Source organism: Trachemys scripta, chromosome 11, assembly GCF_013100865.1.
Source record: "Trachemys scripta elegans isolate TJP31775 chromosome 11, CAS_Tse_1.0, whole genome shotgun sequence".
Lineage (NCBI taxonomy): Eukaryota > Metazoa > Chordata > Testudines > Emydidae > Trachemys > Trachemys scripta.
The window spans coordinates 67,843,779-67,987,957 of NC_048308.1; the positions used below are offsets into that span (position 1 = coordinate 67,843,779).

At 44.6% G+C, this 144,179-nt stretch overlaps 1 protein-coding gene across 9 annotated transcripts; it reads left to right on the top strand.

The window, feature by feature from the left end:
* The first annotated feature begins 9,988 nt into the window (after positions 1-9,988).
* On the top strand, positions 9,989-118,519 carry COL6A3 (collagen type VI alpha 3 chain). 9 transcript variants are annotated; one of them, XM_034785059.1, is made up of 46 exons: positions 9,996-10,625; positions 33,913-34,036; positions 35,454-36,071; positions 40,582-41,184; positions 47,045-47,647; positions 51,017-51,613; positions 52,581-53,147; positions 54,897-55,520; positions 56,872-57,471; positions 58,156-58,764; positions 60,851-61,450; positions 63,803-64,146; positions 64,878-64,956; positions 66,309-66,454; positions 68,134-68,226; positions 69,199-69,252; positions 70,337-70,408; positions 71,849-71,875; positions 71,994-72,038; positions 72,134-72,187; positions 72,925-72,987; positions 74,097-74,162; positions 75,102-75,155; positions 77,061-77,096; positions 79,213-79,275; positions 79,672-79,734; positions 80,478-80,540; positions 81,254-81,316; positions 82,435-82,485; positions 83,011-83,046; positions 83,153-83,215; positions 83,903-83,965; positions 85,975-86,007; positions 86,109-86,145; positions 86,247-86,258; positions 86,455-86,948; positions 87,793-87,892; positions 88,749-89,447; positions 90,998-91,100; positions 93,426-93,784; positions 96,692-96,955; positions 98,838-98,921; positions 103,342-103,521; positions 103,640-103,696; positions 116,167-116,337; positions 117,689-118,519. In XM_034785059.1, the coding sequence occupies exons 2-46, from the start codon at positions 33,949-33,951 to the stop codon at positions 117,727-117,729; spliced, it is 9,741 nt and encodes a 3,246-aa protein (XP_034640950.1). In that variant the 5' UTR covers positions 9,996-10,625; positions 33,913-33,948; the 3' UTR covers positions 117,730-118,519. The 9 variants fall into 9 exon arrangements, with proteins under 9 accessions (XP_034640951.1, XP_034640952.1, XP_034640950.1 ...); XM_034785060.1 differs by lacking the exon at positions 103,342-103,521 and having other exon boundaries at positions 9,989-10,625; XM_034785064.1 differs by lacking the exon at positions 35,454-36,071 and having other exon boundaries at positions 10,013-10,625.
* Positions 118,520-144,179: the final 25,660 nt, after the last annotated feature.

Sequence of the window (144,179 nt, forward strand, 5' to 3'; positions counted from 1 at the left end):
CAGAAGCTTCTGTGTCTACACCTGAGGGAACAATCTAGGCCTGCTGCATTTAAGTAAGCTGAAAAAACCCACAAAACCTTTCTTTCTAATCCCACATACAAATGTCACTGCTAAATCCTAAATACTTGGGATTTTCAAAAGGGGTCAGCACTGGCCCACCTCTGCCCCACTGACTGTTTTTTTTAAGGGGCCCAATCTTGGAGCCCTTACTCCAGAGAAAAGAAAGGTCCCCTGTGCGCAGTGCCTTCAAATTGCATTGTTGTCTGCAGTGTAGTTGTAGCTGTGTTGGTACCAGCATATTAGAGAAACAAGGTGGGTAAAGCTTGTCTCTCTCACCAATATAAGTTGGTCCAGTAAAAGATATTACCTCACCCATCCTGTCTTTCAAATGTTATGGAAATTTAAGGTTCAAGATTGATGGGAAAGTATCCTCATGCTAACAGGAGCCTTGAGTACAGGTTGGAGGCTTGAAAGGGGGAATGCTCCCTAACCTTCTATTTGGCCAGGCAGGAGATGACTTGATCCCCTTCTCTGAGAAGTGATTTTTCTTTTGCAAGGACAGGTGCTGAGATGATTGCCCGAAACATGGTTCATAAAGAAGTCATTGGGTTCAACCAACAAAGTTCTTTTGAGATTCCTGACATAGAAATAGCTTATGTGTTTGCCATAGAAGGCAGAAAAAAATATATATACAAAGTCTGAGATTCTGGTACCCTGACCGAGAGCCTTTACTCCACTGCTGAAATCAGTGAGACTACTTATGGAGTAAGGTGTTGAGTGAAGGTATCAGAATCTGGCACAAAGCCAATAGAAAAAGGATGTCCCAGCCCTCAGGCCCAACAAGTGGTGGAAAATAGGGCTCCTTCTGGCATTAAAAATGCATTTCTTTAGGATAATAGCAAAGCTATGCTTCTCCTGCCTCCTAAGTTGAGAATTTACTACTTTATAGAAAAGAGAACATCTTCTGAGACACAGGAAGTAAAAGTTAGGAAGGAGCCTGGTAAAATTAAGTGCTAATCTTGTGTCCTGCTGTGCGATGTATAATACAAAGTGATGCAAAATGTAGGTGACTCCAGATGAATTCCAGCAACAATGTTTTCCCCAATGGCTTTCAGAATGACTGGCTGCAGAATCAGTATTTGCCCCAAGCCCAGGACATCCTGGGGCTGATTGGTCAGTTTACACAGTATTCTTGTTTAGCTGCATGCTAAAGATGATGGCATGGACTTTAGCAGAGCCAGGACTGCACCCGATCTGCTTTACGGGTGTTTTGGTGCTGATTTCAATATTGATTTTTCTTCCTATCCTTTGGGCTAGACTGTGTCCTGAGCCCATATAAGGGGGCAGCATGTAGCTTTGTTGTGCCAGGAACATTCCTGGGAAGGAATTGTGGCTCAGGAAACCACTGTTCCCTCCCGCTTTCCGCCTTGCTCCTTGTGGGAGTAGCAAATTACAGCTGGTTTATACCAGCAGTAACTGCTGCCTCACACATGCTGGCTAGTGAGTGGCAGGTGGAACTAAGGCACTTGTCCGTTCCCCACCCTTCCCTACCCACCTGCTCTGAGGAAAGAATAAATACACGGGGAGGTTAGTCTAGTGGTCAGGACACTAACTTGGGATACAGAAAACCAGGGCTCGGCTCCTGTAGATCGGTCAGTTAAGGGGGATGTTCTAAAGGCACAAATGGCACTGAGGCTAACTCCCAATGACTTTCAAGGAGAGTTAGGGCCTGTTTGCCATCTGTGACTCAGCTCCCCACCCGTAAAACACAGGGTGGCTGGCCCCTGTAAATGAAATAGGCCCCACACCAGGACAGATGCTCCCAGTTTGGCTAGTTAAGACGGCGGGGCAGCACCTGGGGACTATAAAGGCTCAGGGAGCGACCCCAGAAGAGGAAGTCCCCGCAGGAAGCCAGTGAGTCAGAGCAAACTGGTCTAGTTGGGAAGAGCAGGGGGCTCTGGAAGGTTCTGGAAGGAAGCAGAAGGTGTTTCCTGGGGGAAGGCTGAAGACATGGAGAGTGCCAAGAGCAGATTTCTGACTGACTTCCCCAATCAGACAGCCAGGCCTGGAGGCAGGAAGAACAGCAATAAAGGGAGCTGTCTGCTGGTTCTAAGCCAGAGCACAGGGCTGGAGTGGCCTGAAGGCAGGGGAGCAGTGGATGGACTGACCTGCTGACATCTCCAGGGCTGGACAGCTGCACCCAAAGGAACCATCAGAGGGCCAGGGGACTGAGGGATGCTCACCTGGAAAGGATGCTCCCAGTAGAGAGGCTTGGGGGTTACTGCTGGGAAAAGCAGGGTTGCACTCCAGTTTGAAGACTGTCCTGATACAAGGACAGGAGAGCCGGGGCCCAGTGAGGGGCTCTGGGGCTGCGCTGGCGAGCCGGAGCCTGGTGAGAGGTGCCAGGGCGGCGCTGGCGAGCTGGAGCCTGGTGAGGGACGCCGGGGCTCTATGTTGCATGTACTGTTTGGATTATACTTGGGGAAATCTGGACTTTCAGTGAGGGACTTTTGTTATGATCGATGTGCAGGGAATTCTTGTCATGAACGAACCCCACAAGGGCTATATTTATACATGGGAAGATGCTCTGGAATACTTCTGGGGAGTCTGAAGAAGGGAAACAGAGGCAGGCATGTCTGCTGTGCTGTGGGTTGCTGCAAGGGAGCACTCCAGTTGGTTCCACCCTATCTGACAGGAAAATTGGAACTTTCCTATCTGCTGGGGGAGCTGAGCATAAATATGTTAAGGAAGTGAGCTGCCTGGATACTGTTATAATAGGGGACATAGAAGTACCTTAGACACATGAACCTCAGGTAGCCTGCATAAGGCTATACATGGGCTAGGTTTATTTAATCCTGGGGGTTGGACTTGATGACCTCTTGAGATCCATTCCATCCCGACATTTCTATGATTCTGCATAACTTGCTCCCCTGTGCAGGCATGTAGTCCAACATAATCTAGCTCTTTGCATTAGGGGGTCATAAAATAATTAATTGGGTTTTTTTATTGCCCTGTGCTAGCTAGATGGGAAAGGAATCTTTGAAAAACCTAAACCTGACTCACGGCCATTAAATCATGTCTGGCTAGTAATACTACAGAGAGGAAATTTTACTAGTGTTAGCCATTCTGCTCGGCTACTGTCTGCAGACCTTCATGGCATGTCAAGATGGTGTGTTTTAATAATGATCAAAGTCCCCACACCCCCTTCAGGTTGAAGATGGAAACAAGTCTGAGTCTCAAAAGTACCTTGCCATTTCCTACGCTATGTTTATACCCCATCATCTCTAGATATAGTCCCATGACGGACTATACATATGGCTAAGATTTGTCTTTGCTTTGAATTGACCGTTTCTATCTGGAATGTCTCTCTTTGATATTTTCCAGCTGGCAGATGGAATATTTCCTGATGCTGCTCAAAGTGCCTCTGCAGAAGGAGAGGGAATTGCTGGAGTTGGTGATTGAAGCTGTTATGAAACCACTAACAGAAATAACTGAAAAATATTATGAATTACAAAACCCTCCAAGCACATTGCTGGATTGGCTATGACACCCTTGCCATGAAGCTTTCAACCCTTTTTTGTAAAGAAAAACCTTTAACTAAATTTTTAGCATAAATAAAGCCAATCATATGTAAGCTTTTAAACCTTCATTACTTTACTTTAACGATCAGAGCAGTAGGTTAGATAGCTTTAATATTAAAACCATATTAAGAAAAAATTGGTGTCATAAAAATACAAAATATTAAATTACCAGTCAAATATGTTTTAAATAGAACTGCTGTAGAAATATAATGCAGACCATATGAGTTTCACCAGTGTCATTATTTATCTCTGAGGCTGTATCTTAGGTTTTTTTCACTAGAATTCTGTTTTTTTAACAGAAAGCTCCTCTGATTTGCTGACAGTATGTCCAGAAAAACTCAAAAGATCAGCAAGGCATAATTTTGAGTGCAATAAATCCTACAGTGTCATTGGATATTAGTGCATAATTTGTACTGATGACTGCAAATTATATGCATAGAGGAGGCTAGGACAGAGCTCAGATATATGCAATTATCACTTTTCATTATTAATTTAGATTAACTTTTATGATCAATTATTGTTTTTATTACAATAGCTCCAAAAAAAAAAAACCAAAAAACCCCAACTGAGAGCAGGATCCCATTCTGCTGGCCGTTATAGGAACAGGTAAGAAGAGAGCCCTTATCCTAAGGATCATAAAGTCTAAATAGACAAGGGATGGGAGAGAAAACAGAGTGAAGCAACTTGCCTAAGGCCACACACCAGGATGGTGGCAGAGCCAAGAATAGACTCCAAGGTTCTTGATTCCCAGTATAGTGCCCTGTCCAGTGGACTGTATCTAATTAGCCATTGATTATATCTTATGCCTGGACAAATCCTGAAGTCCTTTCTTAGGTGTGGTCTATACTACAATGTTAGATCGACCCGGCCGTGTCTCTCAGTGGTGTGAAAAATCCACCCCCCGAGCAATATAGTGAAGTCACCTCAGTCCTCAATGCAGACAGTGCTACGTTGACAGAAGAATTCTTCCATCAACCTGGCTACCGGATCTTGTGGAGACAGATTACCTACGCCGATGTGAGAACCCCTCCTGTCAGCATAGGTAGCGTTTACATTGAAGCGCTCTAGTTGTGCCCCTTTCGCGTTTCAACTGTAAACAAGCCCTTAGTTCTTACTCAGGCAAAACTCCCTTTGAAGTCAGTTGGAGTTCTCTGGTGACAATTGAGTAAGGACTTCAAAATGTGAGGCCATTTGAATAGTGCAAGGTCTGTGTTGAATCGGCAGTCATAACACCACTGGATGGGGCCAAAATTTGATACCAAAAAATTATTCCACGATTTGCCTGTAAGCGAGTGGTGAATTTTGGCCCAGTGTCTGCTGATTGTGGGCCTAATTTCCAAAGGGTTGTTGGCAATTACGGTCTGTGGTTCACCCACAACTATAACCTATATTTCTTCTTGAGCATCTGCCATGGGCTTCATTTTGGCTGTGTGGTCCCTAACTGGCGTCCTGGTAATTTCCCGACCGTCAAAAAAGCCAGCGTGCTAAAGGGCAGATTCTGATATGCCCTGGGCATGGGTGTTCAAGGTGGGAAGAGTGTGCAGGGAGCCCACTTGGCTAACCCCCTTTCACACTTCTTTGGTAAGAAACCAGACTCAGGATGGGGGTAAGGCAATCTGAGGTGTGTTGACCATGAACTGAAGTTATGGGCGTATGCAAATTACTCACAGCTGTGTCAGTTAGCTCATTAAATAGTTTCCCCCACCACCCCGAAGGGAGCTATAGAAAACTTGGTAGCGAGGGATGTGAGTGTGGCCAATGGTAAAAGTGGGCAAGGCCCAGACTGGATCTGTCCTTTAGCAAGGGCAACCGTTCCCCTTCGAGCATGTCTGGCTTTTGCACTTCCTATTAAAATTGTCAAGGCTGCCCCTGCCCTGGGTGGGGTGAGGTTCTGCGGGGAGGGGATGGCTCCATCGCTGGCAGTGCCTTCAGCATCCCCCCTCCCCAGCACACACAGGTGTGCCCACGCACTGCCCGTTGCTGGGGTAACATGCAGGGGGACTGCTGCCTCAGCACTGCCTCAGCACTCCAGCTACTCTCAGGCTCCTGTTCAGGGTGCTGCTTCCAATGTCTGTCAGTGCAGAGCCCTGGGCCAGAGGAGACACCATATCCCCGCGCTCCTCCAGCTGAACACAGTGTGATGGGAGGCCTTCCAGTCACACCGTTGCCAGTCCAACCAAGGGTCCCGTGTGGGAGCCTCTGCCTCCCCCAGCCTGCCCCTGCAGCTGGGCCATCTGCTAGGGTGGCTGTCTGCCCCTCCAAGCCACAGGAGTCCTCTGATATGCTGGCAGGCACTTCTCCGCAGAATGGCAAGGCCTCGCTCCTCAGCCCGCCTCTGAGAGAGCTGCGAGGAGCCAGGCCTCAGCTTCCTGCCACCCTAGCAGACGGCTTTCTGTGGGAACACCCACCTGCCACTCTAGCCAGGGTCCCACATGAGACGATGACAGGTGTGGGCGAGTACAGTCCATTCAGTCGGGTACAGAGCCCAGGTCCTACAGAGTCCACATCCTAGAGCAGGGGTCGGCAACCTCTGGTACGCAGCTCACCAGGGTAAGCACCCTGGTGGGCCGGGCCAGTTTATTTACCTGCTGACGTGGCAGGTTTGGCCGATCGTGGCCCCCACTGGCCGCGGTTCGCCGTCTCAGGCCAATAGGGGCGGCGGGAAGCGGTGCGGGTGAGGGATGTGCATTCCGCGGCTTCCCGCCGCCCCTATTGGCCTGGGACGGCGAACCACGGCCAGTGGGGGCCGCGATCGGCCAAACCTGCCGTGTCAGCAGGTAAATAAACTGGCCCAGCCCGCCATGGTGCTTACCCTGGCGAGCCGGGTGCCAGAGGTTGCCGACCCTTGTCCTAGAGCAATCAAGTGTCTACAACAGAGGGGTGTGACCTGTAACCAGATAGCTTCCTGTCAGCCATGTACCTGGGGAGACTCAGCAGGACTAAACAAGTTGGCAAGAGCTTGGAGTGAATTACCCTCCAGAAACTGGTGCCAAGTTCAATGTTGGTAATTTGCGTGAGGGTCTAAATTCTGATCCTTCTAGTTGCAGTGTGTCTGACTGCAGAATCTCGCTTTCCAACAATGGTGCCGAACTCTGCTCTCATTTAGAGTGGGGGAGTAACAGGAGTAACTCCATTGACTGCAGTTTAAGAACTTGATTTTGCTCCAGTTCAAGTAAATGAAAACACTTCCATTGGCTTGAATGGTGCAGGGTCAACCCCAAATGCAGAAGCCTAGAGGATCTATTCTCCCTTTGGTATGTAGAGTCAATGGGAGTTGCATTGAATGGGACTTGAGCATCAGACAGGTGCGTATCTAGCATAACATGCCTCTTTGGAGAAATGCGGAATCCCAGCTGAGCAACAATTTAGGGTGGAGCCTGCCTTGAACAATTGAAAACTATACATTATTCTGCTCTTTAGAGATATGCTTGTATAGCTCTGGGGCTATCTATAAGGGCTTTCAGAAAGCTTATGTGCAATTATAGTGGTTGTTGAGATTTTTAATTAATACTTCTCTTATTTACTATTTTTGAAGGCGTGTTATAGCTCCCAGGGTGTTAACTTCAATGGAGCTAGGCAGATTTATGCAAGATGAGGATCTGGCCTCAAGTCCTCAAGTCTGGAGAAGAAAATCCTGTGGTTTGGAATAAATGACGGAACATTTTTGTTGGTAAATTACTTGAACTCTCTACTGGTTGTGTAGATTTACTTGTCTAGGAGTCATTACTCCAGCTGCCTTATCGCAACTGATCATATTTGTCCATATTCTGCAAAGAACCTTATTCCAGCTAGTTGTCCTGTGAGATTCTTTGGTCTCTTTAATTAGCATTCCAATTAGGCTCAGTCATACGGTACCTTTGTATGTTCTGCTTTATATTAATTGTCTCAAAACAGAATTTTATTGACCCATGTTGTAACATCTCACCAGTAAAACCGATCAACAAAAACTTCAGCACAATTTCCACATAATCTATAACGTCCATGCAGATCTGTTATTTTTTCTTCCACTTTAGAGATGGAAGATAATGAAACATTGACTATCATAGTCCTTTTATAGCAGCCTGCTTGGTAAACTTAAATTAAGCCTCATGACACCCTTGAAGGTAAGTGTTACTATTACCATTATATAAATGGGGATGCTAAGACACAGAGAAATGTGATTCCTGTTTTGGGGCATGCAATACATGTGCAAAATGTATGTGCCATTGCACCCCTAATTTGTGTGTGCAACTGCCATGCCTTTGTGTGCAAATTAGAGTTATTGTGTATGCAAATGGCCAGTTCTGGTCGCCTATACATACAGTTCCCCATTGCTAGATGTAAGTCACTCCTGCGTAGAGGACTTGCCATCTGCATGGAGGTGAGTTTCAGCCCTTATAAATACAATAGTGATAGACACATGCATAAATTAGGCACCGGTTTGAGTGCGTATTTGAATGCAGATTTAAAAAAAATAAAGACCTGAGTGACTTGCCCAAGGTGACACAGCAAAGACAGTAGCAGGGTTTGGAATAGACTCCCAGATCCAAGGTTCCCAAAGTGTGGGCTGCAGACTACTGGAGGTCTGTGGAGTATTCGCTGGCCACATGGTGCCAGCTCTCCTTATTTCCAGCTACCAAATTGTCTTAAAAATGCAGCTAAAAATACATTCACTGCACTCCTAATATTACTTTTCCATGGAAGTAATTACTGTGGTCAACCCAGGAATTATATGCGATCATGTATGGGAAGAGGTGGTCCAAGCAATCATGAAAGCAATGGGAGGCGGCCCTAGTGATCACTAAAGGAAGGAGAAGTGATGCAGGGGCCAACATATCAAGATGTGAACCACAGTAGGAGAAGCTTGAGGATTCTTGTTCCCTGCCTCTTAGATGATACACTTTAGAATTTAGAATCCAGCCTCAGATGGTGCCAATCAACACAGCTCCAGGGATTCAACAGAGCTACGCCGATATATACTAGCTGAGGATCTCAGCCCCTTATTTTGCAGGACACTTTCCTAGATGTATCAAATTCCTGCTAAGAAATTAGTTTCCTCTGAGGTCAGGTTCTCTGGAGTTGGGGTCTGTTTTCAGTATGACACACATAGTATGAATGTTTGTACTACATCTTTATATAAGTTCAAGGTTCAAGTTCCCTAATTTAAGGCAGTAGCCTACTTGCTAGTGAACAAAGAGTGCCAAGCACTAGTTTGAAAACTGATTATTACATCAGTATGAATGCTCCAGGGGGTTCCTTCATTAGAGCATTCCAGCAATTTTTTATGTGGCTGATACTTGAAATGCCAGAAAATCAAGAACAAACATAGTAAATCCCCCTGTAAAAATGCGTAAAATACTTTGAGAAACATTTTACTGCTAAACTAGCTTGATTCCAGCCTGAATAGGGTTGAAGTAAGAAAATAGAGGTAAGAATAAAGATGTTTTCTTATCCTAATTTCTTTTATAAAAAAATCAAAAACAAACACTTCTAATTTCAATCAATGACTCCCATCATTCCGAAGGTAGAAGGTTACATAGATCATTAAATACCTGTTTGACATTTCTTGCCTGTTGGAAGAAGTAGGTTAAATTTTCAAAACTAGCTAATCAATGTAGGAGCCTATGTTCCAGTTTCAAAAGTGACTTAGGCCCCTAGGGCGAGATTTGTAAAGGTATTTAGGAACCTAATGATGCAGTGAGGTGTCGAATGGGATTTTAAAGAGGACTTTCACCTTGAAATCTCTACTGGCAAAAACTTAGGCACATTTGAAAATCCCACTAGGTGCCTTCAATGCCTGTGAAAATCTGGCCCAAAGTCATTTTTGAAAATGGGACTTAAGAGCATAAGTCAGTATTTGAAAATTTTACCCAGAAACATTGTCTTAAATGTCAATAAAAATCTTGTTTGCAGTGTTGTCATAGCCATATTGGCCCCAGGATATGAGATAGACAAGGGTTGAGGGTAATATCTTTTAGTGGACCAACTTCTGTGAGTGAAAGAGACAAGCTTTCAAGCTTACAAGAGCTCTTCTTCAGGACTTGACTTTTTCACCAACAGAAATTGGTCCACTAAAAGATATTACCTCACTCACCTTGTCTCTCTAATCAAAATCCTTATCTGTTACACTGACCTTATTTTTCAGATATTTGCAATATCACACAAAGAGGACAGCAGACAACCCTCCCACATTGCTTGACGACAGATTAGGCAGAGGAAAAGCCCAGGAAAGTGTATGAAAAATCCCGCTAATGCCATCCTGTTGCAACGTAGAAGCATATTGGAACATGCCACACGGAGGGTTCTTTTTACAACCTCAGTTCTGCCTCTTGCCACTGTTTCTTTAATAACAAGAGATTCAGTACGGAACGCAGGGTTTGCTCCCTATTTATTGCTCAGTCTAAAACCCAGGGACGATTTTACTTGCTGGTAAAATGAACCCCCCCTGCCCAGTTAAGGAGGGATTATTACAATAGACTGTGTGAGCCCCGTAATCCAAACAAGCAGATTTTTATTTTTAAATGTTGGAAAACCAGACTGCATTTCCTGTTTTCTTCTTGCAGATACCAGTGAAAAAAGGGGTCAAGTCAAACCCTGGGTAGCAGAGCATGAAACAGCGATCCCAGTCTCAAGAGCCTCCCCACGCACGGTGACTCAGAAAGGTGATCGGAGAGGAGGCAAACTTTATTTTGAAGAGCTGTGGGACAGAGGCAACGCTGGCTCTGTGACATCACCCTTGCAGAAGGGCCAGAAGAAACAACGTAATGCAAGTCTGGTTTTCATTTACAGTTTGGGTCACTCAGTGAGGCGGCCTTGACTGTAACACTGGAGACAATCCAGTTTGGAGCTGCATCGTCCACCAAAGGCAGCTCCGTTTTCTGCTGCTCCAGCCTCACTGGAAAAACTGCAAGAGGATTTTTACCATTCACAGCCCCGCGCTCACTGTGGAGAATAAACAAACTCCAGGAAGGGGAGCTTGAACGCCAGGGAGAAGAGATGAGTCCAATCTGCAAATAATTTGGTGTAAAAGGTCTGGGAATAAGTAATTCTTCACATTTATTTGGGGTAAGTGTTTCTTTCTCTACAGGAGTTCTGATAGCCCAGGATTTATTATTGCTCTATAGATCACAGCTGGACTGAGAGATTCTTTCCTGTGCTTTCAGTTTGCATGTGCTGACTTTGCAAATTTCAGGTGGTTTTAGCCAGAGCGTTCTCTCTTAGTTATGAGCTCAAGGAACTAGATTCACCCCCGGGTGTAATGGTCCTGAATCCTGCAGGATAAGGTGACCAGATGTCCCAAATTTATAGGAACAATCCCGATATTTGGGGCTTTGTCTTATATAGGCGCCTATTACCCCCCACTCCCTGTCCTGATTTTTCACACTTGCTGTCTGGTCACCCTATCACAGGATAACATCCAGGCTGAATTGGGTCCCATGCCAGAACCACTCAGGACACTCTTCCTAGGTCTGCTGGCTGTTCCCGTAGCTAGACGTGCTACCTGAGCAATCCCGGAGCTTGGAAGCCAGCAGCACAGAGCTGAGAGCAGAGCAGGGGCAATTTTAAGCCTTTTGTGGAAGGAGAGGGGAACTAAATATGGTCCAAAGCAATTAATGGCATTTTATTGACATTGCTGACCACTGAGGTCCTGGCTGTGCTGTCCTTACTGTTGTAAATGTTGCTGCAGCCCTGTCTAAGGAGCAGCAAGAGAAGGGCGGTGGAAGGGGCCGGTGGCAGGGCCAGTCCCTGAGGGGGAGCCTCAGGGAGGGGCTGGGATGGTGGCAGGGGCCGTGCCCGAGGGGCGGATGGGGGCTGGGAAGGGGCGGTGGCAGGGCTGGTACCCAAGGAGGAGCCTCAAGGAGGGACCAGGGCAGGTCCAGCGTTTGAGTGGGAGCCTCGGGGAGGACCAGTGCCCAGCAGGGAGGAGGGGCTGGAAAGGGGTGGTGGAGCCGGTGCCCAAGGGGGAACCTCAAAAAGGGACGTGGCAGGGCCAGCACCCCAGGGGGGCCCCAGGGAAGGGTGGTGACAGGGCCTGTGCCCGAGGGGAAGTCCCAGGGTGGGACACGGTGCCTGAGGGGAGCCCCTGGGGAAGGGCGGTGGTGGGGCTGGCACCCAAGGGGGGGACCCGGGGAGGGACAGCGTGCCCGAGGGCGGGACCCGGGAAGGGCGGTGCAGGGTTGGCACCCGAGGGGGTGACTCCAGGGAGGGACAGCGTGCCTGAGGGTGGGGCCCCGGGAAGGGCAGTGGCAGGATGCTAGTAGGGTCTGTGCCACCGCCTTTGGCTGAGCGAGCGCTGGGTGGAGGGGGCGGGCGGCTGTTGGTTGCGCCGTCCTCCCCGGGCTGCAAACGCCCTGGCTTGTCCTGCTCGGAATGACTGGTGCTGTGGGGGTGACAGGGGATGGTGGGAGAGCCAGGCTGGCACTGGCAGTGCCCGGTGGAGCTGGCTCAGCTCCATGCAGAGAGGCTGCAGGGAGTGGGGAGATCAGGTGGGCCAGCCCACGTCAGGCCAGCCCACGTCGGGCATGGCTGCAGCTGGAGTGCTTTTGCCTGGGGTGTTTTATTGCAGTACCTTGGAATCAGGCCCCACGGTGGGGCACGCTGCCCCAGTGGCAGGACACACCCTATGGCTGCCTAGGGAATAGCCCTTTACTCTTTTCCTGCCACATCGTTTTGGGCTTCCTCTAGAATGAAAAGGAAACCAACAACTCTGTGCTCTGCTCACTGGGAGAGTGGGTGCTAGGGGCTCTGCGGGTCCTGCCCTGCCACAGTCTCTCCCGGATCCCCCCCCCCCGGCCCCCGGCCCGCCCCCACCCCCCCCAGCCCCTCCCAAATCCCGCCCGCCCTGGCCCTTGGCCTGCCCCCACCCCCCCAGTCTCTCCCAGATCCCCCCCCGCCTGGTCACTTAGCCTGCCCCAACCCACCCAGTCTCTCCCAGATCCCCTCCGCCTGGTCACTGGCCTGCCCCCAACCGCCCATCCACTGTCACGCCCAGATCTGCCCCCTACCGCCCACAGCCTTCACTCAGCTGCTGGGCATTTCACTGCATTAGGTGACTTCTTGGAAGAGCCTCTGGGTCCCTAGTAATTTCCCAGCAGGTGGGAAGCGGCAGCTCCGTCAGTTTCCTGGCCCGTGTATTTGGTGCGGGTGCGGTGGGTGGGAGTGAGTCGCGGTGACAATGGGAAGCGGTGGCCAGGATCAGTTTCCTTCCCTGTCCTATGGGGCAGCGGAGAAGTGTGGTCTGGAGTGATCTGTCCCATGTGCGGTGCATAGCCGGCAATTCGTTCTGCGAGCTGGACCCTGGCTATGGGCGCCATGGCGCGCAATAGCCAGGCTTCCCAGGGGCAAGGTGTGTTATGGAGACGCTCTATTTAATTGCCCTGCTGGCTGAGTCCCCACCCTGGCACTTCTGTCCACACAGAGTTGTTTTCCTGGGGGGACTGATGCATGAGGGAGGTAGGAGGGGATCGAGTGAGCCCAGCAAGGCCGATTCTGCTACTCCTGTGCGTGCTGAGTGGCACCTTCCCCCTCGTTCCAGTAGTCCTGTGGAACCCAGGGGGGCTACGCACAAAGGAGAGGTGGCAGAATCTGGTCCTTTATATGCAATGCCCTGGAAGACTGTGGCTGTACTGGGGGGAGAGGGAACAGCTTGGCCTTTGTGTATACAACTGCCAATGAGAGAGACAGAGATTCCCTCACAGGGAAACCCCAAGACTTTTATTACCGGCTGGGGCCACAGAAAATGTAGCTGGGCGTCTGCTCTTGGGGGATTTTTGCTCTGACTCAGCTCCTGCACATTTGCTCTAGCAACACGCCCCTCCTGACCAGAGCCCTTGGTGAGAAAAATGTTCCTGGCCCCAGCTGCTTCCTGACCAGACATCTGGGCCAAGACTGCTCCTGCCCCAACTCCGGCTGGCTAAAGTCAGCTTCATTCCAGTGGGACGCTGCTGAGAGGGGAAGCTCTCCGCTTATTTGTGGCTCTTTCCCTGTGGTGGTTCATGCAGGATCTCTGGGGACTGTCAGTTTTAATCCCATGTCTTTACCCCCCCATCTGCTAGTTTAATCCCACTATTTGCTACTGCATTGCGGCAGGCATTTCAGCTAGACCCTGTCATCACAGCAGCTCACATTTTTAAACACATTTAGCTCAACACCATGCTTATGATGTAGGGCCATACAGTTGTCCCCACTTTACAGGTGGGGAACCAAGGCACACAGAGGATAAGTGACTTGCTCGAGGTCACCCAGTAGCAGAGCAGGGAATTGAACCTGGGTCTTCTGAGTCCCAGGCAAGCCCACTAATTACTTGGACCATTCCTCCTCAGCCAGCCTCCTGGCTGAATGGCACTGCCACCGGTCCCCGTGGTTGAGATAGCTTGGCGAACACGGCTTTTTCACTCCCTTTCCCACCATTTCTTCATAATACAATGGAGATATTAATGAAGCGCCCCTTGAGGAGAACAAATGGGGAGTGACTGACAGTGGATTGTGCTGTGATGGACAACGCACATGACTCCCTATATCCATGAAGGAGAACTGCCATCAGATCATGTTCTCCCGCTGCTTAAGCCCTGTAGATCCATGGCTTTTGTGGGATGAGATTTTCAGGCTGGAAACTATGGCTCTGATCCTGCTACCATTGATCTCAAAGACGATTCTTTCACAGATTTCAGTATCATCAGAATTGGTCCCTAGGCATGGCTATGTATTCCCACGTGACAGATTAAAAACATCCTTAACTTACTTCTTACTTTGCTCTAATGATTTTGCTCTTATAATTCAGGTTATGATCTTGACACGTGTGTGAAAGACCTAAAGGGGGTGGGGGGCGAAAGGTATCATCAGCACCTTTGGTGGAGATATTTGCCTTAGATTACCATTTTCCTCTTGTTTGTCAGGCTGGGATTTCATTCTGTCCAGTTTATCCTGGTGACATTCAGTATGAACTGTAAACCTGGCTTACAATTCTTCTCCCTGCCTCTCGGTTAAGTGTGCTAAATGTAGTTTGCCTCTCGGTGGTCTTTTGTGCCAGTTTTCTCCTGTGAATCAGATGTCAAGCACTGGTCTCCCACACGTCCATCAGTTTTTCCACTTTTTAATGATCCGTGTTCTATATTAAGAAGCTGAGCAGCATGGGTGGAGGGGACCTGGTAGAGTAGGTTCCTACATATAAAGAGTCATTGATTCCTGAGGGAGTTTCCTCGTTTCTTCAGCAAATACTCTCTTTCCTCTTACTAACTGCTCTGTTTCAGTCCCAGATGTAAGAAGTAGAAAATAACCAGATTTTAAGCCATCAAGAGGATTTTAAAGAGAAAAATCCCTTGCAGCTCAGTATGAATTAACCACCAACCCTTGTCTCTCCTTCCTCTCTCTGCTTTGATTTGCTTGCATTTTCCCTGATGTCGGCACAAGAGGGCTGGGACATCTGCTCCAAAGGAACCGCCTTTGAGACACAAGGGTGTGGTATGCGGTCTTCAGTTAGGAGAGTACGAAGAGACGCTGTAGAATTAAAATGTTTGCATTGTATCGGCTCTGTTGAATGGAGAGTCTCCAAGAACTTTATTGTGGAACCTTACCCTGTGCCTCGGAGACCTGACCCAACTGTCAATGAAGTCAGCAGAAAAACTCTCATTAACTCCAGCAGGGGGCAGATCAGGCACAAGGAGAAGAGGCAAAGTTAAGGAATAAAATAAGCAAGTCAACACACAATGTGACATAACTGAGATGAGCCGCTTGAGCGGCTGTTTTAACTTGTGTGCTCATTCCGTCTTCCTCTAGGGATGCATGAAACAGCTGATGGATTGCATAATGAGGCTGGGGAAGTTTACCAAGTGGGGCTCACAGAGCACATAGATCCAGCTACTACATTTCTCACCAGAGATCACTACTGACTTTAGTTAGTGGTTAGGTAGGTCAGCAATGAATCACTCCCCTTCATATTTCCATACATCTGAAGTGGATTTGGAGGCAAAGGGCATTCTTTTTTCGTTCAAACGCACATATGCAACTACCATCAGAGCTAGCACAGGTGGGAGTTACCCAGGTACAATGTGAGAAGAACATATCCCAAAATGTGAAACCCCGCCTTCAGCAAAACAGGAGAGCTAAGAAACATTGGGTTGCAATGGAAAGGTTTTCTGATGTTCTAAACCTTTTGTTTTTTGCTTAGTCCAAGTCTAACGTGCAGTCTTTGGGAGAGGACATCAGCCTAATAAAACCTTCACATTTCAAGTGTCATCAGTTTTCAATATCAGTAAGCAGCTCTGCTATTAAACGCTGTTTGGGCCAGGTCTTCAGCTGATGTGAATCGATGCAGCGCCACTGAACTCAGTGGTGGGCCAGGTCAGCTGAGGATACATAGAAACTATCAGTGCTCTACAGAAGAAGTCTGACCTGAGACTTGTTTGGTGACGGTGTTGCTTGCCACAATATGACCAATGGGTAAGATTTTCAAAAGTGCTTAAGTGATTTAAGAATCTCAGTGCCATTTTCAAAGGCGACTTAAGCTTGTGAGTCCCAGATCTTCAAAGGGGTTCAGGCTCCTAACTCCCAAGAAGTTAGGCACCTGAATACTTTTGAAGACCTGGGCCTCACAAGCCTATGTCTCACTGAAAATCAGTGGGACTTAGGCATCTAAGTGTCTAAGTCACTTTTGAAAATTAGATTTAGTCTCCTAAGTCTCTTAGGAATTTTTGAAAATGTTATCCTGTACGATATGAAGAGAACAGATGAGAAAGGCATAAATTTAGAGCCTTCAACAAGAATCTCTGATTAACAAAGGGTTATTCTGTATCATTTGTTTCTGTTTTCAGGCATCTGGCAGCATTCAGTATAGCAAATGCCTTCACCACTTGATTTTAGGGAGTATGCTATATAACGAGAAACATCTGAGCCTCCCGCAGGTATGTCAGGCTACAGGTTCGGTTAGGGAGACTTGTAGAACAAACAGCTTTCTGCAAAATTGCTTAGACCTCCAGCTGTCAAACATTTAACATTGATTAACATCGGGGGCCATGATTTTGACTCTGGGGTATGGTCCTCTGCAGTCTTCCAAATAACTTCAGAACTGGAATGTATTGAACAGCAGCTGTAGATGAGTCAGGTCTCGGAGGACAAAGTTCCAGGAAATCAGTAACTGACTAGGAGACTTCTGAGGTAAGTATTTAGCTGGCCAATGTGGGAACGAACACTTAAAACTCATCTGACTTAAAATACAGAGTAAACAAATAATATGGCCACTGGGGCTGTGGTTCCCTGGCTTTGTGACAGCCACTCGGCATGGCTTAGTTCTGCATTGTAGTCAGCTCTACCAGTAACGGATCATCAGTTGTTTTGGGCTGTGTCCAGTATTCCGAGAGCAGCGGTTGTGGGTAGTGCAAATGCAAGAGTCGCTCCCTCTGGTTTGAAATGGTCAGAAATTGAGTGAGGGCAAATTTGTTCTTTTCGGTTCGTTAGGATCAGATTTTTAAAGGGGCATAAGGAAGTTCTGTCTTTGTGGCCCTCCCCCATTACCAGAGTATCTGAGCACCTCACAATATTTATGGTATTGATCCTCATAACGCCACTGGGAGGCAAGGCAGTGCTATTGTCCCCATTATACAGGTGGGGAGCTGAGGCAAGGAGAGACTTAGGGCTTGTCTACATGGAGCAGCAGTGTGCCCGATGGGGGTGTGATTTCTAAAGCACACTAATGTGTTGCACATTCATTGATCATTGACGACCCTGCTGGTGGGAACTAAAAGTTCCCTAATGAGCTTTAATTGAGTCCTGTTTGAAATAGCATTACGTTAAAATGAACTAGAAAACTTTAGGGGTGTACCAGTTGGGTCTACATGGACCAATTAATGCCCGACACGTTAGTGCGCTTTAGAAATCACACTCCAATAGTGAGTATTACCCCACAGTGTAGACCAGCAATAAGTGACTTTCCCAAATTCATATAGGAAGTCTGTGGAGGAGCAGGAATTTAAACCCAGGTCTCTGGCTAGTGGCCAAACCAATGAGCCATCCTTCCTCTTGGTTAAAACATCAATGGGAATTAAACACCTCTATGAAATTCCCAAGCTTAGATTTGTAAGGATCTGATTGACAATATATACATCCTTGGTGGATCCTAGTGGATGAGCAAAGTTATGGTACATTAATTGCTTTTTCAGATAAAGTAGCTGCATCCCCATCAGCAGTGAATTGGAGAGCAAGAGCTTCGAATTCTCTGTTGGCCTCCTTCAACAGGTTAATCCTCCGTTTGGTTTAGAGGCATAACACTGAAGTATTTCATTCTAGGGAATTTCACAGCATTGTTTCCACTGTGTCAAGGTTAATTTGAGCCCTTTTCTGTCAGAAGACAAGTAGACATTTCTGAATCGTAAAGAAAGGGCCAATGTCTGGGGATTCCATAGCAGTCTGAAAATGCAAAGCCCTTCTTTAATGTTGCGGTCAGTCTTTTCTCTCTGGGTGTGCTAAGAGAAAGAGGAAACAATTTTGAGACTCCAAAGGGGTTTTGTTTCTTTGCTCCCTGTCACAGTTGAGATTCCTTAGTCCCAAATTTCTTAGCAGCCAATTTTACCTCTTGAAAGAATGGGCCAAATTCAGTTCTCCATACTCAAGTAAGTAGTCCCATTGATTTAACAGGATTTCTCTTTGGTGGGGGTTGGATGGGTAAAAGGAGCTGCCAATGTGAGATCCTGACTCAGCAATGCAATTGCATTCCTTGGTGCTGCTGCAAACCATCTGCAGAAAAAATCGGTCATGTTTAGGTGAAGTCAAATTCCACCCACGTTAGAACTGCTTTTTATGGGCTAGTGACTTTTCATTTTTCTCTGATGATGTAGGAGTGCCAGATGCCAGAAGGGCGGAGGGGCATTAACACAGAACTAGAATACATACATGACATTTAACATTACCTTTCAAAACAACTGCATTTAGTGGAAGAGTTGGGTTTTTTAACACTGAATTTTAATCCCAGTTCAACCGCCAACTTGCTCTTTGACCATGGGCATTTAATTATTCTCTGCCTCAGTTTCCCCATCTGCAGTCTGGAGCTAATTGAGTTTACCTAATGCAAGGGAATTGTGAGGATTCACTAATACTTGTAAATTGCTTTGAATATGACAACTACGGTACTATACTAGCAATAAATATCGTGAGTATGAAACTCACATTGACTTTCCCCAGTACTTGAAAGAAGACTGTACATTCTGCTGTATACGCTGAAGAAATGTAAATCAAGGACTCCAGCAGATGGCAGCAAAACGGAGATTACGAAACACGTCTCTTGGCAACCGGGAGACCGTTGTGACTCACACCAGAAAGAATCGTATGAAGTTCAGCCAAAGCTGAGAGCTGAAGAGATAAGCGTGGATGTCTTCTCTACATTAGCCTCTTTTAGTTGGTACCCTGGGACGACTACATGTATCATAAAAATATTTCTTCGGAAGTAGATCAGATTTACTCTCACTTTCCCGTTAGTAAGTTAGAATAGCTAAGAAGAGGTGGAATCGCCCTGTTTTTCTAAGACGCTTAAGTCAGTTGGGCTGATTTACTCCTTTTCGTTCCTATCTGGCAAGTTTAGAAAGGGGATTTTTGTTTTGCTTGTGCTTCAGTCATGGCTTTGCTGCAAGCCTTGAGCTGGGGGCAGTGTGTAGTTGCTCTGCCCGGAAGGCCCATTCCCCTTCCAGATGCATGGGAGGTGGAGTAGCAGCCCCACGGAGGCTGCTCTTATTCCACACAGCTACCCTTGAAGTGGGTGCCCAATAGAGAGGAGTAAGGCCCTACATCCCTGACTCCCCGACCCTTAATTCATTTAAAAATACAAACACTTGAAGTTATTTCTGCACACACTGATTGGAGTTTTATTCTCAGAAAGAGAAACAGCCTCTGAGTGTAGCTCAGAAAATACGCTGACAAGGCCTCAATTATGATCCAGGGTATGGAATGGCTTTCAGACAAGGAGCCACTAGGACTGTTTAGCTCAGGGAAGAGACCACTAAGGGAGGGATATGATAGAGGGCTGTAAAATCATTAATCGAGTGGAAAGAGTGAATAGAGGAGCGTTATTTACCCCTTTCACACCATACAAAAAACAAGGGTCACCCAATGAAATTAATGCGCAGCAGACGTGGAAGTACTTTTGCACCCAGTGCACAATTAACCTGTGGAACTCATTGCCATGAGATGTTGTTATGGCCAAAAGTATAAATGGGTTAAAAAAAGAACTAGATAAGTTCATGAAGGATAGGTCCATCAATGGCTATTAGTCATCATGGTCAGCCATGCAACCCCATGCTCAGGGCAAGCCTAAATCTCTGACTGCCAGAAACCAGGAAGGGATCACTCCAAGTTTCTTGTTCTGTGCACTCCCCTGAAGCTCTGGTCCCAGCCACTGTCAGAGACAGGAGATGGGGCTAGATGGACCATTGGTCTGACCCAGTATGGTAGCTCTTACTTTCTTATATTAATTAAGTGTGAATAAAATATAGGTATAAAATGTATTGGCAAACAGATGTCTCACTGTTCTGCTCAGGTTCTGATCCTCTGGTATCACAGTGCTACTATTGCCAAATTGCAGGCATGCTAATGCCATTTTGACACCAAATGAAATGTTTTTAAAGTCACCGAAGCGTGACTTAGAAAGTAACATTGCTACAGTATATTACGGCTGAAATCTTCAGCGTCACCCAAAGGATTAGAACACCCACCACACATTAAACTGAATGGGAAATGAGCCCCTAAATCCCACAGGCAACTTTGAAAATCTCAGCTTCTCTCTCTCTCTCTCTAACATCCCATGTACTTCCATCCCCTGGAAAAAGTGCAGCGGGGTGGAGGGGGAAACCTACTTGGATAGTTCAGTGGTTTCTGAATGCTGCAAGCCCTACTGAAGAATTCCATCGTGTTATGAGCTGCTGATCAGTAGGGCCCATTGGCTTAGGCTGAAGACACATGGATCTATGGCTAAAGACTAGCCATCCCATCTAGCTGCATGCCTCCCAAAGGCCTCTGGGCAGGAATTTGGTCCCTCACCCCGATGGGATTGGCTGTCTGCATAGAGCAAGTTAATGCTGGTGGATTAACTTATGTTGGACTTTTCCTTGCCTCGCGCACTCATTTGGGAGGGCTGAAGGTGCTGGGTGGGTGATTCCTCCCACTCCACTCAGGGCTGATTTGGCAAGGCCGGGTGCTTCTGCTAACACTGGGATCACAATTGACAGACATGCCACTCTGCCATTGTCTACCCCAGCCTGCCACCTCTACTGGCTCCGTAACCCACAGCGGGCGTGTTTCACGCTTGCACTAAGAAGATCACCTCTATTCCCTATTACTTAGCCCTCTTTGCTTTGGGAGCACTGCATGTAGATCCGTGCTTCCTGTCTCCCTCAGCAGCCGCCCATGGCCTCCCAAGGCTGAACAGAGCCCAGAGGTGGCTGCACAATGAGAGAGGGAATCTAATGAGCCACCATGACTCCATGCTTTTGGGTTGGCTGCCATCTTGGCTGGCACACCAGGGATTGAACTGTGGCCCTCCAGAGCTTAAAAGCGTGAGAGGCTACAAATTGAGTTAAAAAGCAACAAGGAGTCCTGTGGCACCTTATAGACTAACAGATGTATTGGAGTATAAGCTTTCGTGGGTGAATACATGATGCATCTGACGAAGTGGGTATTCACCCACGAAAGCTTATGCTCCAATACATCTGTGCCACAGGACTCTTTGTTGCTTTTTACAGATCCAGACTAACACGGCTACCCTCTGAAACTTGAGCTAAAGTGTTCAAACTGCAGCTGCAGCTCATATCCTCTGGGACCGGGCCCAGAAAGGGACCTGTAACACACACTCACTAATGTCTTACAGTCCTCCGCTCCTTCGCCCTATGGAGAACGTTGTACGGACGTGGGCCTAAATCTGCCTTCTGTCCATGAAATGAAACGGACCTTGCTTGCACATTAGAGATTACTGGCACAAGAGCAATGCGTGCATTTGTTTAAGATAATACTCAGATACAGTCCTTGATCTCAACAGAAGATTTGTACCCCTTGAGCTGTGTTCTTTTGAGGCAATGCATTACGTGGATTGCCAACTGCAGACGCCTAGTGAGCACCAAAAAATGCCCTGCAAGAGAGAGGAGAGACTTCATCCCCTTATTTGTATAATTATAGCTCAGTAGATAGGTTTTGCCCAGGCACTTCCAGCCCCCACCGTGCCCCCTGCACTGGGGGAAACTAGCATAGAACTGGCTGCAAAGGCTCTGCATCAGCTGAAAATTCCCAAGTGGTGAGGAACGGTGAGCTGCCCCTTTAGAGGAGCAATGCCAAGGGGCCCTAGCACAGGTCAATACATTGCCTCCGTGAGTTAAAGCTTGTGATGTTTCCAGTCATCTCAGCCCATGGGGCTTTTAGGTCATGGGCAGCATATTGGAAACACTCTGTCATATCTGGGATGATTTAGCTGGGAATTGGTCCTGCTTTGAGCAGGGGGTTGGACTAGATGACCTCTTGAGGTCCCTTCCAACTCTGATATTCTATGATTCTATGATCTCCGTTTGCTGGCTCTGAACAGTCCATTGCTACATCTCCCGTCCACCGTTGACGTTGGTGCCATTATGATTCTATTCCCCTCCCTCTGCAACTTCAGTGCCATTTTGGGGTCTCCTTGGCATCCAGATTTCACAAATAAATCACTAGCCAGGATCTTTCTGGCTGGCCAGTTCCCCAATTCAATTCTACCCTTCTAAAACCTACTCTTCCCTCAGTTTAATTGTGTCCAGCACTTAACAAATAATTAATTAAATACAACATAGAAGAGCAAATAGAATATTAAGGTCCTTTTTTTCATCTTGAGTTGCCTGATGTTCCTTCATGCTAGCATGTTCTATCGCTCGTTCCAAAAACACTGTATAGCTGGATATTTGAATGTAATGGGAATATTGAAGCCACATTATAATTATTCCCCTTGGACACAAACACACACACTGGAGTCATATCCACACACACCCTACCCCTCAAAACCAGTCAGGCCAGATGAGACATGTGCAATGAATCAGAGTGATATGAAACAGCTGGAGTAAGTTTTTCCTGCCTTTCATGTTCAGATCTTTTAGATCTCGTCATCCGCTTTGCACTTCTTTATTTTTAAAACTACGCTCTCGTGAAAAAACAAATACAGAATGATATTAGAAATTCAACTTTAAACATCCACTAGAAATACAAAATTATGTACAATGTCAAACTTTACGCACACAAGGCAGAAAATAACTGCTGGGAAAATTAAGGAAATCACTTTACTACGTTAGTGGTTAAAATGATTGCCTTTTGAAAGGGTTATTACTAACAGATGTATATTATTTGATTCAATAGAGTACATATGTTGTATTAAGGGGTCAGTACATACTATTTACATACACTGTAGCCAGACATGGTATTTGGAAATTTCAGTTTTATGTGATTGAATCTTTCTACACATAAACTATTAGTGAAATTGTTCTCCAATCTTTGTATTAATTCTAATCAACTCAAGCAAATGTCCCGCAGTTCCAAGTTTACTAAAACCTTGTCATCCCCACAGGGATCTCACTCCCAACTCTCTCACATTTGCAGACTGGTGGCTCAATCCACATCAAGCTTTCACACACTGAGAAAAAAAACTTTCCATGAAAATCTAAGGAAATTCCCAGAAAAAAAACTTTGTTAAGATGGTAGTAAGTCTGTAAATAAATATCTACCACTTTCAAACAATATTATTCAAATGCTGTCGTTACAATATAACAAAACTTTTGAAAGGGAAGACATTCAGAGGTGTGGTTGCCTGAAAGTCAGGAATTTAGAAGGTTGTAATGCAAGAAGCCCATTTGCCTTAATATCTGGAAGGGCTTAATCATGAGTGGGCCTACATGACTACACAGGGCAGTAAGGGACATATGGCATCCCTTATTTCCCTACACGGGCTACGTGCATCACAGGTTACAACACAGCGCACAGAAGAGCCGCTAGGAAGTTGTTACCCCTCCTCTTCCTGTGCTGCTGGGTTGGGAGTGGGCGAGAAGGGGTGGGGAATGGGTGGATTTTTGGTTCTCCCCTCCCCACCTTGAACACATTGGCCTGCATAGCTGAACTGACGTGCAAGGGGAAGTGACAAGGCTGGTGCAGCTTACTTCCCCCGGGCAGAAAGGGGGAAGCAGTTGGTCTTTGTTTGGTTCCTACCCTGCTCTTGAGGCAGTGCGGGCCCTTTGTAAGGGCAGACTGCAGGTTTCCAATGCCCTTAACTCTGCTCCTTCTCTTACCGGTAGAACGGTTTCATTTCACTTCCCCTCTTGTGCTGGGGATTTATACAGTGCTCATGAGCATAGCTTCCTGGATGTCTGTGTGGCCCCATGAATCTTCTAAACCATCAGGCTATCCAGGTCCTCCCATTCTTGTCTCCAAGCCTTATGCCACACAGTGCCCCCTGACTGATCCTGTCTGCCATGCCCCCCACCTTTCCTCCTGCAAGTCTTGCCGCAAGCCTTTCCCTAGCGGTTCTGAGCATGCCCGTGGGAGGGACGTATGAGGAAGGTGAAGGAAAGGATGAGGTTGTTAGAGTGTGCTGATGGTAGCAAGACACAGGCATCGACAGCCTCGGCAACGTCATTTGCTGATTCCTGTGGCCTTCCTCCACCTATCCCTCCATACCCCTCAGCTAGTGTTTATCCCTTTTCTTGGCATGGCTTGTCTAAACTTAGGCCCCCCCTAGCCTGTGAGCCAGGGCCCTGTTAACAGCAGGACGGCTCTGCGGGGGAGCAGCAATCTACTCATTGCGCAAGCAGCTACAGGGTCGGGGGTTTAGACGGGAAGCTCTTTGGGGCGGGTTTTGTCGATTCAATCAGTGTTTGTACAGTGCCCAGCACAAATGGGCACCCTGATTCCTAACTGGGGCCTTCAGGCTGTACCCTGACAAATAATAACCTGGAGTAACCCAGTGGGGAATCTCAGCTGTAGAAATCAATAATTAAATCAGAGGACCCTAAATTAGCTTCTTAGGTTTCCCCCCAAGCTAGCAGATGCAGCCTACACAATAATGTATTTCTGTGTCTCTAAGGAGCACAGCAGTTTCAGTGACTGAGCCGAATAACACATTGCACCAAGGTCTGAAATGTTATTATTACTTGTACATCCCACCGAACAGTGACCACTATTGAAAATCAGCCACTTTAATTTAGGTCCCTAAATATGGAGCCAGATCCTCAAAGATATTTAAGTGCCTAATTCCCATTGGGAGTTAGGCACCTAAATGCCTTTGGAGGTCTGGGCCTTTGGTACCTAATTCCAGGCATCCAAATTTGAAAAGTCTCTGCACTTCATTTTAAAAATTAAGCCCACTCCTGCTCCCACTGACGAACTGAATGACCAGCTATTAACTTCAGTGGAAGCAGGCTTGGGCCCAGGCTAGTCACAGCAGAAGGCATAGCAAGACAGAGGCATGCATTACCTTTCCAGCAGCCTTCCTCATTGCTTCCCTCCCAGGAGTGATTCCAAGATGGCAGGAAGTTTCATTCTCTCTGACCTCCCCCTTACTTCCTGCCTACTCTGTGCAGCTGCTAAACTTTCACCACTACTAAGCCAGTAACTCTCTCTTGTGCTCGGGATAGCGACATAACAGGGTTGCCAGGTGTCCAGTTTTTGACAGGAATGCCTGGTCAAAAGGGGACCCTGGCAGCTCTGGTCAGCACTGGTCAGTTGTTAAAAGTCTGGTCAGTGGCGCAGTGGGGCTAAGGCAGGCTCCCTGCCTGCCATGGCTCCGCACGGCTCCCGGAAGCAGCAGCATGTCCCCATTCTGGCTCCTACACGTAGGGGTAGCCAGGGGCTCCACATGCTGCCCCCGCCCAAGCGCCAGCTCTGCAGCTCCCATTGCCTGGGAGCCGAGGCTAATGGGAGCTGCGGGGGTGGCGCCTGCAGATGGGGCAGCTCACAGAGCCTCCTGGCCATGCCCAACCTATCCCAATGGTATCATGAGGATAAATAAATTAAAGAGTGCGAGGCACTCAGAGACTATGGTAAATAAAGGCTGTATATATATTAGATAGACAGACTGACACTGTATTTTCTCCCATGTGTTGTCTTGTCTATTTGGACAGTAAATACTTTGGAACAGGGACCAGATCTGTGTATATGAACAGTGCCTGGAATAATGGATGGTTGGGGTCTCTATGAATAATAACAGGAGGGCTTTATAAATGCAACATGTCCCAGCCACTCCCAGTCTCTTTATAAATGCTGCTAAACTGCAGATACCTTTACTTTGTTATTTTCACTAATGCACGGGGAGGAGAAAGTCACATTGTAGTAAAGTATCATTGATACTTAATTATTTGGTCTTTATTAACAGCCCATGGCGTGTACAGGTGTTTGAGAGTCTTTTAGATCTTTTAACACTCGACAAGATTTTTTTCTTTCTAGCCTGGGACTAGAATGCGCAACCTAAACATACTAAAAAGTGTTTCCTTCATATCAAAGGACCTCTTACAAATATTTTTTTATGGTGTGCTGTATTTCAGAGCCTGTAAACAATTTAGGAAAATGACTTACAGCTGTTTAATATTAAAACAGAAAACCAAAATTGTTTGGATGGGCCCTTTCATGTTAGCTGGAAAAAGATTGTCTCAGTTTGTGAATATTCTTTCCTATCTCCCTACAGCCCAGCTGTAATAGACTGTGGCATGTTTGATAAGATGAAATACCAGTCTAATATAATATATCTTTCAGAAAAATTTTGCAACAGAAAAGCTTCAAAAACAGACTCCAACGAGAAACTGCTGAACTGGAATTAATTTGCAAACTAGATACCATTAACTTGGGCTTGAATAGAGACTGGGAGTGGCTGGGTCATTACACAAATTGAATCTATTTCCCCATTTTAAGTATTCTCACACCTTCTTGTCAACTGTCTGAAATGGGCCAACTTGATTATCACTACAAAAGTTTTTTTTCTCCTGCTGATAATAACTCATCTTAATTAATTAGCCTCTTAGAGTTGGTATGGCTACTTCCACCTTTTCATGTTCTCTGTACGTATCTATATCTTACTGTATGTTCCATTCTATGCATCTGATGAAGTGGGCTGTAGCCCACGAAAGCTTATGCTCAAATACATTTGTTAGTCTCTAAGGTGCCACAAGTACTCCTGTTCTTTTTGAGAAAAATATCAATCTTCTTATCAAATGAAAGATGTTATTCACATTTGGGTGAATAAGGACAGCAACATTCTGAAGGCACTTTTTGGCTTATGCATTTTATTTCAGATATTTGATTAATGACAGGCTTCATTTTAATCCCAATTGATGAAACTAATGTTAATAAACAATCATAGCATGAACCATTCACTTGTCCAGTATTTCTAGAATCCCATTTTCCCCACAAGGGAATTTTTCCAGTATGATTTAATGGGAGATGAGTGTTAACTGTTCTTCTCATTTATTTTTTGCAAATCTAGGTCCTACAAACACTTACATATGTGAGTCACTTTACACAGGTGAATAAACCCATTGAATTCAATGGCTGGGACGATTCACATGTGTAAGCGTTTGCAAGGTCAGTTTGCCAGTTACTTCAGTGGGGCCAGGAAATCACCTCTTTCTGCAGTTTAGAAAGGATTATACAGTAGGACTTCCGAGAGAGCAATCTGTGGCAAGGTCCTACAGAGAAAGGAGGAGCTAGTTGGCTCAGTGACCAGATGTTCAAACAGAGAACAGCTTTGTATGAAGCAGCATTGAGTTCTCCAATGGTTAGCATATAGCTGTCACATGATCTTCCTGCATGAACTGCTGTCTTACAGTTGACCGACTAATTGAATGTAAAATATATCGGGCCAGATCTTCAGCGGGTGTAAATCAGTGTAGTTCCAGTAAAGCTAGTGGTGCAATATTGATTTTCTACCAGCTGAGGATCTGGGCCCAGATCCTGCACGGTATTTAGGCACCTAACTCCCATGGGAATTCCCAAGGATTCCATTACTTTGTTGAGGTCCAAGAAGGATGATGATTTATTATTTGTGTTGGGCTTGCTCCCAGAGGCCCCGGCGACATGTTTCTTTTTTAAATGTTATTTCTCCCTTGTTTCCTGTTTGTAGTCATAGTTCACCAGGGTTAGACATAAAGATCCAGGTTGCCCCTTCCATGGAGGGGCATGCCAGAGAGGGCCAGAGTTGGCGGGCATCCCCTGGAGTTTTCAGGCACTCCCCTCTCTCTAATGGGAGGAATTTGGGGGTAGACCCAGAGTGGCCGGGGCACAAGGCTCCCCAACCCCATAGATCTATGGGGAAGGGCATTTCCCACATAGGCAGGAGATCAGTGGCATGGATGGGAGCCCCTTTGCATGGCTGAGTCGGACCATCCTTCCCTCTGAAAGCCGGGCTCCATCGCCTGAGCAACCCTTTGTTGGTGCTTAGAAATAGTGGGCTTGATTGGCCATTGGGTTTCTGCAGCTTCCTGCCAGCGTAACCCCACTGGAATCGCATCACCGAGGCCTAAGGCTGGCAGAACTCCTTGGGGAATCAGGTCCCCAGATAAATCCGTTATGAAAATAACCCTGCAGGGGCTGTTGGGGAACAGTGACAGAGAGGAGCCCTCAGGCGTTAAAGCTGCCACCGCCGCTAACTTCCATCAGGATTTCTGGGCAGCAGAGCAGCAAACGCTACTGCAGAGAGCGGCTGCCCCCATGCTCCATCCCCTCCTGCCTCCTTCCCGCCACTTTTCAGAGGGAAGACAGCCCTCAAAACACCTCTGGAAGGGATTTCTCAAGGCTGTTAGGGAGTGGTGAGGTGGTACTGGCCTGGCGGGTATCCCTCCTTCCCTTCCGCCCAGCTTGGGAGAGTTTTGCCTGGAGAGAGCTCTTGCTTTGACTGGATTGGAACCTTGGCTTGTCAATTAAAAATGGTAATAATGCCCTGTGCTACGCTGGTTGCCTTTAAAAAGCCAACCTGCCTTACACGTGGGTTGGGAAATAATTGCAATGTCTCGGCTATTGCTGTTGGCATATGTTGACTTTTTAATAGCAAGTAGTCGGGGTAGTGATTGTTCACTAACAAGGAAAGAAGGTGCTGCTTTGATTTTTCTTATTCAGTGGCTGTGAAGCAAAGAAGTGCAGCTAGAACAAATGGCAGGGTAACCCAGCCATTCACATAATCCGGGAGAGTAAACACTGTGAATTCTTTCACCCGAAGAGGAAGAAAAACGTGTGTCTTGTGGGCTTTCAGTAATTCATCACAAAGCAAGTGAACCTTTCCTATATCTCTAGCACTTCCTTGAAATACGTAGGGCCAGATTCTCAGCTGGTGCAAATCAACCGTGTTCCCTGTCAATGGAGCGACACTGATTTACATCAGCTGAGGTTCTGGCTTAGCATAACTCCTCAAGTTTCAGTTGAAACCCAGGGGGACAATCATGAAAAGAGCATGTGTGAAATGGTCCCACTGCGGGCCATTAACTTCTCAGGTGCCGCTTTATTTGTGCATTTCAGATGATCGAGGATGCCTGGATTTATTTCCAGCTGGTTTTTTGGTCAGCTGTTTTGTTACAACACCTTGTTATTCTTTTCATTGATAGACTTGGATTCCCTTGTATTGCTTAGGAGCACGGAGTTAATTGAGTTGGCAAGAACAGCAGAAAACAGTGAATGTAATTTTTTAAAGCTGACTTGGTTTAATCATTTAACTTATTTGAATCTCTTCTGGCTCATTTGATTGCCTCGTGTCCTTTAGGGGAAAGAGAAATATTAAATCACTACATTTTATACCTGGATGATATTTATCAGCTAAGAAGTATTGCTGGGGGATGGTATTTAAGACTGGAAGCAAGTCTTAAATCATAAACTCACCACCAGTATGGTAGCATATCTGCTGTCATACTAAGGGCTATATTCTTTCAGCCGATTTGCCGTGTGGATGTCAGATAAAAAGCTTACATAAAGTATTATTTTGGCTACAACATATAAAGTTATTCTTGGGACACTTCCATATTCGTACTATGGGATCATCCCCACACAGGAGGGGATACCACAGAGGGGCTTGGAAACTTGCAGGATTCCTGTAGTTATCCTGCAGATCAGAAGAATTAATGGACTTGAACTTGGAATGAGGTTTCCATGCCTGCCTTTGGTGTCCCTGAAAGGGTGAAGTGAGCAGAATTGCTATCCCAGGTGGATTGTCAGTCTGGCAGTGGCTAAAAATAAGAAAGGAACTAGCAATAGAAAGAAATGTTGATCAGTGCACGATGCTCCTGACTGGGGGGCCTCCAATGGCCAGCTGTAATCCTCACTTTTTTTAAGTGGGGGAACTACAGTTAACTAAGTAAAGCACAGGTAAAGACTGGATCATCCAAGTCCTTGACAGAGGTCTAACCATACAAACTCCTGAGCCACAGAGACTGTGGCTTAAATCCTGGCGCATGCTAAGGTCACTGAATTGCCAGAGCGGCACAAAAGGACCTTAAAACCTCCTTACTGGGGGATCTGGGATTCCCTCCAACCCCCATGCTTGTCATTCCTGAATATCTTTTCCCCTTGTGCTGTAAAATAACCCGGCTGGGTGCGATCACAGACTTTGTCCCTGGGGAGGTTTTAGTAACAGGCAGCCACATAATGTCTAATGTCACATCACTCACACGTTGCATCTAGCGGGAAAGAAAAAAAGGGGGCCCGGGTGGAACCAAACCTTCCCCCCTTTGGGCCTGCCAGACCAGAGCTGTGCATGTTAAAGAAGCACTAGGACCTCTGGGCTGTGGGAAGAAAGAAATTGCCAGGAGGAGCCAGCCCCAGGGGCCATAGGCACGGAAACCATCAGGAGTAGACAGCTGGGTTTGATATCAAAATGTTCGCTATGGTTTTGACTGGACATTCTCTTCCCTGTTCTGATTGGCTGCTTGCTCCAGCCCATCCTGCCCTCTTCCCTCACAGTCTCTTCCCCTCAGCCTCATTCCACCTGCCTGCCACACTCCTCTCCCTCTTCTCCCTCGCCCTCCCTTTTCCCTTCGGCTCCACTAAGCCACTCCCAGCACTGCTCCGCCGGGGAAGGCTGCACTCTGCGGGTGTGAACCCTGGTGTGTGCTATACCAGCTGTCTCCTCCGGGCCCCCCTGCTGACAGTTGCTCCGGTCCCAGGGTGGGTCTGTCTTGTCTCGCAATTCACTCTCCAGCCAGTTCACATTTTAGACACACCCCTTCTGGGGTAACAAAAGTCCAACTAAAAGTCCCAACAGAAAAGATCCATTTACCTGCTTTGGGGCTATTCCTCCACCTGCCCTTGAGGCTCAGTCTTCAGCCCCACTCTGGGCTCAGTACTTCTTATCTGAGGCCTGTGCGCCCTGTTCTTGGGGCTGGTAGGGGAACCCCGGCCCACCCTCTGCTTTGGGCTCCAGCCCAGGGACCCTGTATTAAGCGACTCTTGCAGACATGCTGTTTATTTGGGCCACTTCCTATGTCAGAGCCCTTTGTGCGGCTTCCTTCTAGCCTGTGCTTAACACAGCCTCTCCTCTGGTTCACAGGCCTCTGGCTTCTCCCTGAGGTCTCCCAGCTCTGTCTTCCTCTGCAGGAACGCTGACTTCTCAGGACTGCCTCCGTGACGTGCTCCCTCTCCAGGGCCCACCACAGGGAATAATTCCAGCCCTGTGGCCTTCTTCAGACTGCCTTCCCCAAGCCCTTTCCAGAGAACAGCAACTGCGCACCTGCTCTCTCCTGGACCACCCCTGTAGCTTTCACTTCCTCCTTTTGTGAGGAAGACCCAGCACCTCCCCAGCTTGAGCTCTCCTTCCTGCTAACCCTTTGTTCACCCCATCACACCCACCCCAAAACATGTTAGAAGAAGCTGGTGCTAACATACTATTGGCCTATCATCACTCTGATCACTCTGCTTAGGTGCTCTAGCCCTTCGCCTGCCTTGGCTATTTAGATTGCAGGCTCTTTGGGGCAGAGATTGTTTCCTGCTCTATATTTGTACAGTACCTGGCGCAACGGGCCCTCAGCTTGGTTGGTCACTGTAATAAGTAATACATAATAACAACAAGGGCACAGCCATTTTCTTCTTGCCCTGGGAAGCATCTTGGTCTGGATATGGCCAGGACATAATATAGTTTGCTTTGAGCCTTTCTGAATTGCTTTATGCTTCAGTTATGCTGAACTCTCTTTTATAATGGATGCTCCTGGACCTAATTATTATTATTATTATTTCTTATTTGCGTTGCAGCAGTACTTAGAAGCCCTGATCGTGGCGAGGTGCTGTACACACCCACCCAACAAAAAGGCATCTCCTTCCCCACCGAGCTCACAGTCTTCTATTGGTGACAGTCACATGTCACCAATTTTAGAAAAGAAAGAGTGAGACGCCACAGCGAGATGTCCAGCTGGCATTTATTGGCATAGCGCCGTTGACATCAGTGGAGCAATGTTGCTTTGCATGAGCTGAGAATCTGGCCCTTGCTGACAGGTTTTATGTAAATGTTTTCTGCTCCTGCTGGTTTCCTATGACAATAGATGCCTCTATTGGAGCCAGTAGGGTACCTGTGTCTCTCTGCGTGGGTTAGGTGGTACATCTGGCAGGGTTGCCAGGATGAATAAGAAATTCCTTTATGCCCCTATGTTGGCTACCCAGGCTTTGGGTCCAGATGCACAGAAGTGAGCAGGAAGGGAGGGAGGGGGCATGGATGGAGTCATGCCAGGCTCCGTCTCCTCAGTGCACTGGCCTGTATTGCTAAACCAGGGCCTGGGGAAGGAGAGTAGGAATTTGTTGCTGTATAGGCCATGAGTAAGTTACTATTCCATGGAGCATGGAGGACAGAAGTGGGGGACTGTGTGTTTCCTGGAACAGAGCAGCAATTCACTGTCCCTTCCTATGGGCTGGGGCCTGGTGGCATGATCTATCCCTTATGTAGGAATGGGCTTTGATCATTGCTCCACCAAACTTCATCTATGCAGCATTGTCTTTTTCCCACTATTTGTGGTATCTTCTGCGCACATGAAAATGTTTCCCTTACCAGATTGCCATTTCCCATTTGGCGAACGCTGACTGTTTCTCTTTTGAAATTCACACACTTTGGTTTTTGCCTGTCAATACCCACTTCCATCTTTTAAATGACGTATCATGCCAAAACACGTCATAATTCGTGCATCAACAATGCTGGCAGCACACATCCAAATACTGTTTTACTTAAGTGATGCTACAAAACCCCCAGAAGTCGTATAAAAGATTGGGAAATGGGACAGAACGAATGTCATCGAGAGCAGAACGTAACCCGTTACGGGACAAATCTTCTTCCCAGTTACCCCAGTGGAATCCTATTGAAGACAGTGGGCTAAATTCAGCCTTGGCATAACCAGCACAGTTCCCATTGAAATCAGAGGGTGTTATGTGTTCTGATGCCAGTGCTGAATTTGGTCCAACTACATTTCACTGTAACTGAGAAGAGAATTTGTCCCGGTTATGGTATCTTTTCATTCACAGACCTCTAGCAGAAGTCAGCGTGAGTTCTAAGTAAAACATTAATAGCAGGAGAGGAATTTATGGTATTTACTAACGGGGGTGGGAGGGCTTGTGGTGGGCGATGACTCCCCTAGCATGGCACCTCCTGCTGGTCGTATTGGGAATTAGCTCTTTCCTTAGCCTGGAGCGCCCTCTACAGGCCGGTGTCTTGCCTGCCGCTGGCCCCATGCCCCTCCTGGACCCCGGTGCCCTCCTATGTCAGGATTCTGCCCCCACAGTAACCCACAATCTGGGTCTCCCCGCCCAGGGGAAACTGCAATCCCCTATCCCCACCTTGCCTCAGTGGCTACTGCCAGTCATCATCTAGCCCCCGCTCCCTGGGGCAGACGCAGTCTATCAACCACTCATCATCGGCAAGGGGGGTTGGACCAGCTGTCTCTGCCTATTCCTGGCTGTCCTTCTGCAACCCCTGTACCCTTCCCGGCCTTTACCAAGGCCTGCAGCCTGGGGTTTTTCCAGCCTTGAGCTCCCTGTCTCCTCTGGCCTTTCCCCAGCCCTGCTCCACTGTAGGTACCCTGCTGAGCTCCCAAGCAGCCAGGACTGTCTCTCTCTGAAGCTAGAGAGAGTGTCTCTTTAGCCTCTTTAGCTGTGGCCTGATTGGGGCATGGCTCCACCTGTGGCTGCTTCCCCCAATCAGCCTGGCTTTTCCCACTGCAGGCCTCTCCAGGGCTGCTTTATCCCCTTCAGGCAGGAGCGGGATGACCACCCCGCTACAGGGCTATAAAATCCTTAATCCACTGACATCAGGGGGGAGAGCATGGGGCTGAGGCCTTACATATGGCCCTAACACTGTATCGTAAGCTCTGGTGAGCTCTGGTGTGAGAATGAAGTTTACACTGATAATCTCTCTTTTCCTGTTTAGGTCACACATTTGGTGCTTTGAAAAACAAAACAAAAAATGAGGAGACATCGGCATTTGCCGCTAGCGGCAATCTTTTGCCTCATGCTCTCAGGCTGTTGCATGGTTGATGCTCAGCAACTGGAAGGTAAGGCTCGGACATCCTTAGAGGATTTGTTATTTTCAAAAGTTTGATGATATTTCCTGTTGTGTTTGTGGACCGTTTTAAAACGCGCCTGTTGACAAGATATGGTGACCGGTCAACGTTTTTGACTGAGAGTTAGTCCGAGCATAGTAGATGCTTATCGATTCCTCACAAGTCAGCCAGCCTGAATGCCAATTCATAGACATGCCGGAGAGGACTCTCAAGTTATCCTAAGCATGTGAAGAGCAAATGGTATCAGTCTGATGTTGCTTTGTGTTGCGAGTGGAGTGTTTGCATCTACTGGGTTGCCACCCTATGTATTGTCTATGCTTCTTGGCAAAGGTATTTTGCATCCCTTATATGACCGAAAGCATGGGAAGAAAAACTGAACGTTGCAATGAAAAGAACACCAACTTCCAGCTGTTGCCACTGAGTGTGCAGAAAGCTTCTTTAGTTTTCTGAAGGGATCTAAGAGCATCTTTTGGATTGTAACTAGTTTATAAGGAGTTCATGGGAAGTAGAAAACACTGGGAACTCAGTATACAGAGCCCAGTTCTTCACCTTAGTCCTTATTGACACCAGCAGGGGACTCCTTGTCCAAGCAAAGGTTACAGGGTTTGGGTCATAGAGCATAAATTGCCTGTAAACAATAGTCATGTATATTAACATTACTTAATACCCAAACCTGCGTTTTGACTAGTGGAGAAGATTTCCTGGTGCTAACAATCCATGCTCCAGGAGTTATTTAGTGGAACTTTGATCCTTTAATAACATTAAAGGCTAAAAGGTGGCTTTAGGCCTGGATCCTTCAAAGCACTGACGCATGTGTGTGACTTTAAGCTCATGTGTAATCCAGTAGACCTCAATGGCCCAGATCATCAAAGGTAGTTAGGTGCCTATGTGAGTTAGGCACCTAAATACCTTGGAGGATCTGGGCCAATGAAACTAATCACATGCTTTTGCATCAGTGGACCAGGACCTTTCGCCACAGCCCACAGTAAGGGGAGGGGAGGAGTCACGCCACTCCAGTGAAAGTGCATAAGGGAATTGTCCCAGAGAGAAGTATAATGCTCCTGCAGTGCAGAAGGGGCATCGCCTATGGAAGAGTGCAATGCATGCTGCTTCCCATGCTACGTGTCATAATTTCTCACCCTGGTACGCTGGGAGTGCCAGGTCTGGGACTAGTCCTTGTGCAGGTGGAAGGGAGGATGACTTTTTGCATCTTTCCCCCTCCTGGTGCCCCTGCGCAGGGCTATTCAGTCTAGCTTCAAATGATCCTTTTGTCTTGCACCAGGTTATATGGGGAATAAGGGGCTTCATTTGATAATGCAAACTAGGCCATGTCTGAGGAAGGGTTTGGGCATCATGGACTTATTCAGCTGACCTGTAGAAAATCCTAAACCAATCTGTTTTTTTAAAGATGTCAGAGTCGTTGCTGCTGCTGATATAATATTTCTAGTGGATTCCTCTTGGAGCATTGGAAAGGAACATTTCCAACTTGTTCGAGAGTTTCTGTATGATGTTGTAAAATCTTTAGCTGTGGGAGGAAATGATTTTCGTTTTGCCCTGGTCCAGTTCAGCGGAAACCCACACACAGAGTTCCAGTTAAATACGTATCACTCTACCCAAGATGTCCTGTCCCATATTTCGAACATGCCTTATCTGGGGGGAGGCAACAAGACTGGAAAAGGATTAGAATACCTAATCCAAAACCATCTCACTAAAGCTGCTGGAAGCAGAGAAAGTGATGGCGTCCCCCAGATTATTATAGTGTTAACGGACGGACGATCCCAGGATGATGTCGCTCTGCCATCATCTGTCCTTAAGTCTGCTGATGTAAACGTGTTTGCAGTTGGAGTGCAGGATGCAATGGAAGGGGAATTAAAGGAAGTAGTGAGTGAACCCCGAGATACACACCTTTTCAACCTAGAGAATATTACTGCGCTCCAAGCCATAGTAGGCGACTTAGTGGCAAGTGTTTGTACATCCCTGACTCCAGAAATGGCTGGAGCCAAAGGAGTGATTAAAGACGTCACAGGTAATGGCAAACTGCTGTGCTGAGACATTGCCGTACTGATCCTTGAGATAAGTACGGTAATTGCTGGTATTGCACTGTTTAAAGCCTTTGTAGGGGAGGACGGAGATGGACGTTCAAAGGTTTAAAAACAAAGGTTTCCAAGCCAATCGTACAGTGAAAGCCTGTCCCTGTTTGCAAAATACACTGACCTCCCTGCCAGATGATTAAATCAAGCATTGTCTAGGTCTGTGAGTCAGCGATATGGAAAAAAGCATCATGCTTCCTAATGCAGGCCCTGAACCTGTGATCCAATCCCCATGGGCACAAAGGGCAGCCTGCTTGCATGGAGCTGATTGCAGGACTCACGGGCAGCCTCATCTTACAATCAATGCTTGGGCCAAACGCTTGCCTGATCACAAAATGCAGGAACATTGTATTCGAAACGCATGGGCTTAATAATGCAAACAACTGCAGAAATCCCTCCGGGAGTCATTTTTGTGCATTCGTTAACAGAACACAGGTTTAGAGATTTTTGTAAGAAATAGTCTTATGAGACAACTTAGTAGCAACTAAGGATCTTTACGTCTAGCCCATAATATCCACCATTTGATATCTATTGAGCTAAATGCTAAAGGAGGCGCACACCCTATCAGCTGCCCAGTTGGAAGATGGGAACTGATAAGCTGGGACTAAGTGAAATGTGAAATAAAGGCCTGCAGCAATAACGGCAGCCGTAGAAATATTGCTCCATAAGAGCCTGCTCCAAAACTCATGGAAGTCAGTGGGGAGACTGTCACTGACTTCGGTGGGGCCGTGAACTAGTCCTATGTGCATAAAATATATCTAGATAATTCGGTTTGTGAAATACAATGGATCACACTTGATTCAAAGTCCATCGGAGCCAATGGGAGCCACTCCACAGACTTCAAGGGGGTTGGGATCTGACCTGTAATGAAGTTGTTTGGGGATCATTTTCTTTGCTATAAGCAGAATCTCACAATAGGAAGTGAGGACCAGTTTGGCAGACGATCTTCTCCTTGCACTGCAGGGAAGACGCTGTGGGGTTCTATTAACCCCTGCACTTCCAGGAGGCACTGATTACTGTAAGGAGCTTCAGGAAGGCCATGTTTGCGCTCTCAGAGCGATACAGCTTTAAAAACTCTGACTATTCTTCCTGCTCCTCACTGGGAGCAGATGCGGCAAGAATGGCTCCTTCCTCCTGTTGGCTCCCGCATGGTACCAGTTGTGGTGAGATCAGGCTCCAGATATTTTGACATCCCATGCCCACTCTAGGATAGCGGCAGCTTTTCTTCTCCTCTGCTCAGTCTGATTAAAGAAGGCGGGCGAGTTGGTAATCCCCTTTGCAGTGCTGCAGTAGAGCGCTAGAACGGTAGGACCATCTTGTAAAAGAAGGGAATGTCACCTTGGACCCCACTGACTTCCATGGTGCTGCCCTGGATGCAAGAGAGGGCAGAACTGGGCCCAATGAATGAGACAATTTTGCCCCTTTATGCAATTACGAAGTTGGAAAATGACTGTATATTCCATATAATAAGGCCGAACGATCAAACCTTTGGTTTTATTCCCGAGACTCCATCTAAACGTCAATAGCATTTGGGTAATGTAAGACAATAGCGATATACAAGATATAACATTAATCCACTCATTTTGTCTTGTCTAATTAACCTTTCATTTCAGTCCCACCAGTTGCTATCCATCATTGCATGATACTTCGCACAGAAATGCGTGAGCACAAGCCTATTGTTTTGCTAAGTATTTGACGGGGCAAATAGACAGATCATTTGCAATCCATGGGGAAATTAAACTTTTTTTCACCAGTGACCTAAGATTTCTCAGTTATAACAATGGATTTTTTTCAATATATGAAATAACTGTGATACCTGACGCTCTGATTGCACTCTATAGAGAGTTCAACATTTTTGTCATTAAGGGCCTGATCCAACTCCTATTGAAAACAATTGGCATTTTACCATTGCCTTAATGTGTGGAGGATTGGGCCCGTATACGAAACATTTTGACAGGTAACCAGACTAATGTATTGAATTCCCTATTGGCTCATGGACATTTTTATAGAAGAAAATAGTTTTAAGCCCCAAATTCATGTTTATTTCTGTGAAGGAGTATTTCTAAGGCTACCTCCATTCAAGAATAATTTGGGCGAGTGTTATTTTTCTACAAAGAAAATGAAAGGTAACATTGGTACATAAACTGCATTTTGTCACTGTGTGATTTACAAAACCTATATATAAATGATAATAAAAACAATGGTGCAGCTGATGATCAATGCTGGATGATATTGTGAGCTCCCCTAAACATAGTCCAAGCTGATCATCTGTCTAACATGACTTTATGGTGCCATTCATTTAGCTGATAATTGACTTTCATTCATTTTAATCTTGTGATCCCATGTAGTAGCCCTTTTTTGTAATCTTCTCCACCTAAAAATGCCAGGGGCATTTTAATACATGAAAACTAAGTGTAAGAGGAAAAGCAGACCTTGAATTTGCACTCTAGAAAACACAAACTTTGACAGCCACGGAGCTCACTAGAGTGAATAGGATAGTCAGCCTGGAATTTGCCCTGATGCCTACATTAAATCTTAGCTGTCTGTCTAATCTGACACTCTTTGCTTAATAGTGTAACAAGCATGCTTACATTTGTCCTCCATCACCGGCTTGTTCCATCAGTGTGTACGTAAGTACAAGGTTTTTACAGTGATGAAAAATTATCCAACATTTGCATACATCGTATTCTGGTTTCCTCCTGTACAGGAGCTACTCATACTATGATGACCAATCGACACGACGGTCAATAAATTAATTACCATTATTAAAAAGAGAGCCAGGACACATGAAACAGATATGAACAAAGCCATGTATTGTTCAAGATATTTCCTCTGCTTTTTTTATTGTTATGTGGGCTGAGTACGCCACAGTCTGAAATGATCAATTCAATTCAAAGTTAAGGACTTTCATAGCTTTTGACTAAATCTCTGAGCCCTTAGTAGTTCTTAACCATAGCTAAGTTATTTAATTGGCATCGTTTATGGGGACTGAAATGGCTCATGAGATAGGTAAAGGACTAGAGCCTTTTTCTGTACCCTATGAATCACATATTTGCATCATGTGTATTTCACAAAAGTGGCTCCTGGCAAAGACCAGAAGTGAAATGCTGACCCCATCCAAGTTAATGGGAGTTTTGCCATTGACTTCAGTAGAGCCAGGATTTTGCCTTAGGTGCTTTAAAGCTCAGAGTCAGAGAAGATTTCCAAAATCAACCTGTCAGTTATTTATTAAAGGCTTCAAGATTGCTTAGTTGTATCGTGGAAACATCTGAGTCCGCTTTGGGGTATATTCTGCCCTTGATTCATTTGTACAATTCCCATTGACATCAATGAGCACATGGAGGGAAGAAGAGACTGTTTAGGAAATTCGTAGTCTGCTTTGGTAAGTTCTGCACAAAAAGAGGTCCTACCTCCTTTTCTAATTCATAATTCATTTGATGTCCATATTCACGTTAGGTGTTTGTGACCATCCAGGTTATAAGTAAGGTTGGATAATTATGTCATGACTGGTTTCATCAGCCTGTTTTAACATGATTCTGCATTATTTGATTGAATATCCAGTGGTCATGCAAAAATACAAAACCAGATACCTACATTTGTAACCAATGCAAGGTTCTGTGTTTGCACAAAACCACAAATACAAGCACATTTATTTGTGATCTTCATCTGCATAGTTATTGTACCTGTAATGATAAACTTTTCCCACTAATATTGTGCATGGATTGGACAACTGAGAATAAGGTTCTAAATCAAAATAAACAGTCAATCATATAGCCTTTTTTATTGTTGTTCTACAAACACATTTTAGATACTGGTCACTCAGTGTGAAAAAAACAATATATTCAGCCAACATTTCAAACATACAACACAACAGATTTCCAAACAGAGGCTGAAACTTTCCATATAAAAAGAACTACTGGCATACCAGCTGTGAATGTAATCTTACAGCATAACAGTTACATTTTGTCTTGAAAAAAGTGCAATGAGATAACTTCCCCTGAATTTAACCGTGATTACAAATTATGTTCACATTTCCACTGACTGTGCAAATGTGTGTTTATGTATAAATCTGTTTAGTTCTTTTGGGTCTCCTAACTTCTGTAAATATTTAGACAAGTCGCTTCCACAGAAATTATCTAGATTTCACAAAATTCTATGCTCTAGAGTTTTCCCCCCGTAAAAATATTGTCCTGGTATTTAACCATAAAAATGAATTTAGATTCTTTCACAATATTATATTGTCTCATGAAAAAGATATTTGGTTTGTTAACTCATATTCAATCAGAATGCAGAAGAGGCAAAATTCACTGTCCTCAATAAATGTGTGTTTTGTTTTCCCATTTTCGTGTTTCTTACTGTTTTCCAAAGAAACATGTCAGAACACTGTACGACTGCATGTAATCACTTGTTTTAATGCTTTCATCTTTTGCATTTCTTTTTTTAAAGCGCAAGAATCTGCTGACCTTATTTTCCTTATTGACGGATCAAACAACATCGGAAGTGTCAATTTCCCAGCCATACGTGATTTCCTTGTAAATTTCATTGAAAGACTCTCAGTTGGAACTCAGGAGATACAAATTGGGGTGGTGCAATATAGTGACCAACCCAGAACTGAGTTCTCTTTGAACCGCTACTCCACAAAAGCTGATGTTCTGAATGCAGTGAAGGCACTTAGTTTCCTTGGTGGTGAGGAAGCTAACATTGGTGCAGCACTCGAATATGTGGTGGAGAACCACTTCACACGGGCAGGAGGCAGCAGAATAGAGGAAGGCGTGCCTCAGGTTTTAGTGCTGATAAGTGGTGGAGAGTCTAGTGATGATATCAGAGAGGCAGTGTTAGCGGTGAAGCAAGCTAGTATATTTTCATTTAGTATTGGGGTCCTGAATGCTGACAGTGCGGAGCTTCAGCAGATTGCTACTGATGGAAGCTTCGCATTTACTGCCCTGGATATTCGTAACCTTGCTGATCTTCAGGAACTCTTACTGCCAAACATTGTTGGAGTGGCCCAAAGACTCATTTTGTTAAGTGCCCCAACCTTTGTTACGGAAGGTATGTATGCATTTATAGAATGTTGTATTTCATTGAATGAATGGCCTCTTGCATGTTTAAAACACATCTCTGATATGTTCTCTGAGAGAGAAAGGAGAAGACACTGGGCTACTTTGAGGAAATGCATTAGCCCAGCAGGCGACATGTTGACCTGATACTATCACAGCAGGAGGTTTTAACAAAATAAGCAGGGTATAAAAAACCAGATGTGAACTCCTCTGATTTGTCAGTCTCTGAAGAACGCTTGTGTCATGAAAACTTACAACATATGTTGCTGTAAAGCTTCAATAGAAGGCTTCAGTGTGACATTTGGTCAGGGAAGTTAACAGATGTAAAATTCAGATGAGGACTATACAGTGCTATAGACAATGATATGACTGCAGATTGGGGTTAATTATTCTTAGTCATTAGCTAAGAAGTAACTAGTAGGGATGGCCCCAACGTGCAGCTTTCATATCCAGATCTAGATTTTGAACAACTACTGTGGTGAGAGGATGTTCAGAGCCAATTTGGGTTCAGGAGGGAGCTAGTTGGGTATGTTTTTCCCTCCTGAAAATGTTGATTTTTTTCACCAAAAACAAACAAAAAAGCCCAAAATGTTTTTTTTTCCTTTTCAGTAATTGAAAACTGAAATGTTTCAGCATAGACCTGATTTTTTCTATTCTTCTCTTTTCTTTTCTTTTTTTTTTTTTTTGGTTTTCTGACAAGAAATTGAAAATTTTCAGAGGAAAGCAGAAATTTTCAGCAAACATTTTCATGTAGTCAAAAACAGTTTTCCACTGAAAAAAGTTTTGATGGAAAATGTCAACCAGCCCTAGCTCATGCCCAGCCCTACTATGTCAGATTTCTACATTAAGGGCAAAATTCATCCCTGGGCAAAGGGCAATTTCAAGGCCTACGCACTACTTAAGTCCCTTATTTTGAGGACTTAAGTGGCACAACTTAAGTGGCACATAGATGTTGTACAGACCATCTGTACAGGGATGAAGAATAAGTTTGCATTAGAGTACCATTACACTGAACTTATTTTTTTTTAAAAAAGCAACCCTCAATTATTTTTAGAGGCAATCCCTATCCTATTAACATAATTTATCCTTAAATACTGTAGCTAAGTTGGTTTGCAATTTTACATGAAGGCAGTGAAAACAAAACACTGAAGTGTCACTTCTCAGTTGAATGGCAATGAAGATTTAAAGTAACACCCCAATCGATGTATTACTCAGCAACATTAACGGGGTTATTGAAACATAATTCATGAATATATCCGGTAACATGTCCCTGAAATGAAACATACCTGTGCTGGAGTTAATATTTAACACATGAATTTTATGGAACATGCAGGTAATTAGGATCCCATGGTACTGTCATTTTATAATTGCTTTAATTAAGTTAAATTCAGTAATATATGGTTACCATAACAGACATGAAGTGTCATATTTTCAAAGGCCCCTGTGATGAGTGAGTCTTCCAAAATGTTCACGCATCCATTCAGCCACCACTCCTCCCTGAGTACATGAAGATATTCATTTGTGCACGCCATTACCCAAGTGATAGACATAAGAAATCCTTTCTGGATCTAAAGGCCAGTATGGACTATGGTACATTTTGTATGGTTCACCCACTGCATAGGCATTTGAAAACTTCATCCCAAAATGTTTCAGTCAGTTACATTCTGAACTATATTATATCATTGGAGTTATATGGGTGTAGCCAAGGGCAGAATTTGGCCCAATACCTTATTTTACTACAGGGGCTCCATTCGTCCGTTGGTAAATGGCTGTAATTCTCACTCATGATAGTTGTTTTATCTAACCATCTGGCCTGATTTCAAAATTTAATTGGGGCAGTTTGTTCTTGTTTAGCTAAAAGCGTCCATTCCAAAACCCGCTAAAATCAAACCCAAAGGACCCAGTTAATAGCTCATCTGTGCATGGGGGGACTTGCAGCTGGGGGATCTGAGCTTAGAACTTTTTTCCAGTTCTTCGATATTTATATTGGAAAGGTTTTTTTTAAACATTCTACTCAGAGACTGCTAAGAGTGTACATTTCAGACCTTGCAATACCGCACGGGTTGTAGTTCATTCAGTTTCCACTTGTACATTTTCTATTTACAGCACCGCTCATTAGAAGAAGTATCAGCCTAAAACATTATACAACAACTAGAATATATGTGTGTCTAAATATATGGAGAGAGAGGGAGAGACTGGAATTTTCAAAAGTGCCTATGGGAGTTAGGTCCTGAAATTCAATGGGAGTTGGGCACCTAATTCCCATTTGTGCCTTTGAAATTTTGCCCACAATGTACAGATTGAATGTCATACAGATTAGCTTGAGCTATAAGGAATCATTCCTGCAAGATTCTAAACAGCCCTGTGAAGCACTGAGGCCCAGATCTCATAGGTAGCTAGGCCCCTAACGCCCACAGTTGAGGGAGCCCTTTGGAGGAGTGCTCAGCATTTTTCAGAGTCAGGTCCTAATGGCCTGATGCAAAGCCCATTGAAATCAGGGGGAGTGTTTCCATTGGCTTCAGTGGTCCCTGGATCAGACTTTAAGGGTATGTCTTCACTACCGGCCGGATCGGCGGACAGCGATCGATCCAGCGGGGATCGATTTATCGTGTCTAGTCTAGACGTGATAAATTGATCTCTGAGCGCTCTTCCATCGAATCCTGTACTCCAGTTCGGTGAAGTGAAGTAGATCTAAGTACGTTGACTTCAGCTACATTATTCACGTAGCTGCCATTGCATAACTTAGATCGCCCCCTCCCCCCCCGCAAGGGTAGACCAGGCCTAAGAGTCTAACCTCCCCTAAATTATCTGGAAGAAATGGTTTTGTCTTAATCTTGTCCATTGAAAGTGGCACTGTGGTGAAGTGTTGTTGGAGGTTTTTTTGGGCGGGGGGAGGAGGGGTTGGTTGTAGTTCCTGCATTCCTGTTTTATGAGGAAATGTAGTGTATAATTTGACCATGGCAATAATTTATTAACAAAGACTTATGCCTTATTGGTCACTTTTGTGCCTGCCAAACTCTTTGGATGATTCACACTAACTTCTATATAAAGTTAAAAGAGGACCCGGGGCCTCCATGTTTGGATATCTAGCTGCTCACAAGCCCAGAGGTACTTTTTGGCATCTTTCTGGAGGACACAAATCAGTGTTTTAACAAGCCTTATTATTAAGCTGGCATCCTTCCCACATCCAAACCTCTGGCTTTGTGCCTGGCACCCCTCTCCAGTGGGAAACTGACGAGGAACAAAACTGGCTGCTGGGGGAACAAATATTGGAAGGGTTTGGAAACTATTCAAGGTTCTGGAAAGTGGCTGAGGTTAAACCACTAATGAATGGTATGTGAATAGCTTAACTTTGGCAGCTGATGTTAGTAACATCCTTTTTAAACGGGGAAGCCTAGGCAGTTAGAAATAGATTGTGACTTGGATTATCCACTGGCATAGATAGAGTAAGAACTCCTGCATCTAGGCTGACCAGATACCAAGTGTGAAAAATTGGGACAGGGGTTGGGGGGTAATAGGAGCCTATATAAAAAAAAGCCCCACATATCGGGACTGTCCCTATAAAATCGGGACATCTGGTCACCCTACCTGCACCCCCCCTAACTTTGGGCCCAGGGGCACAGGAATAAAGCTATTTGCCTGCTTGCTCCCATCTGGGAGCAGGTGGGAGGGTTGTGGGCAGAACCTTGGCTTTACCCTTTAATGTAGTACAAATCATGCAGTCCTTAGTTAAGCAAAACTCCCACTGGAGTCTTTGAAATCACAGGGCTTGTGCTTGAGAAAGGATATAAGGCCAAATGCTAGTCTTATTCAAAGTCAGAATAAATGGGCAGGGGCTCGCTGATGGGCTCAAGGACTGCCATTTCCTCCCCCCACACTAATAGCCTAGAAGAGTTACTACTACCACCCATTAGCTGTAGTAGAGGCTATTACTTCTGTACTCCCACTACTCAGCTGTCTTGTACTACAAGTACAACATAGTCCGGAACCATTGGCCAAAGTTCCAGCGCATACTGCCACAGACAGAACCCCGGCAACCTGTATTGTGCGCATGGAGTACTGTATTGAATCCCTATAACAGCCTTCCCACAGCCTGCCTGCCCGTGCATCAACTCCACTGCTTTGTAGGCCTTCTGCTCCGGCACAGAGTCTGATCACAGCAATGGCCCTGATTACAGATTTTGCCCCATAAGAGCATCAAACTCCTAAGAGTATTTTAAGGTGGCACATTGCTTTTCACCGGCCAGCCACATCACAGAGAGTATTGTAAAATGTACTTTTCTTGTACCCTTCTTTCTTAGTTAGCCTAAAACATACAAAACCAGCTAGACAAGGTTTTCAAAAGTGACTCGTGACCCCGTAGAGGAGTCTGGCTTCCAGCCTTTTGTGGAAAATCCAGCCATTATAAGGCATCTTAAGTTGGGCACCTGAAATTAAAGCCCTCAAAATCATTAGTCACTTTTGAACATCTTGGCCACTGTGATTTAAAAAAAAAAAAAAATGGAAAAAATTCCTCCAGTGCTCCTGTATAAATTGCCTTTCACTGTCACCCGGAGAAGCCAAGAATTTGTAAAAAGAAGTGTCAGTTAAGGCTGAATGTGGAAATCGAAAAATACCTTCTCCCCATCCTATAATTGTTGATTTTCTTATTATGGCTTCTAGGGTAATATTGTTGAAAGTTAAATGAAGATTGTGCAATATTTACATGCACAAATGATGCAATTAATATTTATTTATGATAGTGTCTACATATCATCATATTTTATCATAACGCCTATTAACCATGTTAATATTTATTTATCTAGTGCCTACATTTTCTGTGTTAAATATAATGGCGTTTTGATTCCAGTATGGCACAACCAACTTTTTTTCTAATTACCAGCCCTTCAGACTCAACTGGGGATTTGAAAATCCAGTTGTGTTCTTTCTACTTCTTACCTCAACATCCCTAAAAAGATTTGGCAGTTAAACTTTAGTCAAGCCAGAATAGAATCCAGCACCCTTTTCCATAGCTGTGCTGGCTGTGCTGAGCGAAGAACAGTAATAACTTGTTTTATTAGTTAAGGAAACAGACAGGACATGAAGACACACAGGGAACAGGTATGTGGAATAAGTGGGAACTGTTCTTTAGTTAATTGCTTTTGTGAGCATAACTATTTTGAGACACCTGGGACAAGATGATGTAAATTAGCATGCCTCCACTGAAGCCAATAGGAATACACCAGTTTATGTTCTAGCCCAGTGGTTCTCAAACTTGGGCCGCCGCTTGTTCAGGGAAAGCCCCTGGCAGGCCGGGCTGGTTTGTTTACCTGCCGTGTCCGCAGGTTCGGCCGATCACGGATCCCACTGGCCGCGGTTCGCCACTTCAGGCCAATAGGGGCTGCGGGAAGCAGTGTGGGCCGAGGGACGTGCTGGCTGCCCTTCCTGCAGCCCCTAGTTTGAGAACCACTGTTCTAGCTCATTGAAGACCATGAAGATTTTTCATTTGTGTGTGTTTTTTCTATGCTAGAATACATTTTGCAATTTTATTATGATTAGCTTTTGACATTCTCTAACTTTTTCCCATGATTTAGAAAGAGACATTGTTATAATAAATCATATTATAGTGGAATTTAATGCAATCCCACATTAGAAAATGGGAAAATGTTCTGAAAGGAAGCACTTTAAAAGGGAAGGAAGTGAAGTTCATGACACTAAACCAAAGTATCCATAAGAGGCATGTAAAACTACAATAACACTTACTTCAAGCAAACAAGAAGTCACATAGCCCGTTCAATGGTTGATGTTGCATTAATAAGCATTGTTGATTGAGCACTTCCACTGACAATATATCTGTATATTGTTAATTGCAGTTGTTGCAGTGAACAAGAAGGACATAGTCTTCCTGATAGATGGCACAACTGCATTGGGAACTAGCCAGTTTGATGCAATCTGTGATTTCATTGTCAAAATCATCCAAAAGCTGGAAATTGGACCAGACCTTATCCAAGTAGCTGTGGCACAATATGCAAATACTGTAAAACCTGAGTTCTATTTTAGTGACAGTCAGAATAAAAAAGATGTCACCGGTACCGTTAGGAGATTGAAGTCAATGGGTGGTACGACACTCAATACAGGTTCGGCATTGGACTTTGTTAGGCAAAACTTCTTCACCAGTTCTGCAGGGTACAGGAGTAACGAAGGTGTTCTGCCCATGCTGGTGCTCATTACTGGTGGTAAGTCCACAGATGACGTTGCCCAACCAGCAGCAGAGATTAAAAGGAATGGAATTGTGGTTCTCACCATCGGGTCCAGAAATGCAGATCAGTCGGAACTTCAAGCAATTGCCCAGGAAGCAAACTTGGCATTCACTTCAGCTGCCTTCAGTAGAGTAGATATGCAAGGCATTCTCTCTGAAGTGCTGACACCTATAAAAACACTCTCGGGAGAAGTAGTTATTCAAGAAATAACACAAGGTAACCATACACATTTAACAAAGGAGATGTAGCTGACATAGTTCTCAATTCTTATTTTATACCTAGTAGAGATGAATGAATCATCCACAATGGACATTTAGTTCAGTTAAATGTTGCCTCTTTTCCATTTGCAAAATGTTCATGAACAGGTTGTTAAATTCTTTAATGCATTTGTTACTTGAGGTTTTTCATTAATGTATTTGTAAATTTGCCCCTCCCCCCATGCTATTCTGGTTAATTACATAAGTCATGGGGTATTGTTTCTGATCTCCGATGAGATGATTTGTGTTACTAACCAACACAGAGCAAATTTTGAATATTGCAATCAAATATACAATTTGAAATTTGCTTTCAGTGGATATTCAATCGATCGTGCAAGCTTAAAAATTCTATATGAAAGTATTGTACATGTGACGATAAAGCTGGACCATTCATACGTTCAGAGAAAGTGAACCAGACAAGTTTGTGAATATTGATGACTTCTAATTCACTTTCAAATTCAAATTTGAAATTCAAATTTGCAGAAAAATTTCTCATTATCCACCCACCTATAAAACTAACTGAGTATAAAACTAGTCTAGAATTGGTTGTGTCCATTTAGAGTGTGACCCAAAGCCCACTGAAGTCAATGGTTTCTGTCCATTGACTTCTGTGGGCTTTGGATGAGACCCTTACACAGTAACCTAAGTAATGACATCTGAACCAGTTTCCCATGTATTTCAATAGATGACTTATGTGCCTAAAGATTTTGTACTAAGGTTCTCCTAAGGATTTTTCACCAGTAGACAAGTGTGAGGCTGGATTCTTATAATAAGATACAGAGGGTCATGTTCTAAACTCTCATTTCAGTCCCGGTCATGAAAACATTAGACAAATAAGGCCCCCCTTCAGTTCCCATTAAGGTCACTAGAGAGATTCCCATTGACTTAAGTGAAATTGGATCAGGACTGTATCACTTTCTAGTTTCTCCAGGTTACTAAAATGATAATCCACGGTGCAGAGAAACTGTATGGTTTTAAGAATCCTTTCAAAATGCAATGACTACTCCCTATGCAGAGATGACATTTTACAAATCAGTTTGCTTGCACTGGTCCTTAATTAAGATGAATATCATGGAAAAAGAATCTATCATTTAACAAGCTTTTTCAAAATATGTTTCCTGCTAATACAGTTTCGCATGGCTACATGTCAACCCTGACATTTTTATTTCAAAATGCCAAGTAAAAATGTCCGTAGACTTTTTGTTCTTTAAAACTTATAAATGTAGCTTCCCTCTTTGTCTCTCTGTCTCTGTCATAAACATAGCCGTAAAGAAACACTGTATGGAAGTAAATGTTCCCTTGCAACAGCCCATTACAAATATTACTACTGAGTATGACACTGCAATAGATTATCTGAGGATATTCGTTCGCATCAAGGCTTTGAATGGTGACCACAGATGAGAACAGAGAAGAGCAACTTAATCTATATGATTTGGCAGAAATAATTTCATTACAAAGGTTCCAATTTTGCCCTTTTGATTTTTAATGCCCTGTAACTAGGGCCCTATAGAAAGAACCTGAGATAGAGAAATGGATAGACCTCTCTAATGTTCAAGTTTAAAGACATCAAACATTACCCTTGACAAAAGAACCTTCAGAATAGAGGAACGTAGCTACATACATGCCTATATATGTATGTGGAGTTGGCATCCGTGTGATCAATTAGAGAGGCATGCTATAAATTGCATAGGCAAGTGATAAATGTGTTGCAGTCCTATGCAGTTTATCTCAGACATAGGACCATGTTTCCAGCCCATTAGTCTATCTCCCGGGAACTTCCCCTACCATTTCAAACCCCTCAGCAGCTTCAAACACCAGACTTAGTTTTTTAAATCAACCTACAAGAGAAAAGTTGACTCCTGCATCCCCCTAAAAGTGGAATTTCCCCCCAAATCGATCCCAGGTAGAGGCCCAGATTTGTTCTGCAAGCAATGGCAGCTTTTCAGAATGTAGGGATGTTATGATTTAAGTCTGATATCACAGGACCTTTAAGGACTAGAAGCGGGAACTGGAAAAGGGAGATTCCAAGGGTAAAATCCCAACCCTACGGAAATCAATGGGAGCTTTGCCATTAACATCAATAGGGCCAGTATTTTACCCCAAGCTTCCCAGTGGGATTTAGCACTATCTCCTAACCCTATAAAGGGCTGAGATACTATTTTAAAGCTGTGACATTTTGGCTGAGATCCAGCAGTTTGCTGCACAACTCCAGAGCAAAAAGGCCCTAATGCTGATGTAGGGAGAATCCTCTAGTGGGACTGAGCTGGTGTTGTGGGTTTGATGCCACCTTCCTCTGTGTTGCAGGGGACCATGGCTGGGCCAGGTACTATGCAACGTCAATACGAGAGGCCAGAATCTGGACCTAAGCAAGGAGTGCAGGATCAAGCAGTACGTCCCCAAAGAGGGAAGTTCCTGTCCGTCACTGTTGGCAAAATGCAAATCTGCCATTCTGGAGCTAGGGAGGGTGGAGATACACAGGCACCTTACAGAGTCACCCCAATATAGCCAGGAGAAACACCTACTTAAAAACACAACATACAGTGAAAGATATTTAAGGTGGCCACTCAAAATACCATCCAAAACCAGTTACTTAAGACAGGTGCTCTTCTACTGAAAGTTGTACTCCAGGGGCCATATTATGCTCTCTGCTACGCCAGGGCAAATCTGGAGTAACTCTACTAGAGCCCACGGAGTTACCTCAGATTTACACTGAGAGCAGAATCTGGCTCACTAGGCTTTGGGGGCAGTCGCTCGGAATGGGAGATTGTCTCATAAGGATGGTCTCTGGTACTGGTTTCACTATATTTGGCCATGATTCAGATCACAGTGTATTTTACATATTACCAAACTCATATTTTCTATAATAGGAGGCCCAAAGTTTTCATTAAATATAATCTCACTCACCCCAGTGTAATGGAGACTAACTGCAGAGAGTCAGATTCTTCTCTGATGTACATTATTGTTTCTCTATTAAAGTCAATGAAACCAGTTTACACCAGCTGAGGTTCTGACCCAGAGTAGCTACAGAGTATGCAACCGTTCTGATTGTCATTAGTAATAATATACATTTTCTACACAGCAGACAAGGACGAGGCTCCATTTCTAAATACGAGCCATTCAAATACTGTTTGCAGCCCAAGCCAAAACCAAACCATCCAATAACGTCACATAATGTTCTTGCTGTTACTCTCTTGGAAACTCTCTCTTCCCTTCACTTTCTCTCTCCCACAAGGTATACATGTGTGTACGGTGCATACTGTATGCACACATGACAAATACTGGTATGTTTTCTATGATGTCTCACGTTATTTTCTGTGCTCCACTGCAGTTCAAAACAAAAGGGATATCATCTTTCTTTTGGATGGATCACTCAACGTTGGAAATGCCTACTTCCCATTTGTACGCAACTTTGTTGTGAGCCTAGTTAACGGCCTTGATGTTGGAAATGACAATGTACGCGTTGGCCTAGTACAGTTTAGTGATACTCCTACAACTGAATTCTTTTTAAACACATTCCCAAACAAGGCAGATATCATTACTCGCCTGAGGCAGTTGTTCCCTAAAGGGGGATCAGTGCTGAATACTGGCTTGGCACTAGACTTTGTCCTTACGAATCACTTCACTGAAGCTGGTGGGAGCAGAATAGATGATCAAGTTTCAAAGGTCCTGGTCCTGCTTGTAGCAGGGCAGTCTGCTGATGCATTCAAACAAGCGTCCAATGCATTAGCTCGGGCTGGAGTGCTGACGTTTTGTGTTGGAGTTAGAGATGCCGATAAGGCAGAACTTGAGCAGATGGCATTTAATCCAAGACTGGTGTATTTTATGGATGATTTCAGTTCTCTGGGAGCTTTACCACAGGAGTTAATTAGTCCTTTAACAACATATGTTAGAGGAGGTGTGGAAGAAGTTCCACTTACCCCTTCAGGTAATATCTACCTTTCTTCATGTTGACTGTATTAAGTTGGTCTTGTTTCTTTTGATTGTTTATTTTGAATGATGCACAACTTCTTACTTGTCCAAGGCCCTGATCCAGCAAAGCATTAAGCCTGTGTTTCATTTTATGTGGGTAGATCCATTGACCCACTGAAGTCACCACTAACATGCTTAAAGTTCAGCAACTGCTCAAGTGCTTTGCTGAATCAGCACTGAAATGGAGATCAGAATGGGTCTATGACCACCATACCAAATATCCTGCCCAATTGTCCCTGTAGCCTTTGTATCCCGACCACTTGGGATGCATTAGTGCCTACGATAGGTGTTTGTATGGACCAACTCACATGTAGGGAGTGGTTACTGCTCGCCACAAAAAATGAAAAGGAGAGATTAATATAGTGGAGAACAGCATAGATCAACCAAAGAAAAAGCAAACCCCCAACATAAAAGGCTAGAGTTGACCCTCAGTTGCAACCCCACTGAAATCAATGGGCTGGTACGGGTGTAGAGGAGGACAGAATTTATTCCTGATAGTGAGTTAAAAGTTAATGAAAGTCTCTGATATTATCTCCAAAAATATTTGTGTCAGGTTTAAAGTTAACCTGATATATATAAATATTTTCCCCAGAGTTCTTTTATTGTGGCTCCATTCAGAAGGGGCTATTAAAAAGATTAAGATTATTTAGTTTGGAAATGCAAAAATTAAGAGGAATTTAACAAATAGATAACAGATGCTCCACTTTGCTTTGGAAAGTCAATGAAATTAAAAAGTGACCAAAGGGAGATAGGTAAAGTATCCCTTTTCATTTAGTTAGATACTTTCATTTAGATACTCTAGTTAATGAAAATCACTCAATCGTTTTAAATATCAAAATCCAGCTCCTTAAAAGTAAAGTTTCCATGATGACCCATAAAAAGGTTTTAACATCTTGTTTTCTTTTTCTTTCTATTTGTTCTAGCGAGTAAGCGAGACATTTTATTCATGATTGATGGCTCATCCAACCTAGTTGGGCAGTTCCCTCTTGTCCGGGACTTTGTGCACAAAATTATTTCTCAGCTCAATGTAAAGCCGAATGCCATCCGAGTCTCTGTGGCTCAGTACAGCGACAACGTCCAGGTGGAGTTCACCTTTGACCAAATCCCATCTAAGCAGGAAACACTCCAGAAAGTGAAACGAATGAAGATAAAAACGGGGAGACAACTGAACGTGGGGGCTGCACTGGATTATGCAGTGAAGAATCTGTTTGTGAAGAGAGCTGGAAGCAGGATTGAAGAAGGCGTTCCTCAGTTCTTGGTTCTGCTTTCTGCTGGGAGATCTAGTGATAACGTGGAACAACCAGCAGAGACCCTGAAAGGAATTGGTGTTGTCGTTTTTATTATCGCAGCCAAGAATGCCGATATCACACAACTAGAAAGGATAGTTTATGCTCCAGAGTTCATTCTAAAAGTTGATTCCCTTCCTAGAATTGGAGACATACAACCACAGATAGTGAACTTATTGCAAACCATAGAAATGAAACAACCAGGTATGGAAAGCCACCATTTCTTTTGTTTTTATAGCATTGAAACATGTATCAAATTTGTTTCAGAGGACTAAAAAAAATGTTGCAAAATGATCGTTGTAAATTAGAACTACACACGAAACAATGGATCCTGGGCCTGATCCAAAGCTCACTGAAACTGGTGGAAAGTCTCCCACTGATTTCAGTACATTTTGGTTCAGGCCCAATATGGTTGAGATTTAAAATAATGATGTAGCAAGTGGTAGTCTACGTTGGTTTTCCTTCATTCAAGCTCTAATCCAATAAAGCACTTCAGTGCATGCTTTCCTTTAGGACAAGCAGTCTCATTGAAGTTTATGATTTATATTATAAAGTATAATCTGCAGGCCACAACAGAGACTGCAGCCCCATTGTGCTAAGCACTGGGCAAAGATGGTGTCATAGACAGTCTCTTCTCTGAAGAGCTTACAGTAGGAGTAGCTTTAAGTGCTTGGCTGGATTAAGAGCAAATTAGGGCAAGGTCATCTCTATTTCTCTTCCAAAACTGATTTTGTTCTTCTTGAAAGTGGTGTGGGGAAAGAGGAACATGGCATCATCGACAATCCAGTGCATAAATCTATTGCTTGCCATCCTAGATTCATTCCTCTAAATTTCTTCTTGAATGAAACATGAACAGCTTTTATATTTTGCACCCAGATACCAACCGGTAAATTAAATGCTATTGAATCAGTTGCAATTATAACCGGCGGAAATTAAAATGGCAGAACTAGAATGAAGGATAACAAAAGGGGAACAATTCAATTATCAAAATTCTAAACAGCATGGTACCATAGAGACATCATCTGTGAACACATATGCCTTTTTTTGTGAAACATCCCTGCTTTGCCAGCAAAGACGATGGGTATTATGGCCTCCTACCAGCAGATGGAGACAGGGAAAATGCAACATACTTAACATGAAGCCTCCATAAAGGTTCTAGCCAAATGAACCTTATCCGGTTTTTGACAGGCAGTGACTGTTTACTGGTTGGCCTGAACCAGGGTGTTGAAGTTTGGTGTGAGTTTGTTCGGTAGTAGAACTGATCAAATTTTTTTTAGCTTTTAGAAATGTTCAACTACTTTTGTCACAAAAATGATTGAACATTTTTCATTTTTATTTCAGTTCACTTCTTTATTTTGCTGGCTTGAGCCCGTTGAAATATTGTCACAAAAATATTTTCACCATTGTCCAATCAGCTGTGGAATTTGTGTGTGTGTGTGTGTGTGTGTGTGTGTGTGTGGTGTGCGCGCAGCATTACTTATTTCTAGGTTAGCATGCTCCCCGGGGAACTTTTTTTTTCCTATGTCTCTCCTCCATCTTGCACCCCTCTCTAGGGCACTCTATGTGGAGTAGTCAACTGGTGCTAATGTGTTCCACTCCCTAGAGACCCTTGATCGCTTTGGGAGAAAATGCCCCCTGATTACATACTCCATTTGTCTTCCCTTGCTGAAGGCTGATGCCTCCACTAAAGAGTATAGAGCCCCCTCCAGACTAAGTAGGTATCACCCAGCACATGATGTCACATGGTTTTCATTGGATTTCCATCCATCTGTCCACTAGTCAAGAGCATTTGACTGCCTGGGAAAAGGTAAACTATAAAGAAACAGGATCAGTATCTGTGATACATGACCTAAGATCCCAAGCGTTTCCTCTCTCTGCAAATCATTTTATACAGAGCATGTCTACTTTACACCGAGAATCTGACTTATCTTCCCCTTCCCTCATTGTCTCCAGAAACAGTTGACGAAAGTGAGAAGAAGGATGTGGTGTTTGTGATTGATGGCTCAGATGGTGCCAGAAGTGGTTTCCCTGCACTGAGGGCCTTTGTGCAAAGAATGGTCGAGAGCCTGGATGTCAGTCCTGACAGGGTCCGTGTTGCCGTGGTGCAATACAGCAACACCATACAACCCGAGTTCCTTCTGAATGCCTACACTGATAAAGCAGATGTGATCAGTGCCATCCGGGGCCTGTCCATTATGGGAGGGGCTCCTCTTAATACAGGTACAGCCCTGGACTATGTCCTAAAGAATGTGTTCACCAGCCCAACTGGCAGCAGGATAGCTGAAGGTGTCCCTCAGCTATTGATTCTCCTGACATCTGGTAAATCAAGAGATGATGTGAGAAGGCCCTCGGTGGCCCTGAAGACTGGTGGCATGGTGCCATTAGGCATTGGAATTGGAAATGCCGATATCACTGAGCTGCAGACCATCTCGTATGTTCCAGACTTTGCTGTTGCAATCCCTGACTTCAATCAACTGTATACTGTACAGCAGGTCATCTCAGAGAGAGTCACTCAGCTCACCAGGGAACAAATTGAAGGGCTAATCCCGGATTTTGAATTGACATCACCCAGTCCAGGTGAGAAGGTGTTTTTTGGCTGTTGTGTCTGCAGAGCAATGCTCATACGAGTAAGATTCAGAGACAAAAAACTGATGTTTAAATAACATTATGGTTGTGACGCAAAGAGGGAAAGGCAAGGCATTCACAATTAAGGCTCCAAAACCAACCTCATCTCCCTGCGAATTTATCCTCTATTTGCTCGCTTGTACCCGGGTTTGCAAGGATCTGTGTAATTCCTGCCAGTCATTCAAATACATCTATAGGCCCTGTGGTCCATGCAGGCAGACTGCTATGTCTACACAGTCCACTGAAGTCAATGCAGGCTCTGGACCATAGTGCTACAATAAATAAATGGGGTGATATATTAATTAATAACTTAGTGACCAGGCAATTTCTGCCCCCGCTTCCCCAAAAGAAAACTAGATCATTTAGTTAAGAAACTGACATTTTCATGTAAATTCATGTAGATTTTTCCGACATTTATAATTCAGGCACAGAACTTTGCTCTGACCTGAAACCGGGTGGCAAAGCTCATCATCAGGAAGCAAACCTTCCTCTTGGGAATAACAGCAATGGGGAAAACAACTCTCAGATGGCAAGTGTAGCGCAATCTAGTGATGCAAAAGAGAGGGCGGTGTCACTGAACTCACTTTCTCAATGTCTAGATGGTCTTCTTGCAGTCTGCCCTGTGTAAGGGGTAGCATGGGGCTGCGCCTCTCTGGGAAAAGACCAGAGAAGAACCTGGTGCTCAGAGATAATTCTCATGTTTACTGCCTCATGTGTGTGGCAAGCTAGTCTGGCCAGTGAATAGGGGGGAGGTGTGGAGCCAGGGTTCCTCTGACTTCCTGCCTTCTCAGCCCCCTCCCTGGCCTTCACTCAGAGGACTCAGATCAGGAGAGCAACCATTACTCCACCCCACATGGCTAGAGTCGCAATCTGAGCAGGGGAGCAAAGGGGCTTTAATGCGTCTGTTCCCTGACACAGCCAAGAGAGAGGGCTGACAGGCTCCCCTCTGTGCACTAAATGACAAATCGTGATCCCTATTTTTTTTAATTAGTGGCTGTATCGAAGTGAGATTGTGAGAGTGCGGGATAGAAGGTGGCTTGCAGGGTCTAGCCTCACTTGGATTCCGAATGTTGTAAATCAGAGTTGTGTATGAGGACTGCAGACTAGATTTCCACACTATTTAATCTTACACGTCAATTTCATTGGACAGCTAATTTCAGCACGGTGCTGCTTGCTGATGACCCCGAAAATGATGATGTGTAATTGCACATCTGCAGGTGCCTTAAACTTTTGCCCTTTAGATCATTTACCAATGCAACTCTTGGGCATACGTGCATCATCTGAACTCTTTCTCTTTTGACAGTGAGCAGCAAGAAGGATGTTGTGTTTCTCATTGATGGCTCCCAGACTGTTACCCCTGAGTTCAATTTCATCCGTGGTCTGATCGAACGGATGGTGAACTCCCTGGATGTGGGTTTCGATGCCACCCGGGTTGCTGTGGTCCAGTTCAGTGATGACTCCAGGGTCGACTTTCTTCTCAATGCTCACTCCAGCAAAGATGAAGTGCTGAGTGCTGTGAGAAAATTAAGGGCCAAATTTGGCAAAAAAGTTAACTTAGGAGCTGCTCTGGAGTATGTATCGAAAAATATCTTTACAAGAACTTCTGGAAGTCGCATAGAGGAAGGTGTCCCTCAGTTTTTAATACTGCTCTATTCCGGCAAGTCTGCTGATGACATAGAGGACCCTGCCCGCCAAATCAAACTAGCTGGAGTCGCACCTTTGACTATCGCAAAGGATGTGGATCCTGAGGAACTGATAAAGATTTCTCTCAGCCCTGAGTATATATTCTCAGTGAGAAACTTCCGGGAACTACCCAGCCTAGAGCAGAAGCTGCTGACCCCTATTAGAACGCTGACTTCAGACCAGATACAAAGTCTCCTGGGAGACATAATAGTCCCTCCAGGTAAGATTGTCTGATCACCCAGTGCCTTTGTGTTGCTGTTAATGTAGCTATTGCTAAAAGTGCAAATAACTTTCCATTTTTTCCCTGCCAACAAATGATTTCCCCCTGAAAAACAAATACAGCACATTCGCACTGTCAGGAGAATGGAGATTCATTAGCGATTTCATGGAGATATCAAAGGCTAAGGTTTTCTGGGCAAAAGCTGCATTGCTTACCTTGTCTGCAGCCCTTTGAAGAGTTTTCTAGTTAAAATGAGCATAAATCTGGGGCCAAAATGAGGTTAGGAACATTTAAGGAAATGATTGCATAAAAAGTAGACGTCAGAGTGCAGGAGAGTAGGATTTGGGGTGATATATATTTATAATTTTGGATGTAAATTTAAACTGACAGGTAAAGCCAAAAAGAGGCAAACAAAAAACACCGCCCCCCCAAAAGAAACCAACTCCAATTCCCATGCCTAAAGGGTGGCTTTTCACTTTAATAGATAGCACATTTTAGCATTCCCCCTTAAAAACAAAGCATATGTGCTATATTTATCAGGTGAATGGAGCTTCATCAGAGATCCCATGAGTTGGGTCATCCTTGGGAAGAGATTGCTCAGAAACCTTACAGCAAAGCTCACGCAAAGGAGGTTTTTCATGTCAGCAATTTTCCTCTCTCCTTGACATTTTTGTTCTCCTGCAGATTTGGACGGCGATAGGAAGGATGTCATCTTCCTCATCGACAGCTCTGACGGCGTCAGGGCCGACGGTCTTGCACACATTCGGGATTTCATCTTCAGAATTGTTCAGCAGCTGGATGTTGGGCCAGACAAAGTGAGAATTGGTGTGGCCCAATTCAGCAATACTGTATTTGAGGAGTTCCTTTTAAAACAACACAAGACCAAAGAGGCTGTTCTGCAAGCTATACGCCGCCTGAGGCTAAAAGGAGGGTCCCCACTGAACGTTGGCAACGCGCTGGACTATGTTGTGAAGAATTACTTCATTAGGTCTGCAGGGAGCAGAATAGAAGACGGGGTCCCCCAGCATTTAGTCCTCCTCCTTGGAGGGAGGTCCCAGGATGATGTGACTAGACCTTCTGCTTTGATTGCATCTACTGGGGTGAAAATCCTGGGTGTAGGAGCAAGGAATGTAGACAGCACTCAGTTGCAGAGAATTACCAATGATCCTCGACTTGCATTCATAATCAAAGATTTTACAGCACTCCCAACCATTGAAAAGAGATTCATCAAATCATTTGAAGAACCTCAAGAGCCTACACTTCCACCTCCTCCAATTCCAATTCCAATTCCTGGTCAGTCTTTTATTCATGTTGGTATACACTGGGGGGAACCTTCGGGATGCAGCATGGGATAAAATTCTCATAATTTGTAAAGCCGTTCAGAATTAATGTATTTTAGTCCTTATTCCTTTGCTTGCATTGCACTAAAGAATACTTGCCGAAAGGGCTTTTCAGAACTTGGAAAATGGTAGAATTTAGAACGTGAATAAGACGGAAATATGTCCCTCATAAAAATAAATAACATATTATATAGCGTAACATTTGGGTGGGGTGGGTCCATGCTCTGAGGTGGCACTGAGCATTCTTTCTCTTAGGGGCATGGCTGGCTGGCTCTTGCTCACATGCTCAGGGTCTAACTGATCGCTGTAAGGGGGTTGGGAAGGAATTTTCCCTCAGGTCAGATTGGCAGTGACTTTGGGGGGGTTTCCGCCTTCCTCTGCAGCGTGTGGGGTGCAGGTCACTTGCCAGGATTATCTGGGTATGTCTCACTTAATCATTTCCCTGACATTGCGGGGGCCTCGGGCACTGGTGCCCCTCAGTCCGTCTTGTTCCCTGCCTGTGGCACATAGAGTCTAGCCTCCTGTGGGCTGTCGTACTTTGGTCTCATTTCGGTTATTGAGTTTAGTATGCGGGTGGTGGTGTTGGCCTATGATACACAGGAGGTCAGACTAGATAATCTGGGGGTCCTCTCAGGCCTTAAACTCCATGACTCTATCATGAATATGATGTTTTATGGACCCTTTCTTCTGAGCGGTCACAAAACTGCTGGTGTCGCTGAAGAAACATAAAGATGAGATGGAAGTGATAGTGAAACATGACATTACTTCACATGGAACCTGCTCCAAAGTCCATTGAAGTCAGTGTAAAGATTTCCATAGACTTCCAAGAGCCTTAGATCAGGACTATATTTAGGAGTTCTCCTAGCCTTAAAATAGAACCAGGCATTTTGCTAAAATAATCGAGGTTTTGCACTTAGATTTGGCATTTGGAATTCTGTTCCCTGCCTTTCCCCACCCCCAATCTATCCTGTTCTCTGCACTGGCTTCACCCTGGGGTGCTTGCATGTTGTGTGTGAATCACTGTTTTTATCATTTGCTTGCTCAGCATTTTCCTCGTTTGATTTTTCACTGGCACCCAGTAATGAATTACACCCAATGGTACCCTAATCTGGAATCTTGATGGACAAACCTCTTAATGTTTGATTCTGATGAGCCCATAATCTTTGGGTGCTCCTCCAAATCTTTTGAAATACAGTCACTCCTTTTCTCCATGTAACCATCGTTGTCTCTTTCAATTACCCTAACTGTGCCCTTTGTACTCTCGGCATATAATCTGTCACCCTAAAATGGTTGCCTCAAACCTAAGCATATTGATTCTCTTCTCCTTCCTGTCGCTATGGTCTCTTTTCTCCCAAGAGGTCATCTCTGGTTGATATTTTGCCACATCCAAAATGTGGTCTCAATAGATCCTGCAGAACCTGCTTTGCTGGCTGGTTTCTTCAAATCTCACATTTCAGAGGGCTTTCCTAGTTCATTGGTGCTTTAGGACATTTTCCCCAGCACGGACTGACTGATTTTGCTATGGATTTAGCAGGCTAGCAGCACAGGTGCAGAGCAGGGGCAGAGAGATTTTGGACCTCAGGTGCTAATATGAATCCCCAAAAAGGTGAGGTGTGAGCTGGGGTTTGTGTCAGTTTGTATAGTCCGGCCAAGATTTTAAAAAGTGACTTGTGAATTTGGGTGCTAGCAAAAGAAGAGACATCTTAAAGGGGCCCGATTTTCCGAAAATGCAGCGGCCACCTGCTCACTGAACGTCAGGTTCCTTTAAGATTGGCCATCCAAAAAAGGAGGCAGCCACTCACTTTTGAATGGCTTGGTCTTCACTGACTCATTCACTCATTCTGAATCAGCCATAGTCTTACTGCTCATCTTATTTTCCAAGGCAAGACATGTTTCTAAATGAAATGCAGAATTATTTCTACGTGCAGCACGCAGCCTTTGCCGACAATTTAAGAATGGTCTATATTCCTCTAGTGTTTGAGACAATATTCTGGGTGCGACAAAGCATTTAATACCCACCTTCTTTTTAACTGTTTCAGGTGGTAAAAAGGAAGTCGACATCGTGTTTTTGCTGGACAGCTCCATCAATTTAGGGAGAGAGAACTTCCAGCAGGTTATCCAATTTGTATATTCCATAATTGATGCTTTCTATTCAGATGATAAATCCATTAAAGTGGGATTGGCCCAGTACAACTCTGATGTGACTGATGAATTTTTTCTCAAGGACTATACCACCAAAGACCAGATCTTACGTGCTATCAACAGAGTAGCCTATAAAGGAGGCAGAGTGGCTAATACTGGAGAAGGCATCAGACACATCCAGGCAAAGCACTTTGTGAAAGAGGCTGGTGGCAGGGGGGAGGACAGGGTCCCTCAAGTTGCTTTTATTGTGACAGGAGGCAAACCTTTGGATGACGGACAGACAGCGGCATTAGCACTGGCAAACTCAGGTGTCAAGGTGTTTGCCGTTGGTGTGAAAAACATTGACCTGAATGAAGTGAGCAAGCTATCCAGTGATAGTGCTACTGCTTTCAGAGTGGCAACGGCTCAGGAACTGTCAGAACTGAATGAACAAGTGTTGATTACTCTTGATGCTGTTATGGAAGAGCAACTGTGTCCAGGAGTGAGTGAATCCAGAGGTAAGTGCCATTGTTGTAAAAATATTATTTCCAGGTATAGTTCTCCTCTTGGAGCACTTTGTTTGCTTTAAACAGACTCCTCCAATAGCATCATTGCATTCCTGTTCCCATGCTTTCTTCAGCCTGGATCTTGCAAATTCTAGTGACTGGGCTCAGCCCTAGACTATAAACCCTTCCCTAGATGGTAAGCTCTTCAGCACAAAAACCTTCCTATCCTATCCATCTGTGGAGCACCTAGAACATGGGGCGGGGTAGTGGTGGTACTGCAATATATGTCAAACAACAATCCCAACAGGCATTCTAAGATGACAAACACTAGCATAGAATCATAGAATATGAGGGCTGGAAGGGACCTCAGGAGGTCATCTAGTCCAGCTCCCTGCTCAAAGTAGGACCAATCCCCAGACAAATTTTTGCCCCAGATCCCTAAATGGCCCCCTCAAAGATTGAACTTACAACCCTGGGTTTAGCAGGCCAATGCTTAAACCACTGAGCTATCCCTCCCCCCCCAGAATCATAGGACTAGAAGGGACCTTGAGAGGTCATCTAGTCCAGTCCCCTGCACTCAGGGTTGATTGATCATGTGTTGACAATGATAGTATCTCCACCTCAAACAAAATAGTTACTAAATGATCTAATGCTGCCCTGTGGAATTAAGTGTTATCTGATCTGACTGGCCCCTTTGTACTGACTTAGTTAGTTTTCATGACCTAAGGCTTACTAAATGATAAACTCAAAACTGACTGCCCAAGATTGGTATGCATGTTATACCAGTGAATTCCAGCTTGACCTCACCTCACCATGGATTTTGCCTTTAGATCAGAACTGGGTATAACTATATATATATATATTGGAGGATTAAGGATTGTGGGGAGAAGAGTAGTGAGATTTACCCCTTTTGTCAAGGTCTGCCCTGAACTTTCAGGGCACATTGTCATATTGTAGGATCTATTTCATTGGTCCATCCTCAGAGCGTGATGGGCTTTGTTTGGCTCTAGACAGCCACAAAAGGAAGTACTGTCCAACTAGTGGGTCATTCTGTAGATAGCCCACGTAACATGATGCTGGCTCCTCCTCATTTCCAGCTCACTGCATGGCTGCAGATGTGCCAAGATGCATACAGAAGCAGCTGGCAATAAGGAGGGTGATTCTGGTGTTTCTGCAGGGTTCTTGCATGAATGGAAAGGGGATCCAGACTGGTAGGGCTCCAGTGGATGGACTGGGAAGGGAGCTGAGACTGCGTGATGATCTCTCTGTTAAGATGTGGTCCCTGCTGGGGAAAAGTTAGACATGCCCATGGTACAGATGATAACATTTTGCACTTATCATTGCATCTTTCATCGAAGGATTGCAAAACACTTCACAGAGATCGATTACGGCTCACAACGTTCCTGTGAAGTCGATAAGCACAGATGGAGCTAACAGAGTCTGCCTGCCATGCCAAATGATACAAAAGTGTTTGGCCACTAAACCGTGAATAGAACCCAGGAGTCCTGGCTCCCAATGCCCTGCTTAAACCACTAAACTTTTTGCAGCTCATATTAAATCTTTGTACTAATTCTCTCCTAAAATAATGCAAGACTTGTAATTCTGTGCAAAAAAGATAAAATGAAACGCCAGTTTTTGGCCGCAAATTGTAGCAAACGAAAGGAGAAACACTTGCCCACTATTAAAGGATGGACAAACTTTCACAGAGGCAAAACAAGGTATTTCTCCGTGCAATCTAGGACACATTTATTTCTTAGGTTTCTTAGCGGATTCATTTCCTATTTGTTTTTGAATAGATGAAGTCAAATTCTAAACAATAGCTACACTGAGAAAAACATAGGCCTTTGCCCAATATAACCACTTTTTATTCATTGTTATTATTATAAGTAGTAGCTAGGGCTCCAAATCAGGATCAGGGCCTCATTGTACTTGTCACTGTCATTTGGACAACTAGCACAAAGATTGTCGCTTGCCCAAAGAGCTCACAGTCTAGGATTCAGATAATATTCAACAGATGAATAAACAGTGACTCAATTTAAAAAAAAATAAACAGAGTTCTGTAGCTGCTCTGTTCCGAAGCAGTCATTGCAGAATCGTAGAAGAATCATAGAATTACAGAATATTAGGGTTGGAAGAGACCTTGGGAGGTCATCTAGTCCAACCCCCTGCTCAAAGCAGCACCAACACCAACTAAATCATCCCAGCCAGGGCTTTGTCAAGCCTGACCTTAAAAATCTCTAAGGATGGAGATTCCAGTACCACCCTAAATAACCCATTCCAGTGCTTCACCACCCTCCTAGTGAAATAACTTCCCCCCACCACTTACTCTGTGTCTGAATGAGTCTACACATTTTTCCTCCCCAGAATGCAAACTGGATGTGATACTTGGGTTTGATGTCTCGGATGCTGGACAAAATATATTTAGTTCTCAGAGCGCATTGGCGTCCAAGGTAAAGAGCATTCTGAACAGAATTACCAAGATGCAGAGGATCAGCTGTACTGGCAACCAGCAGCCAACTGTGCGAGTGGCAATCATGGCGCAAACAGGCAACAGAGGCTCCGTTGAAGCCTTTGACTTTTCCGAGTACCAGCCGGAATTGTTTGAGAAGTTCCGAGACATAGGCAACCGTGGTCCATATTTTCTGACAGCACAGACGCTGAGCTCTTACCAGAGCAAATTTAGAACATCTCCTGCCAACAACGTGAAAGTAAGTCTGGGTTCCCCTCTCATTCTAGAGGTTTTTCTACGTGCTTTGAAACAGAAACACATTGGGCAAGATTCTCTACTGGTTTAAACAAGCACAGCTCCAGAGAAGTGAACTTAGCTCTGCCAGTTTACACCAGGTAGGAAATTGCCCCACTGAAATGCTGAGAGCATGAAAGATTTCCTGACACTGAAAAGCAAAGATCCCTAGATGTCTGGGTTTTTCCCCATTATTTCTTTACTTGGAATATTGCTGTATATATTTTAGTTTAATTGATGCAGGGAAATTAATAAACAAAGCATCCTTGTTAGAGCATCTTAACCGTATTGTCTTGCTGCACTTAAGTGGCATTTTAAAATATATTGTAAGGCACAACACTGTGGAGTGTCACTCCAGCTAATGTTTGTGAATACCAATTTGGGCCATTTACTGAGCTGTAGCTATTACTAACTGGAAAATGTAACATCTGAGTAACATGATCCGGCACGTCAAGCCAAAAATCCATATGTGAAGGGCAGGAGGAACCAGTAGGATCAGCTAGTCTGACCTCAGACGACATGTGCACCTGAGGAAAGTATGTTATTGCAAGATCGGCTCTGAACATTATGGTGTATATTCCATTGAAGGCAATGGAACGAAGCAAAAGTGACACTAGCTGAGAATCTGGCCAAACATTTCACTGTATGTGGCCGTGTTTCACAATTGACGCCTGACTTGAATTTTTTCCTTCCCAGGTGGTAATTCACCTAACCGATGGTATAGATGATGGAATGGCTCAGCTGGAGGCCGCGGCAGACGCACTGCGAAGAGAAGGTATTCTATCACTTTTCATTTTGCTTCATTTTGCCCCGGGCTTCTCATAAAAGAGGTGCACCCAGCTTTTTGATGAATGGTGAGGTCAGTATTAAGCTGAATTCACACAAGCTTGCTGTTTTTAACCCTCTTCCCCTTTGAATAATGCTATGGCGGTGTTACTCTGACGGAGACTCTGTGCGTGGTATATCGCGGGCGGAGGCAAGCCCATGCGGACAGACTCAGATCTAAATCTGAACGTCTCAGAGTCTGGGGCACAGGGGTGGAGTTCAATCCAGGATCCACACAGCTCTTACTCAGTTTACATTAACTGATAGCTTGTGACCTGTGACGGCAGAGGATTCCCAGGATGCTGATCTGTTTCATCCAAAGTGATGGCAGCGCAGGGTGGGAAATGGAATCCTTCTGGTACAGAGCAGGTCCAGCATTGGCAAAGCTCCGCCCTGCACTGCTGATAGGGTCTGAAGGACCAGCTATAGGAATGAGATGGGAGTTCAGCGTCCACGCTCATTCACGAGCCGATTCTGCAAGCCCTCCATACACAGAACTCCCATTGGCTGCAGGGCAAGTTCCAGAGGCAAAGGGCTGGCAGGACTGGATCCACGGCCTTTGCTCTTTCCACCTAGGATTATACATGAGCTAGATTGTATTGTTAAGCAGCAACCCTGCACTGCCACTGGAGACATTCTGCCTCCTAGTGCACTGTGGGCAGTACAAACTGCTACACCCCTTTAGAGAGTGCAGCCTAGGCCCTGCACGCTCTCACAACTGACCATGGTGCTCTCTCCTTCCTGCCCCTTTCTGGGCACAGTGCTCCTAGTGGGAGCATCTTGGGACAGCCCGGAGCACAGAAGCTGCAAAGCTGACCCAATCTTCTGCAGCCCACACAAGAGCAGAGCAATTCCTCGCTCCCTCCCTACTGCACCACCCAGGTATGGTGGCCCCATGAGGACAATTTTGGTCATCTGGCCACCTGCCCCCACCGGGCCGAGACCACTAAGTAGCTTTATAAGGACAAATGCCCAGCCACCAGGTGTTTCAGCCATTAAATGAAGCAAATTGGATTCAAGCTGGTGGCCTAGAGGTGAAACACTGTGTGTGTAGCCCATCCACTACCTCCTGGCACCTAAACATGATGACTTTCAAACCCAGAGAGAGGCAGATGGATCATTAATCCCTTGCATTATCCAGACCCCCTAGAATCATTCAAGTGAATGAACATGTGCCAATATTTTCTTTAGATTTTCAGTTAAGCAGACAGGAACAATCCATGCTTCGAATCCATGCACAATATGCATGCTTCCAAGTGTTGCTGGCGCTTTCATAGCAATGCATTCTGTTCCACTCCTTAGGTGTAAAGGCTCTCATCTTCGTGGGGCTGGAGAGAACTCAAAATTTTGAGGATTTGATGACGTTAGAGTTTGGACGTGGGTTCACGTATACCCGGCCTCTCCGAATAAATCTGCTGGATTTAGATTTCGAGCTGGCAGAACAACTTGTAAGTAACTTTGAGCTAACAGCTTGTATAGAGCAGAAACTTTACAAACCCTTTGGCTGGTGAAAATCCTCCATCCATGGAGCTCTGCTGATTTACACGCCCTGTGGCTCTAGCCCTATAAACTCGTTTGTGTATTTTTGTGGATGCTGCAGGGAATAAAATTAAATCCTGACTTTCTTGTGTGAACTGGTGCTGCTCTATTGAGGAGCTCTGCCAGTTTATACCACCTGAGGATTCAACTCCGTACTCCAGATTCGATGCCACAGAACAGGACTATTATTTCCCTGCTCCAAGAAGTTAGGCCTCTCTATATGCCATTTGCATTAGTCTTGCTGCTTTATCGCACTACAAACTTGTGGCTACCTTGCTCTCCCTCTGTGTCACCATGAAATCTCTTTAGCAGTGCTGCTTTCTAGGTTTCTTCCTCTGCGTGGATAGCTGTCTTTCACTAATATTGCTGATAATGAACTAGCTTGCACTTTTATTATTTGACACCCATGGATGTAGTCTCTCTAGGGCTCTTTGCAATAATTTTCTATCTTCATTGGCATTTGCAGTTGCTCCCAACTTAGTATCTGCTGCCAGTTTTATAACCTTCCTCGTCCAGATCATTAATCAAAATATTAAAGACCAGATTTCACACTGATCCTTGTGTTACCTCCACTGAACACTTCTCCCGCAATCACTACCTAGCTGTTTAACATTACCGTTTGGCTTACCATTCGAGCTAGTTTTCAGTCTACCTCTATGCAATTCAATTTGAATGAATTTTCCTAGTAAATGCTGAGTAGAGGTAGGCGAGACCTCTGTGACAAACAATTTACTTGCTGAATTTCATTACTGGTTTCCTGCTAATGAACTACCCAAAACTAACGAGGAGTCCGGTGGCACCTTTAGGATACAGACTAACACTAATACCTGGTACCCAAAACTAGACTACTTTTTATTAACTTGTCTGCTCTTTGAAATTGTTTTGTTCAAATGACTTTCAGCCTGTGGGTTGCTCGCTGTGAGGATTCGTTGGAGCATTCCATGTTCATGATTTGACATTTCCACATTGAGATTGGTCACCTTAAAGCATATGGCATTGTTTCTGGGCGAAACTGGGGCATACCAAGGCCAATGCACCACTCAACTTTCACTCAAGTCCTTGCATTGGCCTTCTGCCCAGGGGTGAATTTAGATCCTCTTTTCCCTGATATGTGATCTAGCCTGTATGAATTACTTCCACTTCTGCCTGAAAAGGAGTTTGCTGGGAGTCTGGCATTCACTTTCCGTGAACGTGTGTGCACACACATCTTTGCTTGCATGGACCTTTGGGAAGAGCAAATAGAAATGGTTGCAAATATAGTGGAGGCAAAATTCCATTTAAAAGTGTCTAAAATCCTGGTGAATATTTTTTCTCCATCCTTGTCTGGCTCTGTTTCTGAGGCCGTATCAAACATTTCGCTAACATTCACTAATATCCAGGTTCTTACCCTGCAATGAAACCTTGCTCAATGTGGATAGACTCCTGAACTTGTGCAGCGTTCACTGCAGGACTGGGGGATAAACCTTAGGTCCTTCATCTACTAAATTACTCTTCCTGCATATCTGTCCATCACACAGCACTCAAGGACGAATGTTGCTTCGGGAGTTCATCTCCTGCATGGGTTTTTAACAGCTTACTTTCATTATAGGATAACGTCGCGGAAAAAGTATGCTGCGGAGTGCCCTGCAAGTGTTCTGGGCAGCGGGGAGATAAAGGACTGCCAGGTACCGCTGGACCAAAGGTACGTTGCTGCATCTAGTTTCATAATAGCCAAGCTTAGGTTCACATCTCACAGAAATCCTCTCTAGCTTTCAGACCTTTCCCCTAATAAAGAAATATAAACGTAGCACTCACTCACTCCAGCATCCTGCATTCCTAGCTGAGAAGAGGGGAGGGATAGCTCAGTGGTTTGAGCATTGGCCTGCTAAATCCAGAGTTGTGAGTTCAGTCCTTGAGGGGGGGCCACTGAGGGATCTGGGGCAAAATCAGTACTTGGTCCGGCTAGTGGAGGCAGGGGGCTGAACTCAATGACCTTTCAAGGTCCCTTCCAGTTCTGTGAGATAGGTATATCTCCATATATTATTATAAGGAACAAGTTCCCACATTATTATTTTAAAAGTGCTTTTTATTTAAAAAAAAAGAGTTCTGAGCTGCAAAATGGCGCTTTTTTAGTTTTGCTTGTTTTAAAATTACGATTCAGGAGGAGGGTTGAGTTTTAGAGACAATCATCTAAAGCAACACTAATGAAATTGTAGGGCTTCATGTTACATAGTAATGGTATTCATTCAGAATTTCTTCATAATACAGTCCCAACTAGTATCTCCAGTCAGGGTCAGAACCTGATTGTGCCGGGTGCTGTACAAACACAGTAGGAGACAGACTCTGCCCCAGAGCATTTACAATCTAATTTAAGACAAGACACAACCAGTCGGTGTAGCAATCGGATGGGATGGTGTCGGGGAAAATGAAGAATCCTAGTGATAGAAAACATGTAGTTGCATAGACTAGTTTTCTGCACATCTTGAGGGTCTGTGGAAGTCGTAATCAGATTATTTAATTTAACTAGTTTCTTTATAGATTATACCACCCAAACGTCTGCTCTGTATTAAATCCAGGGATATTTTGAACAGGGGCTTAAAGGGGGAGCATGGATTGTAGCAAGGAAACCTCAGATATTGTTTGAAAAAATCAATTGATATGCCTTGGTTTTTAGGGCGGTCCAGGTGAGAACGGCTACAGAGGCTATCCAGGCGACGAAGGTGGACCCGTAAGTAACTGCCTAGACCTATATTGCCTCAGAGGGGAATGAAGGGGTCCCTTGACTTTGCTCAGATTGTTTCTGGCTGCGGTGGGTGGTGGGGAGCTGGGACTTTGTGCCCAACATCCCCTCCTGTGAACGTGGGGCAGGGAGTGGGAGGTGCCCTGCTTCCAGCCCCCACTAGTTACTGGCCTGACTCACAACGGGGCGTGAAATGGTGTTAGAAGCAAGGGGGAACTGGGGAAAAGGGTGCCTTTCAGTCTCTGGGCTACTCCGAGGGCAGAGTACACACCTCTTCGCCACCCCTTACTCAGAGCAGAGAAGCTTTGGCCGCACCTGAGTTACATAGAGAGCCAAACAAACAGAGCAAACACCCTGCCTGTGTGAAGATAGTGGAGTACCCCAAAGTAATGGATACGGACTAAAAGAAATGTGGTGTGATTGTGCTTTTCAGTCCAACCTTTGGGATATCAGACAGTAACAGTGATGGTGAAGACAATGAGTCCCATGATTTCAATTTCTCATTAGCATCATCGCCTCTGAACCGTCACTTCACCATGAAGTCCTACATAAACTAAGAAATAAACATACACCCCGTGATGCACAGCACCAGATGGTGAGATGGAGGCCAACGGGCTTTTCTCATCCGTCCAGCAACATAATAGAGAGAAGCCAAATTCTGCTCTCAGATACTTTGTGCCATAGGAGTTGTGTCTGAATAGTTAAGGGCAGGATCTCATTACCAACCCATCCAGAATGCATTTTCTTTTAGGAGAACCTCCTAACACAGTTCTGTATTTGAGAGGCTAGAGACGATTTAGCAAGAAGATATTATCTTTCAGTTGCTTCCTAAGACGAGGGTTGGCCCCCACATGTCGTGACCAAGGTCATTGGCAGGATGCTGTGAGGAAACGCACACTGTAGCTGCCTGCCCCTGTCAGTTGCATGATTTTATCATGTACACATGCCCAGCCCTTATATGCATTTTCAGTTTCTGGTACAGTAAAACCACAGTCCAAGCGTGTAAATACACAAAGTTAGGGTGAGTAGGGTGTATCGTAGACCATTACTAATTGCTCCATTCCTACAATAGGGTGAACGGGGTGCGGCAGGTGTCAATGGAACTCAAGGATTCCAAGGTTGTCCTGGTCAGAGAGGAATTAAGGTATGTTTTTAATGACTCTCTAGAGAATACAGCCAGATCCCAAGTGGGTGTCAATCAGTGTAGCTCCATTACAGCTTTTTTCTCCAGCTGAGGATCTTATGCAAAACTAGGAAAGGAGAAAGAAGAGAGGAGATTGATTTTCTTGACACTATCACCATGTGTGAATGTTGGCTCAGGGCTGGGATTGTGTGTGGCAGGGAAACTGCAATTGGGAGACAGAGAGCAAAGTGAGAAGATGACTATCGTTTTAAATGGATGTATTAAATAATGGATCAGAAAAGGGGACAAGGGAAAGCAAGAACTTGGGGGGATTTGCAATTTTTATTATAAATATTCATAGAGTCTGAGGCCAGAAAGGACCATTCTGCCACATGCCAGAGAATTTCTCCCAGGGATTCCTGTATCAAACCCATATCTTGTGGGTGAGCTAGAACGTTTCTCTTAGAAAAATATCCAGTCTGGAACATCCCTTGGATATAGATTTATTATGGCTCAGAAAAGGGATCAGGCATGAGGTCATTATGTTGAGGAGAAGGGGATTTGTTTAAGGAGTAAACTATTTATTGAGGCCACTGGCTAAAATAGACATTACTTTGTGATGCAGCATGAGAATGGGGGAGGGGGCCCAATTTCTGAAGGCCACTTTATGGGCTAGATTGTGCCCTTGTCTTACTCAGCAAAGTAAGATGAGTAAAGGGCAGTAAAAGCCACACTCCAAAGTCCCTGCTAGACTAAGATCTTGGGTCCGGTGGTGATTCCAACCCCTGTTCTCCAGATACTCCCTGTGGTGAATGAGTGTGGTGGGGAGGGGTTGAAGTGGTCCCCCCTCCCCCCACCACTACTTGCTGGTCAGGGGAGCTGCTGGATGGAACGGAGCACTCTGTCAAAAGCTGCAGTGAGAGAGGGTTGTAAAATTCCTTCCCAGGGCGGTTCAGCTACATGTTGCCCCTCACTTTGGGCTCAGTCTGTCCTCCGCTCTCCTCACACTTGGAAAAGTTCCTTAGAAAACAGCTGTTTGACTAAATAGGGCTGCTGGCTCCCATAGTAGATTTTTTCCAAACTCTTCATGCTTATCTGCTGACTTAGCGCACAGTCCAGCTCCGGTGCTTAATTTGTAATGAAAGAGCTGCTGGGGCTCAAGTAATGAGGTTCCAGGGCTCAAGAAATTTGTTTACTTTCATAACTGACACAGCAAGCCCAGAGGTGCCGGGGCTCTGAGCTGCCAAGCCCAGAGGTGCCGGGGCTCTGAGCTGCCAAGCCCTGGTACAAATTAAGCACTGTCCAGCTCCCACTGATGCCAGCTGAAAGGCTAGAAGGATGCAGATAACTTGGCTGTCTCCCCTTCTCACTTTGACTGGGGGAGGTTTATCTCTCCCTAGCTGCAGATCTCTGTGGGAAGTCTCTAGGGGAGAGTAACTGTCTATTTTCTGTTATCTTCAGGGCGTCCGTGGAGTCGCAGGAGACGAGGTATGTGAACATGTTACAAACATAACAACGACGGGCAGTGCGCGCGTGTGTGAAATATTTTCTCTCTTCACCTATGTGTACATTTAATCATTTGTACCATGCTTCTTTTATTCTGTAGGGTGAACTGGGAGAAAGTGGCCTGGACGGCCTAGATGGAGAAGAAGTAAGTCATTTTAATGAGCTCTCTCTTAATGAGCTGCCTTGGTACTATTCCCCCTAAAGCAGCAGAAATTCTTCTAACGCGTATGTCTTTGGCAGGGGCAAAGAGGCCTACCAGGCACTTCTGGGGAGCGAGGCAATGCCGGCAGAAGGGTATGTTTTATTATATTCGCTGTTCCGGAATGATTATCCTCAGTGACTCCAGTCCTTGGCTGGGGTGGAGGGACACACCACACAACTTGGGAGGGGATGGGTTTAAGCCACTTTTCCGCTCTTCTCATCCTGGGCTGGACATGCAACAGTCTGGTCCCATGGTATAAGAGCAGCCTTCAGGCTGCTCTAAATTATCTCTGCTCCCTGTATTCTCAAGTGATTGTTACACCAGCTAGGGATTGCTGGGGCAGAGGGAAGCCCTGGGCATGCCCCCTTTCTCCTGCCACATTTCTTATCTCAGCAGGGAGTTGGAGAGCATAGGAGCTACTATATCACCTGTACAGCAGCAGGGGAACCTCCTACACTGGGGAAATCCTCCCATGACCAGCTATACCAGCTGCAGGGCTGCTGTGTGTGTAGCTAAGGATCAAAGCCAATATGCTCCCTTTCTTATGAGTGGCTGAATACTTTTTATTCATTAAGACTTGTACCAAAGCCAATAGCAGTGGGCAAATCCAGAGCCAAAGGGACTCTCACCAGCAGTGATCAGTTTTATTCCGTGAGACAAATTCACACGGCCCCGCTTGATCCTGCATTCCTCACTTCATCCGTACGGGCGTTTCGACAGAGAGAGCAGAGAAGGATCACAGTTGATGTGCTGAGTAAATCTACCCCATATAGGCAGGTGTGTGAACCCGTTCTGTGGTGTTTCTAATTTTCTGTATATCTCCTGAAAGGGCGATAAAGGCGTTAAAGGAGTCAGAGGAATACGAGGTGACCAAGGGCCTCGAGGTGATCCGGTAACTATACTTTAATCTTTGTAAGGATTTACACCGGCTAGGCCTCCCCACTCTGCCCTCGGCATGGATTAGCCTACAAGGATGGTTCTTCATTCTGCTGCACCCCGAACTCCAGCTGATTGGGGGCTAGATCCTTGGTGCCTTGTAGCTCCACTAGAGTCACCAGTTGAGGATCTGGCCATGGCTGTGTTAGGAATGTACAAAGAGGCCCTTAGTAAGGGACAGATTGGACAAGAGCTGTCTGTGCTGTTACCCCACTTCCAGAGTACAGGCACATGTTAAATTGCCATTGCATATACGTGTCAGTAATATGCCTATTTCCAGATGCCTGCCAGCATGTGACCCATTGAACCTACCGAGGACGGCTGCTCAATAAGATGTGCAAGTAAACATTACAGGTTGCCTCGTAATTAAAGATGAGAAACCTTCCTGTTTTGAAACCCAAAGGTGCAGTCTAACAATATGAGGCTGAGATGAAGCAAATCAGACCAATATAAGAAGCACACATGAGCCAGTCTGTATTACATGGCTGAAGAGAAGAGCTCTCTAACTAGACAGACATAGGTTCACAGGATCTAGACGCACTGTGAAGGCGGTAAAGTAGTTGCCATACGAAGGCACGATGATACTGCATCATACCTGTTATCTAAGTTACTGTGTGGGCAAAGGAAAGCCCCAATGTAGTTGTTACCTGGGCAGAAAGAACACGTGGCTAGTACTTGCCTCTTGATATTGACTTATGTTTAGGGTTACTAGATAGCAACTGTGAAAAAACGGGACGGGGGTGGGGGTTAATAGGTGCCTATATAAGAAAAAGTCCCCAAAACCGGGACTGTCCCTTTAAAACGGGACATCTGGTCACCCTACCAATGTTAAACTGGCCATTCATTTAGTTAGTGGAAACATGGTTTCGTTATATGAAAACCTTTCCACATTCTTATACCACTCTTGCAATATGTCTCGTGTCCCGAGCAACCATTGTGATCTATTTCATACAATTTATGTTAAAAAATGTGGATGTTGAAATATGACGGACTATTTTACAGCGTGTGATGTCTGCCTCAGTGCCCCCTTACACCGGTATTTTTCATTGCTTCTGCTGCTTTCAGGGTGAGCGTGGAGTCGATATCACACAACGGGGATCCAGAGGCCCAAAGGGTGAAATTGGACCAATGGTAAAGGATTGAGATTTTTTTTTTAAAGTATGATAGAACAAATAAAGCAAGAAAATAGGCCATTGCAAACAATGTTTAGATTTAGGAGAGCTGGTCAACATTTTTCAGAGGGCATATTTTTCCACTGAAAAATGGCATTTTGTTGAAATTGAAACTTTCTGTGGGACCATGTCACTTTTAGCAAAATTTGATTTAAAACAATTTGAAATGAAGCCTTATCGGAGCAGACGGTTACAATTTCATTTTGACACTACTCTTCATTGAGAAATGTATTTCTTTTATATTATTATAGATTGGAATATACCAGGGGTTCTCAAACTGGGGGTCGGGACCCCTCAGGGGGTCGCAAGGTTATTACATGGGGGGGGTTGTCAGCCTCCACCCCAAACCCTGCTTTGTCTTCAGCATTTATAATGGTGTTAAATATATAAAAAAGTGTTTTTAATGTAAGGGGGGGGGGTGTCGCACTCAGAGACTTAGTAGGTGAAAGGGGTTACCAGTACAAAAGTCTGAGAACCCCTGGAATATACCTTAATAAAAATGAATTAGAATATAATATACATTATCATTTTTAATATCGATTTTTTAAACTCCAAGACTGGAATGAAACATTTTGATTTTATCCAAATGGAATGCTTCAATTAACCTGAAATGAATTTTTTCCAAAAATTGTGTTGAGCAAGAAATGAATTATTCTTTTTTGAAATATTGGAATTTCCTATAGAATGGGAATTCTAAGTTTCGATTGACTCTAAGGTGTATGTCAAGGGCCTGATCCAAAGCGCATTGGAGTCAATAGGAAGATTTTCCATCGACTTTGAAGGACATTGGATCAGTCGCTAATAGAGCTGGCATGAATGTTTAATTGTGGAGAGCTAAACTGTGTTCTGCTTGCTAGTAACTCTCAGGACTCTCAGCTCAGTCTTTCATTTACCATAGGGAGAACCTGGACCAGATGGAGTGCCGGGTTCCCCTGGTGGAGTTGGAAATGACGTGAGTATCCTTAGTTATCCTGATATTGTAGACACCCCCTCCCTCTCAAGGAAATATCTGCTGCTATGAAAAGGATCTTGAAGAATCAATTAAAAAAGTAAAAGTGTAAAAAGGGTGTAAAAGTACACCCAATGGAACCTAAATGAAAAAGACAATGGTCTGTCACTTCAATCAGTGCTTTTTAATCATGACAGGCCATATTCTGCTGTCTTTTCTGTCCTTAATGAATCAAAACTCCCAAACTGCCAACTCAGTGGGAATTTTGCCTGAGTAAGGACTGAGTAGAGATTTTAGGATTGAAACATACATTTTTTTTTCGTTTGTATAGAGGGAACTTAGACATAATATTTAAAGAGTGCAGTTATTTTACCGAATTAGGCTTGTATTTTTATTAGACATGGGCCCAATTCAAATCCACCAATCTGAACATGCCAAACTGTGGGGAAGTTGGATAATAATGTTGCAGATTAGATCTCTCTCTGCTTTTGATTGTCAACATGCAAAAAGAAGTAAACTTTTACCTATCAGAACAAAAAATTCATTACCTAATTGTGAAACAAAGTCAATTTAACATGTGTCATGTGTGTGTGTCTTGGACCTACAACATGTATGTCAGAACTTGATGGCACTGCTGAGTGGATATTGAGTGCAGAATGTGCCATACAGATCTCAAAACAGAGGCCTGCTTCTGCTCTCTGTTACACTCTAGAGAAGATCTGGGAGGTAAAACCAGTGTGAGAGCAGATTAAATTAAATCTCTTCCCAAATTCACAGCTCCATCTTGCGCCCAGCTCAGGGCTATGCCCTAATGGCATGATAGACCTGAAAGAATATTGTTGCATGGGACAGAATGGTGTTATTAGCTAGTAGTTTGCATCAGAGCACCTGGTAAATTTGACTTGGCTCATGTTCATAGCAGTGAATTCCTTTTTGAAATGGCTACATTGAGTCATGGAACCAGCACACTTTTCTGTACCCTCTGGGCTCCATTCTAATCTCATACACCACAATGTGCATTTGTGCGTCTCGGCAGAAAATTTCAACCTCCCGTTAGATGCTTTAGTGGAGCTTTCAAGAGGCATGGGGATGCATGTTTGGGATCCAAACTGAGCCCTGAAAGCATAACTAAGATGCACCCAAGGATAGCTCAGTGGTTTGCATGTTAGCCTGCTAAACCCAGGGTTGTGAATTCAATCCTTTTGGGAACCATTTAGGGATCTGGGGCAAAAATCTGTCTGGGGATTGGTCCTGCTTTGAGCAGGGGGTTGGACTAGATGACCTCCTGAGATCCCTTCCAACCCTGAGATTCTATGAATTGATATAGGGTCTGCTATAGCCCTCAGGCCACGTGCTATAGTGAATGTGCCTCTTCCAATTCACAAGTATGTATTTCATGTGTTTTCTTTGCCGATATTACAGTTGGCAATATTAAGGGCCAGGTCCTCAGCTGGGGTAAACCCAGTTCATGTCTGAGGAATCTTGTTCACAGAAAGAACTTGCTTCGTTCTGTGCCTTACTTCATATTTTCCTTACAACTCTAAGAGGGAACTAAAAAATACCAAGCAAACCTCAAGAGGAAAAGGCCTTGTGCTTTTCCACCCTTTTCCTAGAGTTTTAAGGTCAGACTCTGATCTCCTTGCCACTGAGGAACTCTGGTAATGTCTGTGGCATTTACATTGGTGTGAAAGACAGCAGAATAAGGCCCATCATTTTTAAAGGGCAAAAAGGAAGTCATTGCTATTTCAACTGGCAAGCCAGAGCCCTTTGGAGACACCTTTCTCTTCTGCTCTGTTGCTTCCATGCTGCATACATAAGCACATGGTTAAGGGAATCAGTGCAGACCACAAGCTGAGAGTATTAGATTCAGTTGCATAACACGTTTTGTTGTAATTTATTGATTCACAGGGGAGTTTCGGAAGACGAGGACTCCCAGGAACCAAAGTAAGTGTCCAGTGCGTTGCGTGGTAACTATAAAATCTGGCAATATTGCACAGGCAGCCAGTTTGCATTGCAGACCGTGTAAGTGGTACAGAGTTGATGTGTTTCAGACAGGGAGTAGTTGAAAGTGACTTGCACAGTAGTGCTGGAAGCAGATTTGGATTTTGTTTTTCTCTTCTGTTCTTCCACATCGCCTCCAAACTTACCTCCTTCCTCACATTTCTCAGCTCCTTCCCGTCCTGTGGCTGTTGTGAAATTAGACTCCACATCTGTGAAGTGCAGGCCCACTCTACTCTCTCTTTCAGTCCAGTCACCAGACACAACAAGTTGGAGGCCAAGGAGCAATCTCATATTAAATAGAGCAAGAAACAAACCCAGTGTTGGCTTACCGTCCAGTCAGGACCAGTTCCTGGCACCAGCCCAGCAAGCAGGTGCTTGGGGCGGCCAAGGGGAAGGGGCGGCACGTCAGGCTCTTCGGCGGCAATTCGACGGCGGGTCCTTTGGTCCTTCTCGGAGGGAAAGACCTGCCGCCGAAGTGCCAGCGAAGAAGAAAGCGGCATGGTGGAGCTGCCGCCGAAGTGCCGCCAATCGCGATCGCAGCTTTTTTTCTTTTTTTTTTCCCACCGCTTGGGACACAAAAACCCTGGAGCCGGCCCTGCTTCCGGTCATGTTTTTCTGAAAGTAAAGGAGACGCATAAACTGGCAGAAGAGGCAGTGAGCAATTGGAGGTGACTGAAACGAGCTGAGAGAATACTTGACAACATTTCCCAGGATTCATTGCTTGAATAGAATAATGAAATTGATTTCAGCTCCACGGTCTCACTCCTGTCTGCATTTGTTACTATTGTGAACACATGTATTAGCCGAACATTCATGGAAAGGGCAAATTTTAAGTGACTATTTGTGCAATTCAAATGTTGAATTTCTCAGCATGAGTATTCATATTGGAAACCCGAGCCTTACAATAACACTCAACGAACTATAAAGCGGAAACAAGCCCACGTGACACGTGTGTCCAATCATCGTTAAGTGACACAGCTCAGATTTCAATATCGACTACTGAACGCTCACAGTGGTCTTGATTCTGCAGCTCTCTTCCTGGAAAGTGCTATTTTCCTGCTTCTTTGAATCCAGGCTGGCCCTTTTTTGGGTGTTTCGGTACATCTTGCTTTGTTCAAAAGCACGTTGACTACTTTTAACGTAGGAAAAAATAAAGTGTTGGGAATCAAAAATCTAGTGGCCTGGGTTCCTGATCTCCTGTGCTTAATAAGAATGTCGTGCAGCTATTTATTTAGTACATGACCATGTGTATAACAAATTAATTTCGGCACTGTCTGGGTCTGTACTGCACTGCGTTGTGTCCTCTGTCCTACAAGATGCTGAGTCCCTCCTAAGAAAAGCGAGAGCCCTCAACTTCCATTGAAGCAATGGGAGTTCAGAGTGCTCAGCACCTGGCATGCTCAGGTCGTTCAATGATAACCCTACAGTGGTTTATCATAACTGGGGTAAACTGGGTGAAATTCTCTGGCCTGTGTTAGACAGGAGGTCAGACCGGATGAGCTAATGGTCCCTTCTGGCCTTAGGTCTCTGAATCAATTGTCCTATTGTACTATGCTGTGTAAACCCAGGAATCCAGCCCTGCAGATCTTACTTTCATTGCAAGGTTTACCTGAATAAGGGCTGCAGGATCAGCCTTCGCTTTTGTAAGTCAGAGTCACTAATGCTAATGGGACTTAAACACATACGAATCAGTAGGAGAAATGAACCCCTTAATGCACATGATTTACTGGCCTTAAAGGGTTACTTTTCATTGTGCCGGATTCTCTTTTATACTAAGGCCTCTTTACATCACCAGAGCAGTGGAAAGAAGCCTTAGAATACACAGTCATCAGAGCCATTGTTCTTGCTAACGCAGAAGACAAGCTAACAGGAGCTGAAATGACTCTACATCGGCGATGCTCAACCGTTTCTGTACTGTGACCTCAGGTTACATGAGAACAAACATCATAACTCCCCTCCCATCTAGCCGTAAAGAAAGGGAGGCTCGTTGGGACTCACTGAAAATTGTTTGCGACCCCCAGACCTGCCCGTTCTAATCTGCATTGTGTTGTATTTGAAGGGTGTCAAAGGTGCGCCGGGTCAACAAGGAGCCAGGGGAGAACAGGGTACAAGAGGGCCACAGGTTAGTAAGTTTCACAGGCCGTTCCTGGACAGCCTAAATATGTTTTCCTTTGCTATGTTGCTTCCTTTAACTTGCTACTGCAATAGGCTTGTTCTGTGTAAACATCTTTGAGACCTTGTCCATAACTGCTTCTGAATATTACAGCAAGGTGACTAGGATCTGTGGATTGCACTGTGGCTGACAGGGGCCCCGATTGCCCTGCCCCGGGACATGAGTCACTCATTATATTTATGGTGTGTTGGTCACATCATGAAACGTTGGAACTGGTCCCACGGTTTTCAAAAACGTCTTTTAGTCTTATAGCTTTGGTTCTCCCTCCCAGTCTCATTTTAACAATGTCATCTCAGTCCTTTAATCTTTTATATCTTATATCGTATTTATCTGTTCCATATGCAGGGTACTCCCGGTGAGATTGGAACTCCAGGTCTAAGAGGAGAACAAGGCATTCCTGGCCCAAGGGTAAATATTTCTTGTTCTTCTCATTCTGGGGGACCAGAAGAAGCTTACTACGCCTGATTTAAATGAAGTCAATGAGAAGCTTTCCATTGATTTCAGTGGGACTTTGGATGAAGTCCATTATTTGTCTTTCTCCCCAGTACCACGGGCCTTGCAAAAATAATTCTATTTGAAGCTCATGGTAAGGTTCCCCAAGCTACTGGTTTAAACATGAACATGAATGTGAAATTCATTGGCTCAAATCCTGACCAAGTTCCAATTTTTTTATGGGCAAAGTCTCTGTAATAGGGGGCTTGGAGGGCTAGGTGGCCTAGTGGTTGGAGTGCTTGACTTCCAGCCCCCTGCTTCTGTGGTCAAGGTGCCTAAGTCTTTAAGGCAAGGGGATAGGAGGAAGGAAGAAAGAGTTACTGAGGAATTAAAACACATTTAGTCCACAGACAATGTAGATTGATATTAACAATGTCACCAATTCAATTTTTCCACTCAATTCCCATTAAAATCAATGGGAACTGGGCATCTGAACCCCTAAGCAGCTTTGATGGATCTCAGTCTTAATAGCCAATAGGTAATTTCCACTGTTGGACAAAACCTTTTCATTGTTTGGTGTGGCTGATACACACACACACACACACGTTATTAATAAATAATAATAAATGAGCTATGGAGCTAGGCCCCAATATTTAATTTCAATGTACTGAGCTTTATTGACACATTGCAAAATTTCAGCTCTTTTCTTTCTATTGTAGGGGGGCAGTGGTGCTGCTGGACCACCCGGGGATAGGGGCAGGATTGGTTCCTTGGGACGAAAGGTACGTTGAGCATCAATATTGAGCATCGATGCCCAAAATAATAATGAAAAGCTGTGGACTATGAGTTTAATCTCTTTTTTAAACATACTGGCAAGCAACATGTTCAAGCAAAATTGTGATTTATCATCTTCAAGAGTTTGCATAGAGTGGAACAAAGCAGGGTAAAGGCTAAGCCACTGGCTGCTTGACTGGAATCCTCGGTCATTGAACTAGAAGGCACATTTATTAAAATAAAAACAACTTTGGGATTCATAATATTCTGGGCCAGATCCTCAGCTGCTGTAAATTGGTGTAGCTTGATTGACTTTGCTGATTTGCACCAGAAAATGACCCAATCCCTTTTTTTCATGATCTTTATCACTGTTATGCTCTCTTCATGTAGAGCCATTGGGCCACCAAACCTACTGTTGTAACTTTGCCGTGGAGTTTAATCAGCAAAACGTCTGGCCCTTTGTATTTTGGCTTATTGTTGGTATGCTCATAAAAGACAAATGGTGGCACTTATTACTGCAGCTTCTGTGTATCACACAGTTTCTGAAATCGCTGGATCAGGCAAAATGATAAAGAGTGCTATTGCTTTATCCACACATTGTCAGTTGTGTCAACATGGCCATGCATTTCTGCTTGTCAGGGACCGTTACAGATGCATTTGTAGAAAAGCATCAATGCATAAGCGGAGAGATACGGGCTTAAATGAATACTCCCTTTTTCAGGGTGAACCTGGTGATCTTGGACCAAAAGGACAGCCTGGATATCCTGGGCCTCGAGGAGAGACAGTAAGCATTGTCATGGGCACCTCTAAAGGATGCTGGGCTAAATCCCATTCTGGTATAAATGTGCAAAATTCCATCAAAGCAGAAAATTTAGTTTTATTGTCCTTTCTATGGTCCTTGTATCTTATACGGTGACATTTAAGAAGAAATATACATCATAGTTTTACTCTCGTTTGAACATTTTTTTTTAAATGGCAATCATTCTCCAGAGGGGTCTTTATATTAGCTGAGGGGATACTATTTGGTGATTTTTTTGTGTGCCTCTTACTATCTGTTCCTTAATACCTAAGAATTCTTCACAATGAACAAGAACAGGTGTATAGACCAGTGCTAGACATATTATCAGCGCTATGGGTGAAATTCACCCTGTTGCCCTGAAGTGGTAGCTAGGTCTCTTTCTGGCCCATTGCACAGGGCCTAGATGGATACCCTACTTAGCAGTCACCATAGTTCCCACGATTCTCAACTTATTACATATTGCAGTCCTAAAAGTCAATTGTAAGAGTCATCTCATAGGACCTGACCCTCCTTACGCCATGTAGGATTGGACCACAGGAAGGATAATGGTTGATAGTCTAAAATAAGGAGGAACAAACACGTGTGGGTGAGCATTTGCAGGATCAGCACTTACGTAAAGTTAAGCATATGCCTAAGTATTGGTGAGATCAGGGAAGTGGTTCTCAATCCTGTTCCCATTGAAGGCAGGAGCAAAATTTCCATTGACTTTATGGGTGTTGGATTGGTTTCCCTGGTTCCTCTAGGAATAGAATAGCTATCCAATATACTGGTTCAGAGAGACTTCTGGTTTCTTCTGAGCAACATAATATACAAACGGGGTAAAATCCTGGTGCCACTGAAGTCAATAGCTAAATTCCCATTGACTTCAACGGGGCCAGATTTCACCCAGAGTGCATATGCACCAAGCCTGTTTTTAGTTTTATATCTTTGTTTTTACTTCTCTCTAAGTAGCTAATTCTAAAAGGGCCTGATTCAAAATCCTCTTTCCATTGACTCCTATGGACTTTGGTTCTGGACTAAATGGATTTTTGTGACTCTCACATTGCACCAATAATCCTAGCACATGTGTTACATATTAATGCTTTCATCTTTGCCAATTTTAGGGAGAGGATGGGCAAGATGGAGTCGGCGGGCCAGGACCTAAAGGCAAAAAAGTAAGCACAACCACAACGTGTCTAACAGTATCGCTTCAAGGACCTTAAAAAACAACCCAAACACTGAAGGTAACAAGGACCTCCATCCTCCAATTGGATCTGCACACATGGAGCCTGGGGGTGTCTAGCTGAAGTCAGTGGGTTTGTGCATAGGAACAAGGATCTGCTCTAGTGCGTCTGATTATTGAATCACAACAAAATGCTGGTCAAACCGATCCGCCTTCATATGTGTTGGGTGTCTTTGTGCTCGTTAGCTCCTCAGTGAAGCTTGTCCCGCCTACTGACGGCACTTTAGAAATAGCAGCATCTGCTGTCATTTCAGTCTTGTTTGATATTAACAGTCCAATAACAATCAGATTTTTAAACCAGCTGCCATTTATTCTCTCTTGATCATACCAACGTTACGAGTCTGCAGTTTCATTCACTTTTCCTCCACCGGTTCTTTTCCTTCATACATTTGCTTTGGACCTGTCTTCAGAAGCAAGATTAATTTTTTTAAACCCTAAAACTTTTCTGTTATTACAGGGTGAAACAGGATTCCTGGGATACGCAGGGCAAAAGGTACCGTTGAGCTTATGTAACTTCCCTTCATGTTCTGCGAGCATAGCAAATCTCTGCTTTATACTGTCTGCTGCTACAACTCCTGTTTATGCTGTTTTCTAAACAGGGCGAAGCTGGAACTAAAGGTGAACCTGGAAACCTTGGCCCTAAAGGAATCAAAGGCAGCAGGGTAAGTTTTAACACGACACAGTTTCTCATGCAGTCCTTTATGCGAGAAGAAAGTGAAAGCCTGCTCAGCTCCAGGGCTTTGTGAGTTCTGCGCAACGTTTGTTGCTCATTGGCGCTATTCTGGGGGTTCTCCTGCTGCCAACAACTGGGATTGCTAGACTGCAGATTTGGGAGAGTGATCAGTTGGGCCAGATTTTGCTCTTCGTTACACTGGAGCACGCAGCCCTGCTCAGACAGTCCCATTCCGCCTGGGGGGGAGGGGACTTACTTGCCACAGGTAGATTAATTCAGGCACTGGTCTGAAGAAATCTCTGCACACTGGCTTCACGGGTGAGGGAGGAGGGTTCCTCTCACTGTGAGCATGTTCCAAGCTTTCCGGCTGGCTACTCATGTCTGGATTTGCAATTAGAGCAGACACACATTGCTGTGCTGTTTGTAGCACTTGTAGTCAGCCGGACAAAGTTATTCCTCAGGAAGCCGCTTTTTTATATTAGTACCTTTTTTCTGAAAAAAAGTCCGCCATGGGCGGTTACCCTGGGTGTATTTCAGACACCCATTCCTTAGTGGGACTGTACACTACAAAGCTCATAACTCATTAGCTCCTGTGTACATAGGACTCTGTTCGCCTTGAAGAGCATTCGGGACATATTGAATGTGGATTGGTGATCTTTACTCTACTGTTTCCTAGGGACCTGTTGGAAATCCTGGGACATCAGGTCAGAAAGGAGAGATTGGATACCAAGGACCACCTGTAAGTGTTCATTGTATTTACAGCTGGTCTAGTAAACTGGCTTCACTGTCCCCAGAGAACTTGCTAATTTCCCTTTCCATTAATATGTAGTATGTTTGCCAATAACTGAAATAAGCTCTATTTTGCCTCCTATCATCTTACACTATGACAAATTCATCCTCCATTATCTTGGACATGTTGCATGTTTCCTTTGAGTCTAGTGAGGATCATGGGATTCTGATTTCATTGTGCTCGCTTTATAAATTCCTATCTTGTTATCACTGAACAATATTCATACATGCTCCAGGTTCAGTGAGTGACGCAAGGCACTCTGAGTAGGGTAGAATCTCACAATGGAAATGTGCCAGTTAAAGGCCTTATCAAGAACTTTCTCTGGTGCTTACTAACACATACAAGAAGCATGTTATACATAGTGGTGAAGTCTGGCCCTTTGCCCATCCTGTGGGCTTGAGGCAAGAATTACTGGCTAAAGTCCTTTTGGCTTGTGTTATGCAGAAGGTGAGACTAGATGATCCTAATGGTCTCTTCTGGCCTTGAAATCTGTGAAACCTGTGCTGAAACTAAGGTGATAACTTCCCCAATGAAACACGCGTGTCATTTGTCAGGGCACTAATTAAATGGACTCTTCGTGTGGCCATGGCTGGGATTAGAGAGGTAGTGCGAGATGTGCCATTCTTTCTTATGCTGCATGTGGAATATTTTGCTCCAGTCATGAGACCTAGGTCTGGGACCCCCCTCATTCCAGATCTGGGGCAAGTAGTAAAGGGCTGGCACATGCTGAGAAGTTTGTCAATGGACATTTCTTTGACATTTTGCCTTTAGTTTTGTTCCACAGGGGAAGTTTCCTTCTCAGCATTTGGTCAAATGGAAACCAGCCAAATACACCAGCTAAATCCATCACCCCTTAACAATATCATAAGTACTTGGGAACTTCTCCTGCGAGGCTCCTGGGGACAGAGTGCCAAGCCTGCGGCTGCAGGGACCTCTGGGTGGGAGGTGGAGGTTGTGTGGCTACTTGTTTTCAAAGCGGCAGGAGGACACCCATCTGCTAAATCTGCAGGGCTTTTCGTTGTATCCCCTTTCCTTACCCAGCATGCCATTTTTTCTTCTGCGCGGCCTATCTGTGACTGAGCGAGTCCTGTGCTACCTAGTGCAGCATGTGGAATAGCAGCTGTTCCATTGCACAGCCCAGTAACGCTCACCAAAAGTGTTACGCAAGTTGCTTACTCCTGGGTATGGACTTGGAGTGGCCTACATACCCCAGCACAGGATTGGGCCCTAAGAAAACATCCTGAGTCTCAGACACCCAGGAACATAATATGTTGGGAGATAATCAGTTCTGCTTAATTAATTACATGCCATTTATACATGCCTGCTAGCCATTGTTTTACGGTCATTGAAATGCATTGCCTTGAATCAGTTTTCTGGCAATTGCCCCAGGGGAGGACTGCCAGGGGCGGTTCATGCTCCTCACCAAGATGGTACATAACTCTCACCCAACGAGGCAAGCTGGGTGTGCGTGCGGGGGAACGTTTGTGACGGCCTTAGCCTCAGCGTGCACATTCCTCCGGGGCAAGGCACAAAGTAGCCCTAACATGGGTGAAATTCCCCTCCGTGCCCAGGGCCTGCACAAGGTCTGTGTAGCACTTCATTCTCACCCTATGTGGAGTTCCTAAGGGACGGTGACCCTCTGCACAGGGGTGAATTTCACCACGTGCTTAACAGTGACTGCAATGATTTAGATGAGCAATAGGACCCCTGCATGCCAGTAATACAACAGAACCTTGATTTTAGGAGCTCCTCCATCTCTAAGCAGTTTGTAAAATCAGGATTCTATTGTATAACATTGATAAGGACAGAAAGTTTCGATCTTCTCCTGGAGATGGAAATTAAAGTATACAGATTTTTCTTCTTACTTCCGCATGCTCACTGGTTGAATAACCATTTTAAGTGACTTTGGAATAACATCCCATCAATATGTATTGTAATGCAATCTTTTTTTTAAACAGGGACTTAAGGGTGGAAGAGGAGAATCCAAAGATGTAAGTTGAATATTACTTCTCTGCCTCCATCTTGTTCTGACATATCTTTTGTTTGATGGCGTGTTGATCTCTCTCTCTTTTCCTTTTCCTCTTTTTTAAAGCAATGTGAACTTATCCGGAGCATCAAAGATAAATGTCGTAAGTATCTCTGTGCTATCGTGTTTCTGTAGCTCACCTTGTGTGCTGATCATGTTGTACAAACGGACCCAACTAAATCACTTTCTTTTAATTATTCACAGCTTGCTGCTATGGTAAGTCACTTTCAATTGTTTATTTTCTGGTAGAAACTTTTCTATATGTATTTATTCAGGGCCAAAGCCTCAGGCAATATAACACCCTCCATTGACTTCAATGGAGGTACGTTGATTTATGCCAGCTGAGGACCTGGTCCTTGCTATTTAATAATAATATCTAATATTAACTATTTTAAACCCACCTTTCCGGTAGGCCCCAAGGAATGCCCTGTGTACCCAACAGAACTGGCATTTGCTATAGATACCTCCTCAGGTGTCAATAACGACATTTTCAACCGAATGAAGCAGGCAGTGCTGAGAGTGGCTAACGATCTAACCATTGCCGAGAGCAACTGCCCCCGGGGTGCCCGGGTGGCAGTCGTGACCTACAACAGTGACGTCACCACGGAGATCCGTTTTGCTGATGCCAGGAAGAAAATCGATCTCCTGAAACAGCTTCAGAACCTCCAAATCACCCTGACAACAAAGCAACGCAGCCTGGAAAGTGCCATGTCCTTTGTAGCCAGAAACACCTTCAAACGTGCACGCAGTGGCTTTCTGATGAGGAAGGTGGCTGTGTTCTTCAGCAACGGCCCAACAAGAGCCTCATCGCAACTTAACGATGCTGTGCTGAAGCTGTACGATGCTGGAGTCACGCCGGTGTTCCTGACTAACAAAGAGGATCGAGCGCTCGTAAATGCACTGCAGGTTTGGATCACTCATTCCTGCGCTTTCCTTTCTGCTTGATGGGCTCCATCCAGCTCCCAGGGAAGGCAGTGGGCAGGTTTCTATTGACTTATATAGGCATCGGCTCAAGCCTTTCACATGCCTAGTTCCAAGCAACATTGTCAGGGCAAACAACAGGCTTCATGCATATTCCAAAATTCTTTCCCAATGCAATGCATGCCGTGGAACGAGGATATTGATTCTTTGTATTCTGGTAGCTCTTAGAGGCTCTAGTCATAGACCAGGACCCTATTGTGCTATGCACTGTACAAACACAGAACAAAAACAGTCCCTGCCCCAAAGAGCTTCCAATCTCAGTAAAATACCCACACGCTTACTCTTAAGGTACTGACGGGAATGAATGGCATTTTGTGAATGAATTGGGGGAGAGGTCTCTCACACACAGAGAATAAGAAATCTCTATACTGTATGTTGAAATACAACTTAAAATCAGCTCCAAAGAATGTATTATTATTTATTAGTATCCCAGCAGCACCCAAAAGCCCCAATCACCTTCTGTGTTAGGTGCTGTACAAACATAGCAAGAGACCATCCCTGGGTTAAAAACCTTACAATCTAAACAGACAATAGAATGGAAGTACCACATTATTATCATCCCCATTTTACTGATGGGGAACTGAGGTCCGGAGAGATTAAATAATTTGTCCAAAGGTCACACAGGGCATGTATGGCAGATTAGGGAACTGAATCCAGCTCTCTAAGCCCCAAGCCAGTGCCTTAATTCAAGACGACCCTTACCCTAAGAAGTTTGTATGTTTAAATACTGTGTTATGAACCCTGTGCTTTTTGCTTTTGTCTAAACCAGATGAACAATAGTGCAGTGGGACAAGCTATTGTCCTTCCTACCGCTGCAGTTCCACTTAATCAAACCATTAGGAGACTACTGAGATGTCACATTTGTTTGGGTAAGGCACTGGATTTCTCTTCTTTATAATTCTGTTTAGTTAGGACCTTGTCTTACATGAGCAACCCCATGACAGCCAATGGAAGTTCTCATGTGATGGAGGCACAATCAGGAGTCAGCCTTTATACAGTATGAGGTGGGATACATTCACGTTTCTATTTTTTGCTGAGTTATGTTTGAGAGAGAACATTCAGCAGAAAGGGCCTGGATCACACTGCGGTTGAACACGGTGGTTCTCCAGCTATTGCATTCTGCAGATCACATCAGACGTTTATATTCCTTTCATGGGCCATTTCCTCTCCCAATGTCTCGATCCCCCGCTTCTTAGTGCTCAAAATACTGCCTTCTCCAGTTGGCTAGAAAGGGCTTGATGGACTGCACAGTGTGAAATTCATTGATTTAGTAGACGTGTGTTCAAGTAACTGAAGATGCCTTGTGACGAAATCCTCTATATATCATATAACCTACTGATTTCTGCTCAAGCCTTGGTAGTATTTCATATGATGAGGGAATTAGATTGTAAGAGCTATATGAAAGCTATGTTCAGTAGATGAATAAATAGAATTTGAGCAGGTTACTACATAGATATGTGATATAATTAAGGAAAATTGTAATTGATTCAGTTGCACCTACTGGAACGAATGCTTAATTTATGCCAACAGTGTGGAAACAAGCAAAACTATTATTTGATTTGCTTTTATAGCAAAACTATTTTACCAGGCATATGACACACCAAAGTATTGATGGGAGACCACATCTGTGTTATAACCGATTTTCTGATGAGATCAAACAATAACTATGTCAAGGAATGATCAGCTTAAGGATTGCATATGAAACTGGTTGTATTTCTTTTCTAGATGTATGTGAGCCTGATCCCACCTGTGGCTTTAGTCCTCAAAGGCCTTTCTTCAGAGACAGGAGGGCAGCCCCCACAGACGTCGACATTGACATGGCATTCCTCCTGGATAGCTCTGAGAGCACCAGTCCTTTGCAGTTCAATGAGATGAAGAAGTACATTTCCTACATAGTAAATCAGTTGGAGATCAGCTCTAATCCAAAGGCATCACAACACCACGCAAGAGTGGCGGTTCTCCAGCATGCTCCTTATGAATACGAAAGCAACTCAAACTCATTGCCGGTAAAAGTAGAGCTGTCCCTCACAGATTACGGGTCCAAAGACAAGATGATGGATTTCATTCAGAACCAAATGGTGCAGCTATATGGCACCAGGGCTCTGGGAAGTGCGATTAAATACACAATGGGACATGTTTTCGAAAGTGCACCAAACCCCAGGGATCTGAAAGTCCTGGTTTTGATGATGACTGGAGAAGTGAAAAAGCAAGAACTTGAGCACCTTGAAAGAGTTATCCTGGGTGCCAAATGCAAAGGGTACTTCTTCGTGGTACTTGGCATCGGCAAGAAAGTGAACGTCAAGGATATCTACAGCTTGGCTAGTGAGCCCAATGATGTGTTCTTCAAATTAGTCGAGAAGCCGTCTGAGCTGCATGAAGAGCCCTTACTGCGCTTTGCGAAATTGTTACCGTCGTTTATTAGCAGTAAGTAGAACATAGCACAGGCCTGGGGAAAGTGGAAGAATACAAATGTTAATATGATAGTGCAGCTTGGAGATGGGGACAGCATGAAAGTACGGAAAATTAGCAGTTGTTGGCATGGCTGTTTTGTCTTATTTGGTTTTAACTAGAGATGGGCCGAAAGCCTGAACTGCAGATCTGAACAGCTGAGGATGTTAGACAAGTTTGCTTCTGGAACCAATCAGGATGCCTGGTACTTAGGTCCATACATTAAAACTCTGGATCTAGGCAGCCCAGCCCTTTGGCTCTGAATCTGCATTTTGCCATTTAGAGTCAGCCCTGATTAGAACCTTTTTTTATCCTTTCATCTTGTAGATGCACATTGGTCTCACAAAAGGGAGTTCTGGGCTGGCTGCTTTCGGCAGTGCAAAACCTTTAGTCACACTAAGTCTTTGGTGGCTCAAAGAACCACAGAGATTGCAGAGATTCTCAGAGACAGGCCTAATGCAGCTTTGTTTCTTGCTGTCCCGTAGCATGCTGGAAACTCATGAAGCATGCTTCCCTCTTTACCCCAGCACCCCACCCTGGCGATATTTGAACAGGTCAAACGAGGAATTACCGTTCTCTGAGCTTAATGCTCAGGAGTTTAGTGATGTAAACCAGGCTAGCCAAAGATTCAGATCCCAATAGTTTTCTCAGCCCTTTGTCATTCAGAGGTAGCTTACTGTGTATGGCTCCTTTAGAGGTGCCTTGAAAACCAAATCTCTGTTGCACCAGAAATGCCTGTCAGCAAGCATAATGCTACTGGCCAGATCCTCAGCTGGTGCAAATGGTCATAACTCACCATTGACTTCAACTTATGCAAGGTGAGGATCTGGCCACTGGGAAGAGAATTGGGTGGTTTGCTGAAGCCATTAGCTCTTGTGTGTGTACGTTAACCCTCTCGGGGTTCATCACAACACTGCCTCTCCTACAATCCACAATCCGCCTGCTGCAGTACTAAAAGCAACCCATTGGGCTAACAAAGCGTCAGTGTTGGGATTTTCCCCTACAGACTCCACAACTACCACCACCATCATACGGTTTGGGCACCTGGGAATAAAATATATGTTTAGAACTCTGCAACTTGCTTTCTCCATCTAGGAGGCCTACATCCTTTAAATTGTCAGAAAAATATTACATGTTCAACACACGGGTTTGGTTTAAGTGCAGCAGGGTTTAGACATTAACAAATATGCTCAACTAATGTATTCTCGTGATTTGTCCTGAAATAAATCTAAAACTTACGATCACTGTGGAGATGTTGCTGTCTTGAAATAATAACTATACCATTTTAAGCAACAGCTTAATTTTTTGTAGTGATCAAATGGAGCTGGTGCCAGAGATATTATAATATAGTTGTTAACACAACATTCCAACCTAAAACAGGGCCGCTGTCTTTTGCGGCCAAAGTGAGATCAATGTGGGTAAATTAACATGAAGTAATTGTTATGCTGAGTTGATGAATCCTTTTTTTTTAAAGTATTACCATTATTAAAAAACAACATTTCACATTGAGCTGTTTCTCTCTCTAGGTGAAAACTCTTATTACTTGTCTCCAGACATACGGAAACAATGTGATTGGTTCCAAGATGATCAGTTAGCAAAGAGCTCTGCTAAATTGGGCCAAAAACGAATGTAAGTAGTAGTTTTTCTGCAACAGATTGGGCTTTGGAAGCCAAATCTCTGAGGGACAAGCACTGTCTCCATATTCCTTGTAATACTGAATTAAACTGAACCCTGGATCTTCCCACAGGGCATCTAAGTGTTCAGGCAGCCTGTTGTCCTTAGTGCTGTAGCAAAAGGAGTAGCACATCTATGTCTTTAGATAAATTTGGTTCCTCATTTGGACCAAGGTTTCCAAAAGTGATTGGTGGTTTTGGGTGCTCAACTTGACCCACCCCAAAGAAATCTCCTTTACAGAGACCAGTTGCTCAGCACTGTCTAAACAGGGTGACCAGATGTCCTGATTTTATAGGGACAGTCCTGATTTTTGGGTCTTTTTCTTATATAGGCTTCTATTACCCTCCACCCCGGTCCCGATTTTCACACTTGCTGTGTGGTCACCCTATGTCTAAACATCAGGCCCTTCTTAGATAGTGTCTCCCAAACTTCTGAAAGCTGATCCCCTGCTTCAGGAAAATGAAACCAGTCACACTCCCGTTCGACCTGGCCCTGTGTTGTTAAAAGCTGACCCCTCTCAATTTATACATCTCCTGCTCCAGCTAATGCTTTGCACTCCCTTAAGGGGCATGCTACACACTTTGGTTAACACTGCTTTAGGGGGTCTCACTGAAGTTGGACACCCCAAAAGTAAGACACTCGCTATGATTAGCATCTTTGGAAAATCTTGGTCCTGGATTTTCGTAAGCAGATTTTGTGTTAAATTTACAAGTCATGTCAACGGACATGACTCATCCTCCAGGTTCTCTCTTCATCAAAATCCCAGTAACATCAATGAGAATTCCAGGTACAGAGCAAGCAAGATTGAGCCTAATATACCTCGCTATTCATCGGTTAATTGTGCCTCTTTCTGTTACTTCACTGGCATCATTGTAAATCACCACTAAAATGATTGTGCTATCATGGGATGTTGTGTATGGTAAGGGTGATTGCCCTCTCTCATACCACAATCATGCCATAAAGCATGGTCTAGGTATACTTGGTCCTGCCTCACCATGAGGGGTGGGGATGGAGTAGATAATCGCTCGAGGTCCCTTCCAGCCCTACATTGTTATGAATCTATGTGTGGCAAGATGATTCAGCTTGTATGGTGATAGACAGGATATAAAAACCAGAACAGGTATGCTTGAAAATGAGAAAAATGAATTTCTTTTAAAAAGCTTATATTATAGCAGGGGTGGGCAAACTTTTTGGCCTGAGGGCCACATTGGGGTATAGAAATTGTATGGCAGGCCATGAATACTCACAAAATTGGGGGTAGGGGCGCAGGAGGGGGTGAGGGCTCTGGGGTGGGGCCAGAAATGAGGAGTTCAGGGTGCGGGAGGGGGCTCTGGGTTGGGGCATGGGGGGGCACTGGGGATGAGGGGTTTGGGGTGCAGGAGGGGGCTCCAGGTTGGGACCGAGGGATTCGGAAGGCGGGAGGGGGATCAGGGATGGGGCAGGCTGTTGGGGCACAGGGGGGGTGAGGGTTCTGGCTGGGGGTATAGGCTCTGGGGTGGGGCTGGGGATATGGGGTTTGGGGTACAAGAGGGGGTTCTGGGCTGGGACCGAGGGGTTTGGTGGGCGGGAAGGGGATCAGGGCTGTAGCAGAGAACTGGGTCACGGGGTGGCGGAGGGCTCAGGGGTGCAGGCTCTGAGCAGCGCTTACCGCAAGCAGCTCCCGGAAGCATCTTCCCACTCTGGCTCCGAGTCGTGGCTAGGCGGCTCTGCACGCTTCCCTGTCTGCAGGCGCCACCCCTGCAGCTCCCATTGGCTGGGAACCGTGACCAATGGGAGCTGTGGGGGAGGTGCCTGCGGACAGGGCAGCACACAGAGCCGCCTGGCCATGCCTCTGTGTACTACCTAGGAGCCGGAGCGGGGGGTCATACCGGCAAACCCCCGACCCCACTCCCTGGTAGGAGCTGAGGGCCAGATGTGGCCCGCAGACCATAGTTTCCCCACCCCTGTACTATAGGATACTTACGGTGCTATCTAATTAATGGCCTACTTACCAACAGAACTTGTAATGTGCCGGCCATGATAGTACTTAGGCGTAGCGTTCAGCTGTTTGGCAGAAATCCCCCAGCTTTTCATTTCTCTATAGGCACAGTCTACAGCACAGGGAAGTCCATGGAAAGATTCCCATTGACTTAGTGGACTTTTATTAGTTCTTCTACCTCCAGAATTCTAGTATAACATGAATAAAGATACATGAATAAAGATGTTATTGCCTGGTACAGCTACATTTTTTGTTAAATAGAAAAATATACCGAGCTGTAACAACTGTTTTTGTTTAAACAGGTATGTTGCAAACAATGTGACGACAAGTGCACCTACAACTACAAGCGCAACTACCAGTGCTCGTAAAGCTGCAACTGCAAACACAGCTACCAGTGCTCGTAAAGCTACAACGACAACTGCAAACACAACTTCCAGTGCTCATAAAGCTACAACGACAACTGCAAACACAACTTCCAGTGCTCATAAAGCTACAACGACAACTGCAAACACAACTTCCAGTGCTCGTAAAGCTACAACGACAACTGCAAACACAACTACCAGTGCTCGTAAAGCTACAACTACAACTGGAAGCAAAACTCCCAGTGCACGTACAACTCCAACTCCCAGTGCAAGTACAGCTGCTACAGACAAACCAGCAGGTATGTACTATATTCCCCAGTCTTCCCTTTTTTAGAAGATGGGCTGTGATCCAGGGTGTGAGCAATAAAATTCAGTGCTCACTTTTTAAAATACTGGGAAATAAAAAGTCAGTGCTTTTGGTCTTAGAAAGGACTATATTCATTAAAAAGTGTCTAGAGGGCCAGATCCTCTACTGGTGTAAAGTGGTAACATTTTATTGACTGCAATGGAGCTTTGTTGATTTACACCAGCGGGAGATCTGCCCTAACTTCTGTGCCTGGAAACTCCCACAAAGATTTGGTGGGATTGCGTGGCTATGAATGAATCAGAGACTAGAGAGAATTTATACTAAATAAAAGATATTTCTTCATTCAAATGCATTGTTGATTCTCAGTGGTTTAGATAGAATAAATATAGTAAACGATCTATACAGTCCAACCCAGTACTACTGGGTCATAGGTGTAATGCCATTGGCTTGACCTTGAGGGTCTTTAATAGCATTATAGCAGGGCTGAATTTGGCCTATTGTGGTTAAGCACATAGCCACTGTATAGGATCATTTGACTTCTGAGTCAACTAAATGGAAATGTCACAGTCTGTGCAGACAGAAGCAATGCTGGCACCATATATGGGAAAATAAAGCCTCTTACATGAGCAGTGGTCATTTAAAAGAGCTATACCATATGCTTTTGTCAAGGGATTGCACAAGTCTTTACTTTTCAGTGACACAAGTAACAAAGAACATATGGCAGATGTACACTAAATGTTTGCAGAAAACACATATCTCCATGTAAATATATGGTTACACTTTCATTAGGGGTCAACTTTTTCATCAGCTTGCAGAGGGGAGACAGTCTCATAGATTTTTCAGCCAGTTTTCTAACGGTTGTATCCAACAGTCTATCGTAGTTTTATCCAGAGCTAGGCAAACTCTTCATTGCAAATAATTTGACAGATTTAGACCTATTTTCTGTTCATAAATTACCCTTGGGTGGACATTGGGCTAGGGCTTCAGCTGGTACACCTCTACCCCGATATAACTCTGTCCTCAGGAGCCAAAAAATCTTACCGCGTTATAGGCGACACTGTTATATCGACCTTGCTTTGATCCGCCGGAGTGCGCAGCCCCCGCCCCCCCCCCGTAGCGCTGCTTTACTGCGTTAGATCCAAATTCATGTTATATCGGGGTAGAGGTATATAACTCAGAAGTCAATGGAGCCATGCCAGCTTTATAATGTGGCCCGCTGGTGTTTGCAGATTTGTTTGCCATTTGTAATTGCTAGGAACTTCATACAAACATATTTCAGTTTGTGGGAGGATTGTTTGCTTTGAAGATGTCTTTGACTAGTCACTATTTTTCTACATGGACCGTGGTTTGGTCACGTGTCACATCGGATAGCTGGCTGATGGAAATTTTTATAAAGAGGAAGAGGGAAAGCAGAAATGTTTCAGTGCTCACATGAACATTTCTGCCACCGACCTTCACATGATAATATTTGTGTTCAAGGTTTCCCAAGAGTCCGCTTTCCGTGAACTTTCTTATGAACAAAAAACGTTGCTGGTGCCAATGAGTGCGGAAAAGCCAATTGGCATCTTTTAGTCAACGAAACATTCAGAAATAGGTTTTTGCAGCTCCACCCAGCTCTAGTATTGTCTCTAGAAAGAAAATTATGTGTATGTGAATGAAAAGTATTGAAGAAAGATTGCGCCATTTAGAACTGAATTGCTGATTTTGAGGAGTTGAAGTAACACATGGCACTATGGGCTTTCTTTTTTTAAGCTCTAACCCTGGTACCTATAAGTAAGCTGGAGAGAGCAGAATAGGGTCTGGTGTATACTAGAAAATTAGGTCAGCATAGCTACATCACTCAAGGGTGTGAAAAATCCACACCCCTGAGCAGTGTAGTTAAATTGACCTAAATCACCTTGTAGACAGTGCTAGGTTGATGGAAGAGTTCTTCTGCTGACCTAGCTACAGCCTCTCCGGGAGGTGGATCACCTACACGAACAGGAGAACTCCTCCCATTGGCATAAGTATAGTTTACACTCAAACACTGCTGTTTCAGTGCTGCTGTAGCATTTTAAGTGTAGACTAGCCCTAGGGAAGGGCTGGGACTGTTCTGCTGTGGTCATGGGGCAATCTTCCTCCAAGACTGTAGCTCAGTAGCAGACCCTAAGGCGTGAAGCAGCCTTCACAGAGCTGCAGTGGTATCTGCAGGTACTGTCCTCCTGCCCCATTTCTGTGGGGATATTTTGGCCACATAATCACAGATCTGTGAGCCCTGACTCTTCCCTCATTTGTGCAGGCCTCTCAAACCCTACTGCAGCAGTCCAGATTAAGCTCTCTCATTGCACATCCCTTGCAGTCTCCATGGGCTCCTCAAACCATGCCCTTTTTTGAGCACTCAACCCATCATGGTTGCACTATCCATTGATCTCTTCTGGTCCCACAACGGGGTGGGCAAGGATCAAGAGTTCTTTCTTAATGAACAAACATGAGATACTTGAGAAATACTGACTAAAGCAGTTTCCAAGTGTGAATTAAAGAGCATGATTCATTTTCTATAGAGCATCTTTAAAAATTCAGTTCAGAACCATGGTACTATACCATACATGGCATTTCAACCAAGATTTTCACAAGTGACCAGGAATTTGGGGTGTCTCAATTTTTGAGTGCCCAACTTGGCACCCCTTGAAGGGTCCTGAGTTTCAGGAAGGGCAGCACATCCATCCTCTGAAACTCACTTTTGAAAATATTGGCTGTAGTATGCTATAATCTGTTCCATACGGTGATAATTAAAGCCTTAGTTAACCTTCCCATCCTCCTCCTCAGGAACAGCTAATTGGACTAGAATTCCTTATGCACCAAACCCTCCCTGCAGCTTTTCTCTTCGAAGCCTCTGACTTTAGTTTGTGTTGCACTGCAGTTAAAGTGGAGAGTGAAATCCAGATCACTGACATCACTGAGAACAGCGCTAAGCTTCGCTGGGTGAACCCTGAACCCCAGACCGTCGACTTCTTTGACATCTCCATCACCTCCACACAGGACCACTCTCTAGTCCTGAAGCTAAACTTAACCAGCACTGAACGGGTGATCGGAGGCCTTAGAAGCGGGCAGAAATACCAGGTAGCAATTACCGGGTACCACAAATCACAAGTCAAAGTAACCTATATGGGAACATTCAGCACAAGTAAGTGTCTTTCTGGGCATGTGGGATGGAATAAATATTTTTTCCAGGGAAGATGTTGAAAACATTAAATGGAAAAAATCACAAACAATGGAGAGTTATTTGGTGATGATTATGATGATTCATGCCTTGATAACGCTCAGTGTGTAACCATATGTCTTACATTCCACCTCTCAGTGCAGCAGCCAGGTCTGTAGTGCAGTGGCAAACAGAAATTGTTTGCAACAGCAAATACAAGTTGTCATTTCAATTCAGTTAAATTGATGAAGATTTCAATGGAATTAGGCCATTCCCCAAAGATGTATTTGTTTCTTATTGTGTGTACAGCCCCTAGCACAATGGGGCCCTGATCTTTGACTCAGGCCTTCAGTATCAAAATAGCTCAGCTTCCCAACTGTCCTAGTATAACATATTATATGGGTCCATTCAGAGGGGATTAAGCAGCAGGTTAGTCCTCTGGAGACCCAAACTCAAATCCACATGTAGGTAACTCATGAAAACCACCAAACATTTTGGCGCAGTCGGCGGTGGCTATTCAGGATAAGCCCAAACTTTTTGCCGCTCAGTACTGAGGTGCATTGGCAGAGCAGTGTGGGGAAGATTGCCCTGTGCCTGCCAGCTCCATGACTGGCTCACTCTAGTGCTGGTAGAGCCTCTCCCAAGGCCCATTGGAGTCATCAGGAGGCTTTCCATTTATTTCAGTGTTTTTTGGATCACGCTTGTCGCAGTTGCTTACCTTTGCGAGCAATCAGTTCACCCACCAAAATGTTCAGAAAAAGACGTCAGCCCGAAGAAGAGGCATTTGCATGAACTGAATTAGAAGCTAGGATGCCTAGTAAAAGGATTCCCCCTATCGCTGCTGCCTGCATACGCCCATACTTGGAAAAACAACCCTTCCCACAGAAGCACTGCTGCAGAATTTATGGAGAGGGCGGTGTCCTTCTAGCTGAGGATCGTTATTGAACCAGTCCTCTTGACGGCTGTTATACTTTAGGCAAAACCCAGTTTGGTGGAAACTTCCCTTGTGAAGAAAGGCCTTTTCCAGGAGAGTTTGGGCTTGGCAAGGTCTATGTATCCCTGATTACATTCAGCACAAATGTTACCATCAAAGCAGCTGTATAACTGCTACCGCATCTGGGAACTGCAAATTGCACTGGGGGAAGAGGGACCGACAGCATGCTCAGCTGTTGTACATTGGCATAGCTCCATTGGAACTGATGAGCAGCACTGATTTACACCAACTGAGTATTTGGCCCACTGGGTGGGATCCTCTCCCCTCTCAACCCAAATCCACATGTGAATCACCCCGTCCTATGCAGAAAGAAACCTATCAGTGATAGCTACTTTTGGGCACCATCCCCTTCCTTCCTCCCAACCTTGTGGAAGGGGGGTTTGGAATCTGTATTATGGGGGGGCGGGAGAGAAGGAGTATAGATGCATAAGGCAGCATGCCTTGTGGAGATTGATCTCCCCTCCACTCCAAAAGTCCTGGGAGCAGTTGTATCCAGGAGAGAGTTCTTGGTAGTGCACTTACATTGGGGCTGTGCTACCAGCAACCAATACACATTTCTAGAGTTTATGTATTTATGTAAAAAACCCCAGCTCTGAACATTGCAGCAGCTCTCCCTCCCCACACTAGCACATTTTGTTTGCCAACTCTTATTCCATTCCTTCCATAATCAATATGATCAAGGCTGTGTCCGGTTGACAAGCACAATTCCTGATCCAGACAGTAGATTTCTAGTAGGAAAGAAATAGAAGACAGGTGGCTGGCCTGGACAAGTTGCTAGGGGAGGTGGTGTTGGATTTCCTTTAGCTACATGTGTTGCTCTAGGATTTTTTCCCCCCCTTTGGCTGATCATTCCATTTGGTTTTGCTCTTACAGAAAGTATGCCCGTGTCCAAGGCACATTCAGTAGCGACTGCTAATCTGATGGTGAATACCGAGCCCTTGGAACGGCCAGAAATAGGTGAGTAGCAATGCACTTAGCAGTATGGGAGATGTAGGTTCCATAATTACCTGTGTTGTGACTGTACTAGGTCCTCTGCTAGAGTTTGCTCTAGCTCCATTGAAGTCAATTGACTTCAGTGGGCCTTGATCAGGTCCTAGTGTAAACTGCATGGAAATCAGTGAAGCTAAGATGATTTCCACCAGCAGAGGATCTGGCCCTTTATTTCTGTTATGAATGATATTATTTCCTCAGACAGTTAAGGTGCAAAGAGCTGGAAAAGTTCTGTTCATTCAGGGCCAGATTCTGCTGGCCTGCCTGACCCAGAGCAGGACCTTACTCTGCAGAAAGTCACATTGATTTCAATATGACTGCTCAGGGAGTGAGGTACGACACCTTGGTCCTGGTCCAAAGCCCATTGAAGTCAATAGGATTCTTTCCTTCAGTTTCAGGGGCCTTTGGATCAGTCCCCATATAAGTAAGCCTGGCACAATCTGGCTCTTAGGCCGATCCCAGGCATAACCCCATTAGCTGTTCTGTACTGTTCTCCTGACACCCTCCCTTTCTGACCTGAAGGTGTAATTGGTGCTGGATGCTCTATGACACACTGCACCATTGTACTGGAGGGTCAGACTGGAGAAGGAATGAACCATTAGATGTTTGGTTCACTTGGCTCCTGGGTGTAACACAGAGCTCTACCCAAGATTCTGTGGCCTACTGGGGAGCAAAAGTGAAAGATTTCCCAGGAATCCTATGAAGAATGGTCATGTGACCTTTTGAGTTGGTTTAGTAAGCTTCCCTCACATTGTAAGTCCTACCACCTGCCCACCTTCCTCTTCATTTCTTCCACCATGGCATCAGTGGTTTATTGCACTAAACCATTAATGAACAAGTAAGCAGATCCTATTCAGTGATTAACAATGTGTTTATTATTAACATTTGTTATTAACATGTAACCATTGTAATAATTAATACCTATAATGGCTCCTCCACTTTGGTTTAAATGACCATAAAGATATTATATTAAGGCTAAACACACCCAAAAAAGAGAACGTTAAACACCTGATTGCACCTAATGTGATCAGTTATACCTCAGCTAGCACTGATCTCAGCCCCCTGGCTGCAACACCTGATTCACAAATGAGGGAGCTCTGGACCCTCCACTCATGGAAAGCAGCATAATTTCATTGCAGTCATTGGCGCTGTTTTCCATCGGCTGAGGACCTGGTTCCCAGTCTGAACTGTAATCCTGAGGTTTGTAACCTTTGTCTTGTTAAGACCTTATTGCTACCTTCACACCATTTTCTTTGAAAATAGGTTCTGTGAATTGGAGTTAAAAATGCAGACCTGGAGGGTGAGATTTTCAGAGCTGGCTAGGGGGTTTGGGTGCCAGATTCTCATTAATTTCTAATGGGAATTAGGAAGTTCTTGGGCCAAACCACACAACCCCACTGAGGTCAATGGGGTTTGCCTGGATGTACATGAGGGTGAAATATGGCCCCTGGTCTTTAAACCAGATTGAGTTTATTCAAGTGATTTTTTACACACACTGTTTTACACACACTTCCCCGGGTGCTGTGAAGGACTAGGATTCCTCGGAACATCTGAAAAATCTTTGCTAGCTTTCCTACAGTTAACACTGGCATGGGGGAGGGGTGGGGAGGGACAATCTTATTATGGGTGCAGTATGTATAACTGCCATTGCATTTCAATAGCACTGCTCAACCACAGCACTTTGAACTTGCTGGCTCCAGAATAGAAATATTTCATTTCTTTGTTTGGACGACGTGCCATTGCTGAGATTGGCTGTAATACACTGAATGATTCCTTCAAAGTACATTCCTCTCTTCCTTTGCTGTCTTCCACCATTTCCATTGTCTGCGTGTGAACCATCTCCATTTTCTTTCCCCACCCCCTCCATGGTCCTTCACCTGGAACGACACAGCTGGCTTGGTTTGCACAGCTACTCTGAGAGCACCGGACCTTGTCTACACGTTTAACCCTTTGTTTGTCACGCCTTCCGAAACAGCAACACAAGATGTCTGGTGCACTATACATCTATGTGTCCATGTGTGACTTCATAGGACGTACAATGTACCGCGGGAATGCTTAAGGGTTGATATACGGAACAAAAATATGTAAATTATACACAATACAATAGCTAATCATGTGTGCCTATGGAATTGATACAGGCTCTCAGAGGACTAGGAAATTTGTTGCTTAGAGTGTCGTGGTACCAGGGGAGCCCAGGTTTCCAGTAGCTAGTGATCTGGAGGAAACATGCCATTTGATAAAGAGTTCAGTAGTTCATAAAGTGGCATAAGCTTATCTGGATTCCATCCAGGCACTTAAGACATTAACCAGAATAGCGCAGTCTTAACCTGCATACAAGCTTGTGTGTCAGTTATTTGGCATGGAAAAGAGGCACGTGTTCAAAGTAAGGGCCAAACCCTGCAGTCAAACTCCTATTAAAGGGAATGGGATTTTTGCCTGAGCAAGAACTGCAGACTCTAAGTAAAATACTTGAATCTTCAGTTAGTTACATCAGACCTTATAAAATCAACGAGTTTTTAAAAAAATGTACTTTAAACCCAAAACTCATGCCAAAGCAAATAGGTTTTTAAATACACACTTCAGAGCGCAGTACCCTTCAAGCCCAAGCCTGCTCCCATTAAAAACCACAGCAGACTTCCCACTGATGTAAACTGGAGCAGGACTGGGCCACAGCGAGCAAACAATCCCTATCTAGAGATCTCAGAGAAAATCCAAGAAAATCCAACCACCATTCGCTCACAGGAACACCACCGATTCGGAACACTTGAAAATGACAGCTTACTCCTGGAACTCTCCGTTTACGGAGACAGGGTTTTAAGTTAATTTTCCCTTTGAAATTCCAGCCTACACGGTTATCTGAGGAGCTTAAGGGAATTAGTCACACTGACCTTCCAGGAAAGCTAGCTTCTTTAGCCTCCCTGACTTGGTATCTCAGTGGCTTCATAGGGTTTTAGCCACCTGGAGTACTGAGAAATTTCTTGCTATGGTACTTGAGTCCACACTGTATTTCATGCTTTCTGCCAAGATAGAAAACCGCAGCAATCTCTAAACTGACACCACTACCACATGATTCCTGCCATAGAAAAATGTCCAACTCCGACTGACAGCCCAGTTATTCCTCAGAGTACGTGCAATGGGGGTGTATTGTCCAAGCAGAGATGGGTGGGAAACACCGTGACTGCATACGGCATAATGCCCCCAGGGACTGCTGGGGGCTTCCCAAAGTGATACTTGCTAGGCCTGTTGAAAAGGTGCAGGGTGTGTTTCCTGCTGCCACTGGCTGGAGGTGGTGGTGATCAGCCTTCATTCCCATCCTGGTCCCTTTGGGCTGTCCAGCATTGCCATCAGTGCTAGAAATGTCCCCCTCCTCCACACACTGTCCCCAGAGAGCATTAACAGCTGCATTGTGGCTCTCTTCTGCATTGGTGCACACAGGGAATCCTTGTGCCCTCAGACATGGGCATCTCTGAGCCAGCTCATGCCACCCTTGCCCACAGAGGAGCAACCTTACTCAGTGAAGGATTCCATTAAAAACAGTAGGGCTGCTCCTGGAGTACAGAATTACCCAGCCTACATAAAGCGGCACAGCCTGGCCCAAGACTTGCCCCTCAGTAACGGATGAGCTGACATGGACTACCCCTGTGCTGCGTTTTTCTGCTGAGATCTGCTTGGTAGCAAACTGGAGAGGATCATGAAATCTTACATCTACTGCAAAACGACATCCCAGTCTGACGTTTCGCTCAATTCTGCGCAATCCCCGTGACCCCTCCAGTATCCCTGGTTTCTGGGGGTTTTGCTTAGAGAGGGCCAGACTGTGAACCTCTGATGAGCTGTTATTTGCACAGTAGTTCCCATTAACCACACCTGTGAATAACTGCTCACCATTGGAGCATGGAGCTCACAGTCCGGCCCGGAGAAATCAGGTTTTGACAAATATTGAAATTAGGCCAAAAAATTGTTTTGTTTTATCATGAAACCATGGCAAACAGTAATGTCCCTGATTTCACTTGGGCAGTGAAATGTTTTCCACGGTTCTGGCACTTCCACCATGCTCTGGTCTGCCCCTAAGCTACTACATTGCATTGATTTGGCGCTTATGTCCCGGGCTAGGTAGAGGCACGTACAAGCATAGCACATTTCCTGCAAACCTATGCAAAGAAAAAATAATCTGAGGCGCATGCACCAGCTGCTTGGCATGTTTGGTCTGGTGGGGTTCGTGCAAGAGGATGTGCAGATATGACCTGGCACAAGCAGAGTTCAGGCCAGGCCCAGTTCTACTAATGATTTTTTTAAATGCTTTATTTTCTTTTTTTTTTGGTGCTTTCTTTGCCTTTTCAGCTTTTAACCCTTTCAGAGTCATTTAACGTTTGCACATTTTGAAATTCAGATTTGACAGATCCTTGCTTGCTGGATTTTGACATGGGCACACAGTGCAAGGAGTATCAGGTTATGTGGTTCTTTGACTACAAAAACAAGATCTGCACCCAGATTTGGTATGGTGGGTGCGGCGGTAATGCCAATAGATTTGAGACAGAAGCTGATTGCATTAGCAGATGCTTGAAGCCATGTAAGTACCACATGGGGTTAACCATTTTTGCACTTTTATAATATTGTCAAATAAAATTTTAGACTGGGAAGAAATTTTGGTTTAGAAACAAAACCCCACGCACTTTTTCCCCCTACAGCGGCTGAGAAAGTCATGCAGCAACAGCAACCGCCCCTTGAGAAAAGATTATTGCCAGGTAAAAGCACAAATGCAGCAGATCCTGCATTTAATCTCACTGCTCTGGCCACTTCCGTTGCAAGCTTTGCCACTGTGGGACTTGGGCAAACGTAACCAGAAAGTATGTTTTTTTCCCACTTGTCCACTTGACCAACTGAGAGGATCTCATCACGTGCTTTGCATGGACACGCTGTCGGCATGCCTCATGTTGCATCCAGAAACGCAGTGTTGACACGAGTTAATTACAAACTGTAGTTACAGCAAAACTGGGTAGTTTATTTCGTGATAAGTATATAGTCACCGAATTGGAGAGGATTGCAATCACCAGGAAACTCGTGTTAGCACTGTTGTGTTGTCCCCTGGTAACTGTGTCCCTAACTAATGTCATCACTCTGTTGTATGCGTTTGCTTTTATGCAAATAGTTACTCCTGGGGGAATTCTGTGCCAAAAAATCCAAAATTCTGCATATTTTATTTGTCAAAAGAATGGCATATAATCACACCTGTTTCACTTATTTTGGTAATTTATTTAAACTACCATACAGAAAAAAAATCACGATAACTGTTCAGGATTTCCTAAACACATGAAAGTTAAGTTACAAACACCCTGCCATCCAGTTATAATCCTGGATTTTCATTTAAATTACAGGTTTCAGAGTAGCAGCCGTGTGAGTCTGTATCCGCCAAAAGAACAGGAGTACTTGTGGCACCTTAGAGACTAACAAATTTATTATTATTATTTAAATTACGTTACTTGTATTGTGGTGTTTGGTGTTCTGTAAAGTAGAATGTCACTTTATATGGCCCAGACTTTCACACATGAAAGTTATACAGTTTTGCTAATCATTGGCCTGTATTTTTTTTTAAATGGATAAGTAAAATAGATCCGGAGCTGTAATCTAACCCCATTGTGCCTCTCTGGCAGAGGAAAAAAAGGGAGAAAGCCCATAGACCTTCCTAGCTGAGGAGTCCGTTACTGTCATTTATAATAAGCCTCCTTTACATCACTCTGGCAAGGTAAAGGAGCCTTAATTGACTAAGAATGGGAACAATTCACTAACACATTAGCAGCCTGCCTGCTTAGTTGTTACATTTCTGCTCTGCCTCAGGGACAGAGCCTGCTTCACACAGCCCTAGGCCTCCAAGCCCGGGATGCAGCAACAGCATCTCCCCTGCAGGGTGATCTGCTCTCTCTGCTGTTGGCTCCTCCCAACAGACTTGCCCGGGCTGCCAGGGAGGGGGCCATTTTTCTGCGGGGGAGCCAAGAAATCTGCGGAAGGTATGAATTCTGTGCCCCCCAGGGGCGCAGAATTCTCCCAGGAGTAAAGTAGTGCGGATCTGTACGCTTTTTTTTTTAACTGAAATACTTATTTGAAAAATATTCCTCATTGCTTGGGTCTTGAGTCCAGATGTTCCCCTTATGTGGAAAAACCCACAAGAAATGGGTGGGGGAAACCCACACTAGAAAACTGCAATGTTCTCCTTAAGGAATTTCCTCTGCTCAATGCACAACCAACTTCCTCCTCCATAGCGATGGTCACAGGACAAAAACCTGAATAGAAGTCCTGCCAGCATTGATGGAGCCCTGTCTCCAGCCCACTCTCTGAGAGGGGAGACAAACCCAGGAAGGAAGCGAATGCCAGGGAACCACAACAAAGTAGGGCTCAAAGGGACCTTGAGAGGTCATCTAATCCGATTGCTAGAGGCAACATGCAGTGTAGCCAATAGTCATCCGGGAAATGGGATTTTTCTTCAAGTGCTGGTCCCTGTGTGTGAAATATACATAGGGACCAACACATCTCGAAGAGCCTCCAGTTACAGATAAGTAACCTCCTCTTTCAGTAATGCAAAAATGTTGAGTTTTTGAAAAAAAAAATCATCCCAAATCAGGACGGATTTTGTAGGGGAAAATTTCAATTCTGCAGATCAGGGATTTTGGAGCAAAGAGATGAAGAACAGCTGTAAAATTGGGATATACATGAGATTCCAAACCCAGCCAAACTTTAGGATTCTTTGGAGGCAGAACTCTGCTTCAGGACCATCTCCGTATGTTTTAAGTACGAAATGACCTTTAAGTTTACTATGGAATAAACAACTCTAAACAGTAGCAGCCCAAGCCTAGCATTCCAGTCATACATATCTGTCTGAGACAGGATCAAATAAAGCCATGACTCACAGTGGCCACCTCCTCTCTTTCAGTTATGTGCTATATGGCCACAGCTTAAAGCCCATTTCAGTTAATTAGGAGGTCTGAACAAAATTCAGAACACAGTACTGTGATTAGACCCAGCTTGCCTGGGTAATTTTTTTGTCTACTGCAAGCTTTAGACACAAATCTTCTTAGCCTATGCGCAACATGTCTCAGTTGGCACGGATTCATCACCGAATTTGGTCAGCTGGTTGGATCATTAGCTTGCCTGACCCGGAGTGCGACATGAATGCTGATCTGTGCCCCCCCCCAGACACCAGTTAGATGCACTGAAACTTGTTAGAGTCCCGGTGCCTAAACAAATAACAAGAATTCGGTCAATTGGCTGAATGATTTGCTCATTAATAGCACAGTTTTCCCACACTTGAAATTCACACGGTGGACACACGAGAAATCATAGTGAGTCAAAAGAAGCACTCCTTATTCAAGCAGAACTCCCGTTGACCACAGTGGGAATTGAGATTGCTCAGTGTCACAGACGAGTGCTTAGTGTGCTGCACAACTGAGGCCGTAATCACCCTGACATAAGAAAAATTGGAAGTTTAGCCAGAGAGGGAGACCCTGAAGGTAATGTGGTGTGTGAGGCTGGCGAATGGAGTTTGAAAAGGGGTCAGAATAGCGCTGACGTTACTTACATAACACCTTTTATCCAGGAATATCAATGTACTTTACTAAGGCGAGTGGTAGCCTTATTTTAGCAAGAGGGTAAATTACTTGCCCAAGATTACATCAAGTCAGATTAAATTAAAGTCCTCTGGGTCTCAGTCCCCTGGACTAACAGCCAGTTGGCACAGCCTCCCTGTGAAACAACTGCTCTCAAAATACCCACCGAAGAAATTATCTACGGTTAGGAAAATGGAGAAAGAATGCAGAATGAATGGCAAGAACTGCTATAAAACAGACAAAGGAAGAAAGGCTAACGAGATCATAGGCGGCACATGGAGACTTGTGTAAATAAGAAGCTAATTAGCCACAGAAAGTAGCAAACAACAAAGGAAAAATAACCTGGAAAATGCAAAACTATCACGCACAGGACAAAAGCTGAAACAGGGGGAAGGAGAGGAAATGAATTGCGTAAGCAACATAGATGAAGCCCAAATAACGGCACAAAAATAAGATCTCCACATCCTCTGCTGAAGCACCAAGGCCTTAACATCAATCGTGTGTTAGTGCTTTCCTGAACAGGGAAGCTTTGCTGAATCAAGGCCCCAAATAGAGTAAAAGCTTTGTTATCCGGCATGTTGAGGGAGTTGGGGGTGCTGGTAAGTAAAAACTTCTGGTTAACTAAGAGGGAGGGAGTTTGGGTATGACGGGGGCTCAGGACTGGAGGTTGGGACACGGCAGGGGGTGCCTGATCCAGGCACCCTCCCACAGCTCCCATTGGCCGTGGGGTGGGGGCAGCGCACAGAGCTGTCTACCCGCACCTCCATCTAGGAGCAGCTGGGATGTGTTGCCACTTGCAGGGAACTGCCTGAGGTAAGCACTGCCCAGATCCAGCACCCTGCACGCCCCCCGCACCCAAACTCCGAGGGCCCGTGTCCTGCACCCCCTCCCACACTCCAACCCCCTCATGGCCGTTCCTCCGCTTAGAAGCAGCAGGGACATGTCACCACTTTTGGGGAGCCACACAGAGCCAGGTAGGGAGCCTGCTGACCCCACACCAACGGGACTATAAACCGGACATTCTATGAAGATCAGAAATGCTGGTTTATAGATCTTTCCGGTTGGTAAAGTGCCGGATAACACAGCTTTTACTCTGAGCTTAATTCTTCAGTGTTCCCTAAAAGTCAATGGGAGTTTGGCTCGACCCAGAGTCTCTCAAGAACTGCAGGTTATAATCCACTGGCTGAAGGTGGACCCTTGAAAATGCATGAAAGAAATTAAAAGATTTAACTAGTACTCAAAAAAGAGAAAAAAGGAAGACAGGGTCAGCACCTCTGCAAATTACTGCACAATCCAGAACCTGACACGTGACCAGATAATATCACTTATTAGCAACAAAAATGCTGTGTATTGTGGAAAGCTAATCAGAGAAGGAGGTTTAAAAAGGCTCTTAGAGGTCTATGAAAAGGACTGGACTGATAAGAAAGTATCACGTTAGAGCAGAGGTGCCATTGTGTAACAGTCAAAGTCAATTTAGCCTAATAGGAAAACTGGAAAGACACTGTTTTGCTATCTGCTATAGCCAAATCTTCGGGCAGCTCATTCTGAGTCAGAATTAAAGCAGAGAGTAACGTAAATCATTCATGGTGAATAATTTATCCTTCTGGGCTAGCTATGAGCAGGATTTCCTTGCATGTATTTGCTGATGAACAGATCACTGCAAATGTTCAATATTCACTCTCCAAGATATGTCAGGTAGTTCATTGGTTGGATAAGTCACATGGTTCCCACTAGCCACCACTCTCCAGCCACCCAGCTGTGAAGCCAGTGCAGAAAGAAGGGTGGCAATACCACCCGCCGCCCACAAGAGCCAGATTTCACGGGGAAACCAGATTTCATGGTCCATGATGCATTTTTCATGGTCGTGAATTTGGTAGGGCCCTAATTATGGTAAACCATTGAAATAAGCAAACACTTAAATGGCTCCCTGAATTCTCTGGATTAGGAGACAGCGCTATAAACATCCATTACACTAGAGCCCTGCGCAGATACAAATGTATGCCTGTGGATGCAGATATCCGCGGATAGAAACCAGTTTCTGCAGAACTGCAGGGCTATCCCGGGAACCACAGTGGTGAAAGGAGCAGAACATGGGGTGGGCATCAGGACCACCGGCAGCTGTCCCTGGGTGCGCTCTTGTGTTCAAGCAGTGCACACACCCCAGACAGGAGATGCAGACAGCTGCATGGAAGGGCTGGGGGTGGTACAGACCTACCGGAGCACAGTGCTGGGGCCAGTACTGGTACAGCCACGCTGGAGGAGCTGCTGGTGCGGGCTCCTGGGAGCGGCAGCCCCACGTTCTGCTTCTTTCACTGCTGCAGTTCCTTGAGAGCCCTGCGGTTCCGTGGATACCAATTTCTATCCGTGGGTATAAAGTTGTATCCGCTCAGGGCTCTATGTTAAACACTCTCATAAATACTAAGGGCCCACTGGCTGCAAAGATGTATGATGAAGCACATGGAAGGAGAGCTACATCTTCCAACTTCTAGGCTTGCATCTGAGTCTGGGCTGAAGCAGTCATGTTGCACTGAATGTAATGATTGCCCCCAAATGGCCTTTCTGAGAGAGCCATAAAGTAACGTGGAATTGATGAACAACCATCAACTACCCAAGATGCAAAGATAGAGGCTAACCATGAAGATTAACACACAGTATATCCCCCCAACTGACACAGAAATGAAAACTCCCTCACTATGAAGGTAGAAACAAAGAAGAGAGTCAAACTGGTCAGGAACCAATTTAACAAGCAGAGATGAAAGAAGCAGACGGGATGGTTGCTTTGGATCTGGGCTTGCTAATAAGGCTCTGTAGCACATAAAGGAGAGGTAAGAAGGTGAGCACGAAAATAATTACCTACATGATGCTGTCAAAAAGCAGGTAGCTCCAGAGAGTTTTAACGAAAGGCAGTAGAAGAAGAAACCTCTGAACACTGAGGTTGTGTCTGTGTACAAAGTGCAACATCGAAAAGAACAAGTGGGCCCCATTAACAATATACAAAAGGACTCATTTCTATCACCTGTACCCATGAAGGCTCTGATCCTCCAGGGTGATGTGTGTCCACATGGCATCTGATTGAAACCAAAGTTCCTTTGACCATCAGGCCCTTCCTTCTTTCCAACACTCTTAAGATTCTCCTGTATTTTTTGGTCCATGTAATAACCTCAAGCTGTTGTTATTCTACATTATCAACATACACAGTTTCATAAATCTTCAGCTACGGTACAGCGGAAACAATCCTGAAGTTGAATTTGAAATTTGATGTGTACAAAGTAAAACAGTAGTTCACTTTCACTGTGTATCAACTGATCTAGAATATCCTCTAACTCCTTGTGAGTGTTAAAAAGGAGGAGAGGGTGCAACCTAACTATGTAGATTCTATACTGCAGAGGACTAATTACTATTCCCTATACATACCAGGATCAGACAGCTTTGCTTACGAGCTGGATTCCATAACGGAGCACCAGAACTTGGAGTAGATTGATTTTTAGATGTGTAAGTGCTGGCGTTTATATTTGGCCATGGCTGATTGGAATGTAAAAAGCAGTGAGCTGGAGTGTTGTTTTTTAAGACAACACCCTCCTATCCCAAAGGCCCGGAAAAACTTTTGGCTGCAGAAGTCCATCAACCAAGCTGAATTGAAAGATCTCTATTGATTGCAGACTTGTAGGGGACAATGGATAGAAATGGCCAGGGCTAGAAAAGTGCTTTTAAAACTTTCTCCTATCTCAGAATTGCAGTTCCTAGTGTCAATGGATTATACATCACAATAAACTGTTAGCCATAGAGAACTGTTAAACAGAGCAGCCAACAAATTTCCAATGTGATTCCAGTAGGGAGGATGGACAGTTTGAGGTTGAACTGATTGACACATTGGGATTTCTTTTAGCAAAGATATACTCAGATATATGTGATCATAAAACAGAGAGACTCTTAATATAGCTTAAAGCATCATAGTGGGGAACCCCCCACCCAGTTCAAATGAAGAGCAGATTTGATTTTATATATCAGGGATAGGCAACCTATGGCACACGTGCCGAAGGCGGCACGCGAGCTGATTTTCAGTGGCACTCACACTGCGTGGGTCCTGGCCACCGGTCCGGGGGGCTCTGCATTTTAATTTAATTTTAAATGAAACTTCTTAAACATTTAAAAAAACCTTATTTACTTTACATACAACAATAGTTTAGTTATATATTATAGACTTATAGAAAGAGACCTTCTAAAATCGTTAAAATGCATTACTGGCACGCGAAACCTTAAATTAGAGTGAATAAATGAGGACTCGGCACACCACTTCTGAAAGGTTGCCGACCCCTGTTATATATGCCAGATTCTGAGCCAGAAGTATAATTGTGTGAAGTACACAACTGCATACATGGGGGGGGGTGCGTGTGTGATGACAATGTGATAAATTGCATGGGTTTCTGATAAAGATACTTACATGTATCACACACTTGTGACTGCATCTCCAGGCCCTTAATCGATCTCCTGGGATTTATTCTAACATTCCAAACCCCTGAGTAGCTTCCAGGACCTACCATTATTATTTATTTTGATCAACTTGCCACTGGAATCTTTTCTCTGGAGTTCTTAGCCAGACCTGTTTTCTAATCAGAGTTTCAGTAGCATAGTTCAAGGTCATGCCACAAAATAGAGCTTAGGGAGTATTAAGTCTTGTTCTTTAGGATCTGCCTGAGTTTAAGAAACTAGCTTGCAAATGTACTTTCATTCCTCCAGTCGGCCAGGTTGGGACCCTGGTGCTGTCAAAGGCCCCAGTCCTGGAAACAAACAAACAAACAAACCGATCCCCCAAAAACAACAACAACAAAATAGGCAGGGAGGCACTCTCATTATTTAAAAATAACTGGAAGGGAAACTATACTCAGCCCCTAACAGATTTCTCTCATTTTTAATGAGAAAAAGTCCTTTATCCTCAATGTTGATGTAAAATTGCTTTATAGGAAACTTGTGTCTGATCCCACAACCATTTATTCCCACGATTAGTCCTTACTTGGCCAGGTAGGCCCGTTAAGTTCAGTGGGATGTTTTGTGGGAAGGAGAATTACTCTTCGGGCCTTCCGTGCTTTGTTAACATTAACTAAAATTTGTAATCAGGGTGAGGACTGCTGAAAACATTGTAGCTGTAATGCATGTAGGCCGAGATTTCTGAAAGTGACTAGTCAATTGAATAACTCAAGTTTTCGATCCAACTTGCCACACCTTCCAAAGGGCCTGATTTTAAGGGGTCTCAAGTTGGGAGCCCCAATGCTGAGTTACCTCAAATCCCTAGTCACTTTTGAAAATCCTGTTTATATATTGAACTGTACTTTACAGAAGCCTAGGCTAAATTTCATTCTGGAAAGGAAGGCAAAGGTTTTTAAATTAAAAAAAAAAAAGTACTCTTGATCTGATGCAAAATTAAGCATGTAAAAAGTAGTTATTTCCACTTTCACATCCTGTGAACATCTTGCAAAACTGAATGCAAATATTGCCAGCCCTGAAAGGCATTTATTAGCTTTAGCCTGCTTTTCCCCCTTGCAGCTGTTTACGAACTACATAAACACATGATGAATTTGTTACCCATGTTCCCAAGCGACGGGGAAATATTGCAACAATTAGAACATCAGCCTTCCTCTCCGCCCCAACTAATTGGTTTTATTTTCTTGTTTTTGTGTGTGCTGCGTGTGATTTTTAATCCCGTGGCAGGCTGGAAAAGGTCAGCCTGAAACAAAAGAGAACAAGCAACTGGAAGTATTGAGGAAGATGCTTGGGTCCCACGGATCTGTGCTTGGCACAGCACCAAAGAGGGGTGTCAAAGATGGTTGTTTGCCAATTTTAAACTTCACCCCTTAATCCAGAGGCCAACTAGACCCTCAGATTAGGGCAGTTTCAGGACTGCTCTAACTTGCGTTCCTTGCTGATGGTTGCCAAGTGGCTGCTATGCCAGACCGAGATTGCCAGGGTATAGCACACAACTCCTGCCCCCAATTCACCTCCTTGCACCAGAGCCTGCAGAATGGGAGTGCCTCAAGCCAGCTTCGTGTTCCCCTTCTTTGTAGCACTGGTGCAACACAAAAAGCCTGAGCAGAGGACCAGGATCTCCCCAACTGCTGACAAATAACCAGAAGAGAAACTATTCTTTAATAAATAGAAAAATAAATGACCAAGGACCAGATTTTTAAAAGTATTGAGGTGCCTCACTCCCAGTGATTTCAATGGGAGTTGTCATATAAATCCACTTATATGACGACCATCGACTGATACTGTAAAGTTCAGGTTCCCATAGAGTTCTGTCCCTATCGATAGAGTGTAGCTGCTATGGGACCTTAATTTTATCTGTATCTAATCAATCAGCCATTGCACTTACTACTCCAGGGGTGTATTTAGATGCATTAGTCTTCGTTTTGCACTTGGATCAGAGCAGGAATTCCAGGGCCAAGTCTTCTCACTAGATTCTGCCTGCCTCACCATTGCCATTTAAGGCATGTATTTTTTCTTGCCTGTGGTGGATACTGAACTGCTCAGAAATAGGCAGTGCTTTTTACATGGCAGGCTATTGAAAAGAAATAGTGTTATACTAAACAGATGCATTGTCTTTCTATGAAAGGCTGTGGTTTTATAATCCGGATTCCATGCATGGGCCGTCTTGGTGGTGAATCTATCTGGCTAATATATCATTTCTTGTGAGGGCAGGGAGCGCTGTCTGGTATGTGCTTCTATGCTATAACCTCAGCTCAGGCTACATCTACACTACAGGGGGGAGTCGATTTAAGATACGCAAATTCAGCTACGTGAATAGCGTAGCTGAATTCGACATATCGCAGCCGACTTACCCCGCTGTGAGGACGGCGGCAAAATCGACCTCTGCGGCTTCCCGTCGACGGCACTTACTCCCACCTCCGCTGGTGGAGTAAGAGCGTTGATTCGGGGATCGATTGTCGCGTCCCAACGGGACGCGATAAATCGATCCCCAGGAGGTCGATTTCTACCCGCCGGTTCAGGCGGGTAGTGTAGACCCAGCCTAAGATTTGTATCTGTATACCGACAAAAACTGGACTTTTATACTCCAGGTAGGGCAGCACACATTGTAGCCAACAATGACTTGGATGCTGGTCCTAAGTAGATTTTGTAGAGGACCCCAGTGAAGGCATCAGGGCAGCTCACTGAGCTAAAGCTGCAGAGCCTTTCTGCTTCCCCCGCCAGCCCCCCTGGGGTCCCTTTGCCTATTGTACATCCTCTGCACCAGGAGAGTGTATCGAGTCCACACTCTTTGACACCTGGCTCGGAGTCATTAAGGATCATGCTGTGACCAGAACGTAAATGGAAAGGCTTCTAACATCCCACAGGTCCCATGGAGAACCGTGTGAATAAGTGATTTTTTGGTTCAGTTGCAGAACTGGGAGCAACCCAGAATAAACCTTTTTCGATTTATGGGGTGAAACAAAAAAAGTTGAAGCAAAAGTGTTTTGGGTCAAATGAACTATTTTGTTAGTTTTCAAAGGTTTGGGGGTTTTTTAACTTTTTTTTTAAATGGTGTGAAATTCCAAAATGAAAACTCAACACGTTTTTGGTTCGGAAATGCCCAAACAAATCATTTTGACATTTCCAATTTTTTTCTTTGCTTGACCAAAACAATTTGCCACGCTCTACCTGAGCCTGCAAATGATTGTGGTCAACCCAAATCTGCTTCTTTCAGCAAAAAAAAATTATTTGCACAAAAAATTTTGCCCTGCAATTGTCCTATGGAGCAGCCCCCTTCGCTGGGGTAAATGATGGGGCTGATTTACATGGGCCGCACCTATTTACACCACCTGGAGATCAGAGGACCCAACTGTGGCTTAAGGGGCAAATATGGAGGGAGGGATAGCTCAGTGGTTTGAGCATTGGCCTGCTAAACCCAGGGTTAAGAGTTCAATCTTTGAGGGGGCCATTTAGGGAACTGGGGTGAAAATCAGTCTGGGGATTGGTCCTGCTTTGAGCAGGGGGTTGGACTAGATGACCTCCTGAGGTCCCTTCCAAATGCTGATATTCTATGAGTCTATGATTCAAGCCGATATGGCACATGATGGGGGCTGACTGTAACCAGGAGGTGTCATCTTTAATCACAGCACCACCTGACATTGGGAAGGCTTCCGGGTAGTGAATGCATGGCGGAGTTCTGATTTTTGGCTGGGCTATGCTGGACATCAGTGAGGCAGGGGGCTAGATCCCAATCTCCAATGGTTTACAAGATACGCCCTTGTTATTGTGAGAAAGGGACATAGCTATGTGGAGCTATTTAAGGTGACGTAAGTGTTTCCAGATCGGTATCTCTATCACACATACATCTATAACATAGATACTCTAATAAAATCAGCGCCAAAAATATAGTCACCTAATTTTGAAATTTGCTATCCGTCATGTCACACCCTTGCCAAACCCAGACATAGCTAATGCTAATGAACAATCCTTTAAATTGCCCCCCGCCCCTTCCCCCCCACAATCACATCTGTCCCCTGCTGGTGGACTCATTTGCGACGTTCTCGGTGAGAGCCCACTCTGTGGTGCCAGGAAAACTGGAAGGGAAAAATGTAAATGTAAACTTGTCAGTAGGAGAGAAAACACTGTCCTTTGGGAACAGACTAGAGAGGTCAGTGTGCAGAGCAATGCAGCTTTTTTCCTTACAGCCATTGGAGAGGCTCCAGCACCACTCCACTGTTGCTCTGTCCCTCATCACTAGAGGGGAGTTTGTTCCCCATGTAGGACTGAGGAATGAGACGTTTTTCACTCCCGCACCTGAGCAGCTCTCGCTACCCAGACTAGCCTGTGCAGGACTGAATTCGACGTGGCCTGGATTTTAAAAAGGACTGGGAGTGGGCTTTTCGGTCCGCATTGTTTGTAGTCAATGTCTGGCTTCCCTCTTCCCTAGGCATAGTTAGGCATGTGAGAGTGGGGAGCAGACAGGCCATATAGCTGCAGGAGTTTCCAGTCCCCTCTGGCACCGCTGGGCTGCATACTCTGAAGCTAGTGTAGCCTATTCCCCATTCCACTGGCTGGCACAGAAGGGAAAACGGACATAGCCCTGCCCTCTCCTCATCCTCTTCCGGCCCCCTGCATTCTTGAGGATACTTGGAAGAAGCAGGGACTATGTTCCCATCAAGCCCCTGGCCAGCCCCTGAATAGTGCAACATGAAGGAAGGGGAAGTGCTCCCACACAGGGGCTGGCCAGATCGTGTGCTTCAGAGCTTCAAGCGATCACTTGCAGGGGCCAGGAAGGAATTTTGTCCTTTCTGGAAAACATTGCATAGTTGGCTAGGTAACTGTGGGTGGGTGATAGTAGTTCTGCCTTTATCTGAAGCAGCAGCTGCTACTGGCAGGACTCTGGAATGATGGACCAATAGTCTGAACTGGTCATTTGTATGTTGTAATATGGAGATTGTCTCTTTAATCCTGCATGCCACATGTACCCAATGATCCATCTGTCTCAGTCTCCCAAGCATGCACTTTTTGAGAGGACACGTCTGACTTTGTGTCAGATGGGATCTGTAAAACCATGGAAGTGCAGGAGCCTGTCTGGAAACATGGTGGAGGTGTTTGCATTTATTGGTTGCTAAGTCTTTTTCTTTCTCTATTTGTAGTCACAGATATCTGTAGGTTGCAAAAAGAAGAAGGAACCTGCAGGGATTTCGTGCTCAAATGGTACTATGATTCAGAGACCAAGAGCTGTGCAAGATTCTGGTATGGTGGCTGTGGAGGAAATGAAAACAAATTTAACACACAGAAAGAATGTGAAAAAGTTTGCATTCCTGGTAAGTGGAGTCCCTTCTGCCATTGCACATCTCCATTTGGCTGCAACAGCTGAGAGATGCAGTGGAAGTGTTGGCAGTTAATCATCACTTAAGGTCATGGAGCCAGCTCATCAACTAGTGTAAATTGGTGTCACTCCATTGACCTCAATAGAGCTGTTCTGATTGACACCAGTTGTGGGTCTGGTCCATAATAGTTACGCCGTCAGGAAATTGTCACCTCCAATGGGATACCAAAGCACTGGCTTCTGATACAGAATGCGCCAAAACCTGTATCACGTGGACATTCCAGAAATTGTAAAGGAGCTCAGATACCAATCCTGACAGTGACTACAATCCCTTTTTCCAACCCAGACCTGAGCTAAACCCCATTCAAGTCAATGGAAGTCTTACCATTGACTTCAGTGTGCTATGGATTAGGGCGCAGGTGCACTGAATTATCCTTCTTGAAGCCTCTCTTCCAAGAAGGGTCTTGCTCCCGCCCACTGATTGCTGTCGGCCGAAATTTCGAGTGTAGCTTAGTGGAAGGATTTGCTGCATATGGGGAAGACACTAGACCCCAACCCATTAGGAATCATCCCAGTTGGGGTCTTGCTGTGATCACCTGCCTTCCTATAGATTAAACTTGTGTGTACAAGAGATCTGTGGTCATGGGAGGACAGCAGAGAGCTGGCAGGACAAAAAGCACCCTATATTGTGTGCTGGTTAGCTTAGCTCTTTAATTTAGGACATGAGAGTACACAGAAGAGGCGTCAATCATACCCAGGACCTGGGATGACAGCTCATCCTTGATGTGTCCCACACTTCCACAGCCATGTGCACATCTCTGGGGCGTAGCCAGAATGATCAGGACATCTCCCGGTTACATTAGTCAGTCAACCCTTGTATAAATGGCCTCAGGAGAGGCCACTTGGGTGATGACCTTGAGGAACAGCATATTTAGGGCTGTGTTGTGCTCCTTGCACATGCCTCTAGTAAAGGCCAGCACGTCTAGTCTCTACGCTGATCTAGGATCTGCAGGTGCTTCAGGAACAATTTCCCCCAGGGTGTTGTCCCCTGCTCTGCTGGGAGATAACCTTGCAAGGTGCAGCGCACCACCCCCTGCATGACCAGGCCGCTCCACTAGCCAATGCGCTGAGGGTAGGGTCAGGGCTCCATGGAGTCAGGGCTCCAGTAGTCACTCCCAATCCATCTGCCTCCGAGGGCAACGTCTGTCCCTGCCTGCTCCTGAGCTGCCGTCGGCATAGCCTGTGAAAAAGGGATTTTCAGTGCTTAAATGTTGCCTTGTTTGGGGCTGTACGTGGTCTCCTGGCCACACAATAATGTTGTTTTTCTCTCTCCATTCAAATTTCAGCTCACGTTAATCCTGGGGTTGTCACGACAATAGAAACCTAAAGACAGCAAAATATCAACACATACCTCTCAGAGAACCAGGAGTCAGCCAATGCCAACTTACCCCTTTAGAAGCTAAGGGTATAGACTACCTTGCACTGTACTATTTCATGCTTTAAATTCCAAGCAAACCTTGAAGAGAGTGTTTTGCTGCATGACCTATCAATATGGTGCTAAACTGTTTGTGGACTGAGTACTACATGTGTCCGGGTTATAGTGTATACCTTCAACATTATGTAATAGTTATCCACTGCAGATTATTTTGTTTGAACATGTCTACAAACTACCATTTTCCTTCAGATTCTGGCATTATGCCTGTTTATGGCAATGTAAAGTCTAGAAAATAAGGGATAAAATAATTTCACTGCAACTGTTATGTACTTGCTTGTATCATTTTCATAACTGAGCATAACTTTAGATGGAAAGCCTATGCGTAAAGGAGTCATTAATTCTGATAAACAGGCAGTTCAGTTTTTCATTCTGGTTTTACTCTTGCTGGATTAGATTTCAAACGGATTCTTTTTTACGCATTTGTGACATATGTGATCAATCAAACCAGAAAAGGGGAAAAAAAACAAGATTTCTGAATACAGATGCACTGCTGGGACCAACACCTCAGTTAAAGAATTTTTAAATCGTGGTGTAGAATGTTTTTGGCATTCCTCTAATGTTGTGTGTTTTATCTTTTTTGTTTGTTTGCAGGGCTGGGGATTTTTTTTTTAAATTGTGGTTTTTGTTTTTAGGAAGTCTATACAAAAGAACTTTTAAATAAAGTCTACTGGAGATTTTGAAACTCTTGTGGTTTCGTGCCATCTTTTACAATCGTGGATGGTTTCTTAACTTCAGTGGAACTACTCCCGTGAGCAACGTTAGCACATAAAGTCAGAGTCAGAGTTTGAGGCCAGGAGGGACCAACAGATTATCCAGTCTGACCTCCTGTATAGCACAGGTCATTGCAGGATCAGAGCCTCAATCGTTGACCAAAATAAAGAAACAAGGAACTTAACGTGGATTTTAGAGACTGAACAATAAAAATACTTAGCTCTTCTGTAGCAATTCTCACCCATAAACCTCAAAGCACTTGACCAAGGAAGTTGGTATCATTATCCTCATTTTATAGATGGAGAAACTGAGGCATAGAGGACGAGTGACTTGCCCAAGCTCACCTAGTAGGTCAGTGACAGCACTGGGAATAGAACCCGGCTCTGCTGAGCTGCTCTCCAATGGCATAACTATTGGACCATGCTGTCTTGTAAAAGACCATAAAATGCTGATTCATTGTGTGGTTCAGTAGCCAAGACCCTGGCTTGAGGTTTGAGGTGACACCCACTAAAGCCAATGACTACACTCTCATTGACTTCAATGGGTGCAGGATCACACCCAGGGTAAAAAAAAATATAGCTGGCACATGCCATCGCAGGCAGGCTAGGAACAGTGACCTTGATTTCAGCGAGCAGCCTCCGGGTGTGTAAATGCAGCTTTGCACACACCTCTGCCCTTACTGTCACCCGCCTGTCAATGCCAGGATTGGTGCAGAGTTGCAACACCCCCTTCCCAATGGGTAACGGGAGTGTGCCTCCTGCACTATCCCTTTGGGAGCTGTCGGCTGCTCACCACTCCAGATCGGCCAGTTCCGTGGGGCAGTGTGCGCTGGTGCGCTGGGCCAGGGCCTGCCACCCTACCTTCTTTGGTGTGATTTGCATGTCTGGGTTACTATCAGGGAGCACCCCAATGTGCCCCTCCCAGGGCAGGGACTGCTGGTGTACCTGACAGTTATGCTAGGGTGCCGGGGGCGGGAGAAGGCTCTGTGAGCCAATGCTGCCCTCACACAAGGCCCAGCATGCACTGCGCTCCATGTATAGAGTCAAATCAGAATCGAGGAGGCATTTTATTAAATGAGAGGAAACCTTCCAGCGTGGGGATGAGTCACCCAGAGAAATTTGCCTGCCAGGCCGGATGATGCCAAAGTGGGGTGTCAGGATTTGGGTTCTTATCCGAGCTCAAACAGCAGCTGAGATCTGATTCCGGAGCAAGCGTCTGAACCGAATTGGTGGAAGTCACATTGTGTCTGGCTCCCTACCCCCAGCACCACTAACCCTGCACTCCCTTGGTCTCCCCCTTACCCTTCCTGTCCTCAGGTTCAAATGCCTTCAACGCCCTTGTTAAGCTCTCCAGGAGTGAGTGCTGGCCAACTCCCCCCATGGCTGCCAGGCTGCTGGTGCTGGCTACAGCAGCAAGCGTCGTTGGGGGAGTGGTGTGACAACAGTCCTGCCAACACACACAGGGCAGTGGGGAATAACACTGCCCCTCCACACTGACCTGTCAATCCAGCAGCTGCCCCATTTGGATCCAAACCTCAGAAGATGGATCTGGATCCTTCTGTTTTACAGGAAGTTAGACTAGATGATCCGAATGGTCCCACCTGGCCTTAAAAGAATCTCTGAATCTATCTTGTAGGAAACTTCGGTCACAGTCACAAGGGTCATCAAGAAACGGCTGATATCTTTGGGTTTTCCTCCTTACCCAGTCTGGAAAAAGTCTGCAGAAAAGGAAGGATCTGGAGCTGGAGTTTTGGATATTTCCAGTGCTGCCCATGGCAACTGTAATATTTTAGCACCGGGTGTTCCCAGATTTAGTCCAGACTACCCTAGAAAGCTAATGGCCAAGGCAATGCTTTGAAAGTGGACGGTGTCACCTTCACTTGCTTGATCAGAGAATCCCGATTGAGATGAGTGATGGTCACATCAGGAATTCATATTAGGCAAGTTAATATCATCATATTGAGTCATACCCAAAGGGCATCCATTGCCTTTGAAAGGATCCCGAAAGCCTAGCAGGTTAATCCAGGAAAAGGGATCCCACAAATCTCGCTAGGACTACCCAGGTGTGGTTTTGGCTACAGGCCCTATCTCTAGGGCTCTGCCAGGAGCGGTCAGCTTTAAGTTCTGCCAGAGAATGAAAATGCGCTTCAGGTGTGCAGTATCAGCACATCCTCAGTCACACTCCCAGCTCAACTGTGCTACTTCAGTCTCCAATCCCTTAGCAAACTTTCCTCTGCAAGGAGCCCAGCGTCAAGGAGCATGCCTGCTCCAACCTGCGTAGTGACCGGAAGTGGAATCTGGCCCCACACTCTAAATGGGGAGCTAATATTGGTCACGTTGTGTATTTTCCTGGAATGTGCAGAAGGCCAAGTCTGTTGTCTCCCAATAGCTTTTCAGTTGTGGGCTGCAGGAAGGTTTAATATCTGCTTTGGATCCAGTATCTGGTTTTCGTGAGAGCTCTTGGAGAAGAGCAGCTGGATTATATTTTCCATCTGATCCAAAATATTGTACATATTGGAAAAACCAGGTTGGAATGGCTCAGGCACATAAATACAAGCAAAAAAAAAAGTCACTTCAGAGGAGGATTAACCATTGGAATGGTCAAGTGAAATCCCTGGATCAAATGGGTTAGAGAAAAGCACTCGGCCCTTTGTCGGGCCTTTATAGGAAGAAACAATAGAGCTTGGATTCGAGTCATTGGTGTGATCCAACTTGGATTCGAGTCACTGGTGTGACTAATACGGAACATGTATATTAATCAGTAAACATCTTTTATGGGGGATTTTTAAAGATCGCCTTTAGGAAAGGGAATGGTCTGTAATTAACGCAGCAGTGTTACCAAAGCATTATTAATATGAGGTTAGCACCTGGAACAGCCAACTGAAATCGGCCCCATTCTGCCAGGCCTTGTACATGAACATAGCAAGAGACAGTCCCCGCCCTGGAGGACTTACAGTGTAAATAGACAAGACAGATACAGGTTTAGAGGGGGTTTTGCTCAAGATCACACAGCAAGTCAGTTGGCAGAAGGAACAGAGCCCATGTGTACCATCTCCCGGTCCATTGCCTGTTGCAGGGCACCAGGCTGCCTGCCTTTTGAGTGGCATCAGCAAAGCAGGCAGTGGGCTAAATCTGTATTCTGTACTGATGTAGAGGCACTAAAAGCAAGCACTCCCGCTGCCTTTTCTTTCCATCCCGCCTGAGTCCTGACTCTTCTCTCCCTTGGCTCCCCCTACTGTTCCCTACTGTGTATTGCATTTACTGGCTCCTGCTCTCCAGACACAACAGAGAGATTGTTGTGGGGATGGAACACCATAGGGGGAATAATGTAATATAAAATGGTGCAATTCACGTCTAGTTTTAAAAGAAATCTCAGTCTACAAAGAGAAAAGGACGTAAGGTGGGAGACGAAGGGCATGCACCAAATATAAAACCTACGACAAAGAATTCAAAGTTGCAACAGATGGGAAAACAGAGCAAGAGCTACCAGGAATGGCATGATAAACAGCAATGGTGCCCAGTAACCACCTGCTCTGAAGTGTATTAAAAATGCTTCACTGCATTAAGGAGGAGCTAATGTAAACAAAAGTTTTTAAGCCGGGACTTAAAGTAAGTGACTCGGGGCCTGGGAGAGCTTTCCAGATCCTCCGGTCATGAGAGATTCTTAAGGGGCAGACTGTCAGCCCTACCCTCATGTCCAAAAGTGTCTTACTCCATGATGTCACTGGGAATGCCCTGCTGCCCACCATCAGTGAGGGTATCACAAGCTGATCTTATGTGTGCAGTGCATGGAAGGAACAAAGAGGAGGAAGGAAGGATGCGCTACTGGATAAAACATTGGGATCCTGAGTGACCTACTCTGTGCCTCCATTCCCCATCTGTCAAGCAGGGGCATTTCCCTAGCATTTCAGGACGTAGCGGGGATAATCCATTAGTGATTGTGAGATGCTCAGACACTACAGTGAAGAGAGAGGTGGTAGATATGACAAGAGATGAAAGAAAAGTTAGGAGGGGATGTGTCAGCCATGGGACTGAGTCTCGGAAGTAGAACTGGGTGAAATTTTTCTTACAGAGCCTTTCCACACCAAACAATGGAGATCGAGGTCAACCAAAACAATTCACAAATTCCACTTGATTGAGGCAAATTGTTTTGGAAAAAAGAAGTGTTTTCAGGAATGGTGAAACCGTTTGTTTTGGCATTTCCAGAACAAAACATTTTGACTTTTTGCTTTGGAAAAACATTTCATTTTGGATTTCCCCTCAATTTTATTTGAATTAAAAAAAAATAAAACTTCAAAACAAAACCTTTTGTTGCAGTTTTGAGGGATTTTTTTAATCAACATGAAACTTTTTTTTTTTTGACAAATTTGGCCGATGTTAGGGGCCATAGAAGTCCACACGAAGAGAGAGAGCTGGAATATGGCACCAAATATTTCTTGAGGCTGTCTTGAGCACGTAAAAATCATTGCCAAGACCTTAGCAAGCTGAGAGAGGACTGGACATTTATATGCATAGCAAGAAGAGAGTTGTAATAGTTTACTGTAAAAAAAAATTTCTTGGGAGATAAAACTTTCTATTTCAGCGCTTAAGCCAACCACTAACTATTAGGAATTAGGATGATAGCTTCATGAGGCAGGTTATCCAATAACTGCCTACTGCAGGGTTTCTTGCACCATTGTCAGAGACAGGATACTGGACTAGATGGACCACATAAGTGATCCAGCCGGCAATTCCTATATTCCTTTGATGCAACTTTTCCAGCATTTAAATTTGCCCTCTGTGGCATCATCACTCTTTGAATCACCATACAAAAGTGATTAATTAAACTGGGGGAATTACATTATTTTCCATTCAAATGCTCCACATCGTCCACAGAGGACCAAGATGTTTGTCTCATCAATTTTCAGTAGATTTAGGTTTTGGCTCTGAAATCAAACATGGGCATCAGAGGGCACAGCCTAACTTATGCAGTCCAGGTATTGCTCCGTATGCAGAAGCAGCTTTCATTATCCTTCCAACAAAATACCAACCAAATGTGGGTTGAGAGCGAAGTCAGTGATTTTAGGGTAGTTCAGTGTCTCGTGTTCCTAGCCTCTGTTTGCCAGAAGCTGGGAATGAACAAAGGGGATGGATCACTCAATGATTACCTGTTCTGGTCATCCCCTCTGGGGCACCTGGCACTGGCCACTGTCGGAAGACAGGATACCGAGCTAGATGGACCTTTGGTCTGACCCAGTAGGGCCATTTTTATGTTCTTATGGTTTCTGGCGCAGTATGAAACATCTCACCGTGACGACACAGAGCAAGAGTTCATGTTGCCAGTTTGACTGAAAGCATAGATAAGCACCTGGCTGAATAGTGTGTGTAGACAATGAACTATATAAAAATAAAAGCCATGCAAGTGAAGCTGTAGGTGTTCATCTACTGTACAACAAATGCTGTTTTATTATCCATATGTTATAGGATAAAGCACCATCTCCATATCACCCTAAAAGCGGTTTCATCTCAGTGGAGGGCAATATAATGTCTATGTAGCAAAATGTGTTCCCATTGTGCTACACACTAAGGAAGCACATCGGAAGACAGTCCCTGCCCTGAAGAGCTAGCCAAAAATTTTCACGGGATAGGGTTTGAAATTTTTTTTTTTTTGTAATTGTTCAAACGTCTCCTTTTGACATTTTTGGAATGAAAATTTAACTTTTTGGGTCAAAATGAATTTTTGTTTAGTTTAACATTTTTAGTTAAAAATGTAAAACATGATCTAATTTGAAATGAAACATTTTGAAATGATCAAAACAAAATGTTTCAATTGATCTCATAAAATTTCTTTTTGCCTTCAGATTTCTGGTTCACAAAAACTGCCAAGGTTTTGAGTTTTCCTCCTGCTTTGGGATGGGAAAATTTTTCAATATCTCAAAAATTCTTAGGAGGGGGAATCCTTTTCCTGCCCAGCTCTCTTTACAAGTAATAAGGTGTTTTCTCTGCGTTCATAGATCTATAGAGTTAAAGGCTAGAAGGGACTATTTTGATCAGCGAGTCTGACTGGCTGGTTGAAAAACAGGAGGGATATTTCACCAAAAAATGACTCAACATTTTTCTCAATTTTTTTCAAATTAAATAATTTGGAATTTCAAAATGGTGTCAACGGTTTGGAATTTGAGAAGTTGTGATGAGCCCTAATAAAAATAGAAAATATTTGAAAAAAACATGGGAAGTGCAGAGACTCCTGTACAAAGTAGAAACAGACTCCAGTGGCCAACGCTCATAAGTCTTGAAATATTTTGATGGATTCCTTAAGGCCCCAGCTCCTGGAGACAAGTGAAAGTCCCGTGAAAATGTCAGTGTTCATTAACATTGTAAGATTCTAGCACTCATGGATGCAGAGAAAAGCTTGAAAACTTAACTGGAGTGTTTTCTAAAGATTCAAAAACAAGGAGAGACATAAATACATAAAATCTCTCTTTGGCATAAAAATCATGGCTTTTTAAAATAAAAAAAAACAATCTCATGATTTTTGGTGATGATTCAGAGGAAGGTGCAAGGAATTCCCCTTAGGGGAAATTTCTTCTTTATCCCTGTCAGTGAGTGTTTGGTTTATGCCCTGAAGCATGACGCTTTATATCTCTTATGCATTTTTTTATCCTAACTAGAGTGGAAATTGTCCTTATCCAGATAATTAAGCCTTTAACTGAATTCTACTAAGCTTGTGGATAAGGGCATCACCCAGTTGACAGTGCTTCTTAGCTTCAGGATCCCAAATGATACTCATTTTCCATGTGATTCACAATGTATTCCTGCCTCTCCTCTCAGATATGCTCCATATTGCAGGTGCGTCACTTTCAGCACTAGATCCCCACCAATTCTTCCCGGACAGCTCCCCCACCCAAAGAGTGGATCATCACCCAGTCCACAATAGGCTCTTTTTTTGCTCTCCGTGGTGCATGTTCAATGTGGATTTTCCTTTTCTTCACTCCCCCTTTTACTGTGTTCCTCTGATGATGCAGATCTGTTCTGGCCGGGGTTCAGGCTTGGAAGCACTGGCACGAGACAGAGGTCTTGCACAGTAGGCAGGAGGTGCCAAGCTCATCCTGGTGTGCCTTGGAAGCCAAGCTAGTCAAACATTTATTTGGACTTGCCTCCCCGCACGTTTCAAGCACTTAATTATAAAAGGGGCTGGTGGGGTGGGGGAGGGGGGTTGTTTTGAGGTGGTTGGGGTTTTCTTTTTTGTAACGCCCCCATTTGATTGTGGCTGGATAAAAATAAGGGCCTGATTCTCATTTACAAAAAGGCTCCTTTCCAGCGTAAAAGGGCCTGTAAAGGTATTTCCTGCCTCCTTTGTACTCCCACAGGAGTGCTCTAAAAGTGCCTTAGTGTAAATGCAAATCAGGATCTGACTATCGCATGCTGCCTGAATGATCTAATCAAAGGACTCTGTTTTTAATTGGAAGCAGAGAGGTTGAGCTGCTCAGTGATCTCTCTCACATAGGACTGTATTTCCTAGAGCATCTGCCTGGGGTAGAGGCGGACTCCATGGAGGCTGGTTTCATGTGATTAGTTATTTGTGATGGGTTATGCACACCGGCTGGAAAGGGCCTGTCTGGGAAGTGATCACCTATCCTCTCTTTTCACTCCCAGCACATCAGGCATCCCAGCTCAGCTTTCTCAGGCCTTTTAAGGAAGCACATCATGTCACTGGAATCTGTTCAACGGCTGCATTCCGGCTTGCACACATGGAAGCGATTGTCGGTCAGCTGGGAGAGCCTCTGCCAACGTGGCCGGGGACTCAGACCAAAAATAACTTGGTGCAGCTCTTCAGAGGCCTTTGCAGAAGCAGCTCGGGCCTGTCTGTCAACTAGCAAGCATTTGCTTCAACGTGCAGGCGGCCAAACTGAACTCGTGGATACATTAATTATCTCCAGCCATTACATTTTCCCTCCTTGTGCTTCCACGGTCTCCAAGTGAAGCTGTCCAGTTTCAAGCAAAGTCTTCTTACCGGGGCTCAGAGCTTGGATCGTACTATTCAGTTACTACTGGGCCTGATTCACAATGCTTATTGAAGCCATCCATTTTTAACTAAACACCGCTGCAGAGATATTGGTCTTCCCTGATTCCTAGCTCCCTGATCCGCTGTGACTAGACTGGACTACAGCAAAGGAAAATCAACAGCTTCTCCCCAATGGAAAAATTCTCTGTGTTTAACTAGTCTGTCCTTTCTGTATCACAAATAGGAAAACCTCTCAGGGATCATTCTTATATCATAGAATATCAGGGTTGGAAGGGACCTCAGGAGGGCATCTAGTCCAACCCCCTGCTCAAAGCAGGACCAATCCCCAACTAAATCATCCCAGCCAGGGCTTTGTCAAGCCAGGCCTTAAAAACCTCTAAGGATGGAGATTCCACCACCTCCCTAGGTAACCCATTCCAGTGCTTCACCACCCTCCTAGTGAAATAGTGTTTCCTAATATCCAACCTAAACCTCCCCCACTGCAACTTGAGACCATTGTCCGATTATCGTGGCAGGGATACAGCACCTCTCACTATTGCCCATTAAACACAAACAAACAAAACTACACATGGCAAACCCAGGAGCAGAATTGTGTACGTTCTTTGTGAAGGATGGTTTTGTGGCTAGGACACTGGATTGGGCCTCAGAGGAGGTGGGTTCAGTTCCTGACTCTGGTCCAGACTGCCTGTGTGACCTTCGGCAAGTCATTCAGTCGCTCTGTGCCTCGGTTTCCCCCTCTGTAAAATGGAAATAATAATACTTCTTTGTCTTGTCCATTTAGGCTACAAGTTCTTTGGAGCAGGGACTAGCTCTTAGTATGTGTCTGTACAATGCCTAGCATCATGGGCCCTGATCTCCTTCAAGCCTTATGGTACTGAGCATAATGCAAAAATTGGTTGGTGGCATGATGTTGTTTTCTGCTCTAATCACAATTTAAGAGGCATGATCTGCAAATGTAGCTGCGAAACCTTTGCCAAACATGAATTCTTCAGCGTTCCCTTTTCCCTAGTCCCAGAATGCAACAGGGCCACTATGCCATAGGCAGACAAGAGACTGTCGCTTTGGTTTCTAAGGCTCTGTAAAGAACTAGGATGAGAATCCAGGACACAAACTATTCACCCCAGAAGAATTCTTCATCTTGGGAATAATTTATACCCATTGGTCTTCTTTTTCCAGGTCTTCTTCTGGCTTGCTTTTTGTCATATATTTCCCGCTTACCGTAATTGAATAAACACGCAGCACTTTCTTCTCTTTTTATTTTCTTTCCAGGAAATAACAAAATCCCTCCAAGGAGCTGCATCAGCTGTGATCTCACTTAGAATTTCCAGCCCAGTTAAGAAATTCTCCTATGTTCAGTCGTGTCACTTGTCCCTCACATGACTATAGTGTCATGTTTACTGCAACTACTGCAGCTGTTCAGTACACCAAACCCTTAGGGTACCGGTAGTACGCTGGATGCACCACAACTCGGAGGCAAACACTGTAAGTGCGTCCGCAGCTAGGCCTTGTAGGCGCCAGCCCAGATGTGTCCCAATAACCACTCAGACACATGGCTCAGGGTGGGTATTTCACTAGGACTGGCAGGGAAGGACATGGATGCAGATACCATAGGTACAACTGAGTCTTAAACAGTTACAGTTCAAAGTGAGGAATAGCTGCTCGTCTGCATCCCTGGGGCATCCCAATCGAGCCTCAGGGCTCTTCATGCCCTGCTGACTGGGGTGCTCTCCCCAGTCCAGTCTCTATTCCAGCAAATAGGAGCATGGAGGTTTCCAGGCCAGGCTCAGTTCGTGTCTCATTGGGTCCCCTCCGTCAGGCTCCCTGCCCAGCTGCTCTCCCGCAAGTCCCACCTAGACCCGCATCCAGCTATAATGTCTGGCACTCTCAGCCTGTTCCACATGCGGTTCTGTCCACAGTTCCTGGGGCTTCTCGCCAGCTCCCTGCTGCCATGCGGCTCCCACACCCAAACAGAGCCAGGCCACTTCCTGCTTCTCTCTCCCCTTATCTGGGTAATGGAAAGAGAAGTGCAGTGGAGAGCGGACTGATGGGAGCTGTAGTCCTGTACTTTGCAGATCCATCAGACTGAACTGTCTGCTGGACCAGCCTCTGGCTTTTTCTTTTTAAGCTACTGCACTGTAAATAGCTGCTAAAGAGCAGTGTTTCTCTTGGTGGGGAGGAGGGGAAGAGCACTGAAAATGTAAGTACAATCTAAAGCAAAAGAACGCTTGCTCCCGCTCTCACAACACACACCCTTCAAGGTCAAGTATTCTCTGCCACCTCATCCAAACATACCCACAAATAAATTTCACAGGCTTACCTTGGTTATCACTGATACCTTTTTCACACCTAATCTTGTAGTACATATAAGGGGATCATGGACATTTTTTGCTTCAAAGAAGGGGTTGCCATTCAAACATGGAAAGGTTGAGAAGCACTGTCATAGAGCATAATGGAGCTCACATCAAAATATGTCGAGTGGGAGTGTGCAAGATTTACTCACACTGGTGAGCATCTTTACAAGTCAATAGCTTCATAGCTTTGAAGGCCAGAAGGAAGCACTATGATCTTCTAGTTTGACCTCCTACATAACACAGGCCATCGACTTTTGCCCAGTAATTTGTACGTCAAGCCCATACCTAATAGTTGAGTTAGAGAATAATGTTTTGAAAAGACATCCAATCTTTATTTAAAAACTTCATGTAATGGAGGAATTGACCATGTTCCTAGGTAAATTGTTCCAATAGTCAATTATTCACACTGTTAAAAATGCACACGTTATTTCTAGCCTGACTTTTTCTAGCTTCATCTTCCAGCCATTAGATCTTGTTTTATCCCCCTAGATTAAAGAGCCCTTTACTATCAAAAATCTCCTCATATAGGTACATATAGACTGTGGTCCAGTCACCTCTTAATCTATTTAGTTTATCAAAGAGAAGGTTAAGGACTTGTCTACATGAACAATTAGTTCATGGCAAGATAGGGTGTAAATCTACCTTACACTTGCCTGGTGCGGACTAAGTATCTGTGTGGATCTGGCTGACACACATTAACAGGTCATGTATGCATTTTGCTCTAAGCTTTTTTGAAATGGGAGTAAATCAAACACATTAATTAACTGTTAAAGCACATGAGCAGGGTCCACAGTTAGCCGTTGGCAGGCTAGTGGATTGTAGATTCACACTCCAGCTTGCTGCAAACTAAATGTTTATGTAGACAAGCCCTATGTTTATTAAATTTGTCACCATCAAGCTGATTTTCCAGAGCTCAAATAATTCATATAGTCTTTGGGGCTACAATTATATAGGACTAATAATAAATACAAAGTATGACGGAGTTTTGAAGTTGCAAAGAGTTACCCAAGTGCTAAATAATTTTATCTTTAGCCTTATTCATCTGTACTTTATTAGAATAATGTACTTTTCTACAGATGGTGAGCTCTCTCAAGTAAAATCGTTTTTAATTAAGTGGTCAAGTGTATGTACAGGAAGTTTTTGTGGTTTGTGTACCAGTCACCACTCAACCTTCATTTAGCAGTTCTGTTGAAAGACCAGCTGCTGCTGGAAGCTGGAGTTATTGTAGAAAAAATTATGTTTTGGGGGGAACGTTATACTAGAACGTTGTAGTTAAAAAATACCTGAAAGCCAAGAAATTCAAAGTTAAAATGATATATTCAAAACCCTCCCCCATACAATGGGAAATATGAAACTGTGCAGGTAAGGTACCTCAGGTGACTTTGGTTTTTGCCCTTAAATCAGCTGTGTGCAATGCTTCACTTAATGGTGGGATAAGTCCACTACATATCTCACAGCTTAATTACTGTTTGTAGCGCACTTTGAGACCCTTAAATGAGAGAGAGAATTTGACAGAATGAATCAGTAGGGATCAACTTCATTGTTACTATTATTCAATATTTAATATTCATGTTATGTTACAGCCCAGAGGTCCCAGTGAGTATTAAAGTCCCTTTGTGCTAGGCACAGTATAATCAGAGACAGACGTGGTTCTTTCTCAATACAACTTGCAATCTAAAACATGCTCAGCATTTTAAAAGAACTGCATCTCAGCTGACAATAAGCATTTTCCCAACATCTATCTCCTATGCATTCAGATAGGCAGAACTAGCAAGATCATTTGCATTAGCACCTTCAGGTGATATCCAGTAATGTTCTATTCACAGGATCACATCTGCTTTTCAGGTAGGACGTTCCATGGTATGGCTTAGACAGGAGGACTCTCAGAATTGGGTGTGTGATAGGTAGTAATGCTAGTAAAGATTTTCAGCATCTGGAGGTTATTCATTGACATGAGTTGAATTTAGCCAGTTCTAATGGACAACTGCCGGTAATGTCCCATCATGTTTACAACTAGCTCCCTTGCTCGCAGTCTCAGCAGTTAGATCAAGGATTGAAAGAGCAGAGAGATTGAGAAATAAAGGTGACTCCTCCAGTTCAAAACTGAAGCAGGGTGATGCAAAGAAGTTTCCATAGTCACTGTCCAGAAAGCATCTTTTCAATTGCTCTTCAAAATACTATAATTGACTGCAGAGGAAATGGAAGTCCTCTCTAAACAGAAGAAGAAGCAGCAGAAAGAGTGAGTGGATGACTAGAAGAAAGGGAGGAGAAATGACTCCTGGAGATTCAGGGAGATGACATGTGGGAAATGTGGAGTGCTAAGCAAATTGAGATGCAAGACACTTACATGGACAGATACTGGAACCTCTCTGAATCTTGCTACATTCTTGGCAATGGTTTTTAAGTGCTCAACGCAACATCAGGAAACATTTGGTACCGCGTTCTAGCTCTCTCTTTCTATAGGCTCAAAAACATGACAAAGACAGTCCCCGTCCTGATGAACTTACCATCTAGAAGACAGACCTGGAGAAGACATGACACTCTGGGACACCCCGAGGCAGAAGTAACTTGTCATTGTTTTTATAATGTTAAAGTGCCATGAGGGGAATCTACAGTGTCCTTGTAGAGACAGGACCACCATCATATAAATCTGCATCAGAAAGGTCTCATCTAAACTACCTAACCCATTCCTGAACAACCTCCAAGGTCATTATTTTTAACTCCTGCTTTCAAAGAACAGACTTGTGCCATTAATAACAGAAGGTTCCTGCACCATCTGCTGTATGCTATTCCTTTTCCTTAAGATTTACAGTATCTGATGTTCCCCATCCCCTTTGATGAGGTGGAAACAAAGATAAACATTAAACGTAACTGAGGCTATGTCTAAACTAGCACTTTTATTAGCATAACTTATGTTGCTCAGGGGTGTGGAAAAAACACCCCTCTGAGCGACATAAGTTACATCGACAGAAGCACCAGTGTGCACAGCCCTATGTCAGTGGGAGAATCCACCGCTGGAGGTTGTTTAGTTTTGCCGATGGAAAGCTCTCTCCTGTTGGCATGGAGAGGCTACATGAGCACTCTTACAGCAGCACCGCTGTGCCGCCGTAAGCTTGCTAGTGTAGACATGGCCTGAGATCAAAGCCAATGCCTATCAGTATGTGGAAGCCAGTATTATAGAGCAGAGAATGCTTCCATTTAAAGAAAGCACCTTGGTGAAGTGTGATTCATAGAGAATTCCATGGACTCAGCATCATTCAGGGAGGTTCTCTACACATGTGTGTATCGGATAGGGAGTAGCATAGATTCTGAGCACAGAGCAAGAGAGATCCTTGTAGTTATGGAGAGACCTCATCAAAGACTCAGCAATTCTACTCCTGGCAAACATGACTCGACATCATTGTTCACACAGGGTCTATTCCCTCCTTAGCTTGTTCCTTTTTATGGGCTTTTAGGGAAAGATATGTGGATGATTAACGGACTGATTCAGCTCCCCCTGAAGTCAATGGGATTTTAATAGAAGCTGGATTGGCTTCTAAATACTTAAATGCAGTAGAAGTACAAAGTGATTTCTGAAGGGACTGAGACATATTGATGATCAGGACCATTTAATAAAATCTCTCCCCTCCAAGGCTCTGCTCCATAGGTGCTGGAACTAGGAGTCATGCCTTGAAGTAGTAATAACAACCCAAATACATGGTTTCTGACTTCAGCACCCCCAGCATAGAAATTGTTCCAGCACCACTGCCCTGCTCTTCTTCCCAATCATCGATATTTTTAGTCAGAATAGTTGATGTTCCCATACTAAATCAGAGCTCTGACCTTGCTCACAATATGCATGGTGTTTGCCATTTGTCCTGCATATCTACCTCTGTAAACATCTACAGACGGAAAGTGCTGCATTAGTCCTAAGCACTATTGTTATTCTAATAAAGCATTTACATAGGCTAGTGATTGGCTGGCACAGCAAACACTGTTAACTCTGGTATTAAGCTTTTGTTTCATCGCATTGTGCCATTTTTTACGGAGATACTGACGGTATCAGGAGTTGGTGGGGGAGGTTCTGTGGCCTGAAATGTGCAGGAGGTCAGACTAGATGATCATGATGGTCTCTTCTGACCTTAAAGTCTAGGAGTCTGTCAGTCTAAGCCCTTTTCTCAGCTCTCCTAGAAGTGGGCAAGAATACGTCTTTTTAGTCTAAAAATTGGGGTGCTGATTCGCTGGCCACCGGAGAATTTTCATATATTTATTTATTGTTAATTTAGAACAAAATTGGTCAAACTGTACAAATCAGTAAAAATGTACCACGCTTTCACCTTTTGAACATAATTAACCTAAGAAATCACTGCATTAAGATAGTGGGAGCGAAAGGTTGGTACAATTCTAAAGAGGGCTAGACCCATTTTTATAGACATATAAGAATAATCATTTATATCAGATTGTATAAAAATAGGTGTGTAATAAATCCTCATGCTTCATGGAATAAGCCAAACAGTAATTGGTGACTATGGGTAAATTATTCTATAGCAGATGAGCATGGAGTTCCCTGTACCTTCCGCTGAAAAAAAATCAGACAGCATACTTGACTAGATGGGTCACTGGTATGAACAGGAATAGCAACTCCTATGTCTGTGACAGACCTGGGAATCAATTCCATAACTCTTGAGGATCAATCCCTGACCTTAAAACACAAGACTATCTTGGGTTCAGTAGATGCTGATTTTGGTCTACAAAACCCCTATATGATGGGTCCTGTCTATACAGCAATGGACTGATTCTCTCCTCATGCAGTCATGAAGGCTGAGATCAACTTGGGTGCAATTACTACCTAGATTATACGGAGTGCGGATGTCGGGTTATTTTGTTAGGAGGGCCTTGGCTTTTCAGTGCCACACTGGTTTAAAAAGAGTTGGGGCCTTCGGATCATTACAGAATAGTGCAAGGTTGATCTACTCTCTCAGGCATTTGCAGGAGGGGCCTGGTTGCATGGCCTTACTTTATTTTGGAATGGAGATCTCACACTGTTCAGTAAGTCTTGTAATTTGACAAAGCTAGTAGCATTTGTAAACCACTCAGGTCAAGCCTTCAAGGTCGTTTGAGGTCAACTGAGATAAGGATTGCTCTGTTAGAACCAGTAGGGAGTTTGTAGGCTCCACAAGGGATAGCTACCAGACCAAGGAGCCCCTGGCATATACCCAAGATGATGGAATGCACAAACTCCATTGGTGAAGCTTCTGGTACTTGCAAATTCTCCAAGCCAATTAACTCTGAATTTTTTTATGATTTACTATTTATATTACCGTAGCACCTGGGAGTCCCAGTCAGAGACCAGGACCCCATTGTGCTAGGCATTGTACAAACATAGAACAAAAAGATGGTCGCTGTCCCCAAAAGCCTACAGTCTAAATATAAGACATGGGACAACGGATTGACAGACAGACAGGGAGTACAAGAAAACAATAAGACTATATTAGTTAACATGATATGCTGTTGTTGCCTGGATTTTTCCACCCTTTTCTTTTTATTTCTTCTCTATCCAAACACACACAGGAAAATGAAATGCAGTGTTGCTGGTTCAGGTCAAAATATCAAGCATTCAACAGTTAAAAAAGTGCAATGGTTAAGATTGCTCCCGCCATGTCTAATTCTGCGAGGCTGTAAATAAGTAGCATTACAGAACATTTTGTACTGCTGCTTCCCTTGTAAAATGTCCTTTTTTCATTTCATTCCTCCATTATTTATGCATCCTGAAACATTTTTGGATGTGAAACGGAGCAGAGCTAACCACTGGTGGCAACGTTTGGAATTTACTATCTTCTGAGCATTCGCTGTCTCAGCCTTTACATTGCACTAATGCTAGAGTCTGGCCTTTAATTATATCCACCCTTGGAAACTTTTATAAGAAAATTCATAGTGGCTCTGAAATATTTTATTAGCTAGTATTAAATTTATAGCCTCTGTCAATGAAGTCAGTTTAAGCATGCAGCACTTAACTTATATATTGAATCCCCTTCGTTTCAGAAAGTACTATATACTGTTGATGAAATGTCATATACTATAGATTTTGATTCTTAAAGGCCAAGCTTTTCAAAAAATGGGTGTCTAAAATCCTTAGTAATTTAGAAAATCAGGGCACTTATTTAGGTACTTAAATATGGATTTAGCTTGAGGCAGCTAGCCCTAGATGGAAAGAATGGTCCTGTAGTTAGAATACTAAGCTAGAACTTTCTGGGTCCAATTCCTTCCTCCATCATGACTTCCTGGGGGACCTTGGCCAAGTCACTGAGGCTCCACAGAAGTAATTAGGCTCCTAACTTCCCTTCAACTCAATGAAAGTTGAGAGGCTAAATACCTTTGTGGCTCTTGGCCTAGTCTGCCTGGTGCTCAGTTCCCCATCTGCTAAGGTGACCAGATAGAAAGTGTGAAAAATCAGGACGGAGGTAATAGACACCTAGATAAGAAAAAGCCCCAAATATTGGGACTGTCCCTATAAAATCGGGACATCTGGTCACCCTAGCATCTGTACACATGGGATAATAGCACTTTCCTATCTCAAAGAGCTGTGGGTGGCTAAATACATTACAAATTGTCAGGGGCTCAGATAGCCCAATAATGGGGACCATGTAAGTACCACAATGAGATAAACCTTAACTTGGAATGATGTAATATTTGGCGCGCTCTCTTTCCTGTTTGTTGTATTTATTTGCTTTTTTTCCCTTTCAGAATTGATATTTTATATCTGAAGAAATACTGTGTATTTCACTCAGCAGGGAGGAGCACGCGTGAGTTGGCTGATGTCCCCGGACTTCTCTCCAAAAATGCATTTAGTCCAATGAAACTGAGTGGCAAAGATCATGGCTTAATTGTCAGAGCAGGATACGTAAATGAGATGCACTTGAACGGTGCCAAGTGATGAAATGTTAGGCTCTGATTTTTAATACAGGCATTGCCAAAAAAAGATAAAAGAAGGAGGAATAAAGATTATATAAAGATGCTTAGCCATCCATTCTTATTCAACACAGTATTTAAATCCCTATCTCAGAAGTTCTCTTTGTCTGCGATATCCCTTTCATACATATTTCTGCAAGCTCTTTGGGGCAGAAATTCTGTCTGTGATGCCTTGGAGTAATTGTCAAATAATCATCCTTTAATCAAAGCACTCAGATCAATACAGTCTACTTAACAGTCTATAATGGGAAATTGAAAAGCTGAGATTTCGCTTTCCTTCTCATTAATCCTCTCCAATTTGAGAAGAAAATGACAGTAAAGAAAATGCAATTTAATTTTAAAAATAACCCTGCAGGAAAATAACCTATTTCCTACTGTAAGGGAATCTGGACAGTATTGGGAACTCAAGATTTGTTTGCTTTGGGGCCTGCATGGATTCACTATCTCTCTGTTCCATTCAATGTCACTTCTATGTTTATGTGCAGGATATTATTTAGCCACTAGATGTCTCACTATCCACTGTACTGTATGCTGTTCCAGAGAGGGCATGCTCCTTGGAAACAAGGGAGACAAAGCTGGAACTCAAGCTGTGTGGACACCTGCTTGTTTGGGTCTGTAGCCGTTTTCTTTACCAAACACCTCCTCTTCGACAAGGACTGTGATTCCATATATCATTACTTGCCTGCAGCAATGGCACCTGCTTCATCTATGACCAAAGCCCTGCTCAAAGATCTGACATTTTGGAAGCAACCTTACAGCCTAAGAAATCCTCCCAAAGCCTGAATCTGAGGCCAAAATTCTGAGAGAAGGGAAGGGTGAACCACTAGGGCTCCAGGGTTAGAGGATTTGTTCAATGTTATAGTTGAATTCTGGGCAAAATGATAGAGAGAGTAAGCTATTTGGGGTTGGGACAGTCTTTCTGTTCTGTGTTTGTACAGTGCTGAGCACAATGGAGTCCTGGTCCCTGGCGGGGGCTGCTAGGCACTAGCACATGACAAATAATAAAGAAGACAATGACCCGTCATGGGCTAGGTGCAAAGTGCCGCTGAAAGCTCTGTTTGTGTCTAATGGAACCAAGCAGACACGTCCTGCCCTGGGATGAGAGCTGAAAAGATGGAGCTCAATGTCCCCTTCTGCTGCATGGGGCGGAGGAGAGCAAAGATGTGCAAATTCAAGCCCCAGGTGGCCAGGCCTGGAGAAGAAGAAAAATGGAGGCTAGCTGTCAGGGTCCTGGCTGCGGGTAGTCGAGGCTAGAAGCCACGGTCTGAACTGGTGTTGCGCCAGAGGGTCAGATTGCAGTTGCTGAGCCATGATAAGTTAAAAGCCGAGTGGATCAGTCAAGGCTGGGCTAGTGGAACAGTGGCAAGCCGGGTTATGAGGAGCTGGGCAGGGGGACCTGGAGATGGGAATGAGGCAAGGTATCAGGAACACAGCAGGGTCTGTCTGTAGCAGCAAGCCAGGGATCTACCTAGCTGCACAGGCAACCTCCAGGTGTTTCCCCAGGTCTTAAATAACATGCCTGAGCCAATCAGGAAAACACAGTCGGTACCTGACCAATGAGGGCCTCCGTGGGCAGGCATCCAGTGAAACCTGAGCCTGCAGAACTCATAGGCGGCTCTACCATGCTCCACCCGAGCTCTCGAACAGCAGCATGGACGTGGCAGCCACCCAGGCAGCAGACCCATGTTCCTGACCTGCGGATCCTCACCCGGTACTTCTCTCCACCTCCTCTTGAGCTGGTATTGGCAGCAGCCTCTCCATGGCATCTGGGTCATCTATGGACCTGTACTATTCCGAGGTGGGGGTCTCATGCCTTCTGTGATGGGTCCTGGGAGAGTGCAAACTAGCAATGGTTTTGTATTTTTCTCCCCTTGGTGATGAAGGGACGAGACAGCCCCCCGGTGACTACCCTCCTTTTTTATTGGACTCTGTCCCAAGAAAAAAGGGGCTATTGTCTCTGGGTTTCTATGTGCCTCTGAATCTGGCACGGACACAATTTTGTCAGGTCTTGGATACCCACGAGATCTCAGAATAGCCAGGCTGCTTCAGACCAATGGTCCAATTAGTCCCGTATCCTGTCCCCAACAGCGGCCGATACCAGCTGCTTCAGAGGAAGGTGCCAGGAACCCTGCAGTAGGCAGTTATGGGATAATCTGGGGAAAGTTTCTTCCTGACCCCCATTAGCTAAAAGCCAGCTTGTGTCATAAAGCACTACGGCCCATAGTCGTTCAAAAAATTCTATTTTTTTTTTCATTTAATTTTTTTAACTCGGGGTCTTCTTGTCCTCCATATTAATGTGCAATCCTTTTCTGCTAAGCTCTTGGCTTCAGGGGTATCTTGTTGCAGTGAATTCCATAGGCTAATTATGCATTGTGTGTGGAAAAACCTCGTTCCACATGCATCTTCTCGCACATAGATTTATATCCATCATTTATTATTACTACCCGAGAGATGGTGTCCCCCGGGTTCTATAGTGTAAATTCTATGGCAATTTTAATCCTAACAAATGTTTTAATTTGTTCATTCCCCACCCCCTGACCCCACAAATCCTAAGGCAAAAAAGATTGTCAAATGGCAGAACACGACTAGCTGGAAGTGAAGTCACTCTTTAAAATTAGATGTAGTGGGGTAAACAGTCCCAGCTATTAGCTGTGTCTGTGTTCCAGATGCACAGTGATTTACAGGACAGGGAGAGTCGGTCTCTTAGCTTAAGTTAAACAACTTGGGTAGATCCAAACCAGATGTCTAACCTTTATCTCAATTTCTACAGAGACAGAGGGAGCAGACAACGGGGGAGAAGGGCAGAGAAAGCGACAGCTAATGGAAACTAACAGATCTTCCAAAGGCAGCTCATAAAAAATAAATACGAAAGCCGTCAGCCAGGAAAGTTTGCCTTAGCTAAGGGTATATGTTTTGTTTTGACATTTGCTACTATAGCAACCACTGTAAGAAAAGTGCAGGCATTTGTGATGACTTCAACGTATTGAAGGATTAAAACCTTATATGAAAGCTATATCTTGGGGAGATTTCATCCTAAGATTCACTCACAGGAAATGTTTTTGGTGGATAATCAAGCCCCTGGCAAGTGGTGATTTGGGGAAGAACAGATTGAGAAAGGTAGCAAACAGTACCTCGGGCCAGATTCTCAGCTGGTGTATCCTGGCCCAGGTCCATGGAGATCAGCTGAGGATTCTGTCGCCATAGATGGTAGCACAGAAGTAGTACAGAGGTACACGGGGCTCAATTCATTGGAACCTGATATAGGCATTTAACACCAATGCAACCCAATGTGTTCACTGCTTTCTTCAAGTATGGCTTCCAGACTTGGACACAGTTCTCCAGCTGAAGTCTCACCAGTGCCAAATAGAGCAGGGCAATTACCTTCCACCATAGGCTCCAACTTCTGCTGGCGCCGGAGGGTGCTCGACCCACCTCTGCCCCCGGCCCTGCCCTGACTCCACCCCTGACCCGCTCCCTCCCGCCCCTGTCCCACCCCCATTCCAACCCCTTCCCCAAAGTCCCCGCCCCAACTCCGCCCCCTCCCTGCCCCAATTGGACTCCTTCCCCAAATCCCCGCCCCAGCCCCGCCTCCTCCCCTGAGCACACCACGTTCCCACTCCTCCCCCCTCCCTCCCGGAGCTTGTTACGCCATGAAACAGCTGTTTCGTGGTGGCAAGCACTGGGAGCTAGGGGGAGAAGCGGGGACATGGTGCGCTGAGGGGAGGAGGCGGAGGCAAGGTGAGGCGGGGGGGCAGAGACGGGAGCTTGGCTGCCGGTGGGTGCAGAGCACCCAGCAATTTTTCCCAGTGAGTGCTCCAGCCCCAGAGCACCGAGTCGGCACCTATGCCTTCCACATCTTTGATATGACACCCTTGTTAATAAACCCCAGAATGATATTAGCCTTTTTTGCAACTGCATCACATTGTTGACTCATATTCCCTCAGATCCTTTTCTGGGATACTACCACTTAGCCAGTTGTTCCCCATTTTGTAGCTGTGCATTTGATTTTCTCTTCCTAAATGTAGTACTTTGCACTTGTCTTTACTTAATTTCATTTTGTTGACTTAGATGAATTTTCCAATTTGTCAAGGTCATTTTGAATTCTCATCCTGTCCGCTAAAGTGCTAGTGACCCCTACAAACTTGGTGTTATCTGCAAATTTTATAAGCATACTCTTCACTCTGTTACCACATCATTAATGAAAATATTGACTAGTCCCAGACCCTGAACAGTCCCCAGCGGAACCCAACTAGATACATCCTCCCAGTTTGAAAATGAACTAGTGGTAATTACTCTGAGTATGGTCTTTCAACCAGTTTTGCATCCATCTTTTAGTAATTTAATCTAGACCACATTTCCCTAGTTTGCTTATGAGAATGTCATGTGGGATTGTGTCAAAGGCCTTACTATAATCAAGATATATCACACCTGAAGCATAAGGGTATCAGTAGGCCAGTAACCCTGTCAAAGAAGGAAATTAGGGTGGTTTGGCATGATTTCTTATTGACAATTCCATGCCTGCTATTCTTTATGGCCCTGTTATCCTCTAGGTGTTTACAAAGCGATTGCTTAATAATTTGTTCCAGTATTTTTCCAGGTACTGAGGTTAGGCGGACTGGTCTACAACACCTCAGGTACTGCTCTCCTCTTTAAAGATACGTACCATATTTGTCCTTCTCCGGTCCTCTGGGACTTCATCCGTTCTCCCTGAGTTCTCAAATATAATTGGTAATGGTCAGGCCCGCCAACAGCAATTCCGGGCTCCAGGGCAGACTAGTCAATGCCCCCACTAAAAAGGGATGGCTTAGATTTACAACACTACTTTTTATCCTATTGGTAACACATTAGAACCCACTATGGATAAGTTGTGGCATTGCTTGATCTAGGCAACTTTTTTTTTCCCAATTGCAGCACCAGTATTAAACAAATTGTGAGTTTAAGGATAAGATGTAGAATTTATTATTACGAATTCTTTATTTAAATTAAATAAATACATTATGGAATGAAATTAATATATACAACATTTAAAGAAGCACAAAGTAAGAAAACATCTGAAGTATCCAGTAGGCTAATTACGCACCTAATCGTGATTCGTGTGCAATCTAAAGACAAGGAAAAAACTGATGTACAAGATGTAACTGAACATGACCAACAAAGTTAAAATATACAAGACAATACTTGTGCTGCTGGTGCTGTGGGACATCAACACCCAGAGCAATGAGGAGACGACAGGCCTGGTGTGCCACATCTATTGGGAGATTTCTGAGGAGACGGCCCGGGGCAAAGGCAGAGGGAAAACCCGCTGCTTGTTCCCTGGCTGAGTGGTGGAAGTGGCCTCTCATTCTGCATTCATGATAGCAGCTCGTCAGCCAGTATTAGTGGCAGTGCAGGGGGGCGTAGCCCCAGCAGCCTCTCTGCAAACTTAGGATGGCTGGATTGGGTGGTTGAACTTGCTGGCTTGTATTTGGCGAGGAGCTGCAGCCCTCGGGGAGGAAATCTAGTAGTGTAGAGGGAGCTTGTTTCTCTTTAAAGTCTCCCTGCCCTCCCCGGTTGCTGACGCTCTGCCAGACTACCAGACCAGCAGGGTGCAGCAGCGCGCCGACAAACTGTTACTGTCCCAGTGCGGGGCGGCACTCTGTACAGAGCAGCGGCAGCAGGAAACCAGATTTCTTTTTTTTAATCTTAATTTTTGTTAAAAAAAAAAATACGTACCTGTCCCATCTGCCTGGGCACTTTTAAATAGCCAGGCCCCTGGGCAATTGACCCCTTTGCCCCTCACTGTTGGTGGGCCTGGTAATGGTTCTGAGATTGCTTCAGATAGTTCCTTTAGTATCCTAGAGTGAATCTCATCAGGTCCAGCTGACTTGAATACATCTCAGTTATCTAAATATCCTTTAACTTGTTCTTTCCCTATTTTGCATTGTGGTCCTTCCCCCTTGTTGTTAACATTCATTGTGTTGAATATTTGGTCACCATTAACTTATTTAGTAAAGACTGAAACAAAATAGGCATTTAACGTTTCAGCTTTCCTCATATCATCCGTTATTAGTTCTCCTTGCCCAAGAAGTAGAGGACCTACACTTTCCTTCATCTTTCTCTTGCTCCTTAGCACTGGAATGCGTTACCTAGGGAGGTGGTGGAATCTCCTTCTTTGGAGGTTTTTACGGCCCGGCTTGACAAAGCCCTGGCTGGGATGATTTAGTTGGGAATTGGTCCTGCTTTGAGCAGGGGGTTGGACTAGATGACCTCCTGAGGTCCCTTCCAACCCTGAGATTCTATGATTCTAATGTTTCTATAGAACCTCTTCGTATTGTCTTTTATGTCCCTTGCTAGGTATAACTCATTTTGTTCCTTGGCCTTTCTGATTTTGTCCCTACACACTTGTGCTATTCTTTTGTATGCCTCTGTGAAAGTGAAATGAATTATATTAAAGAAATAGAATGAATTAAAGAATGCTGTATGTACCTTTAAGTAGAAATGAGAAATGCTGCAAGCCAGGGGGGCAGGAAAGCAGACATTAACTGCTTAACTTGCCACTTAAGGGCAATTGGTGAAGCATTAGTCTTAGATCGATAAGAGTTAACAAGGAAGCAGGTTATGCATATTGTGCTCCATGCATATTTTACAATTTTGCTCTCTCTGTCCCTTTGTTTAGTTTACACCCTTTTATCTGTATAAATAAGACTGTTTGAATCTTGCATGGAGGCTCACATTATCTGAATGTATTAGCAGAGCGCTGTGCTAATAAAACAGAGTGGTCTGACAAACTATGAGTCCTGAGTCTAACTTTGACACCTCCTTAGCAATCTGGCCACGTTTCCACACTTTGTAGGTGTCCTTTGGCATTGCTTTGCATGGGTGTAAATAACCGCAGAAGGTGCAGGGCAAGGGGGAATCAATCCCTAAGAGACTCTGAAGGAAATGGATGGTAGCAGACAGAGTGGGATGGAAAGAACAGTGATTAGGTAATAAGCAAAGGATGCAGACCAAAATAAAGAGAAGGAAAGGAGGAGATACATTTCTAAAGACCATATAAAGCCTGGTCTACTCTAGCAAAGACTAAGCCCATAATTTGTCACTCATCCTACTCCACTTGATAGCAATTGTGAAATTATAGTCAATGTTCAGGTTTGTATCACTGTATTGGAGACCAGCCAATCTTAGGGCTGCATTGTGCAACCGTTACTTACTCTTCTGAGCGGCTGCTCTCCTGAATAGTCTCTTTGATCTGGGACACATGACTTATGAGGAGAGGCTGAGGGAACTGGTCTTATCTAGTCTGAAGAAGAGAAGAGTGAGGGGGAATTTGATAGTAGCCTTCAACTACCTTAAGGGGGGTTCCAAAGAGGATGGAGCTCAGCTGTTCTCAGTGGTGGCAGATGACAGAACAAGGAACAATGGTCTCAAGTTGCACTGCGGGAGGTCTACGCCGGATATTAGGAAAAACTATTTCACTAGGAGGGTGGTGAAGCACTGGAATGCGTTTCCTAGGGAGATGGTGGAATTTCCATCCTTAGAGGTTTTTAAGTCCTGGCTTGACAAAGCCCTGGCTGGGATTATTTAGTTGGTGTTGGTCCTGCTTTGAGCAGGGGATTGGACTAGATAACCTCCTGAGGTCTCTTCCAACTCTATGATATGAATTCTATGATATCCTGCAAGTCAGTGGCCGCCCAGTGTAAGGATTGCACAGGACTACTTGTTAAGTGCATATCAACATGAGTAAGAGATGCACAGCCTGGCTCTTCGACAGCCCAGCGGTAGCAACAACACCTCCACCCTTGCTATGCCCAGTGGTGAATGGGAGGTCTGCTAGCACAGATGCCCATTTGGTTTCCTAAGAAAGGAAGAGAAGCAGAATTAAGAACATTAAGAGACGCACATACTGATGAAGAGATAGAAGTGCGACAGGACAAAAGGAAACCACAGGTCCCAGTTGCAAAATTTAGTACAAGTGGACCCAGATGCACAGAGTTTCTAGCGGCAGTTGGGAAAGCAAGGTCTGTGTTAACTGGAACGAAATAGAATAGGTAGAAATGGCCGTGGATAGGAAAGGACTGGGTTCTTAGAGACCTCCTGGAAATGGATTAGATTAGGAAAGTTACAAGCATGTAACAAAAAGTAGAAGGCAACTTTGTGCTGACACCACAGGAGAGGAGACCAAGACTAGACTAACGAGCATTCACTGTAACACTTCAGGCCAAAACAGTTCACTGTCACCTGCTTCTTAAGGCGATAATGGTGGCATGATGGAAAATAGGCATCCACAGAAAATGCAGGAGAGTCTGCTCTGAGAAGGAAACCTAGAATCCCACTTATTGATTAGAACCT

Excerpts from the sequence above, each read along its gene's own strand:
- COL6A3 (XM_034785059.1), top strand. The coding sequence starts at position 33,949 with ATGAGGAGACATCGGCATTTGCCGCTAGCGGCAATCTTTTGCCTCATG. Across the intron at positions 77,097-79,212 it reads GAGGACTCCCAGGAACCAAA|GGTGTCAAAGGTGCGCCGGG; the intron begins GTAAGTGTCCAG and ends TTGTATTTGAAG. Across the intron at positions 91,101-93,425 it reads AAATTGGGCCAAAAACGAAT|GTATGTTGCAAACAATGTGA; the intron begins GTAAGTAGTAGT and ends TTGTTTAAACAG.